Genomic DNA, 119,732 nt, shown 5'->3' on the forward strand with positions numbered 1-119,732 from the left:
CAAACGTTTCTAGAGCATTAAAGGAAGAACCTCCAGAATGATCAACAGCTTCATGCCACAAGCTGTCAGGAAAAAATGACTATAATCTTAATTTGATTTGATTTGATGTATCTGACAGCTGTTTGCAGATGGAGATGGAACCTTGGGACGTTGCACTTTAATTAGGTCCTTAATAATTAGCTTCTGTTGTCAAACATTTGCTAAGACAGTACAAACTAAAAGCTCACAGACAAACTGTGAGCTGGAAACAATGTGACATTATGATGAATGTATAAATAAACAGACACAAAGAAGACGGGAGGACAAAACCATGAACCCTAACGGACAAATTCACAAAAGTGTGAACATTAACTAGTGAACTTGGGTAAAATATGGACTCCTTGTTATTGTTTTCATTGTTTTGGTTTCCTTAAGTCTATTATGATTGTGGGGCCCCTTCACTGACCCCTGGGCCCTGTATGAAAGCCACAGAGGAATGTACACACTGTGTTTGGCTGTTGTTCTCTGATCTCTGACAGACAAAGACAGGCAGCATGCATCAAAACAATGAGTGCAGCTCTTCCAGTCTCCAAACTGTGAGCTGTGATCGCTGAAAAAAGCACTTTGTATCCACCAAGTTAAAGAAATAAACTTTGATTCAAGCAAAGTCAAACAGGTAAAAGAGAGAGTGCAGTCTATATTTGAGATGTTTGAGTCAGTTTTTACACTGTCAACCTCCTGGTGTCACATGAGGTCCTCTGTCTGATCAGTGATGTTACAGCAAGGGTTTATACGAGGGGGCGGTGCTTCTAGTGTGGGTCAGCAGGAGTTCAGAGTTAACAGTTAAAGAGACACTGCTCTCCTTCACAACCCGCACTGTGCTAACATGCTCACAGGAGGAAAAAAGACAAGGGGCCAATGAGATAGAAAGAACGATGGACAGAAAGGATGAGAGGCAGACATTGAACAAATATCGATGAACAAACAAAATTCAAACCAATGTAAATTCATTAAATACAGCAAAAACAAATCATTAGAAATTAACAACATGTGACATACATACTGTATGTTATATTCATTAATTCCTAACATACATGTAACTAAAATAAATACAAAACATAACATAGATGATAATAAAAAAAAGAGAAAATTATGAATTAAATTAAATTTTTGGATATACATATTGAATGAATCAATACACTTATTAGTTCGGTAAAAGAAAATAAAAAATCTGCATTCATTAAATATATGAAATTACAGTTGTGCTCATAAGTTTACATACCCTGGCAGAATTTGTGATTTTTTTTGGCCATTTTTCAGAGAAAATGAATGATAAGAGAAAAACTTTTTTTCCACTCATGGTTAGTGGTTAGATGAAGCCATTTATTGTCCAACAACTGTGTTTACTCTTTTTAAATCATAATGACAACAGAAACTACCTAAATGACCCTGATCAAAAGCTGACATACCCTGATGATTTTGACCTGATAACATTCACACAACTTGACACAAACAGATTTGACTGGCTACAAAAGGTAACTATCCTCACTTGTGATCTGTTTGCTTGTAATCAGAGTGTGTGTGTAAAAGGTCAGTGAGGTTCTGGGCTCCTGACAGACCCTTGCATTTTTCACCCAGTGCTGCACTGACGTTTCTGGATTCTGAGTCATGGGGAAACCAAAAGAATTGTCAAAGGATCTTCGGAAAAGGTAATTGAACTGTATAAAACAGGAAAGGGATATAAAAAAATATCCAAGGAATTGAGAATGCCAAACAGCAGCGTTCAAACTCCAATTAAGAATTGGAAAATGAGGGATTCTGTTGAAATGAGACCACAGTCAGCAACAAAAATTTCAGCCACAACTGCCAGGAAAATTGTTCGAGATGCAAAGAAAAGCCTGCAAATAACTTCAGCTGAAATACAGAACTCTCTGAAAAAAGTGGTGTGGCTGTTTCAAGATGCACAATAAGGAACTTTAATGTGAACAGTTTGCCCTGGTGCCTCTTGGTTTTTTTGTTTTTGTGTTTTGTGTGTTAGATCATAACTTCTTTTCTGTTCTGTTCTGGCTGCTGCAAACTTAGTGTGGGAGTTACCCGAGTCTTGGTGAAGACTATAACTCCAGCTAGCAGCTGTCCAACTTAGTTTAGGAGTTACTCGTGTCTTGTGTTTTTTGTGATGTGTCTTTTGAGGCACTTTTTGCTTAGATTATTTAGTTGGTTATGGATGTTCCTATTGTATTTAAGTTTGGCTAATGAGTTTTGTTGTTTTTGTTGAACTAGCTTTTGGTAGCCTTTGTTTGGTTTTATTTGGTTCTTTGATTTAGCAACACCCATTAGCCCGGTTTATTTGTATTATCACAGGTTTTTTGTGTGTTCATTACATAACTGAGCAAAAAACTTTGAGTTAAGTTGAGTATATGTGACTCAATAGAAATGACATGACAAAAATAGAGACAACTTTAAGTTTAAGTTTGATTGATATTGTCTCAGGTAGACAATAGAAAAGTGGGTTTTCTGAAGGTTTGTGAAGACGGAGTTATCTGTTTTTGCAAATGAACTCTTCAATTATACTCTGATTATTGTGTTCTAACTTTTTTTTATTGTATTAGTATATTTTACAGTTGTCACTGTATTGTTCTCTCTCTTATCTTTTCCGGTATAATCTGCTGTGCGGTATGCCATCTAATTAAACACTTTTAAGATGCACAGAGAACAATGGAAGGAGGAAATGTGGGTGTAAAAACTGGTACCTTGACTGGTAACTAGAGCAGATATAAATGTATTCATGTGGAATAGAGTTTTGGGGGTTTTCCGTTTTGTGCCATTGTGGAATCATTTGTTCATGTTTGTTTAGGATGTCTGATTGTATCACTGTATGTAGATTTGGCATGCAAATGCATCAAAACTAATATGATGACAGTTTTATTGCACTTTAAATAACACAAACAACTAAATGTATAAAGGTAACCTGGGTTTCTGTAAATTAGACACACCAAGTTTCTATTATGTACAAAAAGCATTCATAAACACTCTTGAAAAAGAGACTTTTAATCTCAATGAACATTTTCCTGGTTAAATTAAATAAAAATCAATCAATCAATCAATCAATCAATCAATCAATCAATTAATCAATCAATCAATCAATATACACTAATACAAACTTTGTGTTGGTTCCTGCACAGCTCAGGACTTTACTTTATCCTAATCCTTATTGCTGTTGCACATTTAACACTTTTTATTGTCATATATTGTGTTTCTAATGTGTTTGTGTTTTTTCATGTTTTCCTTCTTTCAAAAATCAATTTCCACCGGTGTGGCACTGAACTGTGAGAATAAAAGGTCGCATGATTTGAGCAACAAATATCTCGTGTGAAAATGTACCTTTTTCTTTCTCCCACACGATGGAACTGAATCTCTTAAGCTGAGCAAACCTATCACAATTCCATTCATTTACCTGCACACTATAGGCTTTAAAATAGGATTCTGAAGGAGGTAATTAACCAAAAATTGGGCTCAATGGCTTCTATTATATAAAGGGTTGTAATGATTCATCTGCAGAGTTTACGTATTTTTTTTAGGAACAACAGCCCTCTAAACCTTGCAAATTAGCCAACAACTGCTTGGTAATGGATTTTTATCCATTAATTGATCCAATAATTAATGGACAGAGTCATCTTGGTTAACAAAGAACAGAGATAACATCAGCCAAATAGCAGCAGTGATCACATGAGGTAATAAAGTGAAAAGTAACGCAGATTAAAAGACTTTGAAAGGGCTCTGGAAATTCGGTTTTTAAGGGAAGTGAAAACCTTCATAACCAGGATAACCTTAATCCCCTAATAAAAATGATCTATGCGTAAATTATGGGACAAGTCATGTACTTTCTACCTTATTTTAAATGAGGCGTTTAGGATGTGTTTACGGGGTACATTAAGGTTAAATGAAGTGCATTTTAAGATTTTCTTGGTCAAAAGTTCCTCAACAGGCTCATCAAGTTCTTCAAACCTAAGAGCTGGACTCCCAGTATCAGACCTAATAGTTCCCAGGCCCCTGGAACTGTGAGGCAAATATGGTAACACTTCTGTTTAGATTTAAGTGCAGAGTATGAACACTGAATAAGTCGTGAACACACACGTATCAGAAGTGTGGTCAGTGTCTGGCGGAGCTCACCTCGGAGTAGACGAAGAGCGGCAACACGAGCACCGCCAGCATCAGATCCGCCACCGCCAGACTGACGATGAAGTAGTTGGTGGTGGTCTTCAGCGCCTTCTCGGTGAACACGCTCAGACACACGAGCAGGTTCCCACAGATGATCACCACGATCAGCAGCACCCCAAACAGCAGGGCTGGCAGGTTGTATCCCGTCGCCGCCGCCTCCGCCGCTGCGCTCATGTTGGCCGCCATCTCCGCCGCGGCTCCTCCGTCGGTCCGTCCCGGTCCGAGCCACAGCAGCGCGGCCAGCGGGCTCTCATGAAGGCCGTGTAGGACTCTGGTTCCCGCACCGTGGGCTCATCGTGTTGCCTCAGAGAATGGACTCAGACTCTGACAGACTTGAATGAGGAGCTCCAGCGCGCTCCGGTGCGCACTTAACGCAAAAACCCCTCCGCGTAAAGCGCGATGGATACAGGTAAAACATATAATATTAGATAAATGCTGACGAAGTTCCGCCTCTCCTCTTCACAAACACCATTTTGCGTCAAAAAAACTCAGAGGAAAACGGACAGAGTTTGATCAAAGCCGCATTAAAATTCTCAGATGATTAGAAAGTTGGGGAGGAAATTGACGTCTCCTCCGGTAAAACCCGTCAGGACCATGCGGAGGGACGTTTTCAGCTCCGGTGCATTTACCTGCAGCCTGCTAAAGGCCACCAGGGCCAAATTAACCGATTAAAGCCGCTTATCAGCTGCGCTTTACGGTGTCCTTCAGCCCTTGAGCTCCAGCAGGAGACACAGTTTGTCCATCTGTCTGTCAGTTCATCTGCGTGCCTGTGAGAGTGTGCGCGTGAGGACATGAGCGGCCGCTGCAAAAAATGTTCTCCAACTTTATTTAACACTTCATTCATTTCAACGCAATGAAATAAACATATATTACATTATATTACATGTATTATATTACATACACAGACTATACATGCACACTACATTATATATATAGTTATATATTCTGCTAATTAATCCTATAAATATGTATATAAATATGTATATACACACACACACACACACACACATAGACACACCTTGGATTAACTAGCAGAATTGGAAGATGTACTCAGATATTTTACTAATAGCAGTAATGGGCTACCAGAGAAGTTAAGAATTTAACATGACTTAGCATCAACATATACTATTGCTGAGCAAATCCTGCAGATGCAGTTCAGGATCTGCAGTTAAGGTTCACATCAAAGATCAGAATGGGGAAAACGGTGTGATCTCAGTCACTTTGGCTGTGATTGTCGGTGTTGGATGGGCTGGACTGTGTGTTTCTGAAACTTGTTTTCATCACAGTAGTCGCTCAAGTTTTCTCAGAATGGTGTGAAAAACAAAAAAAAGCATCCAGTGATTGGCAGTTCTGTAGCCAGAAAAGTCTGTTAAAAATATTTTTCCCGTTTATAATAGGGACAGCTGAGGAGAGACAAGAACGTAGGGAAAGAGAGGGGATGACATGCAACAAGAAAAACCTAGCATGAAACTGAACACAAGCTGCTGCGTAAAGGACATAGCCTTAGTACATGTGCACAGGCGCTTCAAGGTGAGCTACTGGGGGCACCCTAGCAAAGCCTTTTTATGAGAGAGGTTAGAGAAAAAGGCCAGACTGGTTGGAGCCGGCAGAAAGACAACAGTGAGTCAGATAACCTCTTTAAAACTGAGCTGAGCAGAAAAGTATCTCAGAATGCACAACACGTCCATCCTTGAAGCAGATGGCCTTCAGCAGCCATGTCAGGTTTAACTCCTGTTGGCCAAGAACAGAAATATGAGGCTGCAGTGGGAACAGACTCACCAAAAACTGGACAGTTGAAGACTGGTAATACACAGCGGGGTCTGAGGCATCTCCAGTTGTGCTGAGGCTGCAGATGGTTGTTTCAGAATTTGGCACCACGAGCATGAATTCACCCAACGTGTCTTGTGTGAACAGTTCAGACTGCTGGTGGCATAATGGGTTAAGGGAATGTTTTCTTAGCACTCTGGTTGCCTTAATAATGTTTAATTTTGGTTTGATTGCCACAGCCTACCTGCATATTGCTGCTGAAAATGTGTATCCCTTTATAGCCACAGTTAACTGTCTTGACATTGCTTATTCCAGAGGGATGATGAGCCATGTCACAAAATAGTAGCTGTGTCAAACTGGTTTCATGAGCATGAAGATGAGTTTAGTGGACTTCACAGTCACTACATGTGAATCCAGGAGAACATCTTGGAAAAAGGGTCTAACATCTTGTGGAAACCATGACACCAAGAACTGAGGCTGTTTGAGATCCAGTATTAGCATGCTGCTCCTAATAAAGTGTTTGGTGAGTATACTTTAATTACCACCAGTGGAAGTACTTATTATACGGAATAAGTACAAGCACATCAAAATACCCCTCAAAATGGCAGTAAGTAAACCTTAGGTTGCCCCTTCAGAAAATACACCTAACTAAGGTGTTACTTTTGCAGGTCCTGTCTTATATGTTAATCTGTATGTTTATACAAAAAGAAGCAATCTTAAACCCTTAGAAACACCTTAGTACCCACAGGCCTTATTTGTCAAGTTGGCATGTTTCATTTTAATTTTCCCTTTCATGGTTACTTATTTTTCTTCTCACACCAACAAAAAAAACTTTAAAATGTAACTGAAATCATGTCTTTGAATTTTTACCAGAACTTAAAAACTGAAGTCCTGTACAAGTATAAACCAAGGGATTTGCATGCCAGAAGGCCATTTAAAACATCTCAGTATGCTACAATACATGAATTTATATAATATTAGTCCATTTAAAATCTCATGAAAATAATGTAAATTCACATCACAATGTGTTGTGGGTGCTGGGAAAACGAATGCAGCACTTAAAAGGTAAAGTGTGTGTGTTTTTACACAAAACACACTGCAAAGAGAAATAGTACACTTTTAAATTTTGTGGTGATTAAATAAGGAATCATTTAATGGTTGAGGGGATTTTAACGATATATTTGCACAGTTTAGGTGGTTTATAAAAAGGTAAAAACACTTTTATTTATTTTGCTAAATAACATGAAAGCCTTTGGCTATCATTTTTACATTTGAAAAGCTTTATTTTGTCAATTAATGTAAAAATTCCAAGATGGTTATAATGCTGTTATGGTAAATTTATGTTTAAAATGATAAAAGTTAAACAAAACAAAACAAAAAAATGAAACAGATAACTTCATGATTTATGTTATAGAATTAGAATTAGAATAATTAGAATAGAATTAGAAAAAAACTTTATTTATCCCTTCGATACAAGACCTCAGGGAAATTGCTACACCAGAAAAAAACAACACAACACCAACATGAAATCAGCAACAACAGCATTCAAAATTCAAAATCAAAATCAGCATTCAGTATTCAAAATCATTCAAAATTAGCAGCAACAACAACAACAACAACAACAACAACAATAATAATAATAACAAATAACAACATATTACATATACATATTACATTATATTAGTGGCACCAAATGAATAGATATGTTCCGGAGTTAATAAAGGATCATTTCATGGTCATTTAAGTGTGTTCATATCTAAGTGACAACGTAACATTTATTATACGCTGGTGTTCAAAATACATCACCCTGGAATTTCACATTTTAGGCTGTTTTTGATGGTTTGTTACATTAAACTGCCATGTGGAACGTTTGTCTCCTCCTTCTGGCGCTGAGTGTAACTTACAAACACTGCTGATACCTCCTGAGGTTTTGTTCCTGGTTGCAGTTGATACTGTTGCTGCAGTTGCTCATCCCTTCACCTCTGGCAAACCAGTCATTGACGTAAAACATATTGCTGCCAGTGTATGAGTTCCTGGCACTGACAAGCTTAATCACCATTGCATGAAGTCATTTACTAAAGACTTGAATGTAGGAGTCAGAGAGTAGTCCTACACTCTGTCTTTGATACAATACCAAATTACTTAAACCTGTTGTTGATTTTGTATATTCTCTTGCCACTTTTCCCCAAAATGAAGGGAAATGTAATGGATTTGGTATCTGTTGAAACTCTGAGATAGCCACTGAAATTTAGAATGTTGTTTGTGAGTTGAATTGTTGAACTGAAAACACTACTTTCACAATAAAAGCCTTGTTGAGCTTTAGAGGCTAAAAACAAATTGGTGGGACACTTTTTGCAGTATAGAGTGAAGAACTGAGGTTTGAACTGAGAGGAGAGCTGCAGAGAGGTGGAATCCCCCCCTAAAGGCAGAAAACTACAGGAATCCTTAATCTCAACATCTGGATTTATATCAGTCAAGACAACGGACCAACATCAGAGGAGAGACAACAGAACCAGGAAGCCATTACAAACTTTTGCCTCAGTTACAATTCAACATTTAATCAGTGCACACATTTTATAGTATATATTGTAAACATATGAAATTCTGATCAAGGTCCAATGACTTTTCAGGGTTCCCTTCTTAAGTGTTGCTGGAATCCCACAGAGGCATAACAAACAATATGAACGATGGGGAAAATGTCCTTATGTCGACTTTCTAGTACCCATTAGCCTGTTGAGAACGTGGTTGCTTCTTTAAATAAAAATAATCATGAATAAAATTAAGCATATTTCCTTTAGAATAATTTCTTGCAATGTGGGGACAGCAAGAAGGAGCATGAAATTTACAGAACATCTAACTGAAAAGCAAAAAGAGTAAAGGAAAAAATAAATAAAAAAATAAAAATTTTAAATATCAGTTTTCAAAAGATCATCAGAGTTGTGTTAGTGGCTGTTCAGTTTCTTCATACAGGGTTTCTAAAATCCTGCCTAATAGGACCAAACAGCGCTTTGGAAGACACATAATTTGTGTTTAGAGTGGTTAGTTTCCCTCACAGTGTCAGTCAGTAGCAGACTGTAGTATCAGACTGCTTTCACATGTTTTATCACTGACATTTTCTCACTGCTGCTGCCCTTCAGTTTGCTTCAGGATCCAACAGATGCTTCAACATCCTCCTCCTCCTCCATCACATCCCTCCATCCTGACCATCCTGCCTGTGGCTGAGAGCAGAAGGAGCAGAGAAGAGAAAAGAGGAGGGAGAATCTTTGCTGCTCGAGTCATGAGTTTCTTTCTTTTTCACATTCGCAACAGGAGCTTTCAGACTTGGAAAGTTATTAAGTCCACAAGAAATCCTTATTTATCAAACGTGCATACAGGGCTCGTACACACATCAGTGTTGGTAAATCCCACTTGTTCTTAACCTCCGTGCTCGTGCACATTACCTTCAGAAATGCCTCCAAATCACCATATACAGCAACAACACGCCTCTTTACAAACAAGTGAAGATGTATTTTTTCCCTCACCTGTCGTCATCATCGTGGCAAAAAGGGCAAAAAGAGGAACTTTTCTGAAACTGTAATCAAGGTACTTGTCTGCGAGGTTAAAGCAAACCAGAAAATATTGTTTGGTGCGTGAAATGTTGGGATAAGCAGCAAAAGAAAAAATATTGCAGACAAGATAACCACCACAGTTATTTCTGTTGGGTCAGAGGAGAGAACGCTGGCAACATTTTTAAAAAGTGGTTTGACGTTAAGCTCAGTGCCGAAAAACACATCACAGTCCATAAAAGAGAAATGACTGCAACTGGAGGAGGACGAATTAATAACGAACGTTCACCCAGTGGATAACCCTGATCACTACAGATGACATGTTTTAATAACCATACTAAGTCCAGCAAAACATTTCCACATTTTGTAGCACTCACCAATAAGCCAGCCATCTTCAACAGCTCCTGCTTGGAGACCCACAGAGCTGTTCTGCTCAATGAATGAGTCGTGCGTTCCTCCAGGCCACCGGGCAAAAACATTTGATAGCCACAAATGTGCATCGCAGATTATCTGTACGTTGATTGAATGAAACCCTTTTCTATTTACAAAATTAAGTTTAGTGATTGTGCTTTGAATGCGATGTGGATGCAGTCTATGGTTTCACTTATGTTTAGGAATCTAGCGATGATGTTAAGTCTCCGTTTGATTTGGGCTCGTTGGTGATGGCTGTAAGGGAACTGGATGTAGGCTGGGGCCAAGGGAGTTATGGCATCCAACACTGCCAGCTTGATCCTGCTCAGTGATGGCTGGGAAACGCCGCATATCTCCAACCTCACGCTGAAATGTGCCGGTGGTCAAAATCCCTGAATGTTTTCTATTTGTAGTCTCACTATTCTACTGCTAGATTATGTGCGTACGCATGGTCAGAGCTCTGCGTATATTTATGCACATTCCTAAGAATAAGTACAAGTTGATAAATTCCATACTTTGTGTAGGAATGTTCGTACGCACACTTTACGCACATATCTGTGCACACACACTGATGATAAATGAGGCCCCTGCTGTTTGCCTCATTGCAGTGCTATATCCTTAATTATTCTATGATCTGGTTGGATCTTTGTATTAATTCCTGCTCTGTTGTCTGTGTAGTGCATTTCTGAGAATTCTTCTGGTCGAGCCTCCTCTCCACAAACACTAATGACTGCATAGACTCATTCTGGTCTCAAGGTGATGAGGTAATTTGTAATTTGAGGTCTTATTGTCTGCAGTGATGATGGATCCACTTAGAAGTGACGCCATCCAAACCTCAGGGGATGAGCAGCAGTGAACACACCTCCTGTCCGTGTCTAAAATACTTCAGAAATGTCTATTTATAATTTAGTTCACATTACAATGCAGCAGCTGTGTGCACAGTGAACTAGTCTGACGTAAATGTAAAACATGAATGTCCCATATAACCCTGATGAACCCTTCATTACTTACAGGAAAATTTCAACATATTTCAACATGGCAGATGTTCCCATAAATGTGGCTCATGTGACTCTGTGATGCTACATTTGCATTCACCTCCTTTGTTGTAATTTGCTCTAGATAGAGATACACTCAGCTCACATGGCTACAGAAACAAATTATATAAAGTTATATTTAATTTTATATAAAATGCTGTATAATATATACATTTATATAAAACCATTTGAACCATAATATTAATCAAATCAGGAAGCTAATGAACATTTCTTTTAAATTGGATATACCACTGACACAGAGAAAACTGTCACTGTTGGTTGGTACATTGAAAACTTTAGATCACCTATTTAAATAGAGGTGATATAGATGCTAATGAACAGGCTCAGAGTATTATGTGAGATTTAGCTGTGTTCAACCTCTAATGATCCATCTGTTATGCAGCTCAGAGAATCACCTTTACATGACACTGTAGTCACCAAAAGACAATATATCCAGGATGCTGAGTTTGCCTGCTGTCAACCATGACGATCAACCAGCCACAACGTATCCTGGAATTTCACCTTTTGTAGCTGCAACATAACTGATTGCATTGCAATGTAGTGTGCATTGTGTAGCTCTCAAGTTACATTGTCATGACCATAATTTGATTACCTGGGATCAAAGACAAGATTTTGAAATGATACATATAAAAACCATCACGCTACTTGCCTTGATAGACATTGATCAGCCACAACATTAAAACCACCAGATGAAGTGAATAACATTGCCCATCTCATTACAGTGATTGCCATGGTGCAATTACAGTTACATTGTTCTGGGAAACCTTGAATGGCAAGCAACACTCCAGCTAAAAATAGAGGAGTATTTCCAGTCAAACTAAGGATTATGTTGGCTAAGCTACGGTAAACCTAAAACTACGGGAGAGTAAGGAGAAGGAATAACAAAAAATGAAATGGTCTCCTTATGATTACCAGAGATAGTTAAACTTACAGAAATGGTTCGGTGAGTTACCTGGGTAATGAAGCGGCCATCCAGAGCATTCACATCCTTGGGGTCTCTAGAGGTTCAAGGGGAATCTGGGCTCGTGAAACATACTTAGAATCAATAAAATTTTCATCAGCTCCTGAATCAACAAAGACTCGTATCGAGTGTGAATTGTCGCCAAAACTCATCTTGGCAGGAAGGTTAATGCGGGATTGAGAGCTAGCGGTAGAATTCGTTTTGCTCACCAGGACGCCCTCTCACTGGAGGAATCTTTTAGCTGCTCTGAGCACTGGGTGGCGAAGTTTCCTGATTGTCCACAATACAGACACAACCGCTGCTGCGTCGTTGGCGTTCAATAAGAGGCAAACAAGCCCGTCCCAGCTGCATCGGCTCTTCCTGTGACAGAGTAGTATTCTCCGGCGACATCATTAATTTTGGAGTGGGAGAATAAAGGGTCATGCGGGGTTTAGAATCTCTCCCCGATGAGACCCTCTGAACCCGCGCCACTCTCTCTCGTAAGCGATTATCAATTTTTGTAGTCAAAGAAATTAGTTCCTCGAACGAGGTAGGCTCGTCCTGAGGTTATTCTTGTGTTTTGTTTTTCTGCAGACCTTCTCAGCTCAGCTGGGCAAGATGTGGCAGAAGTTGGGCATATTGCCAGCTCATCCTTTAATTCTTCTGACAGATTACGGACAGAGCGTGTCCTAAAAGCGGGCTCATGAGGTGGTGGTCGGAGGGGCCGTAGGCGCAGAATGGCAGCCACGCCTCTGTCAGTCTGCCCCAGGGCAGCTGTGGCTACAATCGTAGCTACCACCACCAGAATGAATGTGTGTGAATGAATAATTGACAGTGTAAAGCGTCTTTGAGTGTCCAGAAAAGCGCTATATAAATCTGATCAATTATTATTATTATTATTATTCATCCCACTCACACTTGGCCGCCAGAATGCGGAAAGAGATGGAATAACCCTTGAAATGACCCTTGTTTGCAGTCAAATAGGCGATTTAACGCCTCACTCCATTTAATGGGGTGATCAAAAATCTTAATCAATTCAGTCATGAACAAAGAATATGAACTCAAAATGGAAGATTGTTTCTTCCATAGAGATGTGGCCCACTGAGCCGCTCTTCCCCATCACAAGTTCACACAGAATGCTCTTAGCTTTGCCAGAAGGTTATCGGGGTGGCTGGAGATCAAACACTAACGTGCAGTTTAACAAAAACTGGTTTCATAAACCTGGTTCCCCCGAATACGGTTTGGGCAAAGCAACTCTAGGTTCTGAAAGAGGAGAGGGCAGTTTGGGAATAGATGGATTACTCACTGGGGTTGCTGAACTGGTGCTCTGGTTCGTTGCTGCGAGTTGGCTCATCTGCGAGGTCAGTTGCAGCACGCTCTGGGACAGATCTTGCAGCGAATCCATAACCTTCGCCAACATGTGATCATGGCTGCCGAGCCTTGGCAACTGAACGCTTCTTTGAGGGTGTCAGGGGCTGCTGGGTCCATGTTGGCCAGATGATTCTGTTATAAGGGAACTCCTAAGTTTCAGGAAGCGGGCCCAGAATACGACAAAGGAGGCGGGTTACAATAATAAAGGGGACTTTATTGGGTACAGGAGTGAGGACACCAAGGAAGCTGGAGGGGGAGAGCAGGCACACGCTGGTCTTGTGAGGGAGGTGAAGAGGAAGAGGGTTATCCTGGGGTTTCGTCCGAGGCTCCAGTGAGGGGGAATCTGTGCTCCGGGGATACTGTGCTCGTGAAGGGTGAATCCTTAGGTGGGGAGAAATCACAGGTTGCTGCAGGTTGCTCACATGAGAAGGCTGGGCTGGAGAAGATGGCAGGCTGAGAAGCTTTGTGGGGGAAGGACGAGAGGCAAGGGTTAGCACGAGGAACACTAACTAAACTCGAGAACGCTACTGTGGTTGATGTACTGCTCAGGGGAGAATTAATCATCTGGCACTGAACCACGGGGAGAAGCCGGCTTAAAAGCTGCGCAAAATCCCAACATAGTGGACCCTAAGTCTCGCACCAAGAGCCACTGGTGCCTTCTTAGTGATATCTAAAACTTTCTCAAGGACACACAGAGTTTCTAAATATAACCTCCTCAAGGACCACTGAAAGCATCTTAAAGACTTTTAAAACAAATCACACTCCATCAAGACCACTGGAACCACATAACAAACCCCTAAAACCTGACAAGACCATCTTATGGAGAACTGGAACCCCCTGAATAACTTAAACAACCTCCTTGCACAGTAACATTCTCAATCAGTCTCCTCAGAGACCACCGGAACCACATAAAGTATAGAAGGACTTCCGTACAAATAACACTGAGACACTTAGAACTAAGGGCCACTTGAACCACCTTAAGGAGCTCTGGAATCCCTCAAGAATCCATCCATTATCTATACACTGCTTCATCCTCACTCGGGTCACAGGGCGGCTGACTTAGGGTGAAGGGCGGGGACACCCTGGACAGGTCGCCAGTCGCAGGGCTACACTTACATTCACACCTATGGACAATTTAGAATCACCAATTAACCTCAACATGTTTTTGGACTGCCTAGAGAACCCACGCTGCACGGGGATGCAAACTCCACGCAGAAAGATCCTGGTGCCCCCACTGGGACACGAACCGGGAACCTTCTTGCTGCGAGGCAACAGTGCTACCAACTGCGCCACCTTGCAACCCTCCCTCAAGAATCACAAGAATATTTGCAAGGATAAATGGAGCCAGATTACAAAGCCACAGAATCTCCTCAAAGAACCTCTGGGATCTGTTCACAGATCCACATAACCATCTGAGTGACCACTGGAACCTTCTCAAAGACCACAACGTTCTCCTTAAGGACTGCGCTTAAGTAGAATTCCTGAACATTCTCATGTGCAAAGAAGAGGTGAAAACCAACAACAAATTTATCCAGATGTCCTTGTTGAGAGAACTAAATTCAAGTTGATCTAGAGGTAATTAGATTGAATTCATGTTTTGAACAGCAGGGCCTGTAGGCAGCTGAGGAAAGCTGTGCCAGCAGCAGAAATACAGCTTCGTTTTTAAAATTAAAGATGTGCATGTGTTTGGAAGGCAACGATGATGCAGACAACATTCACCAGAAATCACACTCAGAATAATGAAGACAAACTGTTTCCTGAGACTGTCAGACAGAAACACACAACAGAAGCAAGCTGTATGATTTCACTGAACATGTTTGAATTTGCAGCAGCAGAGAGGACATCAGCTCAGCTGCTGTTTGTTTTACATCCTCCAATTACCTGAACTAATCAGAGGAGGTCGAGGCACACATTACCTACATATTATAATAAACTTTACTTGAAATTGAAATCTGTTTTCCAGAGACCTGAGAAAATGAAACATTCATAATCAGGCAAGTACACAATTAGCATATAGCCTCAAACGGAGTGTGGGGTAAGCTTATATTGCATTACTGTAATTATATTACATTTGTCTGTAATGCAGTGATGTAACACATTACAGTTACTAATCAGTGACTACTTTTATTTTAAAGCAGTATAGCCCTAAAACTAGTGCCACCTTGATTCTCTGAGAGAGGCAGTTGAGTCTTGATCTTATTTTGATATTTTTCAGTGAAGAGCTCTTTGGGCTGGTTTTCATCAGCTTCACTATTAGATTTATGATAATACATTATTAAATACATGCATTTTCCTTTTTAGGACAGGATGTGCGCTGATATGTGGGTCCAACATTACATTGTTAACTGGCAAAATATTGGCGATGTTGGGGAGGGATGTTAAAGTAATGCAAAGAGTAGAACCATAAATCACTTTCTACATGGAATAAATTTTGTTTTTTGAGTAACATCCCCAGAACTGAACATATCCAAGGCCAGATAAACCAACAAAACACCAGCAAGCAGAAAGGTGACAGAATCCAACTTGACTGTTGTTTACAGTTCATTGTATTTAGGAGCTAAAACAGTTGTAAATAAGAGATATCCAAGGCTATCATGTAGCTGCTAGATTTAAATGTGTAGATAAATATTTCTTCTATTGTGTAAAGAAGTCAACCTTGGTTGGTCAAAATATCATCACAATCGATATGTAATCATAAGTATGGAAATCAAGGTTGACTGTAAAATAGAGTTTATCTTTAAAAAAAGACAGACAGACTTTAATTAGACACAAGAAGCCAAGTGCAGTTTCAATTTTGGGGGTTGGATGTTGGATATAAATCTGCCGTAAATCCAAATTTGGAGGCATTTATAAGACATGAGTGATGTGGTGATGACAGTGATGACAGAGTGATGTGGGTACCATTTTAACATTTTAAAGGGAGGTCAGTCAGTGGCACTGGTGGAGGAGGACAAAACCATGTTCTTAGATTTGAACCAACTGCATCATCAGCTCCATCATTCATTCCAGGAATACTCACATCCTGCTTACTGTTCACACTGAATATAATCCATTGCATGCATTCATTTGGTACAAGCACACATTTCTACATTTATTTATGTTTGATTATTTGTCAATATTATAATTTCTCCCCTTATTTTTCTTCTATTGTGTTTATTATGTTCAGCTCAGTTTCCTCCTCAGCCAGGTTGATTTGCTGCAGGTTTTACTGTCTGAACCTCTATGCTGCCACCTGCTGATCACCTTTAAACATCACAACAACAAAAACACAAAGTCACACACAGGTAGTCTCACTTTGCCAGCCCGTTCTGTAGAACTGGATTTGGGCAAGATCAAAAGACAATTAATTATAAAGCTTCAAGCTATGTGCTCACAGAATAGCAGCAGTAAATTTATAATTTTTTTATGGTTAATTTGAATAGTACTTATTTAAAAACAAAATAACTAAAGCCGAGAAAACACATTTTAATGGCAGACTATTCTCTCTTTTGATCAGAAAACTGATATTTTTTATTTGATATTTTTAGGTTGCATATAAAGTCTGAAATAATTGGTAGAATAAATGGCTTAATGAAGATTTTTCAATTTATACATCAGTTTTCAGCTTCTGTCAACACGGTCTGAAAAAAAGATAAATCAACAAAATGTTTCGGGGTCCGTTTCACAAAGCAGGTTCAACAAACTCTGAGTCTAATCCTGAACTCTGAGTTGATCTAGATAGAAGATTAGATAGAACTGTATTGATCCCTTTGGTAGGGTACCTCAGGGAAATTGTTGTTGATCTACTCTGAGATAGGAAACTCTGAGTTTCCGGTTCCAGAACAATGCATAAGTTTAAATGTCGTCTTTTCTAATCACAATAATATTACAGGAGAAAAGTGCTTGAATGGCAGCCTATTAATTTATTTCATTTAAGTGCAATCTGGTGGGGGAGAAGCGCACTAGGCAGCAGCTAAGATGAAATATAAAACCATTGTTCAAGTCTGAGGCTGCAGCATAATGTCATTAACAGAATATAATTTAAAATTACTTTAACAGATCTCTACATCATTCACCTGCAATCCTGTGGAACTCCTTGATGGCTCTGACAGGTTTGTGTCCAGGGAAAACCACAAAGATGCATACAGTTGCCTTACTCACGCACATTTCATTTTAAAAAACGTTATTGCAATCTTACTTTTACTTATAAATGAAGTCCATGCGCCGCTTCTTCTGGACAAAAATATCCATTACTTTTTTGTAAGCTGCTGAGTTGCTGTCACTTACTCTGCAGCCTTGGAGTCACAAGAAGAATGTGTGGGATCAGAGCGCCCCCTGCCGTGAGGCCAGAGAACTGCCTGCCTCACCGAGAACTTCTTCTCAGCTGCTTTATGATCGCTCAGCACACGAAACATGTTACACACATACAGTTGGTAACAAAACAAACAAACAATAACAAAAAAAAAACACTGTACATTATTATATACATCAGCTGAAGTATGGAAAATCAGTTCATATATTAAATGTGTTTCAACCATGTTATTGGCGACATTCAGACAGCAGCACACTGTCACTGCATAGCAGCCAGCACAGTTAGTGAGGGATTGCGCAATCCAAGGTGAGGCTCAGCTCGCTGCTGCCTCACTGGCTTCTCTTCCAAGCATTTGGATGAGAAATTGCAAAAATTAAGAGATTGTGAATAAAAAATTTAAAAAAATAAAATCATCAAAATTGGTGAGGCTAAATGAAAAAAAACTTTATCGTACAAATCACTGGATAAATATAATCATTTAAATTATTTTATAATTTGATTTGTTTTTCTTTCCCTGACCGCACGTCACTGATGGACTGTGACGTGAAACGGTGCCGCTCAAACAGTAAATTGTCTGGAAATGCTGGAACATCTATGCCATATATTTAATTCTCTGCGCATTAATGCTGCACCTTCCTCCAGTGGATCGTTATCAGAGGGACATGTTAGTGGCAAAAGCCGCCTCCTACTGTGCCTCATGGAATTCTAATACAGGCTACTGCTTCTGATTTTTAAAAAATGTTTTTTGACAGACGGCAGACGACGCCAAAACACGCCTGCTGACTGACTGAATGAATGAGGAAATCAAATAGGCTGTGTCCGACATCACTCCCTATGCCCTGTATAGTGCGTAGGGAGTAGAGAGTGAGTGGATGATTTCGGACACAGCCACAGTGTGTGTGGCTGAAAGAGGGCGGAGACAGAGAGAAACTCGAGGTTCACAGAGAAAAACCTGGTCCCGACCAGGATAAGTTCATAGAGTCTGTTACTACAGTAACTGACCGAGGTCTGAAGTTAGCTCTCTCTGTGAAACAGGCTAGAGTTACCCCTCTGTCTCTGGTTTGAGTTACCTCCCTTTGTGAAACGGAAAACTCAGAGTTTCCCTCATTTCAGGGTTAACAGACTCAGAGTTTTCACTAAACCTGCTTTGTGAAACGGACCCTAGTTCTTGGTGGGTGTTGGGATTGTTCTTTACTGCATCATATTGAAAAGTGTCAACAAAACCTTAATCTCCATGCAAAAGTAGTAATCAGAAAGTGCTGTTATACTGGACAGCAATCGTTCATACAACTGTACATAATAAAGTGAAATAAGAAAAAATATAGAAATATATATTAAAACCAAGTTACACATATAATGGGAAACTTTCTGTTTGCAAAAATAGATGTCTTTAATTTTTACAACATCAGAAATATTATTTTTACATTTTTAATTAGAAACAAAGCAGAACAAGTCAGGAAAGCAACAATTACACTTATTCAAATTAAACTCTAATTCCAGTTTCCCCTTATATACACACATCTTTAAAAAAAAATAAATGACATCCATACTCTCACCCAACCATCACCAAAACAACAACAACAACAAAAACAACAGCATCAGTAAATCAAGTTAAAATGTTGTCCCTTTATTACAACACTTTTAGCGGTGGCTGGGGCTTCACTCTGGATTCCTCATTGGCTCTTTAAAGCTGGATGAGATTTGAAAGTTTGTTTAAACCGGTGATAAACTCAATTCAGTCTGAGGACTTGGCAGCTTGTTTCAGAGACACTGAAGTTTTTTGTGAGGCCGATTCATCAAGTCATCATGTCATCAGTCCTCCAGGACGCCAAAGCTGTTGCTAAGAAGAAAATGAGGTCTGAGCACGGACAGGATGGGGCCCCGTGGGGCCCCAGCCAGACAGTATGCCTCGTCTGCACTTACACCAAGAGACCGCAGTGTCTGCAGAGCACCACCACAGCTGTCCCTGCCACCACACGACGTCATTAGGGCGATGCTGAGAGGGCTGTCAGATATGCCAAACTTCTGCCGCATCTTGCCCAGCTGAGCTGAGAAGGTCTGCAGAAAAATAAAACACAAGAACAACCTCAGGTCTCATATTAAGACATTCAGAGAATGAATGTCTCTAACCGTTAGAGTTTTCATAGAGCTCTGACCTGTGAGCACAGAATTAAAAATAATGGTACTGCCAGCCACATTAGCCGCGCAATGTGCCAACACTAATGATTTTCCTATCATTGCAGGGACATTGATGTCAAAAATCAAAGCGGTCCCCTGGATTTTCAGTTCCTCAGGTGCTGTTCACTCTTGTAGCCAACAGCAAAACATCTGATGTGCTCCGAGACAGTTTGGACTTAGCAGAAGCAGCTCTACAAAGTAAATGTGTGAGAGGCACCTGCTCTTTCTGAATAGTTTACCTGGAAGCAGTGAGGCATTAGGGGGCAGGATTATACAAAGTTTGAGCTAGACAACTATTGGTTCCACAGTTGGAAAGCAGAAGTTCAGTAAAATTCGTATGGGCTTGTAAAGCTGCGAGGATACCTGGCTGTGGAGGCTTGACGAATGGCAGAAGTAAACGTCTTTATATATTAACAGCTTTTATTTTACACCTCCAAGTTGATGACATCCCCAGAAGACAATAAAAATAGATTTTACACTCAATGAGACTTTTAAAAATCTCAAATGTTTCAGCACACAAATTTGGAAACATCCTGAGGTACAAAATAAATAAATAAATAAATAAGTGGTTTTTTTGTACCTGAGCAGTCTGTCTGCTTGCAGGTGTTTGGTTGGTACCGGGCCTGATGACGGCGTCACCGCAGAACAAAACTCTGAGCTGTTCAGATGGACAGGAAGCTGTGTACTCATCCAGCAGCGCTGACAGAACACCTGAACCAATGACAAGGAGGATGACACACCTTCTAATATCACACTCACCTGGATTTCTGACAATATGCACTGAATTAAACTCTGAGCTTTTAGGGGGAAGATCATGACCAGCTCAACAGTGTCCTAAAAACACAAAGTTTAACATTCTGAGACTGTAAAAAAATGTTGAGATAAGGATCTCATAATTTAAGGATGAAGGATAACTGAAATATCATAGCTCGAACATGTTAGCTGGCTGTCTAGCAGTGCAAAGCTGACGCAGTGTGTGGGCAGCACAATTAATCTCAGTTACAATTTTAGAAGATCATAACAAGACTATATTTCAAACTTTTACTCCCATATCAAATCTTCTTAAACCAAATATGGATTTTCATTCTACAAGTGCCGGCAAAGACTGTAGCTGGCAGTAAAAACTCATCAAGTTCATGTCCATCACAGCTCAGTTTGAATAGGTGAAAAAAAGAAACATCCTGACCTTTCTGTGAAGTCTGTGACACCTCGTGTCTGTCTGTCGACAGAAAGAGATGCACGTTATTTTGCAACAGATTTTCAATGAAATCCTCCTCAGTGGAAAAACAGAACCTGCTGACTTCAAGACCTGCAACAGAGCAATAAAAAATATCACAACAGGAAGTCACTGCTTGGATCAGCAAAAAGACAAGTCCAACATCAATCAACGATATCCTGCATCCTGTAGGTTAACGTTAGATTACCATAATGTTTGGTGCTGCTGATAAGGTGAAAGCTTTGCTGCTGCTGCTGGCTGTCGGTGGTGATCAGGACAATGTCAAACAGCAGCGACTCGGCAGAATTTTCCTCCAGCAGACGTTTGTTCACTTTCTGCAGCGCCTAAAGAAAACAACGTGAATATAATTTGAGGTCTGAATTTTTACAGACTTTTTCTGTTCGTCTTTATGTCAAGAAATTCAGTTTCTCAGTCCTGTTTGATGTCCCTACTCTATCAGTCAATCACATCTGAAGAGATTGAAATGTTTCTCAAATATACACAGTTGCTTTAGAAGGTCTTCTTATAATATCACTATTTGCACACTTCATTGTGTTGTAGATTTAATTTTAAATAATATTAAATCAGCCATACTAAAGCCACAACAAGCACATGCAGACTGGAGTTTACGAAACACCATCTAAAGAACTCCTTGATAGGAGAAGACATGGAAAAAGAATCTCTGATCTGATGAAACAAAATTAGAACTTCTTAGAACTCCATCACCTATGAAGTATGGTGGTGGCAGCATAATGCTATGAGGGTGCTTCTCAGCAGCAGGGCAAGGGAAACCTATTAGAATGGATGAAAGGGTGACTGGAGACAAACACAGGGAGGTTCTGGAAGAAAATCTGCTCCAGAAGGCATTGACCCAAGACTGTAGCAACACTTCACCTTTCAACAGGGTAATTAACTGAAGCAAACAGCAAAGACAACACTAATGTATGAGTTAAAATGTGTGTTTAGTTTACTTGGATTGCAGACATTCTGTTGGTTTCTATCACTTCTGGTAATGGACACAGGGGCTGTGGTTTCACATTGTTTACTTGTTCATTTGTGTGTCAGTATTCAGACAGAAGGGTGAGTAGGGCTCAGATATTTTCTGCAGATTACCATGTCGTATATTAATTAATCCAGCTGAACTTTTGCTTACCGGTCTTTTTGTTTAAATTAACAGTTTGAAACACATTTGGCTTTAGCTTCAGTATAAGTCTCCGACTCCCCCTAAATGGTCCAGTCAAAGCCCAGAACTAAATTCCACACATGAAAATGGCAGTTCAGACACTTTTCCTTCATCTAATCTCACAATCCTTGAGAGAATCTGCCAGGAAAAGTTAGATAAACCTACAACATAAAGGGCGGGCAAAGCCTGTAGACTAACCCATTCTCTAGATTAAAAGCTGAAACTGTTGCCAAAGGACCTTCTACAAAGTATTGAATTCATGATGTGAATGCTTTTGCATATGAGAAATTTCTGTTTTTGATTTTATTACATTTTCCAAAAGATTAAAAACATGATTTCACTTTGCCATGGTGGGTTACTGAGGGTAGACTGTTGGGCAAAAATGCAGACTTTATCCATTTTAAATTAAATCTACAACATAATAAAGTGTGCAAAAAGGGAAGGGATCTGAATACTTTCTGAACTGACAGTAGCTTCTTTTTGTAAACAAAAAACTGGCTCATTAATTTCTTAAAACAATTGGCCATTGGGTGTTTTAGCAAAGATGATCAAACAGGAGGAAATTTGTTGGGTAGCATTTTCAGGTGCCAACTAATCCATATTTGATGCTCTAGTGAGTATTTGGGGCAGCACGATGGTGTATGTAGGACTGAGCCAAAATTAAGTACAGTGTGTGTGTGTGTGTTCATTGTAGTGATGGTACACTCAGTAAAGCTATGCCACTGATGTATTTTAATACATTTCAGACAACAATCGAGCTCTGTGGTTATCTGGCTGTGTTAAGATTAAAACTCATCCCAACAAATGGGAGGATTAAGTTGAACCATAAAACCCATCTGGCACAAATTAATACCATTATTCTCACAAACATGCATCCATGTTGGGCGATGATATTTTATTTACACACAGAAAAAAGACAACACTTGTTGACAATTGTTGCATTCTGACCTGCAGCAGTGGAAAAGCCATGCCTTCTGCGTACACACCATCATCACCTCCTGCTCCTTGTTCAAACACTGCGCGAGACGCTACCGCCACAACCACTGCATGCTCAGAATCCTTCTGCAGTGGAAATACATAGCAAGCAAAGAACATCTTTATCTGAACTATTTTTTTAATTCCATCTTTGAATCAGACACGATAGTCCTGAACAAAAATTAGTGGGCTGTTTGGGTTAGAAGTAGTGCTCATTAATCTGAATCTGCAAAGTAACTCCAAACTAAAGTTGTTGGAAAAATAAAATACACAACATTTTGTACTAAATGGAGGTGACCAGAAATATAAACTAGCAGATAATGGAAATACTTAAAGTATAAGTACATCACAATGAGTTAACATTTCCCCAATGGGTACTGTTAGAGAACCAATTTGAATTGAAACTTACACTGTGCTATTACACAGATATATTAACTTCAGTATTCATATGCAGAACTGGAAACAGCATGCCACTGTACATTTTCACACAGTCACGGTGGTATTATTTTGCTTGTTCAGTTTCAGGATCTCAATAATCTTTGCCAACACCGCTCTGATTTTAGCCTCATATGCTCAAGTGTGAATCTCTATAACTAAACTATGCAATTTAAGGATTACCTCGTCAATTGGTGAAGGTATGCCAGAGTTCAGAAATGGCTTAGGCTGTGATTAGAAATTGTGTTTGGTGGTCATCCATTCGGCATAGGCCACACCCATCTTTAAATACAGAGTTGTTGTTTTTTTTTTAACTGAAGTTGTTTCAACTGTGTCCCATCCTAACGGGATGTTTGTAAACCTTAAATGATTAAAATATTGTGTTACACCCACGTCTCGAGTTACCACGTTTATGTGATGTTATTTTGAAAAAGAATGAAGAATGACATTAAAATAGACGGTTGCCTGAAAGCAATCTGATGGAAACCCGCAAAGACAGGGAGACATGTCTAATGTTGGGAGGGTGTGTTTAGCTAAAGGACATGCTTCAGGTGAGTCCTACCTGCTTTACGTCGGTGTTCAGGACCGTGGAGACCATGTCCGCCGCTCAGCTGAAGCTCTGTAAGTTTCAACGTGTGATTATACGGACCAGTCCACCCGAGCTACCACACAATTACTTAACCTAAAGTTCCTCCAGAGAAAGGAGCGCCTATTTTGGTTCCGCCCTGAACCCTGACGTTCGCTTTAAGAGCGCAGCGTGATGGCGTCACTTCCTGGTCAGGCTGCCGCTGGTCCTCCGCCCACAGCACTGATTACTGTGTTGGGTGGAGAAACACGGTCAGTTTGTCCCCTAAAACCCCCACATTTGGATTAACTGTCGGGACAGAGGACAGAGACAGACCCAGGGAGTGTCGCAGAGGAGTCTGGTCCGGTCTGGAGCGGCTCAGGAGCGGATTTCATCCGGTTTCCAACGGGCTCGGACCGCTCAGAAAGAGAGAAGGAGGGGAAAGTTTGCTTCTTCGTCTTTGGTTTCACGGTGAGAAACTTCTCGTCTGTCCCCTCTGTCCTTCCTTCTTCACCTCTGATGTCATCTTTGTACCGGTCCACTGAAGTGTCCAAATGTGTCCAACCTGGACCCCGCGGACCGGCAGGGATCTTGTAGATCCTTGTTGAGGTCCGCAGGTGGGCTGAAGCTGATTGGCTGTCAGCGGTTCAGGTGGGAGGGAATCTCTGAAAGTCTTAAGAAGTATTAGAGCTGTGAGCCGTAGTCAATGAATCTACTAGAAGGTGGACACAATTGAATAATCCCTGTAGTCATTTGCTCAGCAAAACTGCCAAACATTTGCTGTTTCCTCCTCTTCAAGTGTGATGATTTGATGCATCCACTCATCCATTATCTATACACCGCTTAATCCTCACTTGGGTCGCGGGGGGGCTGTAGCCTATCCCAGCTGAATAAGGGCGAAGGCAGGGGACACCCTGGCACCCTGGACAGGTCGCCAGTCTATCACAGGGCTACGCTTACAGACAGACAACCAAGCACACTCACATTCACACTAATGGACAATTTAGAATCACCAATTAACCTCAACATGTTTTTGGAGCGTGTTGGAGGAAGCCGGAGAACCCGGAGAGAACCCACGCTGCATGGGGAGAACATGCAAACTCCACACAGAAAGATCCCGGGTGTCCTAACCAGGATGTGAACTGACAACCTTCTTGCTATGAGGCAACAGTGCTGACACCAAGCCACCTTGCAGCCCTAATTTGATGCACTTCTTTGTTAAACAATAGAATTATGACAGACATGCAAATGTTTACTGAAACTGAATAAAACAATTAGGTAACAGAAAAAATAACCATCAGATTACTCAACAATGAAATTGATTGTTAATTACAGCCCTGAAAACAACAACAACAACAAAAAAACATTTCATTGCATTTTCTCAATAAAAGGATTTCATATATATCATTTTTTGTTTTCTCTAATTATTTGTAGCATTTTCTTTTGTGTGCTGCACACCATAATACAATTTGGTGATCATTTATAAAGAGCTGTGAATAACTGATTTATTCACGGCTGTATGAAACCTTCTATTAATGCTTTATAGATCAGTTATGCACCACTGATGAGAGGAACATCTGAGCTGCCAAGTCGTGGAAAATCCTCCTCTTATCTCTAAATTCATTAGAGATGTCCTAAACCCAGTGTTTGACCACTTTTCTGATGAAAAAAGGCTGTAAAGATTAAATTAGAAATTGGGAAACCTCACACCCTTAATTAAAGTCAAACTAACATTTAGAGCTACAAACCCAAAAACCTAATAGAAAGTGTAAAACCCTAAATATATATTAATGGTTTAGCACACTGTGGTTTTTCACAGTATGGCTACCTGAAAATTCTTATGAAGAGATTATTACTACTCTATAAAGCCTTAGTAACAGATTTGTAGAGATATTGAAGGATTATTCAGTTTTATTTTAAACTAGTGTGTTTTTCCATAAATGTGTGTTGTAGCTCTAAGTGTCACGGTAACTTTGCACTCGCCACCTACAGATGAATACACATTATCTAAATGGTTGTTCTGTTTGGCTTATTTCAGTGCTTGCTTTTGATCAGATTCAAAAACAAATGTTAAACATTAGTCATGTTTTTTTGTTTTTTCTTTAGGAAAGCTTCTGGGAGATTGTGTTGGTCGGCCGACACGTTTTCTGTGTGAGAGGGAGAGTGAGAAATTAGCATGACCTGCTAAGTCACCACAGCCACATTAATGGGAAATTCGCTTGGTTAAAATAAACCATCGTTCTCCTCTAAATGGGTTAATCCATTGATTTTCTGCTGCTTATCCAGGTCAGGTCACAGAAATTAGAAGAACTGAAAAAATGTGAAAAATAATTTCAGGGCTTATACCTCCTAGTTTCCCATGAGTTTGAAAGGTGTGCTTTTTAATTCTACGTTGCGTTACAAAGATCAGTAAAAGACTTAAATTTCACTTGGCAAACTTTACAAAAACTTGGAGGTGAAAAACAGAGATCTAAGGAGACTGTTTACTGAGGTCAGACTGAAATGGTCATTTTGTAAGAGAAGCAGTTGGTTTAAAGTCAGTTTTTGTTCAGTTTTTTAGTCAGCAGGCAGGCAGTCAGCAGTCTATCAGTTTAAAATTGCTCAGTAAATACTCACATGCCCACTAAACAGCCATCAGTCTGGCTTTCTGCCAGTCACTAATCTGTCAGTCAATGTCAGACAATCAGTCTTACAGGACAGCAATCATTAGCAGCAGTCCGACCAGCCAGTGTCTTTATCTGCCTGTCAGTCAGTCAGTCCTACCTGTTCAGGCAGTAACCATCAGAAGCAGTCAGACCAGTCAGACAGCTCACTGATCCTCAGCGTGAACATACCTTCAGCCCTGTACAGGCAGTTCTATACACTGCCGGTATTTCAGGGCAGCACTGTAGCTGTTGCTGAGGATGTTCATGTCCTGAGATCAACCTGTATCGAAGTGAAGGGAAAAAAAAGCTTACTACAGAAACCCAGACATTCTGGCTTTACTTCACCTGTCTGTCAAGGTTTAAAACTATAATTTCCAGCTGTTTTTATCAAGTGTACCACCACAGTCCTATCAATTGAGGACACTTGATCCTACCTCTCTGACTTTACTAACAGTAGGACAGTGGCTGTGATGGCTGCATATATAAGTATTATAAGTGATTTTATGGACCTGTTGTTTTCTTTTTTTTTTACTGGGATTTGTCAACTTTGCATTGTAGTTACTACCACATAGAGTAACAGAAACTGGACATTAAACCATTTACTTGTTCTCAGTTTTCATTCCACCTGCAACACTCGGCCTGAAGAGTTTAGAACGGAGGGAGCTGACGTTTTGTGCCGTTGGCCTGTCAAAGCAAGAAAGTCACTGGTTATGCTGGCAATAAAATCAGAATCTCCTCAGTTTATGCACCAATTTGTGTGTTCATTTCCTGCTTCCGTTTCCACAGACTGTCGCTTATCATTTATCAGTGTATCGGTTTTCCTCATCCTCTCTTCTCACACTCTCTGCAGCTCAGGCGTCGGCCATGTTCAGGTAGAGACACGACTCAGTGGCACCCACCATGCTGAAGCGTCTGGACAGGATCCGATTCCGGGGCCAGAGACGGGATGAGTTCCTGGATTTGGCCGAGTCGCCCAACACGTCCGACACTGAGTGCAGCGAGGAGGTGTTGATGAAACCTCGCTTGTCCATGAGAGAGTCGGAGGAGCTGAGGGAGGTTGAGGAAGAGCAGCAGGGTGACGCTCAGGTGCAGAAACACACACAGGGAAGCTGTATTTTTAGTCATCCTAATTTAACTCAGTCTAGTTTGTTGTTGCTGATTTGATTTACTGTTGTTGTCTTCAAGGCTGGGCCAGGATCCTTTTCTGCAGCTCTCCAAGATGACTCAAGGACAGATTTAAATGAGGTCAAAGGTCACTTAGAAATCGCCTTGTTAGAGAAACACTTCTTACGTGAGTATTCTGTAAATTTTTATCTTCACGTTTCTTAAGTTCAGTGTTCTCTGTGACATTTTTTTGTGAAAAACAACCAATGAGATTCGCTTCAGCTTGGTCATATTGTTACCAACCAAACAGACCCAGAGCCAGATTTCTGATCAGGTATCTCTCCTTTCACCCCAGTGAACCTTGACTTATGATCGCTTTAGTCACCCCGCTTTCACATAAACATTTATAAAAGAAAATAAAAAGTTAAATGTCCCTTTGATCTGTGCAGAAAGTGTTGATTAGACACTGAGGCATCACAGCTCCTTTACACACAAATATATCATCAGAGTGGAACATTCCACAGCACAGTAGCATGCCTAGTAATTCATCAATATTTGTGCTTTTATGTAACACACACAGATCTAATAATAACACTGCTGACCTCGTCTGACATACATGCAGACATTGCAGTAAATAAGACAGTCATGTTTCCCTTTTCGATGAATGTATTGATAGTATTTGTAGGAACCAAATGAAGCCTCGGTATAACACATTTTAGTATTTAGCGCATTTCTGGTGTAGAGTTACCCACAGCATCTAGCTTTTGATTTTTCTTGGGTGAAAAATGCAGGTTATAGTTAATAATTTAAATGGTAAGCAAAATATGACGTATATTTGAAAATATATTTCAAAATGTTTAATTCATTTATGTACGGTACATACAGCTGCTTCAGAAAGTATTCTGTCCCTTTGATATGGTTCTCCAAACTGTGGTCTAATGCATACTGTTTGTTTACAAGATGTGTCAAGGGCTTGATTAAAAAACGGAATTGATTGGACATTGGTTAGAAAGGCACATACCTGTGTGTGTGTGTGTCCGTGTGTGTGTCCGTGTGTGTGTCCGTCTGTCCGTCCGTCCGTCCGTCCGTCCGTCCGTCCGTCCGTCCGTCCGTCCGTCCGTGCAGAGGCACATAACAGACTGCTTTTGGTAAAGAAGATTTCAGAGCATGAAGACATAGATGGTTTGTTCTCTATTCCGATGACATAAAAGCTGAACTCCTTGGACAGAATTCCAAGCATTGCTTATCACCTGCTGACACTATCCCTATCGTGAAGCATGGTGGTGGCAGCATCATGCTGTAGGAGACCTTTTTAGCAGCAGGGACATGAAAACTGGTTAGAACTGAGGGAAGGATGAATGGAGCAAAATACCGAGATCTCTGAAGAAAACCTGCTTCAGAGTGCAGGGACCTGAGGCTGGGGCTACAGTCCACCTTTCGGCCTGACAGTGAACTAAGGCAATCAGCCAAGACGACACTGGAGTGGCTTCATGATAAGTCTCTGACTGTCCATGAGTGACCTAGCCTAAGCCCAGACTTAATCCTCATCTGTGGAGAGACCTGCAGATGGCAGTTCACAGGACAAGGCACCTACAATCTGACAGACTGACACAGAGAGCATGTGTTTACTTTGTAATTGCGGGTTATTAAGTGCAGATTGAGAGGGGAAAAAAAGCCAAATCTACAGCACAATGAAGTGTGAAATGATTGTGCAGGCCTGAGCCCTTTCTGCAGCATCTATATATTGGTGCTGATATACTTTGGAAAAGTGATTCTGCAACACAAAGTGTAGCAGTTGAACTGAGTGAGTTTCTGCTGTCACTCTTCTGGATTAAGAAATTCTGTGCATTTCAACAACGTTCAGACTCCTGTCGCTGCATTGTGCTGAGAACTGATCTAATCAACACCACTGTGTAAACAGATTTTTGTCACACACTCTGGATAAAAAAAAAAAAAATCTCTAATTTTGTCCCTCTTCTGTCAGACCTGCACACTGTTTTTACGTTTTTATGCCACCAAATGATCAGATGTCTGCTAAATGACAGGAGTAATGTGATCACAGGCATAGATATCAGTCTTCTCCATTCTCCAGTAATTGATGAAACCAATGATAAAATCCATCAGTGGTTTGACTGTGAGTAGTGGGGCTAAGTGTGCCTCTTGCTCAAGATGCTCCTATGGTAAAGTCCTTGTTTGTTTTGAAATCTGCAAGGAAGGACGCTGCTGATTCTGAATTTGTGATCTCTGCAGCTATTGCAGGACAGGTTCACATTTTTTTTTGTCTGTTCTTAAACAGTCTTGGAAGAGCTTTTCATTGCTGTCATAGTGACTTCATAAAGAAATCCCTTCATAATGGACACAGTCCACAGCACACAGAGCTATTCTAATTTTGATATACATATTTATCAATTTTTCAACTGTACTAAGTATTAAGTATGGTGGGCTGCAAGGTGGCACAGTTGGTCAGCACTGTTGAATCGCAGGTCGCCGGTTCGCGTCCCGGTGGGGGCACCGGGATCTTTCTGCGTGGAGTTTGCATGTTCTCCCCGTGCAGCGTGGGTTCTCTCCGGGTTCTCTTGCTTCCTCCCACACAGTCCAAAAACATGTTGAGGTTAATTGGTGATTCTAAATTGTCCATTAGTGTGAATGTGAGTGTGCTTGGTTGTCTGTCTCTAAGTGTAGCCCTGCGATAGACTGGTGACCTGTCCAGGGTGTCTCCTGCCTTCACCCTGAGTCAGCTGGGATAGACTCCAGCCCCCCGCGACCCTAGTGAGGATTAAGTGGTGTATAGATAATGGATGGATTAAGTATGGTGCCTTTCAAACATTAAAGTACCAAACTATATATGAGGGAAGGAAACTGGATTCTTATTATGTGGCACATTCATTTGTTACAGAGGAGGAGCTGAGGAAACTTAAAGAGGAGTCCAATGTGGATTCATTGAGACAGGAGCTGGAGAAGGAGCGCTGCAGACGCACCGAGTTGGAGCAGAAGATGAATGATGCACTGAGATCCAGGTGGGTTATTTACTGTATGTAAAAAATACACAAACAGTCCGTTATGTCACCCGTAGTTTTACTGAGGAGCTGTGCGGTGGCTCTGACTGTCTCTGCAGTGTCTGACTCCTCCTATCACCTGTCCAATCCAAAATGTGCACAGAGGTGGAGTGTGAGTAAAACTGAGGTGGTTCATACAAACATCTCTGGGTCTTGGACTGTCCTGTAACAGCATGCACCTGTCACTCAAACCCATGGCCTTAATTATGAACAACTTTAAGTTATAATACAATTGAAATAGGTGAGTGATATTATATTCATCATGTCATGAACAGGGAAAGTAGCTATAGAGACCAAAATAGTTTTTTGTACCAGGCTGTAAACATGTTTACTTCTGCTTTAAGTTGAGCATTTTAACAGGTGGGGGTCTAAGAGGATTGGCTTTCTGAGACAGCCTGAAATGGACATTTGAGAAACTAGAGTTTTTGGCACTTCTTTGTTGGCTTCATTTCTTAGCCTCAGAGTTTGTTGCTTTGGTGGGTTAATTAAAGAACCTTATATTCAATTAGCTGGTCTGTCTGAGCCAGACTGAAGAATGAAGGATGATGGAGTGCAGACAGGTCAGCTTGTTCCAGTGAGTAACTGAAATCCTTTCTGTCTGTTAACAGACTTGAAGACTCACCTTCTCAGACACCTAAAGTGCAGCCCCCTCCTCCACCTGCAGGCGGCAGCACTGGTGAGCTATGCCCTCCAACTCTGATGTTGTTCACCTCTGCTGTTGTCCAGAAGAATTGTTTGAAGTGGGAAAAGCGAATTTATTGAACTGTCTGCATTTTCGTCTTTTTCTCTCCTCAGACAAACAGAAGGACACTCTGTCCAACAGCTTCCTGAAATGGCTTTACGATCGATTTGGTGTTTATATCGAAGATTTCCGCTTTCAACCGGAGGAGACGACGGTGGAGACGGAGGAGCCGCTAAGTGCCAAGAGGTGAGGAGGAATCCAGAAACTGTCAGTGCTGAGACTATTCAGCCCACAGCAGAACTGTAACGTTAAGGAGCTTCATTAAATGAGCGATTCATTAAAAGCTGAGCCAGCAGACATGTTTACTATCACGCTGACTGAAAGTAACTAAATAATTAACACTAAATCACCACTTTGTTCATCACTTTATGACATTGTTCTTCTGTGGAATTTTAGAGACCATCATAGATTTACGTACTTAGTCACATTTAGAGGTATACAGTAAATAAATGTTGTAAAAATGGACGGATTTTAGATATACTTGGAAATCTAAATTATTATCTGGTTTCTGATCCACAGACTGACTGAAAACATGAGACGACTCAGTGAGTATTTTTTTTTTTAAGCAAATCTCATGTGTAATATTATCTGGAGGCAGTGAGATGTACAGGATGGTATCACTGGCGCTACTCTGATTACAGATTACGTGTTTGTTTACACAACACAGCAGCATCCAAAAATATAGAAAGAAAGTACAAGAAAACAACATAATTAAGTAATATGCATCCCCAGTGTCTGCATGCAGCAGGTCCAAGGCCCCACCGTCTCCGGTTGGGCAGTCCACATACTGGCTGAATGTGGGGAGAGTGGTAGAGAGCAATGTATGATTAAAGTCTCCTGAGATGACGATCAGAGACTGAGGGTGTGATGTTTGCAGCTGGGACACTGAGCTATGGATGGGTTCACAGGCCACAGAAGCATCAGCCGTTGGGGGGGATGTAAACTGCAATTGCCAGGACGTGTGAAAATTCCCCCGGCAGGTAAAACGGCCACAAACCAACCGCCAGCAGTTCAACATCCTTCGTGTAGCGTCGCTCTTTAACGCTAACGTGCCCAGCATTACACCATCTCTCATTCACATACATGGCGAGTCCCCAGCCTTTCTTCTTACCACTCTCCCTCCAGCTCTGGTCCACTCTGACCAGGTGAAATCCGTCCAAAGTTACGAGCGAGTCCAGAGTGAGTTCACTCAGCCGTGACTCCGTGAACAAGGCTGCACTCCTGATACTCCCACTGCAGCCGGGTTAGCGCTCTTAGCGGTTAGCTGTTAGCTCTTCCAACCCATTTGGGAGAGACCTCACGTTTCCCATGATGATGGATGGACGGCTTGTAGCATCTCCTCTTCTCCTGACGCTTCACTCCTGCCCTACATCCCTTCTTCCTCCTGCGGAGCTCATCAGGGATGTCTGATCTCTCCCACAACGGTGGCTTGGCCTGACTCAACGCCAACAGCTGTTCATGAGTGTAAAACAATGGAGCCATGGCTCAATGGCTCGCCAGACGATGACCCCAAAAACTCGCAAAAAAAAAAAGAAGCAAAGAACAGACCAACAAAACCGCCATCTGCATCTCCGCTGTTCCCGTGCAAATACAGTACAGCTGCATGAAATAAAAATATTAAAAAGATAAATGAAAACCAAAGTAGCTAGCTAAAAATATAGAAAGTAGGTAGGAGCCGCTGTAACTGGCTGCCACTCTCACTGCACCATAGCAACTTAGCAAGAACATAGCAAGAATGAACTCCATGTACATGTTAAATCATATTACTAGAATTTCTGAGTATCTGGAGCTTCTGATACTCTTAGGTATTATTAGTTTGGGTTTAGGAAAGGAAGCATGTTTGCTTCCTTCCCATGCAACTTCTTTATAAGTATTCTTTAATGTGGTGGGAGTATCACATCAGAGATCCTAATTCTAGCTCCAATACAGCAGATAGACCAAACCGTGCAAAACAAACCTGGACCAACTGCACAGGGCTTTCTGAATACTTTTGGTCAATTTGTTTACCCACAAAAAACATGTTAGTTGACTTATTTAACATTTAACCTTAAAACATACAAAAGGGAGATTGGACAGAGCTGATGTTTTTTCTGTCATGATTCATTCTCAATCTGTGATTGATCAGTCAGTCTGCTATTGTTTTCCCAGAACGAGGGTTCAGACCTGTGACCAACTTCATGAGGAACCTCTCTGCCTTATCCAGCTGGTACTCCGTCTACACGTCGGCCATCGCCTTCATTGTGAGTGCACACAGGGACACACACATTCAGACATCAGGGTTCTTCTCAAGATCAATCTTAAAGCACTCACCAGTAATGATGTGTAAATGTTGTCTACAGGTGTACATGTATGCCGCGTGGCACGGCTGGGCCATACCCATGTTCCTGTTCCTCGCCATCCTCCGGCTCTCCTTGAATTACCTCATTGCCAGGTCAGTGCAAGTTCTGCCCACTTCCCTGTCAACCAGTCACACAGCCACAATAAGACCCAGACTAAAGACAGACGTGTCATGGTTCTGTCTGACTTTAAGTCAGGTCCACATTCAGTGTGGATTCTTTGTTTAGTTTAAAGAATTCAAAACCCACATCAGCTTTTTTGTCTCTGTTTGAACTCAGGTGGATGAAAATTGGGGGACAAAACATTCTTTGTACTACCACTCTACTTAACTTGAAATGGATGATGGCTTATATTATCAGCAGAGTCTCCAAATAAATCAATATAATAGGCACTTTAAAATATAATGTTATATTCATATGATTATAGAATATACAATTTAATAATTTCTGATATTTCACTACAAGGCCTCTCACTCTTAGGGTGCCATCAAGCATTTTTTCAAGTTTAGACACAGAAAGGATATTTGACAAGATTAATATTGCTCTTGGCTTATCCATTTTGGCTTTTTTGACTTTTCAATGAAATACAGTTAGAAAATGCAGAGAGACAGGGAATGTTGCATGTATATGGTATGAATTCTATGGGTTACAGCCACTGGATGATGAACCTGTGGGACCTTGTGCTTTGAAAGTTTGGGGTACTTGAAGCCCAATATACCTCAGTGCACTATCTAAAAGGAACTTTAAAGCGTTTTATATGCCATCAAAATCACTGGATGTCACTAGAGCACAGCATGTAAGACCAAAACGGGAAGCATATTGACCACACTTCACCGTTACCTTTGCATTTCATTTACAACCAGAGGGATTATGTACACAACAACTTAAAAAACAAACAAACAAAAAAAAAAAACACCCAGCCAAAACCACTGGCTCATTAGTAACATTTTATTCACTTCACCTGCTTCTCCTTTGCACTGCTCTGCTCCATGCGTGTCCTTTTCACACAGACAACAGAGGATACACACAGGACTGAGAGCAGACGAGAGTGGAGAAGAGCAGCAGAACAGCGTCTCAAAAACAAAAAAAGCTAGCTTCTTGAGTCCATGTGTTGGCAGGTCACAGCTGTTTTAGCGGCTTTCAAAGAATCAACAGCATATTTGGTGGGGTTGGTCATAATACACTGCTCAAAAAAATAAAGGGAACACTAAAATAACGCATCCAAGATCTCAATTAATGAAATATTCCAGTTAAAAAGCTTTATTCATTACATAGTGGAATGCGTTGAAAGCAAAATAACATAAAAAGGATCAATGTAAATCAAAATTATCCCACAGAGGTCTGAATTTGGAATCATACTCAAAATAAAAGTGGAAATTCACATTTTAGGCTGATCCAGCTTGAGTGGAAATTCCTCAAGACAAGTCAGAATGAGGCTCAGTAGTGTGTGTGGCCTCCACGTGCCTGTAGGACCTCCCTACAATGCCTGGGCATGCTCCTGATGGGGCAGGATGTTCTCCTGAGGGATCTCCTCCCAGACCTGGATTAAAGCATCAATCAACTCCTGTACAGTCTGTGGTGCAGCGTGCCGTTGGTGGATGGAACGAGACATGATGTCCCAGATGTGCTCAATTGGATTCAGGTCTGGGCAACGGGCAGGCCAGTCCATACCATTAATGCCTTCATTATGCAGGAACTACTGACACACTTAAGCCACATGAGGTCTAGCATTGTCATGCATCAGAAGGAACCCAGGGCCCACTGCACCAGCATCTGGTCTCACAATGGGTCTAAGGATCTCATCCTGGTACCTCTGGCTAGCACATGGAGGGCTATGCGGTCCTCCAAAGAAATGCCTCCCCACACCAATACTGACCCACCACCAAACCGGTCATACTGGAGGATGCTGCATTCAGCAGAACAATCTCCACGGTGTCTCCAGACTCTGTCACGTCTGTCACATGTGCTCAGTGTGAAACTGCTCTCATCCGTGAAGAGCACAGGGCGCCAATGGAGAATCTGCCAATCTTGGTGTTCTCTGGCAAATGCCAATCACGCTGCACGGTGCTGGGCTGTAAGCACAAGCCCCACTGGTGGACGTCGGGCCCTCATACCACCCTCATGGAGTCTGTTTCTGACAGTTTGAGCAGAAACATGCATATTAGTGGCCTGCTGGAGGTCATTCTGCAGGGCTCTGGCAGTGCTCCTCCTGGTCCTCCTGCACAAAGGAGGAAGTAGCGTCTTGCTGCTGGGTTGTTGCCCTCCTATGGCCCCCTCCACGTCTCCTGGTGTAATGGCCTGTCTCCTGGTATCTCCTTCATGCTCTGGACACTGTGCTGAGAGACACAGCAAACCTTCTTGCCACAGCTCGTGTTGATGTGCCATCCTGGATGAGCTGCACTACCTGAGCAACTTGTGTGGGTTGTAGACGCCGCCTCATGCTACCTCTAGGGCTAAGAGTACTGACAAAATGCAAAAGTGACCAAAATATCGGCCAGAAAGGATGAGAACAGAGACGTGGTCTGTGGTCACCACCTGCAGAACCACTCCTTTATAGGGCTTGTCTTGCTAACTGCCTCTCATCTCCACCTTGTCTGCTCCATTTGCACAACAGCAGGTGAAATTGATTCACAATCAGTGTTGCTTCCTAACTGGACAGGTTGATTTCACAGAGGTGTGATTGACTTGGTGTTACATTGTGTTGTTTAGGTGTTCCCTTTGTTTTTTTGAGCAGTGTATTTTGGTTCAGTGTAGATATGTAGTGAGTGTGAAATAATCTCATATGTATGCTCTCATGATACGCTAGGGGCTGGAGGATCCAGTGGAGCATCGTGCCCGAAGTCTCGGAGCCAGTGGTGAGAAATCTCTTTACTCCTGCGGTCTCTTTATCCTCAGTCCAGTGACTGCTTTGTCTTGTAAGTTTAGACTGTCCATTGTCTCGCAAATGGACAGTCAAACAGCTCCATCTGCTGGACAGGTAATTGCGTGTACAGTAAAATAGAGGAATTATGCTTGATCATTAATTGCAAGTGTTTCCTATAATATCAGGTGTGAAGGTAGCAAGTGTTACTGTCAGTCTTTCATATATTTACAACTCTGTTTTGTTTATCAGGAGCCTCCGAAAGAAGACCTGACGGTGTCTGAGAAGTTCCAGCTGGTTCTGGATGTCGCTCAGAAAGCTCAGGTGAGACATGACGGACAGTCAGAGGCTTTAAGTCACAGCTGATGTCTTCCATCACATTTTTCACACATTCATTGTTTTTGTTTATTACATTCCTCCAGAATCTGTTTGGGAGGATGGCCAACATTCTGGAGAAAATAAAGAAGTGAGTTTATCTCGACACACTTCTTTCCAATTTAAACTGATCAGAACTCATGGTCTTTGCACTGAGTTGCCTAATTCACTGTGTGTTTGTATGTGTGTGTGTGTGTGTGTGTTTATGTATGTAGTCTGTTCATGTGGGTTCAGCCAGAGTTGACACAGAAGCTGTACGTTGGTCTGTGGGTGGCCTTCATCTCCTCGTGCCTGCTGCCGTTCAAACTGCTGGGATTCATCATAGGTACATCAAATATACAATGAAAACTTTTATAATTTTTTTTAGTTTTTATTCAAGTGAAATCAGTGTCCACCTCCGGTCTAAAGTTTCATTCAAACTACAAGCAGGCATCTACAACTAAATAAAGTGCATTTGATGGTGGAAATGGAGCAGGGAGCTCCATAACAAGATCTAAACAGAAGCAGTCAGCCAAAGCTTCCAACAGCCTTTTTAGAGCTAAAACACACCACACAATCACACAGACAGAAGATTCTACATAAACATGAACTCCAAAGATTTGATCCCTACACACTTTGTATATCGGTATGGGATCAAAAAAGTTACGAAAAATCATATCTTACTTAAATGAAATAATAGCTGAAAACAGGGCTGCAGCTAATTGAAGTTATTGTCATTGTTGATTAATTTTGGTCTGTATCTTTTTTTTTTTTACATTTTGTCCAATCAGAACCATTAAATCTATGCTGAATGAACTTTTAGCAGCTCCTGACAACCATCACTGGATCACTTTGACATTGCAGAAAATTAAAAACCTGGAAATTCTGAGCAGGTTCTGAAGTTGTTTTTTTTTTTTTAAATTCCTAAGTGGATTTACAAAGACACTTAATGATGAACATAATGCTATTTCTTCTTTTGATCTTAGTTCATTCCATGACAGCCAAATTGCAGGGACTTGCAAGATTAATGCTACATGAAGTGACTTTTGACCATTTCTGTGGGAAGAAAACTCCAAAATAAGATGAAGCTTTGACTTATCATCTTGTTGCTCACGTTAGCAGATTTACACGTGCAAACTGAGCATCTCACTTGAGTCATGTTTGTGTCCAATAACTCAGACTGTGGATGAATGTTACTGAGTGCACATTAAGTGCTACTGGGTACATCTGATTTGAGTCTTCCTCCTCTTTAGGTGTGTATGCAGGTATCAAATTTTTCATCATCGACTTCATCTTTAAGAGTTGTCCCAAGCTGAGGCAGCGCTATGACACCCCCTACATCATCTGGACCAACTTACCCACCGACCTGCAGCTGAAGGAGCGCAGTAGCACCATGCTGAGCAGACGGGTCAGTCCAAACTCTGAGACACATCCACACACAGAGATCACAGAGCGTCAGTCTGAAGTCAGTCGGTGAATGCTTCGATTCTTCTGCGAGCTATGTGACAGGAGGAATCCCCTCAGTGCAGAAATTGTGCGCTCGTGTCTTTGCCAGCACATAAAACCAGCACAGACTGGATCAGTGTGTTGCTGGTTCTTACTGGTCCCAGTTGTTTGGTTTCAGTTGTCTGAGTTGATGTTGGTGTTTTTCTCTCTCAGCTGTCTGAGTGTGAACAGGTAGGATTCTGCTGTGTGTGTTTATTTTATTTTATTCTTTTACAGTCCCAGTGTGGAGGTCAGTAGTGTGTGATGTTGTTCCAGATGTCATCAGCTTTGACTGACATCCCTGAATGTGACCAATCAGCTGCTGTTTTTCTTCTGACAGAATCAGTAGTGATAGTCTCTCTGTCAGCTGAAACTCTGTTCTAGAGGAGACGTCCCCACACCTCCTAGTCACACTGTCAGTGAAAGTGTCCTGACCTCAACCCTGCTTCTATTTAGATTTACATGACCCTATGACCTTTCCTCGTGCTCCACCCTCAGCTCAAACGTAGGTCAGATTTCTCCTGAATTTGTAGGTTTTGCTCAGATTTTTGATTTGTACATGAATGTTGTGATGTACCTATGGCAAGACCTGAGGGCTGTACTACGAAGCAACATTAGTGGGTTAGCAGGTATGTTGAGCCTAAAGTCAGAGTTTTCAGTGTCACGAAGGTAGCTCTCTTTTTACCTGGCTGATCATCATGGTAACTGGTGCTGTGGAGCTAACCTGTTCGAGGGCAGGTTATGTTCAGAATTTCAGTACGTTACTAACATCACTGAATGAAGCTGTGTAGTTACAATATCACACACTGTAAATATTACGTCGCCATGGGAACCCGATGTGTATGTAGTTGGAAATCCCATAAAAATGTTTTTATGTTTGGTCTGTTTACCCTGAGGGTTACTGCAGCTCATGGAGCACAAATTAGAAGCAGATTATTCTATTAGTATTTAAGACAGAGAATATTCAATCAATACCTAAACTTAATTTTGTTTTGATTTGGCCAAAAATTAAAGTAATATCCTGCATTATGGGATAGTGTCAGACCTAAGTGCACTAAATTACAACATCATGTTTAAATATCTGAAATTTAAAGTCTAGCAGATTTAATACGCAGCTGTCAGTTAGAAGTAAGTGGCTGCATCGATCAGCAAAATAACTATATTACACACGTTTAACAGTTTTCTACCAGCATTCCTGTCTAGCATCATTTGCAGTAGCAGAGCTTTTTACCGTCATGCATTTTTGCATTCCTCATTGTTCTCCATTCTAAGAACCTGTTGACTGAAGCAGCTGCACACGATCGTTTCATTTTGCGCAGAAGAAGAGTCAAATTATGCGTTAAACACCTCCTTTTATGTGAACGTGCACAGAGTCTGAAGCAGAAAGCCTGAGTTGACAAAGAAAGTTGAACCACCTTCTTGATACCTGTTGTCTCTGATGGGAGCTTTAGCTTTTGTTGATGTCAAACTTGCTTCATAGTACAGCCCTCAGATGCCTAAGTTCAGGTAAGATTGGATTCGGTGAATAAAGTTTTGTCATCTTCTTGTTTCCACTGAACGTTTATGATAGCCCGATAGTGTTTAGGACTGATAACAGCTGTATATTGATATTTACAGTTTGTGTTAGTGTTAACCTTAATCAGATAACGTGTTTTTCTCACACGATCCCTAACACGTGTAAATAGTTTTGATAAGACATGCACTGAGCTGTACAGTTAATACTTGAAAAAGAAATCTTGTCACTACTATCTGGTGGATAAAATGTTGGTGTCATTAGAATAGTAACATATCCGGTGACATATCTGAAATCTGGCAATTTTGCTCTTCAAGTCCTTTTCATTTGTTGGCCCACACTGTACACTGTTCCTGATAACTTGGATTAACCGACAGGCCATAGTATTATCTGGATTTTCATTTCGTGGCGGTTGGGTCTTATTGTAAATTTGTGGATCCTCGCTTCATGCTGCACTACGTGAATTCTTCAAAAGAAAAGCCAAGCATATTTTCGTAGAAGTTTTTGTCCTAAAACGCGTATTCACAAATATATGAGTAAAATGTCAACAAAACAATTAAAGCTAGAGCCAGCCACAATTCATTTACCATGCTGTCTTAACAGTATTATTATAAGGATTATCCATCCTTTATTTATTTATTTATTTTGAGGTGGTGCACCCTCAAGCCTTTGCTCCAATTCGCATTTTAATTACCCCCATGAAATTTCCACCTCATGGCAAGAACTTTTTTAAACCTACATTTTTCAGCTCAGTATCCATCCATCCATTATCTATACACCGCTTAATCCTCACTAGGGTCGCGGGGGGGCTGGAGTCTATCCCAGCTGACTTAGGGCGAAGGCAGGGGACACCCTGGACAGGTCGCCAGTCTATCACAGGGCTACACTTAGAGACAGACAACCAAGCACACTCACATTCACACTAATGGACAATTTAGAATCACCAATTAACCTCAACATGTTTTTGGACTGCTACAAGGTGACGCAGTTGGTAGCACTGTTGCCTCGCAGCAAGAAGGTTGCCGGTTCGTGTCCCAGTGGGGACACTGGAATCTTTCTGCGTGGAGTTTGCATGTTCTCCCCGTGCAGCGTGGGTTCTCTCCGGGTTCTCCTGCTTCCTCCCACACAGTCCAAAAACATGCTGGGGTTAATTGGTGATTCTAAATTGTCCGTAGGTGTGAGTGTGCTTGGCTGTCTGTCTCTAAGTGTAGCCCTGTGATAGACTGGCGACCTGTCCAGGGTGTCCCCTGCCTTCGCCCTAAGTCAGCTGGGATAGACTCCAGCCCCCTGCAACCCTAGTGAGGATTAAGCAGTGTATAGATAGTGGATGGATGGATGGATGTTTTTGGACTGTGGTAGGAAGCCGGAGAACCTGGAGAGAACCCACGCTGCACGGGGAGAACATGCAAACTCCATGCAAAAAGATCCCAGGTGTCCTAACTGGGACGCGAACCAGGGATCTTCTAGCTGTGAGGTGACGGTGCTAACCACCGAGCCACCTTGCAACCCTCAAAAGTTATTTTGTTTTTGTTATTTTTTGGATCAGATTTTACTGCAATTTTGGGGCTTTTTTAAAAATTTATTTATTTATTTTTCAATACGTGCTGGTTCTTTCCTCCAGCACCCCTAGGTTCAGGACAAAGGTTGTTTATTCATTGTGTATCTGTAATGATCATTGCAGAGACAATATGAACACAGTAACAACATGAAAACATAAGTTATCATGAATACTGTGACCCGGTTTGTCAAACAGCTGTGAACACACCTGGACAGGTGAGTTGTCGAGCTGCCCAACTGTTCGTGTAGCTGACTGCAGCGATGTTCAGGATGCTACCACAGCAGCGCCTCTCCTCCTGCCAATGTGCTAATCTGTTCTCTACCTCGTCCCTCCTTTTTCCACGTTTTCAGGTTCCCACAGCAGGGGGTCGAGGCAGCGTTACTGCAGCAGCTCCTCTGGGCGTCAGCCGGGACGAGGATGGAGGACGATATTACAGCACCAAGAGAGGAGCTTTTCATGAGGTGTTCAACCTGCCGGAGAGTGAGCGTCCTCTGACAGGTGGGTGCTTGGACTTAAATGGTTCAGATTTTTATCCCATTATCTTTTTCTGTGTGATCTTAGAGTCCTTTAAATGCAGTTTGATACATACGCGTCTTTTACTCGGATTGGGCTCTTTTTAGCCGGTCTACCAGGGAGACCTGATTGATGGAGTCCTGTTGAGCCAGTTGTGCTTCAGGCTGGTTCTCCATCTCTGCTACCTCCTGAAGCTCTGTTAGAGAGACAGTTGGGTTGTTGCCCTTCATGAGGCCAGTGTTGTTCTGGAAACACTCAAAGCTTCAAAATTGGTTATGCCGTTGTCTCGATGAATGCCAATTTTTTCTGCAGGTCTTTAGAGACGTTGGAAGTAATGGCTTGAGTAAGACATGTGGGTCATTTTTTGGCTGTAGAGATAGGCATGAAAAGAGGGAAAAGAGAGCAGGGGAATGACATACAACATGGTAACGATACATACATTTGAATTAAATCTACAACAATATAAAGAGGGCAAAAATTGAAGGGGTCTGAATCCTTTCTGATGTGGTCTTTGTTTTATTTTTAAAAAATTAAGATAGTTTTTCCACAATGTCAGTAACCCTTCATGCTTCATAGTGGAGCTCCTGTCTGTTTAAACCTGTCTGGTAAAATCAGGTTCCTGTTAAACATGGAACCTCTGTGGCATCTTGATGTTTTAACCTGGTCCTGCCAGTTACAGTCAGTGTTGTAGCTAAGTGCCATATTTATTCAGTCAACATGCCATCAGAAGATTTATCTTCAGTATAAAGGTCTAAATGCTTTATTGAGGTATTCACATTGTCAGGAATTTAACTCTAAATGCGTGGAGTCTTTTAATAACTGCATCGTTTCAGTGTGTGAGAACGGCTGGCGCTGCTGCCTCATCAACAGAGACAGGAGGACACCGACAGACTACATCCGCAACGGAGTCCTCTACGTCACCGAGAAGTGAGTCCTTCACATGCCAGCCATGTTTCTATAATGTAGTTTTATCTGCATTTTAAAGTATCAATTTAGAAAAAAATAATGGCAACAACTACATTAAAAAAAAAACTCTGCAATTATAAGTTCTGATGTAACGAGCTTTCAACTCACATCACTGATCAGTTGTTTCAGCTTTTTTTGTTGTTTTCGCCTGCAGACACCAAAGCCTCTTTCAGACTTGCACTCCATTTTGTTAATCTGATGGCAATTTAACGTGTCGGCGTCATGTCTATGCCCACTGCAGTCACGTTTCTGTAAAAGTCGCACTTTAATCTTACTAGGCTGGACTTAGTGACATTTGTGTGGCCATATTAACACAGGACAAGTCTGAAATCATTGCATAAACTGAAACACACGCACAGTACTTGGAGTTGTGTGAAGTGATTTAGGGAAGAACTTTCCTACATTTCAGCACCACTATTCATCCAGAAACATCACAGAGATGTTTAATAGAAGGGCTGATTAGAATCTAACAACAGGTCACACTGTGAACTTTACCTCACCTCAGACAAGTGAGCTGTCACACAGAGTCGCAGTTTTACTGTTTAAGACATCAGAAATAAACTGGGCTGTTAGTCATCTGGACTCTTTGATCAGCTGCTATTACTTTAGATTTGTTCCGTTACTGCATTAGTATGCATTATACATCAGTTTGTCTAGTCTTGTGTGAATTGAAATATTGCGTGCATACCACGGCTTTCTGCGGCGCTGGAGGAGGTATGTCTGAACGCAGCCATGAGGAACATTAACAGAAAAGTGACCAGTGTCTGAGTGACTAGAATGCCAACATTTTAACACATTGATGAAGCCAGCAGTGTTCCATGATTGCATGTCTGAAAGGGGCTCAAGAAACACTTACTTTTTGTCTTCACTTTAAGTACGTACTGCAGCTATCCTTACAAAGCACACAGTGTTTCATGCGATTTCACCCGCTCAAGCTTATTTGTACTTCTGCGAGATACTGTGATGCAAGATGTATCTGTGCAGAGGATTGATGGTCAGAATGCCCTGAAAAGCATGATGGCTGGCATACTGCAGCAGTTTGAGTCTTCGAATCTGAGCATCCAGCAGCCGCAGCCGCAGCCGCAGCAAGTGTCCTGAGGTTACGATGACTGCCATCAGGTCTCTATTTTCCTCTGTGATTCTGTTTATGATTGGAGGTAATGGAGTCTCCTCTGTCTCCTCAGTTACCTGTGTTTTGAGAGCTCCAGCTCCAGGTCAGGATCCTCAAAGAGGAACAAAGTCATCAAACTGCTCGACATCACCGACATCCAGAAGGTATGTGTCTGCTGCAGGAAGATGTCATGGACCAAAAGCTATATGACATTGTTTTATAACATTATATCTTCCATTTGTTTGCTTCTGCTGTTGATAATCATTAGGTAACTTGTCATCTAGTCTGTGTCCTGCTAACTTCTGTATGTAATCTGTCACTGACCATATTTGCTTGGACTTGGAAAAGGTAAAGCATGCTCCTGGCATTTATGTTCCATATTCTGAGACAATGCAGCTCCACTACAGCAGTTACTGGTATTATAGCCAGTCCACAGCTCAGCAGCACAGGCCCTGATACCATCATCATTACTTTTTGTGTTCAGGGCCGCAGCTTCTTCTACGGCTGCATGTTAAGAGCCGTTTTTTCAAGACAGCGCCACCTACCACCACTCTCATGGCCGCAGTGTCTTCTACGGCCACACCTTGAGAGCCTTTTTTTTCAAGACAGCGCCACCCACCACAATGAATGATCGACAAAATGCGCGATTTAGTTCTAAAGGGTGAATTCTCTCAAAATATATTTATAATTTAAAACATTGATACAAAGACAATTCCACACAAAGTACTACTTCATGTCCAAGTACCTTGAATTTTAAAGTTTTTTTAAATTAGTAAATAGTTATAAAAAGGTTTTAGCGCATTGTGTGAATGTAGATAGGACATCCGTTACCCTGACCTTTGATGGTCAACCGACCACAGCAGTAGACCTGCTCAGCCTCCTGGAAGGACACATCTTCCTGGACAGACAGGCCATATATGATGGCCTACCAAAAGAAAATGGTTAATGTTTAAACAATATCATTTAAATAAACCATTTTACAGCAGAGCAGCCATGTTAGACAGGTATAGCACAAGTAGCACCGTGAAAGGCATGCTATTTGTTTTGCTTTAAAACATTGTTTTTCTCACAGTTCAGCAAGTTACCAACAGCTCTGCTGTGCAGATGAAGACAGCAGAAATGTTCATAACATTAAATGATATAAACAAATGTTCATTTGTTTTATGACGTTAAACTACGAAAACGATTCACAATCAGTACTCACGTCGAGACTGCCCTCCATCACAGCATCAAATGCTGCTGCTTTCTTTAGCATCCAAATCGGCAGGTGACACAAACACCAGTGACCTGTCAGTGGGTCCTGAGAGCTCTGAACACACTCAGACTACTGCATCTGGGCTACAGACCACAGAGGCCACAGCAGCAGAGTCCATTATTACTTAACCTGTTAATAAATGTGTTAGTTACAACATTTGCCCAAATGCAAGTCTCAGCAACCAAGTTATTATTGTAATAAGTAGTATTTTGGCTGGAATAAAGCTTTCAAACCTCAGCCTGTTTGTTAAAAAGAAATATTTGGATGAAAAAAAAACTTTAAAATTCAAGGTACTTGGACATGAAGTAGTACTTTGTGTGGAATCGTCCTTGGATCAATGTTTTAAATTATAAATATATTTTGAGAGAAATCACCCTTTAGAACTAAATCGCCCATTTTGTCGATCATTCATTGTGGTGGGTGGCGCTGTCTTGGAAAAAAAACATCTCAACATGCGGCCGTAGAAGATGCTGCGGCCCTGAGAGTGCTGCCTCGGGCTCTGCAGACACATATGCAGAGCAGTAGCAGCCACAATGGACAATCCTGTGAGCCTGAGCTCAGGACACAGAGACCCTGATTTTCAGTTACTCTTCAGTTTCAGATTCTCTCACGGCAGAAGTGTAGCAAAAGTCATGCGTAAAAAGACAGCCAATGGTGAAGCTGTTAAACTCAAATACGTAGACTTTTCAACTACGAATACCTCTGTATGTATTGACAACTCTTTGCACGCATTGACAACTCTTATTACATGTCTGAATTTCAATACAGATGAGCAGATTTTTTACACATTTGAATACCTGACTACAGACAGACAAATTCTGAGACAACTTTTGCAGATTCCGATTCGCATTGACAACTTCTTTTACACATTGACAAATCTCACTTCGGACGAATGGATTGAGATACAGACTGACAACTTTCCATATGCATGGACAAATAGTTTTGCAACAATAATGCCCCCATACAGGACCTAATGCTGAGAAAGTGTCTGTTCCAGCTGGTTGGAGTTTTAGTTGTTAGCATAGCTAAAAATGTTGCATTCTGAGTAAGGCTTCTTCTGGAGCAGACCCTGGATTGTGGTTACACTTCAGCTATAGTTTTTGTTTTGTTTTGTTTTGTTTTAGTCATTCATAAACTTCTGTAACAGTTAGTGATGCTGATTTCTTCAAATAAAGTCAGTCTGAGCTTTAACATTGTCCTCACTGTCCCTCACAGTACAAAGTTTTGTCAGTGCTGCCAGGATCTGGGATGGGTATCTCCATAGCAACACCGTCAACCCAAAAGGTAGGAGCCTTAGTGACCCAGTGGAAACTGTAGAGTCTTTCCTTTGCAATGCAACTAGTAACGACAGTGGGTTCCGTACCCAGTACCACATGAAAAATCTGTCATATTTCCATGTAAACCTGGAAATACCCACAAAATTTAAGGGTTTCAAAACATTTAAAAACACAAGTTCTGACATGTAAAATAAATAAGTATTTCAGAGAAAATCAAACTGAAGCAGAATGGTGGCAGTGACCTCGTTAACTTCTTTGTAGAATACACAGAAAAAGCTAATCACAGCATCAAAAGATCAACTCTTCAGTGGACTTGGACAGAGCAGCATTTCACCGTAGATGACAGAAAAAGTCATGTGTCAGTGCAGATTCATGGCAGTGTTATTAGAAGGCTGTAGTAAGGAGACGTCAGAGAATGATACAGCAGTGGAGGAAACTCCCAGTGAAACATGTTGGTGGGTACAAACTGAATACTAATACGTTCTGAAATCTGTTAATCTGTAAATTAGATCTAGGGGAGTAAAAGAAAGTACAGTAGTTGTTTTAAGCTGCACAAAAGAAACACCAAAGAGCATCTTCATAAAATTGTTCTGAAGTGCTACTTACTTGAGCTCTATTTGGGTAAAGTTTGCCTGCGTTGACAAAAGCTCCCTCTTTGTTGATGTTGGATCTGATGTTCTTCTCTTCCATCTGCTCTGGTACAGCCGATGGTATTTGGTGCGATGATGCACAGAGACGAGGCCTTTGACGCCATCTTCACTCAGTACATGAAGATTGTTACCATGGCTACAGCCACCAACCCAGAGACATAGTAACAGCTTCAGCAGGCGGCAGCCTTAACACAAACACCAGAACTGCTACACTTCATTCACCGATGACATCTTCAAAAGGCGACTGACTTCAGTATGAGCTGCTGGTATCCTGATAGTAAATCAGCTGATTCCGTCCAATCACTGATGTCATGTCAGAGTCAGCCAATCCAAAACCGATCACTGTTCCTGAACTTTTTTACAGAAAACTGGACATTATGCCCGAGTATTAGTTCACATCAGTTCACAAATATAAGCTGGTGGACAAACAACGGCCTGAACAAGCAAAATAAGTAGTTTACTATCCAGTCACATGCTGTTCGTTTGATGTTAATATAACGTTGCATTTTCTGTGCAAATATTGTCTGAAATTAAAAGCCTGTCAGCAGCTCATGTTGGCTTTGAATCTGAAAAATCTGCAAAAACATAAAATAAATACAGTTGTTTTTTTGGGTTTTTTTCCCCCCTTTTGTCAAGCAGAAAACAAATTCCCACTGAGGTATTTTACACCAGAAAGTTTACTGCATAGTGTGTTTACTGAAATGCTTACCTGGCTAGTCAGAAATTTGATAATAGATCAGTTTAATTTAGGTCACTTATCAAACAAAAACTGAAATCATTATCTGCCTGCAGCTTTACCAATATGAGGATTTGTTACTTTTCTCTGTTTTGTATATCACTGTAAACTGAATATCTTTAGGGTTTGGAACTATTAATCGCACAAAAATGACACTTGAAGATGTGATCTTGCACAGTGAGAAACTGGAATGGACATTTTTCACTATTCTCTGATGCTTTATAGATGAAATAATTGAACAATTCATTGCATTTGAACTGTTTACTCTGCATGCACACTTCAGAGGTGCAAACAGAAGCCCAGTACTTTGCACAATAAACTATGATGCATGTCTGCATTGTTCGAGGCAGCCACAGGTATTACTTCATAGCCCTCATGCAGACAGTCAGCCTAAAAGCTGAGCCTAAAATAATCATAATTTAGGGACATTTTACATGTTTTTTTGTTATTATTTACAACAACATAAGAGACCAGATGAAAGACCACACAACGCTTAAATAGAGATTTGTCTTGCTGTCAAATGTGTAAAAGGAATGACCACATGAGAGTATCAAAAAGAGTTTACAATACATTGTAAAGTAAGGGTGAAACCATAATTTTATTATTGATCTAACATTTCTGTTTTGCCAATATTTTCTCTTTTAGCTGTGTAGTATAAAACAAAAGTATATATAAAAAAAAGAAGTGAGAAATGTCCATCAGATGTCTTGTTTATAGTTTAAAACACCAAATTATTCAAACCAGAACGGCAGAAAAGCAACATTTTCTCATTATGAAGAATCTGGAAGTTTTTGAACTGTTCCTTTTTGATACCAGGAAATCCAAATAACATGGCAATCCAGGCAGATCTTTGATTAAATATTACACTACTAGTAGATGAACATATTTAAACCTCATTAATGTACGTTAGTGTCTTCAGGGAATTGTAAATCTTCATTATATGACTCTGTATTGTATTACTGCAGGTACGCCTTACAACCAGTTCATGTTACAGTGTATTTTGTATGTGATGGTCTCAAGTGTTTGTATTCTATATGAATGTTTAACAACTATTGTCTGTGAGACATTTAATTCAGTGGAAACCACATATTTCAGCTCATCTTTTATCTTTTTTTTTTTTCTCAGCTGAAAACTAAGCATTGTAGTTAATGACAGATATGAACTGTAAATCTTTTTTGACTTTTTGTCTTATCTGTTTATGCTTTCTCGTTAGTGTTCTACTACAATCAATAACCCACGAAACTAAAACTAAAAGTCAATAACAAGCTACATATACTGTAAAACTATGGAATGCAGCAAACAGTCGGAAATGCAAATTTTTTCTAATTAATTTTGCTTTTCTGTAACTGTAGTTTTCTTTCAGAATATGCCAAGAGACAGTTTTCATATTTCTTTCTTTCTTTCTTTCTTTCTTTCTTTTTTTTTTTTTTAAAAAAAGCTATTAACTAAAACTAAACAGAAGACAAACAAAATACAGTTTAGGTTTTATTTATTCACGGTGTATTCACTTCATCCTAGAGGTGTCATGGAATAAGAATAAAACACAAAAATACTCATTGTTGCTCTCTGTGAGGTGGGTACTTCTTTTAAATAAGTGCTGGGTGCTGAGCAACATTTTTTTTGCCCTCTTGATGTCCTTGTTGAGTAGCAATCTTCTCATCTTTTATTTGATGTCACAAATTAGCCAAATAATTTTTTTCCCCTCCATGCTGAACATCACCCTTTATAAGTCAAAAATAATAAATGAATACTGTTTGTTGGCCAGCTATACAGCTTTGTCAACTTTTAAATGGCACTTCCGCTCTTGTGTTTTCTGTTCCTCAGTGGAACATGTATCTGAAGTCAGCCACACCAGCATTTATCACTTTTATTTCCCATCAGATTCCTTTGATTTCATTGACTGATTACAAGTGTGACCTTTTGATACTGATATTTAACCATCCAAAGTGTAGCAAGTTGTCCTTTTAGTAAAATCAGCTTAATCACAGAGCTAAAGTAGGTAATTGTTTTTTCACATATATAATTGAACATGACGTACACTGTTTGAATCAGTCGTTCTCTATGATAAGCACCTGTTAGAGCTCTGTCATTGCCAAATCATTTCCTCTTTTGTAGTTTTTCCTTTTTGTTTCTTTTTAAAAGGTTTTTACTGTTTTCATTTTTGCAAAATTGATACCAGTTGCTAATGCCGTGTTGCCTCATTTAGCTGTTTTTTTGTGTGTTTTCTGTACTGTTGTCTTTGCTTTATGCCCCTCATTTTGTTTGTGGTTTCTCAGGTTTCATTTTTGTGTTATCACATTGCTATGAACATTTCTCCGCCGACTTGTCGTGTCTTTTGGGTGTGAGGGTTTTATTAAATGGTGTAATTGTACAAATAGGTGTAAACTTTTTAAATGATACTGTTTCTGTTGTTAAAATGTGATGTAGATTCTTTTTTTTTTTCTTTTTTAAAAAAATTTAAGTGAAATCAAATATCCTGTGCTAATAGTATGTTGTTGTGTCTGTGCCGTGCACACTTTAGCCTGTTGGTGTCAACATCTTGATGATTTTATGTGTGTGTAAAAGGTTAAAGACTGGACTATGAGCCACATATTTAATATAAACACAAAATGTATGTTTATTGTAATTGTTTCTTTAATCGTAGTCTTGCATAGCCAGACCTATTTCCACAGCAGCTGGAGAATGGTCTGGCTGCATCTCCTTGTCTTTCTGCTGTGTTGGAAAGAATGATCTGACTTGTATTTACAAATCAATCTTCTGCAGAGCAAAATCACGGATGCAGCTTCAGTAACCCCACAACACACTGACAGAGGAATTGTTTTGTTGCAACATTTACACGTGGTGAGATAGTGCTGTCGGTACAATGACTAATTCACTTAAAGAACCAAGCGGGCCTCCCTTATTGCACAATCCAAACCGTCCTCCAAACATGTCATTTTTAGCATGCAGGTTGTTTCTCAGAGATTGTTGTGGTTTCCTTTTGTGAAGAGAATTTTGAAGATGGTTACAGTGCCTATAAAAAGTATTCAGTTACTTGAAAATGTTCTTGCATCCATCCACTGACTTGTGCTTTTCAATTTCCTGTTCACTGAGTTACTTGGAGTATTCTTTTGTCTTCGTTGTGTAGTTTTATCCAGGAGTACTGACTCACCAGTGACTGGACCTGCCAGATACAGTTGTCTTTATTTCCATTTAACTAATTGTGGGATCTCAAGCTCCTATTGGCTGCATCCATGTTGAATTAGGTGAGTCACTTGAAGGGACAAATATGCCATTTTTGCCTAACAGCCTACACTGAATTGCATAGATGTACTTTCTGAAGTGCTCTGTCAAACCATTACTGCTTTCTTTAGAATACTGTAGAACAAATTTCAAACCACCTTTTTCCTAGGTTTAAGGATTTATTATACAATATAATCATGTATACAGTTATTTCTTTATCGCAACTGCAAATAAATGTTTGTGATAACAGCATTGAATTGTTTAATGGAAGCTCAGAGTCCTGTCATTATCTGTCATAATGTTTTACAGTCTTCACTATCAGCAGTGAGGCTTTCATTACATGCCAACATATTTCTAGCTTTACTCATTGTCATGGATTCACTGCCTGTTTTGAATGATCAGCATAACCAGTTAATAATTCACCAATATTCCAGTAACTCCCGTAATTTGGATTCTTTCCTCCTCGGACTTCTTCTCCTCAATCTCAAACTGTGTTTACTGGCTACAAGGGAAGAGGAAAAGGCGGTGAGAGCTGATTTTCTTTCTTTTTTTGTCTTTTTTTCAAAACTCTTCAACAGCAGGCCCACACCTGCAAGGCCATCAAAGACCACCAGGGGTACACAACAAACGTTATCTTCATTTGCTTCATTTCTATCACACTGATCTCAGCAACCTCGACCCCGTCACACATGAATATCATCTCTGTAATTAGTTTATGCTACATTATGATTCATGACATGCTGACGTGAAGAATAAAGCGTGCAAAGATTTAATTGACCTAAAGTTTAAGTAAATTAAACCTTTACTTACACACTTGTAGGCAATGCTTAGAAGTTAAATAAAAAATGTTCATAGGTGACTTTAAATCTTGACATAAGGTGTGTACAGTCCTGGTTCTGTCACTGGTCTTCTGTAATAGACTGACAAGCTGAGTGTTACAGGCCTGACTGCTGATTAAACTTCATTCAATTTTATTATGGGTGGTTCTTTTGACTCCTCTTACAGAGCAAGGTTCATAGAGTCGTCACTGTCTGAGTCCCCTTGTCGATCCTCATTCTTCACCCTGATTTCACTGTCCAGATCTGAATCGGCAAAGGCAATCTTTTTTGTCGGCTGGTTGTCGTCTTCGTCATCTTCTCTGTTGCTGCGTGATGGTTCCTCATCTTCCTCCTCGCTGTCATCCTCTCTGCTGTCTGGGATGATGACTACCTCCTCTTTGGCATTGGGGTCAATGTCCTCCTTAAACCAGACTGATTTATAGCCCTCCTCCACGCGCCTCTCCTTGGTCAGGATGGGTTTCACATCCTTCTCGCTGTCGGCCCCCTCGGATGCCGTGTCGCTGGAGTCATCAGGCAGCAGGTCGTGCAGTGGTGCAGTAGACCTGACAATGGCCTCTTCGCGCGGGATGCTCCATGTTGTTTGTGGTAGCTCTTTAGCATACTTTACACTTCCCCCATCTGGACTGCCTGAGCCCAGGCTGCTTCCATCCTCATCATTCTGGAAGGCCTCATTGGTGTACTGGATGCCCTCCTTATGACCACCTGAGCCTTGACCCAGCTGTGGAAGAACAATCAGGAATAGAAAAGACAATTACTCACGATTATTTTGAATAAAACACAGGCTTTTTTGACCAGCATATAACATGTTGTGTATTGTTTGTGTTTTGTAGTTGCTTTGTAGAACGCTCCAGCTGTACAATATCCTAGTTAGAGAAGAGCACCTCCCTCACTGACAGAGCACACCTTGTTTCCAGTGACAAGCTACCATCCTTGTAGCAGCTGTGAAATCAGCTTACAGACGCCTGTCATTTGTATTTAGAGAAGATGTCACTGATAGCAGACACTGCGAGTGACGGATAACTCTGTCAGTAATATGAGACAAAATATTTTAGACCTTTTTTCAAAAATCTATTGACCTGCCTGCACTGCCACACCATGGTGAAACGTGACATTAATATGCAAATCCACATTTCATAATATCTGTCCTCCATTGTCTGTTGGAGGGCAAAGGTTGTTTTTTCATTTTTTTTATGAGGCCTCAGTTATTAGTGTATAGAGGTTAAAGACAACACCTTTGTATTTAGTGCCAAGTATCAAGCGAAGGGGGTGATTTTCTAAATCAGTGCAACACATTGCTGCACACAGTTGTAGTTTAAAAAACAAAAGAAGTGTCCAGAAGGTTATAGGATTTCTGTAAGTCTTTGAATTGGCAGAAGCCTGGCTGCCTTACAATATCATAAGGAATTTGAACCCTTTGTCACCCCACTGTGAAAACAAAATTGACTTTCCCTCTTTATGCCACAATTGAAAAAAAAAAAAAAAAGAATGATATAAGCCCCGAAGGCCAGTTTCACAATCTTATGGAATATGTTGAAAAATAAAAATAAAAATTTGGCATGTTATGTGGATAAGATAAATTCTTCAGACAGACACCATGAGATTTTGCTTTCTGGAGTCAACCAGTTAGTATGTAAAGCTTCTACAGTTAATCGATTAATTGCTTAGTTGTCAGCTGTTAAATAAATTGCCAACTATTTTTGACATTTAATGAATTAATTTCTTTAATTTTTCAAAGAAATACCAGTCAAAAGTATTTGATTTCAGCTTTTTGCCTGTCAATATTTTCTGGTTTCTTGCCTTCTCTGTGACAGTAAACTGAATTTCTTTGGGTTGTGAACCAAACCAGACATTTGGGGACATTTTCTTGGGCTTTGGCAATTACTGATTGACATTTTTCACCATTTTCTGACATTCTATAGACCAAACAACTAATCAGTAATTTGAGAAAATAATTAACAGATTAACTGACAATAAAAATGATCGTTAGTGGCAGATCTAGAAGTAAGTGGACAAAGAGTGAAACAATGAATACTGGTCAGCATAAGGCAGATTAACCCTTCTCTAGAGAGGGAGAAGACAAAAGAGGAGGCAAGTGGAAGGACTGACGAGAGGCTCTAGAAACAACAAACCTGGGAGAGTAATGATTGCCTGTTACCATTACTGCAGAGGGGTTAGTCTATAATAACTTAATCATTGGGAAAAAAAGCCTTCACTGAAGCCCAAAGTTTAAGTCACAGACTAGTGAAGCTATCAGTCAAAGAAACTAATGGAAGTTGAAGCGAAAAGCCAGAAAATTGAAAAAAATCCATTTTAAACTTAAGGTCCACTTGTTAAGGGACCAAGCCCAATGTTCAGAAAGAATAGCCAAGAGCAACGTACTAAGAATAAGGCTGTTTTTTTAAACTAAATGTTTATTTGTCCTGTTGTGATCCAAGTCACTTAATGTTTTGTATCTCCCAATACCGGATACCATTTTCCTAAATAATAAACATTTTCAGTATTCCACATTAGCTGTAGGACCTGTTTGTGCCATGAGGGGGAGTGCCAGTGCATGTGTTAAGTCGAGTCAGGATGAAATAGGATGTTATCCTCGTTTTCTAGTATATTTGCAATGGCTGCTTTTGTAGCTTAGATCATGTGTCTGCAGTTTTGCCAGCAATATCAATCAATCATTGATTAATGTAACTGCATATTTTAACGAAATTGCTCAAATTTACAATACGTCTGTGGCAGTAGATATGAACAAAGGATCAAGTTTATGTTCTTGATGGTACCAAACTGTTGCTGACAGTTTATCCTGAAGTGGATGCCCTTACTCTGCACACTCTAACAACCTTTTAAACGTAGAACTTACAGAACTCCGAAACATGCTGGCCTCGTAGATCTTCTTCCAGTCTGCTTTTCCTTTCTGCAAGCGACAGACAAGCATCCCGATGACCACCAGACAAACAAACAGCAGAACACCCAAGACCGCACCAAGCACCGCCATGCCCACCACATCATTTCCACCAGATGGAACGGTCACTGCAAGAACAAAGATCAGCATGTTCAGACATCGACCAAAAGACACTAACACTCGACTTACTGGTGCAGCTTGACTGTAAAGCTAACACCTAAGAATCTAGTTAATTATAACAGTTAAAGTTTAAAAAAAAAAAAAAAAGTTAATAGTCTAGACATTTAAAACGTTTAACCTGCTGTGCATTCATAAGGGAATTTAACCAAAGATATAGGCCTGTTTTGTAAAATTAGCTTTGGTTAAACAGAGTCACCAGTAGTTGGACTTCAGTGTCAAAGAAAACTGACAGGCAAATCTGATAGATTATCTAAGAAATGCTAAGAGCCTATCTTGACATGGAGATTAATCTCAAACTCCCCAATGCGTTGAAGTTTAAAAAAGAAAAATTAAGCTTGGCCTGTTGAAATGTGATTAAAACTTTTTTAGAGCACTGCATGACAAAGAAGTGTTCTGTGGTTGGTTGTTTTTATGTCACCATCAAGACCCTTCATAGTCTCAGCAGCTCTTGGTTTACTTGCCACTTTGCATACATTGAAAACGAAGCTCCTTCCAATTGCCCTTTGCTTCACTTTGTTTTGTTAATCATGTGCAATGTTAAATACTGCTCTCACATTATTTGCTAGCTTGATTTTTCATAACAGGACAATATTTAATTTGACTGAGAGGAACATGAGCACCTGGTTGAGTTGTGCTGGCAGTGGACCTTCTTTCAGTGCTCAAAGTAACATCAGGGGTTGACAAACTGTCTTCAGTGGACATAGTGGGGACAGTGGTGGATGGGGTGGCCTCACTGGTTGTGCTGGTTGAGGTGCTGCCGTCAACTGACGTACCTGGGTCAGTGGTGGGCCCATTACTGTTGGTGGTCTTACTGTCAGTAGTGGAGTCCGTTAGAGGTGTTGTGTTGGACTCAATATTGTTGGTGGTCGATCTGCCAGTGGTTGATTCCCCATTGGGTGTCATGGTCATAAAGTCTGTAGTGCTCGTTGGCAAACTGGTTGTGAGACCTGAGAGGAGAACACAGTTTGAAGCCCCGTAGTTTTACTTCTTGTTCCTGTTTACTTCAAACCTTAAAAGTTGCCTCAGACAGGACGCAAAGTCCATTTTTACTTTGATTTATTTGCAAAAACCTGATGTCCACGATGTTCTTTTTCATGCTGCAAACAGGCAGTGAACCCAACAATACATGTGATTTAACCAGCAGATGAAAGCACTGCCAACCACACAATGATCAGATTGTGTGAAAAGGTCTTTGACCATATTCAAGTGAGCTCTGTCATTGTATATGACATCAAAGCAGACCAACCACAGGACACTGTTGCAATGAGTATGCGAAACACCTCAAAAGCATATCTAAGCCAAGCGTGCCAAATTAATGTTGATGTGCATGCCTTCCATTCAGTGTGTGCTGGTGTTGGAGAGGCCACATGTTCTCCAGTAAAACGACTTTCCTTGTTGTAACAGCTTTGAATGGGCATATAAAGAGAGAGCATCATGGTCTTTTCTTCCACTTGATGTTGGGGAGGTGAAAACACCATCTCCAGGATGTTTATCAAAGCTGCAGAGTCATTATTTGTAGTTCCAAAGCTGGTATTATGCTCAGTTACTCCAAGTCTACCATCATTTTTTTTTCTTCTAAAGCTTTAATTATAGCAGCCAGTAGTGATGTGAAGGCCAGGGTTTTTTAACACCCACGCCCACTTGACTCATCCAAAAAGCCAAATTCACAAAAATATGCGGGGTTACACCAAACATCTAAAACTGTATCTGTCATGGCTCCCTTAAAATATTTAGTTAGAGATGGCCATGTGTTGGCAGTATTTTTTAGCAAAACACATGCTACTGAATGATGATAGACATAGTAGTTTTTTTTTTTTAGAAGATTAACGTTATAGAAATGCTAATTGCAGAAACATCATGTTTTGAGCTCCTCCCTTACCGTACAGCCAAACTATGTGTCTATTATTCTTGTAGATGAATCATAGCAACTGGACTTGCTTGAGTTCTCAGTACTCCACCTGCCACAATCTCGGCCTCCACCTCTGTTGAGGGAGGTGGAGGTCTGAGGCATCACCTCTCACCTGTTTACAATTCAGTCTTAAGAACTCTCCCCAGGAAGATGAAACCACATTTGCACCTAGCCACAAAAGACCCTAAACAAACCCCACTGTGGCAGGGGGAGTACTAACAACTCGCATAATGAGGGGAAGGAGCAACAAACCCCCAGTTGAAACCGAAACTCAGGTGTTAATGGCTCCTTAAGGATATCAGTATCTGGAACTCCCAACTAGTCAGTCAGAACTGATGAAGCCTCTTGGATGAGAGGTGGAACATCTTCCAGGAACTCAAGCAAGTCCAGTTGCTGTGAGTAATCTACAAGGATAACCATGACCTGGATGACTGAGAATCTTCACAGATATGTTTCTGTTGCTTATTTAAAACTTAGTGAGGATGTTGCTTTGTCAGTTTTTGATCCGAACCTGTTTTCCAAAGCTATTATACTTATCAGTCCAACAGACAGGACCCCTGCAACACTAACCTCCACTTTCACAAGTTACTCTCTCGTTCATGACATTTTGTTGTCTTCCTGCCTCTGCCTCCATCTACCTTCTTGTTGCAAGGCAACAGTGCTGACCAACTGCGCCACCTTGCAGCCCATAATGTTATACAGCTCCATTCAATTAAATTTTATTTATATAGCGCAGTTCCCAACATATGTCATATCACAGTGCTTAACATAGTAGGTGAAGACCTTACAAATTTTAAACAGAGAACCCAACAATCCAAAGTTGCTTTTGGACTCCCTCTGAGCAAGCGGTCGGCAACGGTGGTCCAAAACTTAAAAAGAATGTGGGACAGAGGTATAAAGTGGGGGCCCTGAATCCTCCATCCTGTGAGTCAGACTAACAAGAAGCAACCTTTCATTCTGGCAAACATGATTGCAGGTAGTACAATGCTGAACATTGCTTCATTGAACACCAAAAGAAGAAGAGAGATGTTTTGTGAAGCTTGTCTTCCTACCTGATTTCACCTCCACTAAAAGCTGGCTTGTGTCTGATTCATCATTAGTTGTGTCTATTGCCGACACCTGGAAGTACCAAGATGGATATGAGTGCTTGAAGATGACCATTCAAATCAATCATTTAAACTCCTGTAAAATTTGAGATAGATTTGTAAACTCACTTGCAGGGTTAATGTGCTTTCTGGGAGATCCGTAGTCATGAATAAGTAGCCATTAAAAAATATGAAATCATGGCTGCCGATAATGACGTAAGTGATGTGAGGATTTACACCCTGTTTGAACACATATGAAAAAGTTAGTGCTGAGCATCAGTTTGACTGAAAACTTCAAAAAGAGTTCCTCAATCATCAAACACACGACTGATGCAATGCATTAAAGCCGCATTATGTCAGCCCTCATAATAGCCATAATTCTGAGAGCTTTTGGGAATTTCAGACAGTATCGCTATCATATGTAACATTACTATTACTACTACTACTAATAATAATAATGATAATAAACTTTATTTATAGAGAACTTTTCAAAACAAATGTTACAAAGTGCTTTCCAGTAAAAAATAAATTGAAAATTAAAATACAATAAGCACAAAGAATAATTAATAAAAGTAGAAAGCACACAAATAAAACAGGAAGCTATAAAACATAAAACTTAGATAAAATCAGGAAAAGCTCTCCGATAAAAATGTGTTTTAAGAAGTGACTTAAAAGAGAGCATGGAATTAGCTGACCTGATTTCCTCGGGCAGGTCATTCCAGAGCCTCAGCGCCCAGACTGAAAACGGTCTGTCCCCCTTTGTTTTCAGCCGGGCCTCTGGCACAGTTAAAAGACCTTGCCCGAGGATCGTAAAGAGCGTGGTGGAAATTACGGTGTTAAAAGGTCGGCAATGTAAATAGGACAGAGACCGTTGAGTGCTTTAAAAGTGACTAATAAAATTTTAAAATCAATCCTAAAACGTACTGGCAGCCAATGTAAAAGAGCTAAAACAGGCGGGATGTGCTCATGTTTCCTCTTCCTGGTTAAAAGCCTGGCAGCAGAGTTCTGCACTGTCTGTAATCTGTCCAGGGATTTTTGATTAAGACAGGGAAAAAGACTGTTGCAGTAATCCAGCCGTGAGGAAATAAAAGCATGTAAAATCGTCTCGGTATCTTTAAAAGTTAAATAAGATCGAATCTTTGAAATATTTCTAAGATGATGAAAACATGACTGTACAAGTTTTGTGGTGTGCTTTTCAAAGTTAAAGTTAAAATCAAACCAGATGCCAAGATTCCTTGCAGCAGGCTTCATGTTTTTCACTAGCGGTCCAGCAGATAGCAGAATTTGTTTTGCCATCTGCTGGGACCCGATTACTATGATTTCGGTTTTAGTGCCGTTCAGCTGAAGGAAGTTCTCTGACATCTAGTTTCTCACATCTGCAGTACAGTCAATTAAAGCACTCAACGTCCCAGGATCAGTGGTCTTAACGGGCAGGTACAGCTGCGTGTTGTCAGCATAAAAATGAAATAAAACATCATGTCTTTGTATTATGTGCCCCAGGGGGAGCGTGTACAAAGAGAATAAAATTGGACCCAAAACCGACCCCTGAGGCACACTGTACTTAACTGGACAAAATGACGACCTGTGGTTGTTTGCTGCAACATAAAAGCTTCTCTTAGTCAGGTAAGATAAAAAGCACTCTAAAACTGTACCCGAAATCCCCACCCAGTGCCTCAGTCTGTTTAAAAGAATGCTGTGATCAGTTGTGTCAAAATCATATATCTGTTGGCAGAATGGCTGGAAATGCGCTGCTGACAGCTGCATCAAAATAATATTCTATATTAACATCAATCAGAAATGACTTCGTGCATAAGGCAGAGTAAACCCTGGTCAGGTCACCAGTCCATCACCGGGCTAACACAAAGTGACACACTTACAATCACAACTACAGCAAATTCAAAATCACTAACATGTAGATGTGGGGGGGAACTGTGGAAAAAAGCCGGAGCACTGGTGAGAACCCATGTAGGCACAGGATGAACATGTAAACTACACACAAAAAGGCTCCAGCCGACCCGGAGATTTGAAACCAGTGCCCTCTCTGTGAGGTGACACTGCTAACTGCATCTCTACTGTGCTGTCTGCAAAAGCTAGATCCAGCTTGTAAATAAAAATATATTTCTGATGATTCCCAGCAAAATACACACACATTCCAACAGAAGTCCTAAGAAATATGCAAAAGATGTACAAATGTTTGGAGATGGTTTATCAAAATAAACAGTTGGTGGCGTCACTACTTTTCCAGTTGCATGCCATTAAATCAACAGCCCCACAGAAGGTTGTGTATGTTATGATGTGTATGTTATGATGTCCAACTCTGTTTTCTTTGCACTTATCACATGCATTAACTTTTCCTAAACATAACTTCTTTTTACTAAAAAAGGTTTCAAGTGTTTAAGTGGATTCAGTGTTCTACCCCAGTGGCAGCATAGTCCTCATCTGTGACGAGGATTTGTAGTGGCTGGTCCTTGTTCATCACGTCCATCACCATGGTGCCTATAGAAGTAGCGACACCTTCGTACCGAGGCTTCTGAAACTTTGGGGGGTGGAGGCTCTTCACCTGGACACTGATTGTGACGGTGGTGGTGGCAAACTGATGACTGTTAATTGCCTGAGCAGCCTAAAAGAGAAAGAGCTTAATGAAAGTATTAAACATAAAAGCATTCTAATTTCTAACCGCAGCGAGCTGAGCTTTGCTAATCGTAAGTTGAAACTAGAACTACAGGATCTTAGAAATACTGAAGTGAGTTCCCCCAGCAGCACCTAACTAAAAGAGTCTTGCCTTCCTACTGACCAGACTTAGTATTTTACCAAATGACACATACATCAGCAACAATTTTTCCTACATCTGCAGGTGAAAGAATCGGGGGGGGGGGACTTTTTGAAACACTCTTTTAAGTTATTTTCTAAATTTAGATTTTTTTTAATGCAATGTAGTTGCAGACTTGAAAAGCTTTAGCATAAAAAATACCTAAATAAATAAATAAAAAAAAGTCCATGTTTTCTCAGTGAATCTAAACTCCTCTTCTCTTGTCACTGTCCATCCAAATTCAGTCCAAGTATGACTGAGAAAATGACCTCAGATTCTGAGTAGCAGCAGTTTGGCCTTGAATAAAAGAAATTCAAGGCATCGAGGCTGAAGCCAGGCTTCATTTGATGTTTTGTTTGTTTGGGTAACATGCTAAAATGGTGTGTTCCTCGCATTTCCCACCTATCAAAAACCCATAGCTCAGTTTAATTTCAGCATTAGGCACAGACAAAATAACCATTTGAATGAAGTAGATAAAAGCATGTGAATGTTTTGTCTTTACCAGCACTGACAGACTGATTGTCCCCAACACATCAGTGGGCTTCAGCATGGTTATGCCCCCCGTGTTCTGGTTGATCTCAAACAGATTATCTTCATTTCCTAAAACACAGACAGACTGGGCTACCTCTAGCTGCCAACAACTAGTAATGTATTTCTGCAGATGTAGATGTCAGACTGAAAAATAGACCATTGTTTGTTATAATCCAAGCTGCTTACCACTTAGGAAAGAATATGTTATTTTCTCATTTATTCCAGTGTCTCCGTCAATGGCATGTAGAGGTCCTGGTTTCAATGGTAACACTCCAGTCTGTATAGGAAAAAACACTTTTATATTGTGGTCATGTAACTATGAAGCTTTTTATCCCACCTTCAAGTATAAAAATTAACAACAGATACAAATACTTTAGACCGAGTTTAGACATGATTGAACAGTGCAACAAACTGAGCATATTCCTATATTTTGGCAGCGAGCTGTCTGATTGACTGCTTATCATTAAATATTCTACTTGAGGCAAAATGACATTGCTTCACTCCATCTGGGTTTTACCCAAGAGCTCAGTATCAGTGCTGAGCTTTTCAGATGAAAGCGACACACCTCTTGTTCGTTTAAGGTAACACTGCCAGTGTAGCCAGCACTGTGGCAGATCACATTCCCATCAACTTCAACCTCGGTGCAAGGCTGAAACCACGGCGGTCTGTTGTCCACATCTACAATGGTGACAATGATAGTTGTTGTTGCAGTGTGCACTTCATCCCCTGCTACTAAGGCTGCGTCCTGAGAAAAAAAAAAAAAGTGTTTGAGAGAGCCTAGCTTACTTCCAGAGACTAAAAGGACAATTTGAAGCCACTGAGTTAGAAGAAAGAAATAATGTTGTAGAATCAGCAATGAGCACTATACTCACCTTAGCGGTCAATATCAGTTCAACATTTTTGACTTTGTCATAGTCGAGACGTGCATTAACAAGGATCTCTGGGTTTGTAGAGGACCTTAGTACAAAATCATTCTGTAGAAATAAGATAAGACAAAAAAAAAAAAAAAAAGTTCATAGCTAAACGCATTCTTGACCTAAATTGGTGCTGGAGACAGAACTAACATTCATCATCTCATGTGACTTTGGGAAAAACAAACAAGGATTTATGTAAATACTGGACCTACAAAGAGACAAAAGAAATATAAACAGAAATTCTTACAGATGCAGATGTTAGTGTATAGGAGAGTTGAGGATGTGCGTCTAAGTCTTTCGCAGGGTAGTTGCCCACAATTTCGCCGACAGGAGACAACTTTAAAGAAAAGGGTGCAGCAAAATGTAAATTGAGTAAAGTAAAATGTAACATAAAATTAATAATAATATTTGATGTTCAGTTTGAATTAATAAAATAAAATAAAAAAAACAAACAAACAAATCAAAACATTTACAATGATACATAATATAACCTGTTAGGTTTTTATCACACTCTTACCTCATCGACATTTGCTTGGTAGGAAGCTGAATCAAAGAATGGAGGGTTGTCATTTTCATTGGTCAAAAGCACAACAATGACGATCTCCAACTGGAAACAAAAACACAGTCCTAGTTTAAACTACTTATTCTGCGCTAAATACCATAGTGTTGTCTCTTGTTCCTTTTTTTTTTTTTTTTCATTTTTAAAGAAACTGAAAAGAAAATGTACGAGCAAAAAGCAGATATAGACTCTATGTGAAAAGAAAATGCAGGACATGAAGATGTTCTGTCTGCATAATCTTTAAAAGTGTGAAACAACAGACACCAGCATCTGAAAAACATTCTCACACAACAATCTTTGAGAATCTTTTGAAAGTGGGTAACCTTCTCAAGAAAACCTTAACTCTTCTTAACAGAACCTACAAAACTTCAAAACCACAAAAAGACTAATTCTACCTGGAGAACCTTTTTATTCATATGCAACCTCTTCAAGAACATTTAGAACACCCTCAGAAATGTGCACAAATTTGTACAAAAAACACTTGTAGGTACTTTTCAACTACTTACAGGAAATCTTAAAAAAATCAAATGGAGCTTATGCGTTAGTTCATACAGGCATGGAATCAGGGCATCACAAGGCCCCTTCTGTACAATCTTTCACTGCTTAAGTCCAGCCCACCCACTGCTTTATAACTGAGGCAGCGTTCATTCTTTCTGCCCACTCCACGCTCACCACATCATTGCTACGCATGCCTCTACAGATCGGCAAATCTCCTCCTCCTCCCCAACCTCCTTCCTTTTAAAAGTTTAATTCCAAAACTCTGACTGTTTCTCATATTGTGTGGGACTGTAGAACACAGATGTTCATAATTATACCTTGACCCCGGAAAACTGTAAAGTGAGGACCACTTAAGTTGGTCTCCTTGTTTTGTGTTCATACTGTATCATTTGAACATTGTGAATTTAAGGCTCTGCCGGGGGGTTTGTGATCTCAGGGACTGTCTGTGTCATGCTTGCTCAGCTTGTTCCAGAGTATCACTCGAGCAAAGTCACGCCAAACTTAAATGCATGTGATTCCAAATAAATTAGTAAATCTGACAAAGTGTCCTGTCGGAAAAATTATTCCCAAAATAACTTTTCAAACTGTGCCACCTAGAAACCTTCTCAAAGACTTCTTCAACATCCCTTGGCACCCTTTATCACCTCCCCATGCACTTGTGTAATGGAACCTGGACAAAAGGTGCACCTTTACAACTTTTTCTCAAACCTTTACAACTTTAAGAAGCTGTACAACACCCTTAAGCATCTGGAACACCTTTTAAGACACTTGTTAAACCTCATCAAACAACCAGAGAATCTCAACAAGAGCTTGTACAATCTCTTCAGTTACTTGTACAAGCTTGTTGACCACCTGAATAACTTCTTCAAGCATCTGGTCAAACCTTTTGAGAAGCTGTGCAACATTCAAGCCCCTCAAGGATTTCGTAGGTACTATTTACAACTTGTTCAAGTGCAGCCTATTTAGGAACCTATAAAACCTCTTTAACTACCTTTACAAGAGCAACTTTCCTAAGAACCTCTACAACTTCGTTAAAGACTCTTAAAAGCCTTGGCAAGTGACTGGAGAACACCTTCAAGAGCACATACAACCCTCTGAAACCTAGAACTTCTTGAGGCACCTGGAGACAAGAGCTAGTACAACCTCTTCTTGCACCCAGAGAACCTTTGTGCTTCATTTACAATCCCTTCAAGAGCAGAGAAATTCCTGAAGAACCTGCTCTACCTCCTTGTTTTTTCAGTGAGGTGCTCTATCACTTACGTGGGATCCTGTTACAATGTAGGACAACATTCCACTTATTCACACGATGAATGAGGCATGCTTGCCTTATGTAAATGTCACTTTGTCAGTTTTCAGTATGAACACACTATAGCATGAATATAAAAATGAATATTGGCTCAATCACAGTTTTACCTTCAGTGCTGTTGCTGTTTCGGTACACGTGATTGCAACCTCATAAAGTTGTGTAGTCTGCAAACAAAACACACTTCAATTTCAGTAGGTTCTACTAGAGAATCTAAACTGAGTTGTGGGTTTGGATGTGATTGGCACTTTAGTCATGATTGATAATACCTCAAAGTCCAACATCCTTTCAGCTACCAGCTGGTTTCCTTCAAGCCTGAATGGGTTTTCTGGGTTTTCAGGGGGAGGACTAAACTCAAGAGTCACCCCTGACTGGACAGTGATCGTCGCCACGACATCACCCACATTGTTGTTTTCTGGAAAGTTCACAAGTGAAGAAGGAGCAGAACAGACTGTTGGAAGAGAAGAAGAAAACATGTCACAATTAAAAAAGTAGTCCAAAGTCAAATTAGAACATGGATTCATTTTTGTTTATTGAGCACCAAAACAGTACTGCGAAGGTAATGTGTAAAAATGCTGAAAAAGGATGGCTTCTTACTCAAATGTAAATTCACTTTCCTGTTGAAACTGCAACAGGGCAAGAAACAAAACCTACAGACTGTTGCATCATGTACAAATTCAATCTGAGCATTGGTTTACACCATACAAGAACATGTCACTTTGGCTCATGTGGTTTTGTGCTATGTTTGTTTAAGTTGCTTCAGACTGCTATACTTTCTAGACTGCTTAGTCCCCTTTAAGGACACGTTTCATACATGCGCAGTGCATCACTGTCTATGTATTTCAGCGCATCTGCAGTTGGGGTCCTCGTAGTATTATTGCTGTACAAAAACATTGGAGCATGCTTGGACACACAATCCTCACATACATCCTCTGATTATGAACTTAGGCGGACTCAGTACACTTGCATACCCAGGGATGTGTAAAGCACAACCTCAGTCTCTATTGGATGCTAACAAAACTCCAAGGTTCAGTCGCACACTCTTAATCAGAATAGGACCCAGAACAAGGAGAGACTCCAGCAGAAGTCACTCCATTACAAAATGCAAAATGTTTTTATTTAGGGGCATTCCTGGAGCATTACAGCTTTGACATAGCATTGGCCTGCGTGTAAATGATCAGAGTTAATGTTAGCATTAGCCACATTTGCCACGCAATGTGCTAAGAGTGAGGGTTTTCCTGTTGTTGTGGGGACATTGTCATCAAAATGAATGATAACCCACTGGGTCTTCAGTTCCTTAGATGCTGGGAATGCATGAAGACTCTTGTGTTCACTCTCAGCCAACAGCAGAACATTTGGTGATCTTTTTCTGTGGATGAGATTCTTTAGAGTTAGCAGCCCTTCTAGTTACAAAATATTATTCATGGTGGACTGTGAGGCAGCTGCTCATTCCTTGTTTGAGTCTGTGCCAAAACAGCTGCAAGGCAGGTTACCCGGTGACTTTGACAAATGACTGAAGAAATGCCTTGACCTCAAACTAGGTGTTTCAGGCAAGTAAAGAATGGTTTTATATGAGGGAAAATAACTCCTTTTGGTGTGAACTTTAGGCTTTGTAAGTTTGTAAACTTTTAACATGGACAAGAAAGCCAAAAACACACCGTAGAGAAGGGAAAACCCCAAAATGCATAATGGGCTCTATGATGACTTTTCTTCTTCCATGGTGCATGTAGAATAGGAGTGGACCTTTTGCCTTCCTTCACTTGTCAAATGTGTATTTCAGTCCCACTGTATCCGAATTGTATCACTTTCTCTGACTTGACTTCCGTCAGGTACAGACAGTGAAACTAAACACAGTGGTGAGTTTAATTGTTTAATGAGCTTAATTTTTTGAAAGTTATCATCAAATCTGACAATCTGTTGCTACAACAGGCAGCTATATCTCTCTGCTGGTGAGGCTAGTAAAATGACTTTTTGATGTATTTTGTAACTGGCAATACACATGTTGACTGACAGGATAAATAATCAGAATTTGTACTCCTAAATTCAACGTCAGCACTGAAGATAAATGTCTCCACCCCTCATTACACATACTTTCCACTGTTCCATGTCAAACTACTTCCTGGTTCAGTCATTGCCTCTACTCTTCTGGCAGTAATACATATGGCTGTTGACAAGATAGATAATCACTTCCTTTAAAAATTCAACATCAGCACTGAAGATAAATGTCTCCGTCGCTCAATATCAATACTTTTTACTGTTCCACTGTTTCCATGTCAAACTATTCCTGGTTCAGTCATTACCACTCTTTCTCTCTTTTTCCACTGTCATAATATCTATCCCAAAGCACACAAATTGAGCTTTTAGAACTGGCCCTGTATGTACTACAAATACCACTTAGGTTTACGAAGCCCATGTTACTGAGCCCATTCCTTTCTGTAGGACAGACACCAGCAGTCAGATAAAACAAACATTTCTCAGATACAGCAGCAGACATCAGTACTCACTAGCAGCCTCAGTGGATGTTTGAAGCAGAATCAGAAGAAGCAAGCTGAAGGATTTGCTCACAGTGAAGAGAGGATGAATCCTGTCCATGGCTCTGTTTGTCCTGTCTAAACTGATCCCCCTCTGTGTCTGTTCCCTGCTTATCTGCTTGCCTTTATGGCTGCATTGGACTTTTGCCCATCATAAAACCTAACACGCACATCCGTTTGCTGGGAAGTCATAAGATCTTTTTCTGCGACTAATCATCTTTTATTTGATTGGTTTGACATTAGACATATCATGAGTATATGTTTGGACATATAGAAAAAGGACAAAGTATTGATAGCAATCTTATTTGATGTTTTCATATTAGCAGGCCTTCTGTAGGATTTTTGTACCCAGAGATCACGTGTCCTGATTTGCATTTATGGCTGACAACAACAGAACAAACATAGCCCAAATACATCAACAAATACCTAAACATCGTAAGTACAGTCGCTTCAGGCAATGTTGAGATGCCTTCACTTTTTGTACACTTTAGAGGGTTATAAATATAATATTATCATAAATGGAAATCTCTCACTTACAAAAATATTCAGATTGTTTTTTCAGTTCTTTGCAGAATTGGACTCAATCAATCAGACTTCATTTGAATATATTTTTTCATACAAATGAAATGTAACACAAAATGCTTGACAGTCAAAAGGAATAAACAAGCAACAAAAGCAAACCCTAACATCAGAAAGGTGTGTGCCTGACAGTGTTTAAGTCTCAGACTTCTCAGCAAAGCATTTAATATTTTACTGCTCGTCACGTGGGTGCACTAAACGCAGATAACGGCTGCTTAAGAACCAATGTTTTTGAACCAAATGGTTGGAGTGAAATGAACGGATCTAAAATGACCAGAAAACACTGTTAACAGAAAACAACAAAACACTCTTTTTCTCTGTTTAGTCTTTTTGCTTAGTTTCCAATGGCCAGCTTCTATGCCACCTAAATGAAATAAATAAGTTACATAAGGTATTACAGCTCTTCCTCTTCCAGCGGTTTCAACAGCTGAACCTGGCTCAGTTTTTCTTCCTCATGGTCATTTTGCTTTTATATCAGATGGTGTAGTGTTATTGATGCAGACAATAGACAATTGGGTAATGATTTAAAAGGGTGACAAGGCTAATAGCAGTGTAGCACTAGTACAGGTGTTTCCAAACACATGACGTCAAAATTTGGCTGAAGCTAATTGTATTGTTGTATTGTTTGTTCTAACTTCCCCCTTTGTTGCTTTGTAATCTTATAGATTTTTCTTCAGCAATTTCTTAAGAAAGAAGAAACCATAAATTTTACCACAGTTCAAAGACATCCATCCATTATCTATACACTGCTTAATCTAAGTCAGCTGGAGTCTATCCCAGCTGACTTAGGGCGAAGGCAGGGAAACACCCTGGACAGGTCGCCAGTCTATCGCAGGGCCACACTTAGAGACAGACAACCAAGCACACTCATATTCACACCTACAGACAACTTAGGATCACCAATTAACCTCAACATGTTTTTGGACTGTATGGGAGGAAGCCGGAGAAGCCGGAGAGAACCCACACTGCACGGGGAGAACATGCAAACTCCACGCAGAAAGATTCCGGTGCCCCCGGCAATCTTTTTGCTGCGAGGCAGCAGTGCTACCAACTGCGCCACCTTGCAGCCCAGTTCAAAGACATGTTAGGTTAATTGGTGATTCTAAGTTGACAGGTGTCTGTCTCTTTGTGTTGGCCCTGTGATGGACTGGTGACCTGTCAAGGATGTACATCACCTTTCGCTCTTTGTCAGGTGGAATAGAATCCATCCCCCCTACAATCCCCTACAGGACAAAACCATCTAGAATTGTTTTGTTTTAAGACAACCTGAGAAGTTTCTGCAAAGTTCTCATAATGGGAGTTTTTTCTTCTTCTTTTTCTTCTTGTTTCTAGAAGACGTTTTGAAAATGGCTGATAGTTTGCACTTACATAGCTCTTTTCTACCTTGGTGGTACTCAAAGCACTTTACAATGTGCTTCTCATTCACACACTCACACACCACTGGTGACAGAGCTGCCATGCAAGGTGCTCGCCTGCCATCAAGATCAACTTCGGGTGCAGTGTCTTGTCAAAGACACTTCCACACGTGGAACCTTAGTCGACAACCTGCTCCACCACCTGAGCCAAAGGTGCCCATAAAAGGTTTGGTGATCATTAGGAGACCATCATACTAAAAACACTGTTAAAATATATCGCAGCTGTTGCATTGAGACTGTCCTTCCTTTGCTATCATGTCATTGTGGGTTTCATAGAGGAACATCCAATAATGTATGACCTTAACAACATCCCCAAAACATCCTCATAATGTAGCATGCAACATGTTCAACTTTATTAGTTTTTAATATTACAGGAATGTTTCATGAAAAACATGCTGCCAAATGAGGCTTTGATAACATCCTGATGATATTTGTGAATGCTGGCTTGAAATGTTTTTTTCAGTTTTTATGTAACATAATGTGTGACCCAGACACATCCTCGAAATGTTTTCTAAATGTTGCAGTTACGTATTGTTTAACTTTTAGTTGTAGGAACTCATTACTTGGAATAATAAATATCTTTCAAACAATCTTTGAACAAAATGCATTTTATTAGAACTTTAAGCAACATTGTGAGAACATTACCAGCTAGCAAGGAATGTGGGGACCGTAAATCAGTAAAGTGAAACAAAATGGCATTTCATCCAGATTATCAGGTGAGGGTCAATTAGTCCGACAAATAACAATGTGTCTTTGAAGTTATTCAACCATATATGTGAAAGAAGTGTGATAACTGTTCTTATTAATACAGTACTTGTTAAAATCCACTCATCAAACTGAATACAGCTTGCTGGTGCTGTGTGTACATGTGAATTGCTTCATATAATTCTAAACACACTAAAAGTACTTCACAAAATGTATTTTTAATAACAAAAGTATCTGTGTTTCCACATTAAATAAGATAACAGTTGCACATACAGAGATTTATTCTGAACATCAGGAACATGTAACATCAGATTTAATCTCTGTCTCTGCCGAGGGTCCTCTACAGGTCGGTGGGCCAGTGGTTGTAGACTGACGGACACATGTACTGTTTCAGCAGGAGGTTCACTTTTTCCATGTCTCCTCCCGCACCACTGTGGACAAAAAAAAAAAAAAACATTATTGAAGAGAGTGATATCAGGAAAATATCATGACCTAAATTCTTAATTAGTGTCTGTTGCCTTTATGTAACCTCACTTTCCTTTGGAACTAAAATTTATTTCATCATATTTTACTCAGATCCCTTTTTGTAATCACGTCCTTCTTTTTAAATGGCGTTTGCTGCCAACTCAACACGTCAAACATGTTCACCTGTTTTCCTTCCTTACTAATAGAGTGAAACTGGATACAATCACTGTATGAGAACAATCAGAAAAATGTTATTCACTAACTATTTTAAAAATATTTTTTACTTTACCGTTATTTAAAAAAAAAATATCACTTTTAAACTACTGTCAGTGACAAGTGAAGGTGACTGCAGTTAACAATAAATGAAAACCGTGCCAGAGAAAGAGAGGAAGTATTTTTTTTAGTAGAGTATAGAGTGACATGGCTCTGCTGTTGTACTGATGGAATAAACACTGAAAATTATGCAATGTATTTTACCATCTTAGAAATACTGCAACCATTCCCATCTAAGTAAGACTCCAAAAAACTTATTCATGCTTTTATTCCCACCAGATGTGTCTTTTGCAATGCTCTGTTTTTCAACATCCCAAAGAAATATATAAACCAACTTGAGGTGTTAAAAAATGCAGCAGAACATCTCAGTTAAAGACAGACAGCACATTACTACCAGTTTTACTCCAGTTTCTTCTTGGGTTCCATGTGTTTCATTTTAAAGCTCATTTTAAGATTTCAAATCTCCTAGTTGACCAGCTCTTGATTAATTATCTAATTTGTTGGTCAGGGATGCACCTTGTAGACCTCTGAGCTCCTCTAACTCTTGTCTCTTAAATGTTCCCCAGAGTAGATGTTGATGTGAAGTTCTTTGAGTTGTACTTGCTGTATAAACTGTGTACTACAAATGGTTATTATGTATTGTTATACTTCAAAATACATTATATTATTATTGATTCTAATAAGGAAATTGGTTAATTAACTTTCAAATTTTTACAATAATCTTATACAAAAGAATTAGTTATTAAACTAGGACATGTATTGCTCTTGCACTAATGTGCCTGTAGTTTCTCCCACCTCCTCCTGACACCCTGCATGCGGCGCAGGAAGGCGCAGACCGAGCTGTGTTTGGCTTTAGATCGCAGGAACTCTGCGTATCTGTTGGAGAACTCAATGTCTCCCAGCTGTCTCCTGCGGTCCAGACCTGTAGACAGAAGCTGCCTGAAACGTAGTCACATCAAAAGTCATATAAGTATTGATGAAAATCAAAATCAGATTTTTGATGCACACATACTGTTTTACATGTATTTATGATTTTGAAATAATGCGAGTGTGTTTCATAGTTTTTAGAATCTGGTTCAGCTGTGTATTTTTATGTTGCAAATCACAAGAAAAGCAATGCAATGTACACCAGTGTCAATGATGGGATGAAGCTAAATGTTAAACACAACTGAACAAAAAGACTAAGTTACAACATTCTGACTTTAAAACTTTATCAGAAGATGTTTTGGCCATCTTGTATATGCACCTGATGAACTCACCTGAGTCTGGCCTCGAGCAGAGCGTCTGCAGAGTTTCCTGAGACAGACCATGGTGCGTTCAGATGTCTGATTTGAGTCAGGAAACTCTCCACCTCCACATCTTCATCACTGATGTCACATGAGAGGAATACACATTTTATGAAACACAAACAACAACATCACAAAAAGAATTGTTTTTGAATTGTTTTCAGAACTGTAACAGTTTATATTTTGTAATTTGAGGTCATGTGATGGTACCTGACAGGGAGTGATGTGGTGAGGTGGAGGAGGGCCAACAGCAGGAACAGCTGAGAGACACTGATGGAAGGCATCATGTGGATTATGAAGTGACAGTTTCCTAAGGAGACAAATAGATTTTTCAAACCTCCTTTTGAATGCTTTTTCATTGTTTGCTTTCAATGGATGCAATAATATACAAACAGGTGACAAATTAAAAGAAAAAACAATACAAAGTGTTGTAGCCATGTGTCTGTATAGCTGCTTTGTATTGATTCTCCAAATCTCTGAAACTTGAGAGATGGGACACCACTGTTTTGATGGTGGTGGTAAAAAAAAGTGCTGTCTAACTTGTAGATCCAAAATCTCACATAAATATTCATTTGGGTTGAGATCTGGTGATTGTGAAGGCCACAGCATCTGTGCATCAACGATTCAGTGTTTACTTTTCAAAACTTCATAACAAAAAGGGAAGATTTACAAAAGCTAAAAAAAAAAAGAGGAAAACATTACTAAGTTTTAATTTTGTCCATCATCAGAACATACATGACAATAATTGTATGTAATTGTGTAAATATATTGTTTAAAGTTATTAGTTTAATTCATTGGAATTCATTTTAAATCTAAATTCACTTTTAAATTGAGCTCACTAAATTCAGTCCTTTGAAAAATCGTTGCTTTAATATAAAACATATTTTTTAACATGCATTGCATTTAGATTGCTTTCTTTTGTGAACTTGGAATTTAAAGTGAATACAGCATACAGAGCTTAGTGACTTTATCTATCAGCAAGTTAACAAAAGTCAAAATTCAGACTTGTGATAATATAAAATTATATGTTAACATGACTTGGAATAAATTATACTCTTAAAACTGGATAAACTGAAATTCTGAACTAAAGATATTACGTCAAAAAGGCCTAACAAAATTTTACAGATTTTTTTTCAAAATGTTCTTTTATTTTTATTTTTATTTTTATTTTTTTTTACAGTGTGCAAAGGCATGATAGTGGTGTTTGATCTTTAATACACATTAGACAAAGATTCATCAGACCATTTTTATGAAATGTGTCTTTGATATACTGTACTATACCTCGTGGATACCCAGTTTCTGCAACAAAAAAAGAAAAATACTGCATGTGTAATGTAACTTTTTCTTTAACTAAACCCCCTAACATGCTGTTACTTGCATGTTCCCTGATCTTGTTGCTTTTTTTCTGTATCTACAGTTAAGTGACTATGAAAAATTCAGCATTAAGTCTAAATAAGGATGTTAATGGCCATACTGCTTGTAAATTGCAGTGTTACCTCATGAACAAAGTCAGATGAGCCATTGAGATTAATTCTACCTGCAGTTTAATACTAAAACAAAGAATGGTTGCACACTGAATAGATGCTCCCAAAACAGGTGAATTATTACGTTCAGTTGCGAAGAAAGGACTTAACCCTAAGCATGTGGCCAAGAAGACCCACACAATTCAGCTCAGACATCAATCTAATCTAATCCTCACTGTCAGTCTTACTCCAAAGGTGAATATTCTCAATGTGCACCCTGTTGTTTAACCTGGGATTCATACTTGGCCTGAGATAGTTACAGGTGCCTATGCCAAAACTTGGTGGTCACATGCAGAAAACTGACTGATGACACAAATCTTTTCATTGTACTCAGTATATCACACTTTCAAGAGCATCTATAGTGTGTGGGCATTCTTTGGGGTGTGCATGCACTGCAATACAGCATTGAAATAAAGAAAACAATTAAAATAAACCTTGTAAATCTTTAATAGGCCAGCATTTACATTGTTGTTTCTGCAGGCCTTCAGGAAAAAAGACTAAAGATTACCATGATGAAGCAGAAGAATGTCAAAATGAAAAAGTCCTGTCAACAGTCAATGTAAAAGGAGACTCACCTGGACCGATCCTGCTCAGAAACCAGATCAGATCTGCAGACTGGGTGTCCAGTCCACACTGCCTCCTTTTGTAGCACCTCAGGTATCGACACCCTGTCAGACTGCCCTCTGAATTTATTGGTCTGGTTATTTATCGTGTCAACACGTTGAGTTAGGAGATTTTCCAGCTGCAGTGTTGGTTTGTTGACTTCCTGAAGTCTTAATGAAATTATTGGATCTGACTTCCCTAATGAGCTCTAATCACCTGTGCGAGCTGCACATTGTTTGTTCACATGAAATCATTCACATGTTAGTACAGAGTATTGATCCATAACACACATTCAAATCTTTTTATTGCTGTGGTTTGTGCTTTTGTTTGCTTAGTGTCCGTTGTTCTCAATGGAAAATTGGACCTCAGGGCACTGTAAGAAGGTTTTTGCTCTTTGTGAGTTTAGACCCAACTAAGTAACAGACAAATATTCCTTTTGTTATGTTCCATCTAAAAGAGAGCTGTAATTAAATGCTCCTAGGGTTTACTTATCATATTATAGGCAAAGCAGCATCTGCTACATCTGTTATTGTAAGAAGATGCAACCTTGTATGATTAGATGAGTTCAACAAAAATGACTTTGTGAGAAAACCAAAACTTCCATTAAACAAACAAAAGGGGAAGCTCAAATACTTATGTAATTTCATCTTAGTTGTATCCATATGTATAAAACTTACAATCTCTCTTCTAAAGTAATTTTCTTCAGCTATCTAGTTGTACTCTCCGCTGTCTAACAACCTCTGCAGTATTCAGTCTTCTCTGCTGTGCTGCTGTTACAGACATGACTGAGCTAATCCGGACTTCTCAACTCACTCATGGGCTTGTCTTTTCTGTTAAGCAACAGAGGAGACAAGCCCCCGACCTTGGGCTAGAAAAGGTATTTGTTTTCCAGCTTGTAAAGCTGAGGGCTGCATTACAAAGGGAGATTAGTGGGTTATCGAGGTATGTTGAGCCTAAAGTCAGAGTTTAACCAGCTAGCTTACCATGATAACTAACGCTGTGAGGCTAACCTGGTCTAAGGTTATGGAATTATATTTGTGCCTCAATCCTGAGCACGTAAAGGGAAATTTTGAGCGCAGAAAACAACCTTCAGCAAATAGATACTTAATCTGAGCAAACGAAAATCTATTCTGCGCTCAAAACTATTACTGCTGCGTTTGCATCTATCAACATACACAGTTTTGTCATTTACGTTCTCACAGATCTCCATTCTGAGGACTCACTGCCCGCCCACATTCACTGGCTTCTGCTAACAACGTTAGCCTCCAAATGTGGAGCTTAACTCTACAGGTGAGTGTTAAAGTGGCCTCAGTAACTGGCTGTTTTCTGTCCACATCTGGACGATGTTACACATAAAAGCAATGACCTGCATTATTGTAGCTGAAGTGACTGTAAGTTAACATCAGACTGGAGCCTCTGATGGTAAAACAGGATCTAACATTGTGATTGAAAGTTGTTCTGTAAATCTCAGGTTACGCTTCCTGACTAGTGAACGCTGATGCTACATCAGGTTTGTCAGTGTCACAAATGAGTTACCTGTTGTCTGTGACTAGTTTCCTGTAGGTCACATCTGATCAATCATAACAGATCGATAACGTTATTACAGTATTGTAATAAACCTTTTTCTTTGTTGAAAGAGTGTAGAGAGCCTGTACATAGAATATTCTAAAAATAGAGGGAAACCAAACAATCAGATAAAAGTACAATGCTTTATTATAAATATTGGCATACAACAAACACTGGTATTTGGGACCCTGGCTGAGACCTATCATCCCCTATAATGGCGCCCACATGAGCCAAGTGAGCGTATGGGCTGTCACATTCACCCTACGTGAAGCTACACCCCCTTAGGGCACTGCACACTGGTCTGCACTGCAACCCACACTGAACTTACCCCCCTCAGGGCACACAGAGACACTGCACATCTCGTATTCTGGCGTTTTATGGCGTTGTGGCCAAATTCCAGGGATTCCTCAGACTTTTGCAGACCGTTTTACTAACGTTTAATCACCACCTCCTGTAGTTTGTGCTGGCCAACTTTCAGGTGTGTATGACCTTCCCAGCAGGAGGAGATGGATATTGAAAATGGCCAAAAATGGCCAAAAGTCAGGCAAAATCGCCAAAATTGTCACTGGGGTTTTTTTTTTCTAAAATGGTGGACTTCCTGTTGGGTTTAGGGCTTGGCACATATGACTTTTTTGTGCGTCTTGACCTGCTACACATGCCAACCGTATCTTGTAGCTGTAGGTGAAACGGCCTTCCGACAGGACTGTGATAAATGCCACAGCGAAAATGGACAAAATGGCCATTGATCGAAATTGCATGGGCCGCCATGCCCAAACCGGGCCTCATCTGCGGAGCGTTTGAGTAAATTTTAATCACCACGTCCTGCAGTTTGTGCTGGCCAAATTTCAGGTGTGTATGACGTACCCCCTAGGAGGAGATAGATTTTGAAAATGGCCAAAAATGGCCCAACCTGCTCACCGTTTTTCCAATGTGGCAGATTTTCTGTTTGGTTTACAGAAACATGCTAATAAACTTTTTGTGTGTCACGAGTTGTTACATATGTGTGCCGAATTTCGTAGTTGTAGGTGAAATGTGGCCGCGATGGGACTCTGTTGAAATATTGTAGGGGGCACAGTTGAGCCATGTTGCATTTTAGAGCTTGGCGCTGGATGACTTTTTTGTTCGTCCTGACCTGCTCTATATGCCTACCAAATTTCGGAGCTCTAGACCAAACGTGCTTCCGATGGGACTCCGTTGAAATTTTCAAGGTGGCGCTGTGGAGCCATTTTGGCAGTGACATATCCAAGTCCCTTAAAATATCACATTTTTCGCCAGTCCTGGTGTGTGTGGTGATTTTGGTGAGTTGTCGCAAGTGTTTAGACCCTCTACTTAGAGTTTCTAAATTGCATCAAATTATAATAATAAACCTAACGGTTTCAATAGGGTCCTTGCACTGTTAGTGCTTGGACCCTAATAAACACAGGGCAAACAGTAAGGTCAGCGCTTTTGCAGTCATTATTGCCATTACTAACTTAGCCCATAGTAATACATGACACACAAGCTCTAAAACAATTAGCATTACACTGGCTATGGCAAAACCTCAAAGTAAGCAAGTACAAAGTGTATAAAAACAGCTAACATTCTCACTTACATCACACATCCTGATTATGTCGGAGGAATCCTCTGAAAGCAATTTTGGAAGATCGAGTAGGGCAGCCATTCTTCTGTTTTGATTTGTGTCCTTCAGGAAACAAAAAGACAACACTATGTAAATATGACACCCAAGCTCAAATCCTAATTTTAGTTCACATCATTGAGAATAGTTTCTCTATACAATACTTGCCTCCTTTTGAAGACAGTGCAGAGGTCACCACTCAGGGTCAACATTCTTCCAGATGCAGCTTTGTACGCTTCGAACAGACTTGGAACCATGAGATCTAGTCCTTCTAGGAATGACTCCAGCAGGTCTTTGGTGACAATTCTGCTGAACTCTGCACATAGCTGAAACAGACATAAGAAAATAGACAAAAGACAGGAGTGAGAGAAAATAAGAGCAGCATATAGCAGCTGTAGCAATTGAAACAAAGAAATCAGATATACACCAGCAAGACAGAGTACATACTTTGTGTGCTGTGGAACAAGTATTCAAATCCTATAGTTCAGTAAAAGAGCTAATACCATATTGAAGATACTCCACAGCAAGTTCAAGTACAGCATTTTCAGCAAACATAAGGACCTTAAAGAGGAAGTGTTCACATTGTGGTTAAATCTTTCCTCTTTGTATTTTTTTTGGCCGAAGTTTCAATTTCAATGTACAAGTTATACTGACTGATTGCAAGTTTGCTTGTAAAGTAAGTCAGATATATGTAGTGGATGGAAAAGTGCAATATTTTACTGCTGACTACTCAATTTGTACTCAATAGGCAAAGGATTACCCATCTCTCACAAAACAATGCAGCCCATCTGTCCATGACAGCAGAAATCACCAATGATCTCCTTTCTCCGCTGTGAGAATGTTGCAAGCATCAGTTTGTCCAGAAGCTGTAAATCCGGGTCCCTCTTCTGCACTTCCAGAACCATGGTCTCACGATCCTTCTCTGATTTAACAGTAGTCTGTCCCTCAGGCGGCTCTGGCACATAGTGGATCTCTCCTTTTTTTGACTTCTTGACTGGCTTGCACTTTTCCTCTACTCTTTTTCCTTTATTTACAAGAACTTTTGGGCATCCAGCTGCCATCATTTTCTGACGATAATTGCCCATCTTAAATCTTAAACTAAATACCCAGCAATACCATCCTTTACCTGACCCTGGCTCTCTGAGACACAGGTGCATTGAAACAAGAGCTTTGGCCACACTTTCATAGTGGTCTTTGTTGGGATAGGCTGTGATTTTGGATATGATATCAACAAGTCTGTCCAGTATTTCACTCTTCACACCGTTTGAGATGATCATCATCACAGTTCCATCCTGGGCATAGGCATCATTTGCGGCCCTCAGCTGAAACACAACATCATGGGAGAAAGCTGGAATAACAAAGGGGTCAGGCCATTCTGTTGAATCACAACTGCTTGGAGATCCAAAGCTTACAGTATCTAGTGTTGAGTCAGAAATCCCTTCATAAGATGTGAACAAAACTTTGAGTGTGGCTCGTTCATTTGGTAGCTCCTTAATGTCTGTCAAATTGCAGAGCTGATTCCCAAAGTCTGGATCTTCAAACTGTAAAATAAAGTTTCCTCTGAGACCCAAAGTGTTGCACAGTTTTACACACAGTTCATCAACTGATGGTGGAATATCCTCTAGGGTGACAAGCCTTATTTCTTCAGGTGAGAGGATAACTCCGAGAAGCATCACTGAAGTGTTAGCAACAACTGAAACAGTGAACAAAATCATCAGGAAACAACCGTTGAAAGTGAATCAAAAATAAGTTGTGCAAAAATAAAAATGTCCATAAAAAAAAAACCCCAGATATAAACAGCATACAATTAAACAACGAAATAGAGGTAGTTGCATTTATCCTGTTACGTCACCCAGACAGTATAGTGTGTATATAAATGTACAAAATAACACTTCTCGATCAAACTTTACCTTAATGTAACATGAATGTCCTTGGAGTGACCATCAACCGTCAGACCCCCTCCCCGCCCGCCACCACAGCATGCTCCTGTTGCACTGAACTGTGAAGCTAGCTAACCAGCTAACGTCAACTGAAGCCAGCAAATTTCATGTCGAAGTCCACTGAACAACTTCAGGAGCTCAAATCTTGCACCAGATTAAAACAACCTCATGTTCTTATACTTTCACATGTTTAGCTTTCTATGAAAACTTATTGCTGCAGTCTGCCCTTTCTCCCCGCCATGTGTCTCAGCGCAGACCATCAGACCCCCTCCCTGCCCGCCACCACAACATGCTCCTGTTGGACTGTGTAGCTAGCTAACCAGCTAATGCGGCTAATGTCAACTGAAGCAAGCAAACTTCATGTCGAAGTCCACTGAAGAACTTCAGCAGCTCATTAATGAAACGTATGTGTAGAATATTGACTGTGAGTACAGTGCATATTCAGGATTGACCCCTCAGAGACACCGTAGGTTTTTGCACATGCGCAGTGTGTGTTGTTACACTGATGTATGTACCTGCCCGTGGCATGCCTCCTGCCCTTTGTTATATTAAAAACATAAATTCAGATGTGACCCAGTCGTCGTTATTACCACAACACGCAACATGGTGTCAGAAGTAGGGTTGTCACAATACTAAAATTTTAAACTCGATTTTGATACTGGGAAAAAAACTTGATACCGATTTTGATACCACAGAGGAAAAAAACAAACAAAACACCTTTTTATTGAACATACTTGAGATAGAATATAACAAATAATACTCCTTTTGTCAAAAAGCTTCTGTAACAGTGCAAACAAAGAATTATAAACAGTCTTAAAGTGTGCACTAAATACTGTAAACAGAATCGTTTCACACAGTTTCACACTAACTTTTAAAATGTAAAAGTATCAGCAGAGTACATTTATTTATTTTTGTATTTTTTTACAGTGCACGCCAGACATGGTCATCGTTGCTGATGGAATAAATTTATTTATTTATTGTTTATTTGATGTGGACATAACAATTTTTGGACAAACCAGATGCATTGTTTGAGTGTTTTAGCAGGTCATGTAGGCTGAATGATTCTGCTTGTGGGTGGTTGGTCTTCTTCAGCATCAGTTTGGCACTTGAAGAAAAAAATGTGTCAAAAATTACAGATCATGATGTCACATTGAACAAAACCCCTGATTGCACCAACAACTTCAGCTTATTCACCTTTCTATCCTGGGGTTAACATGAACTCATGAAAATGTTCAGTGTGTTTGTGTTGGAAGTCAACTTTTACATTTAATGTGGGATGAAATTATTTATCAGTCCATGTAGTGCAATTTTACATTTCTCCGTGTGCTTGCTAAAAGCCTTACGGTGGTAATAACACGTTTTACGTGTATGATGGAGGAAAATATGCTAAAAGAGTCGCTATGGACGTCAATATATTTACACAGCTACAGCAGCGAGCCGTTAGCTTTAGCTTAATGCTCGCAGAGATTTTTTTGAACTACATAAGCACAAATTTGTTGGTGCAATCGGACGTATGTTTAGTAGTACACTATTTAAATTATTTACAAACCTGTTTCATGTCGTCGTAGAGGTTGGGCTGTCTGTCTTCCAGATGTCGTGTTACTTGACTTGGTGGCTTCGCCTTGAAGCTCTGCTTGATACAGGCCGGTCAGTGTGTCCCCTCTCCCGACTCGGTGGTCGTGGTATCCAGATAGCAATTCTGATATCTGAATATTTCTGTTTCCTTCCAAGCTGCGGCTTCTTCTTCTACTGATTCCCATCAGGCTGCCGTACACAGCGCCACCCTGGGCTCTGGAGGGAACGCGCGTTGGCGTCAACTGAAGGAGGCTGCGAGAGACGAAAAAGTATCGATACCACGGGAACTGAATATCGTTGCTCGATACCAGCTTTAGTATCAATTTAGTATCGAGGTATCGATATTTTTGACAACCCTAGTCAGAAGTCTAGGACTTATATTTTACATGACTGCTACGAGTGAGCATTTTATGAGTGGGACCACGCTGATTTCTTCTCAACATGACAGATGGCTTCAGATGATCCGATCCACTTGTGTTCGATGGCAACATAGCAGAGAACCGGTGCATATTTGAGCAGGAGTATAACATTTTTATTTCTGCAGCACACCCGGACAAGCCAGCGCGGACTCAAGCCTACATTCTGCTGAACCTGGCCGGACCCGAAGCCATCGAGTGCGAAAGATCTTTTGTTTACACTGTAGAGGTGCGTGAACCAGGAGAAGGTGGACGTGTTCTTGTTCCCATCGAGTCGAAGGAGGGCCCGGAATGCCTCAAAAGAAAGTTTAGAGAAATGTGTAACCCTCAAACAAACATAACGATGGAAAGACTCAAATTCAACACACATAACCAAAAGGCAGGTGAGACTATTGAATCCTATGTAAGTGATTTGAGAATCAAAGCTAAGAGCTGCAACTTTGGTGAGCTGTCTGAAGAGCTTATCAGAGACAGGCTAGTCTGTGGCATAAATAATGACCATCTCAGAAAAGTCCTGTTGCATGACAGTGATCTGACTTTAGCCAAGGCCATTTCAGTGTGTCAGATTCATGAAATGACTGAAGAGCATAACAAAACACTAATGTCCCCACACAGCCCTGTAACAAATGTGGATGCTGTTCAAACCAGACATGTCAAGTGAAAGGAGTCAAGATACTATGACAAGGCTAAGTTCAACACAAATATAAACTCACCTCAGTTCATTAGTGGCTGTAATAACTGTGGCGGTAATCACATAGCAAAGAGAGACAAATGCCCAGCTTATGGCAAACAGTGCAATGCATGCAAGAAAATGAACCACTTCAGAAAGTGCTGCAAGTCCAGACCGCAGTTTGACAGGCATAGGGGAAAAAAGTCAGTCCACCAAGTGGACATGGAAAAAGAGGACAGTGACAGTGAAACCTACAATGTGAATGGAATTACACTGGACATAACAGTGGATTCCGCTTGTGTACAAACACAGGGAAAAGAAGAGGCTTTCACTATCCTACAGATTAATGGCAGCACAGTTGAAATGAAAGTAGACACTGGTGCAAAGTGCAATGTCGTCTCAGCACAGACATTTGACCGAGTGAAGATAAATGAACAAATAAAACCATACAGTAAACCAATCAATCTTGTTGCTTATGGTGGTAGCAAGATACAGACTCTAGGATTTGTTGAGTTATGCTGCCATCAAGGGGCTGAACGTCATTCTCTCCCATTCTTCATCATTAACGAGAATGTGTCGCCATTGGTTGGACTCAGTGCTTTATTACAGATGGGACTTATATCTCTCAGCAAAGAAGTCCACCAAGTGAGTAGCTCCACTGTTCAAGATTTCTCTCAGCAAATCAAAAGTGAATATAGTGACCTTTTTGCAGATGAACTTGGAAAGCTACCAGTCACACATTCAATGACACTTGACCCAGAGGTGAGACCTGTAGTTCACCCTGCACACCGCATTCCTGTTGCAATGAAAGAACAAGTCAAAGCTGAACTGGACAGAATGCAAGAATTAAGTGTCATTGCACCAGTCTTTGAACCCACTGACTGGGTATCCACTATGGTTGCTACCAACAAAAAGGAAAAAAGGAAATAGGAATCTGCATCAATCCAAAAGACTTAAACACCGCACTGAAGCGACTGCATCACCCTATGCGTACAGTTGAAGAAGTCATTTCGCAGATGTCTAATGCTACAGTTTTCTCAGTCCTAGACGCAAAGAACTCCTTCTGGCAAATCTCCCTCGACCACAAATCCTCAATGCTAACCACTTTTAGCACTTGTTTTGGTCGCTACAGATTCCTACGGATGCCATTTGGAACCAGCTCTGCTAGCGAAGTGTTCCAGCGCTCCATGGAGCAGATCTTCGCTGGTTACCCCTGTGCAATCATTGTGGATGATATACTTATTGGAGGCAAAGACATTGAGGAACATGATGCTAACCTGAGAAAAGTACTCAACAGAGCCAGAGAGGTAAAGTTTAGACTCAACTCCCTCAAATGCAAATTCAGGCTGGACCAGGTCTGTTATGTTGGTCATGTTTTCACTGCCCAAGGTTTAAAAGCAGACCTGTCTAAAACCAAAGCAATCAGCGATATGCCTGTGCCTACTGACATTCCAGCCTTACAAAGATTTCTCATTTTGGTAAACTACCTTGGGAAATTTATTCCCAACTACAGTGAAATCACAGCACCGCTATGACAACTCACACACAAGGACACCGAGTGGTCCTGGCATGAACAGCAGCAACGTACTTTTGACACTTTAAAGCATCACATTTCAAACCCACCAGCACTGTGTTATTACTATATTCACAAACCAGTCACCCTTACTCGCGACGTTTTGCAATACGGACTTGGGGCAGCATGCCTGCAGGAGGGCAAGCCTGTGGCTTACGCCTTGCGCACCCTCAATGACTCAGAGACTCGGTATGCTCAGATAGAAAAAGAACTGTTAGCAGTTGTTTTTGCTTACTCAAAGTTTCATGATTACATCTATGGCAAACCGATCACTATCGAGACCGGCCACCAACCTCTTGTGACAATAATAAAAAAGTCCATTCATGCAGCGCCCACAAGACTACAGCACATGATGCTAAGGCTTCAGAAGTACAGCATTACTCTGGTCCCCAGAGGGGATTTTGTTTAGTTTCATAGTTGAGTATGTTTTTTGAGAGTCTTTTATTTTTCCTCTTTTGTCAGAAGATTAAATCTCCTCAGCTTCATGGTCCCTTTATTTTTGTTGTTGCACCCTTTAGGATGCACAGGGTTGGGGGGAGGGGGAGCAAGGATGCAGGCTTCCTGTTTTGTGCACAGCAACCCCGGTTGGGGAGTGCTGACATGTTTGACTCAATGTTATATGTATTTACTTTAAAAGTCTGTGTCCTTTACACCCCATTTCTAAGTTTTTCCATTCCTAATTGTCTGCCAGTATGTATCATGCTGGCCTGGATACCTGCTCCAGAGGTCTTGCAGCTAATATCTTCTCCTACAATGCAACTTTTTCTGGTATACCATGAGTAACATAAAAATTGTTAGCGTTAACATTAGAGGGATAAACCATGTGGTCAAAAGACATAAACTACTTTCCTACCTAAAGAAGGAAAATTGTTTGAGATCTGAAAGATTGGCTTTCCCGAGGAAACCCATCTTTCAGATCTCAAACACCTTAAATTATGTAGAAGCTGAGTTGGTCAGGTCTTTTACTCCTCTTTTAATAGCAGTAACCACAGAGTGGCAATTCTTTTGCACTGCAGTCTTGCATTTAGAGTGGACTAGGAGATCAAAGACAAGGAAGGGCGGTATGTTTTAATATCTGGCTATATTTTTAGGGAACACGTTGTAATTGGCTGTGTTTATGCACCCACAGTATATGAACCATCATTTCTACCTGGTTTACTTGCAGATATTTCTTCATGATCCTGCTCCCATATGGTGCTTGGAGGAGACTTAACTGTGTGCTTGATCCTAGCATCGATCGGTCTCCTTCTAAAGATAGGAGATCTCAGAAAAGTACCAACTTGTTAGATTTTTGTAAAGATATGGAACTGTTCGATGCATGGAGGATATTGAACCCTAAAGGACGAGACTTTACATTTTTCTCTTGACCCCATCAGTCATTTTCTAGAATTGACTACTTCCTAATTTCAAGAGGGATTCTGGAAAGGATTACTGAATGCTCAGTTGCAACTCAAGTCCTCTCAGATCACTGCCCCATTAGTGTCACTTTCTGTCTCCATACAATGATCCATCTCATAGACATTGGCGCCTAAATCCTCATCTCATGAGTAACTCCAAGTTTAGAAATTTACTAAAGAACTGGAATTCTTTCTGGCAGTGAATAGAACACCAGACGTTAACCCTTCGACTCTATGAGAAATGGCTAAATGTTATTTAAGGGGTTCTATTACATCATACGGCTCTGCAGAGAAAAAACTTTTACTAAAAACTCAATTAGAGCTTGAGGAAAAAGTAACATTTTTGGAAGAAGAATTTAAGTCCAATCTCACAAAACCACATGGGAAACTATTGGATGCAGCAAGAGCAGCATTGGACCAGGTGCTTACTAAAAAAGGTGAAACTTCAATTTTCTTTGCCAGACATAGACTATATGAGTCCGGCAGTAAACCAGGTCGCCTCCTTGCTCGACTAGCTAGAGGTAGAGTAGAAACTAACAGTATCTCATCACTCAAGAATGGAAGGGGAGAAAACATATACACCTCACTCGATATCAACAAAACTGAGACTTTTTTTTTACCAGAACTTATATTCTTCGGAATATCATTCCTCTGCAATGGCTCTAGGGGCCTTTCTAGATAAACTGGAGCTCCCTAGTCTTACTGATGAGCAGAAGGGAGAGATAAATAGACCTAAAACAGAGGATGAGGTTTTGGAGGCCATCAAGACACTAAAGGGGGGGGGGGGGGGAAGCCCCCGGCCCGGATGGATTTGGTCCAGAATTTCATAAAACATTCAGCAAGATTCTAGTCAAACCTCTGACAGATATGTATCAACATTCTTTTAAAAGCCATAAATTACCACAGTCTCTTAATCTGGCCAATATATCCTTGATTTTAAAAAAGGTAAACCTCCAGAGGAGTGTGGCTCATTGCGTGCTATTAGCTTGGTTGGGGTTGAGAGTAAAATACTCTCAAAAGTTATGGCAACTAGACGAGAGGGACCTCTACCAAGTCTTATTAATTCTGATCAGACTGGATTCATACAAAACCGTCCGTTATCCTCTAACATCCGAAGACTTCTAAATGTGATTCAATATACAAATCAGCATGGTAGCAAGGCTCTTACTGTATCCCTAGATGCTGAAAAAGCTTTCGATAGGGTGGAGTGGTGCTATTTGTTTGATGTTTTGAGGAGATTTGGTTTGGGGGGTAACTTCCTTAGGTGGATACAAACTATTTATGACTCACCAGCGGCTAGTGTTGTCACGAATGGTCTCCGCTCTGAACCCTTTCCACTGGCGAGGAGTACCAGACAAAGCTGCCCCCTTAGTCCACTTCTGTTCGCAACAGCCCTGGAACCCCTTGCTATAGCTATTAGGCTTAATGCAGACTTAAGGGTGTCTCAGTGGGGAACACTATTCACAAAATAGCTCTCCATGCCAACGATGTTTTACTCTTTCTTTTATCTTCCCCTTAAAGTTCAATCCCTGTTGTTATGTCATTGTTGAAAGGACTTAGTAGTGTATCTGGTTACAAGGTTAACTTTGATAAGTCTGAGGCAATGCCTATTGGCAGACTAGATGTTGATGACTTGACAGATTTCCCATTTAGATGGTCTAGCTCAGGTTTAACTTATTTAGGAATTAAACTATCCCCCAATTTGTCTGATCTTTGGAAACTAAATATTTCCTCGACTATATGTGCGGTTAAAAGAGACTTACAACGTTGGTCGAATCTCTCTTTGTCCTTTATGGGCAGAATCAGTTTGATCAAAATGAATGTGCTCCCCAGGATTCTCTACCCCCTACAGATGTTGCCCCTATGGATGCCCAGGCAAGTAGCCTCCAGTATTGAAAAATTGTTCTCTGAATTTATCTGGCTTGGTAAGAAGCTGAGGGAAAAAAATTAGGATTCTACAAACACCAACCAATGCTGGTGGTCTTGGCCTACCCAACATAATTTTTTTATAACTGGGCCTGCCATGCTCAGGTAATTTAGGGTTGGCTTCGCTCATATCTTGACATCTTGACTCAACCTTCTTCGTTGACTCCTGGACATGCTCATCTACATCTATGTGGGGCCGGATTAATTGCAAAGGGCAAAACCTTGTGAAAGAGGTCAAAGCTAATCTGAGAGTCTACAACTCTGTGAGGGTCAGGAGGGATATAGTTAGTTTTTCTGGGAGAAAGGATTTGGTCTCTATGCTGACATCTATTTGTGGGAATGTTGACTTCATCCCGGCTCACAGTCGTTCAATTTTCGAGATTTGGAAGTCCAGAGGCATTAAGTTTATTGGAGATTTATTCAAAGATGGTATTGTAATGTCTTTTCAGCAACTTCGACTTCAGTATGGTCTTCCAAAGGAGCATTTTTTCAGGTACTTGCAGATTCGCCACTTTATTAGGGAACTGAGTCTCCCTTCCCTCAATACTCCTAAGTTAAGTGCCCCAGAATCCTTTCTTATTAATTGCAAGAATTCCTCCCATTTTATTTCCTCCTTTTATGACTTGTTACATGACATCTGTCCTGTAAGCTTGTTTAATGTCCAGCGTAAATGGGAAAGGGACATAGAGTACGACTGGCAAGAAGCTTCGAACTGTATCAAAAATGTGTTCTCTTGAAATAGACTGAGTGAAACTCAATCCAAAATTCTTCATAGATTACACATAACACCCTCCATCCAGAATAAGATGGACCCAGGCCTGTCACCACAATGCCTGAAATGTCTCAGAGAGAGAGGGGACTATATGCATCTTTTTTGGCAGTGTAAATACATATCGCATTTCTGGTCCTGTATAACAAAAGAGCTCTGTGACATTCTCAAAACTAAAGTAACCAAGGATCCTGGCCTCTTCCTACTGGGTCTGCCTTCTAAATTTGTGTCACTCCCCTCTCTTAAATTTAAACTGCTAGATAAGCTTTTACTTCTGGCAAGAAAATGTATATTGTTGAAGTGGATAAAGGACAAACCTTCCACTGTTGCTATGTGGTACAAAGAGATTTTTTCTGTACTTCCACTCTAGAGGATTAGCGCTGTGATGAAAGGCAATGAACAGTTATTCTTGACCACTTGGCAACCACTCATGGACTACCTTCCTGTGGACAGTCTTGACTTACTGTCAAAAGGATTCTCTCATCTCAATTGGAAGCCCTCTGGACTGAAAACGGACACTGGACATTCTTATTCAGGCTGAGGCTAGACTTAAATGTGATGGACTCTGGCAGGTTAATGAAAGTATGAAGCAAGCATGATGAGGAAATGGGGTATTTTGTATATTTTGTTTACTTTTTTGTTTTTGTTGTTTTAACTTTATTGTTTGATTTGTTTTTGTTTTGTCTGTTTGTTCCTTTAGTCTTATTGGTTGTGTCTACGTCCATGTCCTTTGTTATGTTGTTTGAAAAACTCAATAAAATTGTTATTGGAAAAAAAGAAAAGAAAAAAAGCCTCATGGAGAAGTCTCACCGAGACAAAACTGACATTTTTCTCAACCTACTTAACTTGAGGAATATACCCCATGACTCCCATCTTGGATCTCCAGCACAAAGACTAATGTCAAGACAGACACACACAACTATACCTGTCTCCAAGAGACTGTTGGAACCAAAATGTACAATCCTGGGGAAGTGCGTACTCATCTTCTCAACAAACGACTCACTCAGAAGACCTACTATGACAAAAAGAGCCCACCACTCCAGCCTCTGTCAGAAGGACAGGTAGTCAGACTTCAAACAGCGAAAGGATATGACTGCACAGGAATTGTAAAGGAAACATGCAAAGAAGTCGGATCTTACCTGATCCAGGTGGAAGGACAAACATACAGGCGGAACAGAAAACACATCTTACCTGTTGCTGAACCTGCTCCGATTCAGTTCGATCCACAAGTCTCTTATCAGGACACCAGGTTGGACCCAGCAAGGCTTACAGTTACCGAACAAGGACACTTACCGAAACAGAACCTGGACTCTGAGCACCCTATGGCCCGAGTTTCAGTTTCTGACCAGTCTTTAAATGTGAATGACAACCTTTACAGAACCCGTTCAGGTCATGTCAGTAAACCTAACCCTATGTATAGAGATTAAGTCTGTTAGGAACTTGTTCTCACTAGAAAACTAACGTTCTGGTTAATGCACTGTTTACTATGTAGCTGTGTTTCAGAATTACTGATTCAAGTCTGGTAATTAAATAAGTAAGCGGTGGTATATGTTTACTACTGTTTCAACTATTTTGGATAGTTACATATTGTTTATCTGTTATGGGCATAAACTAAGGAAAGGGGATGAAGAATATTGACTGTGAGTATAGTGCATATTCAGGATTGACCCCTCAGAGACACCGTAGGTTTTTGCACATGCGCAGTGTATGTTGTTACGCTGATGTACGTACCATAGACTGTATAAAAGATGGACGTAGCAACCAGTCCTGAAAAATGAAGCCAACCCGGAAGTGTCAAAAACCTGCAATATCACTACGTCCGCTAGCTGCTGGCTCCAAAAAGCCCTGGCTCCCATAGACTTGAATTGGAAAAGAAGTGATCACAGATCACGAAATACCGCATGCCTACAGCTCAGGATTTTTTTCTTATTAGTTTTCATAGTCAAATCCAGAGATCAGGTGGCCAATCTGAAAATGAATCAATACGGAATTTTTAAAAAATCGTCAACATTTTGCGGGGCAAGGGGCGTGGCTGGCTTGATTGACAGTCGGCAGCGGTGATGCACACGAAGCGAGCAGAAGGCGGTAAATGTGGGCAGGCAGAGAGGGCCCACCTCTCAATCCGTCTGACCAATCGCTGCTCCTATGGCTCTGCCTCCCTCCAACAATTTTTGCGTCACTGGCTCCAAAAATCCAAGATGTCAACCAGGAAGTAGCAAAACCCTGGCTTCATTTTCTCAGTGCAGAAACCAACGGGTGACGTCACGGTAGCTACGTCCATCTTTTATACAGTCTATGGTACGTACCTGCCAGTGGCATGCCTCGTGCCCTTTGTTATATTAAAAATATAAATTCAGACGTTACCCAGTTGTCGTTATTACCACAACACGCAAAGGTGCATTGCACCAGATTAAAACAGTCTCATGTTTAGCTTTCTATGAAAACTTATTGCACAGAAGTTAGAAAACCATTTACACTCACCTCCAGGAGATGTCTTTCTGCAGTCATGAAATTGCGCACTATAACATTCCTCTGTAATTCAAACCGTAGGTTAACGTATTACTCCGCCTCAATTGGCTGGTCGTTGCAGGACATACAATCCCTCCGCCAGCAGCAGTAGTCCTCTCATTAAGAGCAAAATGTGGCTATGTATTAGTCCAAATTAAAACATGGCATATCTACAGGATATAACTAGTTGTTTATGTCTTCACTTCAGCTTTGCATTAGTTTAAACAGACGTTTGTTTTTCAAACTCAAATACAGAAGTTTTCCTCCATAGCTGTCACACCCTCACTCCCGCCCCCCTTTTTCTCTGTCATTTTTCATCTCATAACTAAATAAAGCAAGTTCAGTGAATTTGACCATTTTTTTTAGGTAGTCAAGACAATAAATTCATGTACGTTTAACCTACAAAAACTAGAAAAGTTGAATTCAAAATCGAAAACTTATCGGAACACTTTGAGTTAAAGAGGAGAAGGTAAATTGACATAACTAGAAGAGGCTGTGATGTTTTGCAGTGAAGCTTCTTAGCCTGTAACTCAAGGTAATGGATGCATTCTAACTGTATTCAATCACTTACAGCCTGTTTGTCCGTCTTAGGTAGCAAACTGTGGCATTGTTTGGGCGCCACAGTCCTGCCGACAAGAATCAAAATGTTACTGCCGATGCAACAGTGGAGGTCCAAACGTACCTGGGAGAACATTGGAAGACTGGAGAACCTGCTGGAGTATTGGGAAGGATGCAAAAATGTTTATCCCAACTTATATAAACTTGCTTTTGCTTTTCTTTGTACTCCAGCTTCATCTGTGCCCTGTGAAAGGGTATTTTCAAAAGCAGGTGAAATTATCTAAAAAAAATAAATTAAAATAAAAAAATCATTTAAAAAAACACCTGAAGCCCAGCACTGTGGAAAAGTTGCTATTTTTAAACAAAAATGAATAAAATGTCCTGAGTAATATAAGCACAATCACACCACCACTCCCTCCCCAATTTGTTTCCACTTTCTCTTTTGACCTTGGCATTGTATCAAAGACAGACACCAAAATAAGTTAATAATTTATGTAGTGACAGCACAAACATCATTGATTTATTCACTTCAAAGCTTCACACACCAAAGTCATGGTGTCATAATCACTTTGCCCATTTTACATTTATTGTCCACTTGATGGCACAGTAGAGCAAATGAGGCACCGTGAAGCTTCAGCACATGAGTGAACCAATTGAATGGAAAGCTTCAATTCTTCATCTGGCCATCACAACTACACACTAATACAAATCTTCATGACATTGCCATCACAGCTTCTCACAAATCAGAACTCTGCAGCTCAAAGCATTGTGGCTCCATCCCTCTAACTACTTGACCAGAACTAACTGAACTTCCCCCTAGTCTTCAGGTGGTACTTATGGTGGGTATTCGTGCACTTAGAACCTGCAGGCCTGGGATCGGCGACCACACCTCGGACGTGCTCCTGAGACAACTAATCCAACCACTTTCTCACCACTCTAGTGAACCCCCTAACGGACTCCAAGGGAATCCGCTCTGAAGCCTGACCAGGGACAGAAACACAGCAACTTACCACAGCTGGAGCTACAGAAACACAGAACTCAGACAGACTCATCAGCATCAAATAGGCTGGCCACACAAACTTTTGTCCAAGCAAATACAGACTTACTTTACCTACGAAAGCAGTTTACTCTGACTCCAGATAACGCTCACCACACTCGTCTCCAAACACGCTGATTAAACAGGCCACAGACAGCGTCACTCACCAACACCTGTCTTCATTCAGAAAAGACCAGTCTCCATCCACAACAGTAATCACCCAACTTGCTACAAACTGGATCTACTAAGGTTTGAAAGAGCCCCCATTTGTTACAGCTTGGCTCAAAAACTGCAACAAAAACTGTGAGACAACTGTGTGGTGAATAAAACGATTTATTTTAACAAAAGAACAATCAAAAGGTGAACAAAAAACGACCAAATAAAAACCCCAAAACCATGCTGCTGGTGTTCATGGAGACAGGCAGCTCCTGTCTGAGAACCTGTCTGAAAGCAAGTGAGAGACTGAATGAGGGAATGATTGAGGCCTTATAAGGCTGATCCACTGGGCCCAGGTGTGGCTCAATCAGCTGATGACCCTCTGCTCAGCCTCTACAACAGGAAAAAACACAGGGACCCCTGATGGACTGGTGGACTTCTTGAAGCGATACTTTTTGTCGTGTGTGTTAGTAACTACAAAACACCCAAAGTACATAGTATATGAAAGCTTAGATTTCTTAGCATTACAATTTAATGGCGCTTATCTGAAAGAGAACTTTTGTTGTTATCGATCAGCGTGTTTACGTAGGTTACCATCGGAAACATCTGTAGAACTGCTTTCTACCCTTCTACTCCTCCATTCTTCCCATAGTTATTATTTGATGGATCCCACCTGAATGTAAGGGGTGAGGTGACTGCTCCTTATAGGTGGCAAGTGATGCATCGCCTACAGCTTCAGCTAAGGTCATACATAAATCTCATTTTATTCTGTCAAGACAACATATGTTAAAGCATTTGATTCAGGCATATCCAGAAATAAAGTGAGAGAAGCATGTTAAAAATTCACAACGTAGTGCTTAAATGTTGAAAAATATGCCCCAAGCTTATTCATTTATAGTAAAGAGGGGGATGCATTGTTCGGCAGGCCAGATTTTGAAGCTGCTGAGATTTGCATCCCTGTTTTTTGTATCCAGTGGGAGAACTGGAAGCGAAGATTAAAAGATGCCTGGAAACAACAGGGTTACAAGAACTTAAACACAGTAGTTACAAAAATTGAAAACTGGTGTAGACAGTTAAAGATATTTCATTTTCATTTCTTCTCTGAGGGCATTCATGCAGAAGAGAGGCTGCAAAGTATCAGGGTGGGCATGTAGCACCCTTCCCCATGGACTTCAGAGTGATGGCACATCATGCGGTGTCTTTGCCTTGAAAGTGATTAACTGTTTCTTATAGCCAAACCTTTAATGTTGAATAAATCAATTCAGCTTACGCAAGCATCACATATTGTATACATTATTTATAACAGCTTATACGTTTGTATTAGTCTTCTGCTTTTCTTGAGATTCTTGAGTGATTCTACATAAACACATATAAAATTAGCTTGATATTAACCTGACAAAATGGTGACAGTTAAAAAAACAAAACAAATCCACACACAGCAATCTTGTTGGTACTGAACTTTAAGACACTTTAACATAAAGAAAATGATGAAAAGCCAACAAGAAAACACACCAGATTCACGAAGAAGAGCTGTGGCAATATCTTCTCTCATCTTGTTGATAGTCCCTTTACTTGTGTCAAAAGTCATGGGCTGTTCTTCTAGTATACACTGAGCAAACTAAAGACAACAGGTTATTAAATATGCATCTAATGAATGGTGATACTTAGTAGTACTTTGCTAAAAAAGTGGAACCAATTAAAACAATAATGAAGAAAGCGGAAGACTACACGCTGTAGTACTTCTTACTGTAGTGTAGATTGGAAGAATAATACTAAAGTAGTGACTGACACTACAGTTAAATACAACATTTAAAATGCAGCACAGAGAAGCTGAAGAAAAATAAAATCTTCTTCCCTAAGTGTGAAGCAACTACAGGCCTTTCTTTCTTTAGGTGCTTGGGAAAACTATATATGAACTAGGAAATGTTTCCAGGGTTAATTAAAATTAACCTCTGCTGTTGATGTTGATGCTGTGATGTCTCTCTTCACCTCAGGTGTCTCAGATTCACTGTGAAGATCTTGAGTGAAGCCAGCAGAAGGAACACCTCATCTGGAGCCGTTCATCTGGTTGTGAAGGAGACTGAATGGACATCATCCTCAGTGAACCACTTCCAGTTCAGCTTTCACTGACAGAAGGAAAGAGCAGCTGTTTCAGCAGTTTGTTATTCTCTGTTCTCAGTATTCACAGGTTCATTTATCGCCTTTAACTTCATCTCTGCTGTTGTTGCATCAGTACAATATGGAGAACATGTGACTGTCATTTATAGCAGAGATGCAGCATTGAAACATGAACACATTCAGGACAAGAGCTTCATTAATACCTTTATTGCACATTTAAAAACTGTCTGTATTCAATTCAATTCAATTCAATTTTATTTGTATAGCGCATATTTACAACAACAAGTCATCTCATAGCGCTTCACAAAGGCAGAAACAGAAACACCCAACAATCCAAAACATTTGGATTCCCTATAAGCTTCAGCAGTCAGCAAGCAGTCCGCAACAGTGGGAAGGAACCGAAAACCCCAGCAGGGGAAAAAAACCTCCGACAGAACCAGTACGGCCATCTGCCTCGACCAAATACATTGATTAAATAGATGTGTTGCCCAGCTTACAGTGGAGTGTAAATACGTAACAGTCATAAGATAAGTGTGCTCTATGACAAGAGGGAGCTGAAAGTGCAGCTCAACATTATTGTTATTACTGGAATAGACAAGGAGGACATCAGTGCTGCTCTTCCTCACAGGGATGAAGAAGCAGAGACGACTCTTCACCTCAGACAACCTCAGCTGAATGTTCAAGCTCTCTGTAGATCTTAGATCACATCAGACTAGATGTTCCCAGTGATCCACATCATGGCTGGAAGGAAAAGACAAAGTGAGAAAAAGATCTAAAAGGTTCTTTCATTCCAACTGCTGGAACATTAAACATGAGAGTAAATATAGCAGGATATGACTGTAGACAAAAGACTGTGTGATGTTTTTGACATATTTTTTAATTTTAAGAAAATGTTTGTTTCCCTGGATGAGGCCAAAGAACATTTTACTGCCTTAGAAGGACAATAAAGTTGATTTTTTGTATGATAATGTGATTTAAAAAAAAAAAAAAAAAAAGGAAACCAGCAGGGGCTGCAGGGTGGTGCAGCTGGTAGCACTGTTGCCTCGCAGCAAGAAGGTTGCTGGTTTACGTCCCGGTGGGGGCACTGGGATCTTTCTGCGTTGAGTTTTTATGTTCTCCCCGTGCAGCGTGGGTTCTCTCCGGGTTCTCCGGCTTCCTCCCACACAGTCCAAAAACATGCTGAGGTTAATTGGTGATTCTAAATTGTCCGTAGGTGTGAATGTGAGTGTGCTTGGTTGTCTGTCTCTAAGTGTAGCCCTGTGATAGACTGGCGACCTGTCCAGGGTGTCCCCTGCCTTCGCCCTAAGTCGGCTGGGATAGACTCCAGCCCGCCCGCGACCCGACTTTGTTCACATTTCCAATTAAATGTGATTTGTATGCGATCTGCTGTGTGAACTTCATATGACCCAAAACTGTCCCGCATGCACAAAAGAGGCTACAACAATGTCCCACGCAGTGAGCATGCTCAGTGTTTACGGAGGTAAACACGGATAGTGCTGGCGGCGGGGAGTGGCACTGCCGATGCCACCGTGGGTGGAAACAGAACTGTGACCGCTGTCCTAAACTAGCATCAGCAGCCAAATACTGCCTGTGTGTTCCGGCCACTTTCACCCCATGGGAGCACACCCCCGAGGTGGAAGTGGTCCCCCCTACCCCCCGACCGCACCGAAAATTCTGATATTCACTCTGTGAATTGATTTGGAGCAGTTAGGACTCCACTGAAGGATTTTCCTAACAAAAAATCCTTTGTGTTGAGAAACATTGCTCTGCTTCCACTAAATATAATACGAATTATTCGATTTTGGGGTCAATTCATGCAATGGTGATTGCTACAGAGATCAAAGGTCGCATTTCCCAAAAACAGCTCTGTATGACTTAAAATGCACAAAAATACATAAGTTTAGTATACTAACTTAGGAAGAAATTTGAGGCCTATAAACTGGTGATGTAACATATGACCTTGAGACAAAGGTCAAGGTCACATTGAAGGTCTTAAATCATCACACATTTTAAATCCATTATAAATCACATAGGAACCCATATTGATGATGTGACGTTTGACCTTGGACGAAAGGTCAAGGTCTTACATCTGTTGGTCATCTTCCATGGCTCGTCTCAGTGTACTCTCTGGGTGAACTGGATGATGATCTTTCTCTTCCTGTTATCTTTGTGTTGCCCAGTCGGTGGACAGAGTCTACAATGGGGTTAATGTTGGGGGACCATGGCGGAGAGATTCTCATCAGTAGGTTAATAACCACCTCACGATTGTCTTTGCCATTTTTTTCTTTCACCCCCTGATCCTGATGTTCCATCGGCGCTTGCAACGTTCAAGTTCCAAAACTCAAATTTTCAGCTCAGTGTTGTCTTTCTTTAATGCCAACACTTCTCCGGTCACCTTCTGCAGCTGCTTTTTACAGTCTGGCTTCATTTTCTCAGTGCAGAAACCAACAGGTGACATCACGTTAGCTACATCCATCTTTCTTCTACAGTCTATGAGTGTGATGATGAAAAAAACAGTTCAGGAAACACCACTGATATGATGATGTGTTCAGGTGCATCAACATGATGCACTGTATGTTAAAGAAAGTGTTGTAAAGTAGCGTATGATAGGAAGGGGGAATAAATTAGGCAAAATATATAATGGTGCAGTTTGTGCATGTCTCTATAACTCTGTTATCTGTAATACATCCTGAGTGTCCTGTAATGTGCAACTAAATATTCTCCCTCCTATGCTCCACTTTAAGTTTCACATTGTTATATAAGTTAAGCAAATTTGTAATTTTATTTTTTAACCAGTTGATAGGTTCTGCTTCACTCCTGTTACTCTCTGCTCTACCTGCTTCATCTTGGATTCTAAATAATCCCAGTGATTATGCACTTTAATGTGTGGCTCTTTCCCTCTGCAAATTGCACAAACTGCACAAAGTGCAAGCTGAATGACAGCTGCTCTCATTTTCTCATCAAGATGAAGCACAAGCAAGTCAATCTTTACAAAATAAAGTCACAAAATATTAAAAATTGGGCCCTTATCCACACCCACTTCAACTCCACCACCCCCACTGGGCCTTGGGATCATATGTGCCCTTTGATGCCCCAAATGCCGGGTCTTAGCATGAGAACCATGAAAATCAATACACATGCTGCCTCACAGTCTGAAACACTCAGCGCAGTATAACCTTTTTATATGCCTGCAGTGTTGTAGACCAATCAATTAAGTCAATCTCCAGGCCTGTCTGAATGACATAAAGGCCTGGATGACCTGGAATTTCTTCATTTAAATTCAGACAAAACTGAGGTTATCGTATTTGGGCCTAAACACCTCAGAATCACACTATCTAACCAGATAGTTCTCGAGATGGCATTGCCTTGGCCTCCAGTTCTACTGTAAAGAATCCTTGGAGATATTTTTGACCAGAGCCTTCAGTTATCAGCTCCCAGTTTGGGTTCTGGAGGCAGACACCCTCTCTGCTTTCAGGTTAGGCTTAAAACTTTCCTCTTTGATAAAACTTTTTCGTTAGAGCTGCTCAGGAACACTACAGTCCCTTAGTTATGCTGCTATAGCTTTAGACTGTCGGGGGATTCCCATGACACACTGGACTCCTCTCCTCTCTTCCATACATTTCTATATCACCATTACATAGTTGGGCTCACATTAGATTTTGAAACCTTTTTTGACCAGTGACATGCCGATATCATTGTATAAATCTACCTGTGACCAGACAGCTTTTCTCAAGCCTAAAAAACAGAGCTGAGAGGAGGAGCACAGGTCTAACTTCTTCTTAGACTGCTTCATTTACAATATGATGACAGGTTACTATGGAAAAACTTTGCTGACACCAAAAAATGACTGCTTTAAAGGTTTAGGGTCAGAAAAAAACTCACAGAGAATTCAAATATCCAAACAGCCATATTATACTGGGTAGTATGTCAGAAAAAAGATTTATTATCAGTAGCAGTGTTAAAATCATGCTGACTGAAGCCTGAATTAGAACAAGAGAACACAAGGAAGAACTGTGAAAATGACCTCTGACAATTTAAAGCTTGGTTTTTCAAGCACAACTTCAACAGACAAACCCAACAAACGGTTTGTGTCACTACAAAAAAAACAATAAATTGATAACTTTTCAGGCAACAGCTTCTCTGGCTTTAGCAAGACACTCCATCAGGTGGACTACAGACTGCTGTGGACCGACACAGGCGGACCACAGCAGAAATACATGAAGCAGCAGGAAGCAGCAAACAAGCGCAAAGCAAAGATTTTAACAGCTCCCAGCTAGAAACTGATGTACTGGGCCAGAACAGGGTTTTGGGACTGAAAGTGATGCAAATGAAGATGATCTGGCAGCAACTGACAATTAATTTAAGTGTGAATTTAAATGAAAGAAATTCCAGGTCCTCCAGGCCTTTATGTCCTTCAGACATGCCTGGAGTCTGACCAACTGATTGGTTTCATTTGGCTTCATAGATAAATATAGCTAGGTGTCGTCTGCATAACAGTGGAAATTTATAGAGCGCTTCCTAACAATATTGCCTAAAGGGAGCATGTACAAGATAAATAATATAGGTCCTAACACAGAGCCCTGTGGAACTCCACAACTAACTCTACTGCGGATGGAAGAATCATCATTAACATGAACAAGCTGAAATCTGTCTGATAAATATGATTTAAACCAATTTAGTGCAGTTCTTGTTAGCCCAATTAAACATTCCAGTCTCTGTAATAAGATGCTGTGATCCACTGTATCAAATGCAGCACTGAGATCCAGCAGAACAAGTATAGTAACTAGTCCACTGTCTGAAGCTATAAGTGGATCATTAGTGACCTTCACCAGTGCTGTCTCTGTACTATGATGCAATCTAAAACCTGATTGAAACTCTTCAGACAAAGCATTTCTATGCAGATAATCACACAATTGGCTTGCAACAACTTTTTCAAGTATTTCAGAAATAAAAGGGAGGTTGGATATGGACCTGTAGTTGGCTAAAATGCCTGGACCTAGAGTAGACTTTTTGAGCAGTGGTTTTATTATAGCTACTTTAAAAGCCTGCGATACGTAGCCTGTTAATATAGAGAAGTTGATAATATTTGATACTGCCATATTTATTTGAGGAAAAATTTCCTTGAACAGTGTAGCTGGGATTGGGTCTAACAGACATGTCACTGGTTTAGAAGGATTTACTATCGACGTAAGCTCTGACAGATTTACAGCAGAGAAGCAGTCTCACTGTAAATCTGGTCCTATGGATGCATCTAGAGCTGCTGCTGCACCTACAGACATGTTAATGATTTTTTTTCTGATATTCAAAACTGTATCAGTGAAGAAGGTCATAAATTCTTCATTGCTGAGAGCTAAAGGAAACAAGGTTCCACAGAGCTGTGACTCTTTGTCAGCCTGGCAACAGTGCTGAAAAGAAACCTGGGGTTGTTCTTGTTTTCCTCAATTAGGGATGAATAGTGGGCAGTTCTCATCTTGCGGATCGCTTTCTTATAGGCGAGGAAACTGTCTTTCCAAGGTAGATGAAATTCCTCTGAATTGGTAGAGCGCCACTGTCTTTCTAGCCTTCTTAATTTCTGTTTTAAGATGCGCAGCTGTTGAGTATACCACGGAGCTATTTCATTAGAATTTATTGCCTTCTTTTTCAATGGGGCAACAGCATCAATTGATGAACGCAGTAAAGCTGCAGTTCTGTTAACAAGATTATCCACCTGTGTGGGACTAAGATTAGAGGAACTGCTCTCTGTTGTGTTGGCATATGGGGTTGAAATAAATAATAGTGGAACCGTTTCCTTAAATTTAATTACTGCATTATCGGATAGATCTGCTGTAATGGAACTCTTTGGTAGGCGTTCCATTGTCCATTATTGTAAATTTAAATGTTATTAAAAAACGATCGGAGTGGACAGACTTTTGTTTAAAGACAGTAAGATGTTCAATTTCTATGCCATATGTCAAAACAAGATCAAGGGTATGGTTAGAACTATGAGTTGGTTTATTTACATTTTGAGAGAAGCCAACTGAGTCTAACAGTGAACTAAATGCAGAGTTGAGGCTGTCGTTCTCATCCTCTTCGTGGATATGAAAGTCACCCGCTATAATAACTTTATCAGTACTAAGCACTAAGTCAGCTAAGAACTCAGAAAATTCAGATAGAAACTCAGAGTAAGGGCCCGGTGGCCAATATACTACAGCTAACCCAACTGGTTTTGTGCTTTCCAATTCAAGTGAGTGAGACTAAGACTAAGGCTTTCAAACGAATTATAACTAAGTGGTGTTTGGAAATGAAAGACTGAATGTTCATCAGTATTATAATGCACTGCTGTTATCGAGTGTTGTAGGCAGTTCTGCCACCAGAGGACGCTGTGTTATGAGTGAGGCTGAAAAAGCAGGACTGCACTGAGTGTGTTAGAATGGCGATGATGGAGCTGACACCGATTGTGCCATGTTAATAAAGCGACGTCAAAAGTGGAAATGTGTCCGCTGTTGTTTCAGCTGAAGAAGACGAACAACTTTTGTCTGTAAGACATAACAGCTTTGGTCTCTGGTTAATTAATAGGTTTGAGTGGAAGACTGCTGCCACTCCTCCCCCTCTACCTGTACTTCTAGGTACATGAAAGCTAATATGACTGGGGGGAGTCAATTCATTTAGACTAACGTATTCTTCATGCTGCAGCCAGATTTCAGTCACACATTAAGTCAATAATGTGTAATGTGTAAGTCAATAATGATCTGTTATCAGATCATTAACTAAAAGAGACTTAGATGACAGATTGCGGTCGCTGTACCAAACCGTCGTGGTGAAGAGAGAGCTGAGCAAGGCAGCGAAGCTCTCGATTTACGGGTCAATCTACGTCCCAACCCTCACCTATGGTCATGAGATCTGGGTAATGACCGAAAGAACGAGATCGCGGATACAAGCGGCCAAAATGAGTTTCCTCCGCAGGGTGGCCGGGCGCTCCCTTAGAGATAGGGTGAGGAGCTCAGAGTAGAGCCGCTGCTCCTCCACGTCGAAAAGAGCCAGCTGAGGTGGCTCGGGCATCTGTTTCGGATGCCTCCTGGACGCCTCCCTGGGGAGGAGTTCCGGGCGCGTCCACCGGGAGGAGGCCTCGGGGAAGACCCAGGAGACGTTGGAGAGACTATGTATCTCGACTGGCCTGGGAACGCCTGGGGGTCCCCCCGGAAGAGCTGGAGGAGGTGTGCGCGGATCGGGAAGTCTGGGCGGCTCTGCTCAGGCTTCTGCCTCTGCGACCCGACCCCAGATAAGCGGGAGAAGATGGATGGATATGTAATATTTAACAGTTCACATTTAATTGTCCTGTTTTTGATTCTGATGGAGTTGTATTAATTTGGAGAAGGTTGTTGTGAACCACCCTTCTATTCTTAAAGTTAGACTTATAGAACCTGGGTGGTCGGGGAGCAGACACAGTCTCTATCCATTATCAAAATAAATTTGATTTATTGTTGCAGCTTTAGAGAATTCAGGTCTGTAAGGAAAGGTCTAAACAAAACCCCAGAAAGAAAAAAATAAAATGAGTCATAGCTGATCAAACAAGTGTCAGCATTAATTGTTAGCTATCACTTCAGTAGAGAAAAGAAGCTGTGTTAAGAAATTAAAACTCACTTTCATTCTCATGAAGGTATAACAGCAAGGAAATAGTCATATTTGGCAAAGATTTGATTGATAAAATATCCTAATCAGAGTCAATAATCTGTCTAATAATTATAAGACTGGCCAAGCCTTTATTTTTTGTTTTGTTTACTAGAGGAAACTAAACTATATGTGGACACTGACTTCTCTCTGTCTCTTTGTGGAGTCACTGGACTCTTAGACAACTTAGATCAACATTCATGATAATAATAATATCAATACATTTTATTTATAAACTGCTTTTCCAAACGCTGAAAGACGCTGCACAGTGAATAAAAACAGCAAGAAATAAAAACATGCAAAAAACAACAGCAGAAAGCAAAAAGCAGAGTTCATTTAAAACCAATCATACATTAAAAGCATTTTTGTAGAGGTGAGTTTTGGTGAGTGATTTGAAGGTGGACAGGTTTGGGCAGTTACAGATGTTTGGTGGTAAGGAGTTCCAGAGGGTGGGGGCGGCGACAGAAAGCTCTGTCCCCCCAGGTTTGGTGCTTGGTGTCAGGTGGTATGGAGAGGAGGTGGGCATCAGAAGATCTGAGGTTACGAGAGGGGGTGTGGTGGCGGAACAGACTGGTGAGGTAGGAGGGGGCCTGATTATGGAGGGCTTTATGGGTGAGGAGGATTTTACAGTGGGATGCGCTCTTTGATGGGAAGCCAGGGTAGGTTTTGGAAGACGGGGGTGATGTGGTCACGGGAGCGGATGTGGGTGATCAGGCGGGCGGCAGAATTCTAGATATAAGTTGTAGTTTGTTGAGCTGTTTGGTGGGAAGGCTGTAGAAGATGCTATTGCAGTAATTGAGTCTGGGAGTGATAAAAGCATGAATCAGGGTTTCAGCAGTGGAGAAGGTGAGAGATGGGTGCAGATTGGCAATGTTTTACAGGTGGAAGAAAACTGTTTTGGTGATGTGATTGATGTGATGTTCCAGATTGAGATGAGTGTCAAAAAGGATTCCAAGGTTGTGGACATGGAGTGAGGGAAGTGCTGTCAACGGTGAGGTTGAAATTGTTGGTAGTTGAGGTGAGGGTTGATGATGATATTTATCATGTGCTTTTATTATGTCTTTGTCTTTCTTTGCTTTTTTAAAATTTATTTTTTTCATTTAGTATGTTATTGTGGTTGTCTTGCATTGTTTATTGACTCTTGTCATTTTTCACTTTGAATCTCTCCTTATTTTGTATCACTTTTTAAAAAAATATATTTTGGGTTTTTGTGATGATTTCAGATGATCAGCAGTTCAGCATTCTGACAGCTTGAGGAATGAAGCTGTTGATCATTTGCCTGATGGTAGCAGTTCTAACAGTTTATGGAGAGGGTGTGAGGAGACCCTGACAATGTTCAGTGCCCTGCTCCTGCAGCGGCTTTGGAAAAGTTCTTGGGAAGAGGTGAGGGAAACTCCAATGACCCTCTCAGCTCCTCTAACTATCCTCTGCAGGGCTTTTCTGTCTGACATACTGCAGCTGGAGTACCATGTTGAGATGCAGTATGTCAGAACGCTCTCCACCACACCTCTGTAAAAAGTCCTGAGGATGCTGGCAGGGAGAGAGCCTTGTTTCAGCTTCCTCAGGAAATGCTGTCTCTGCTGGGACCATTTGATGATCGCTGCGGTGTTCTTATTCCAGCTCAGGTCCTGTGAGATTTGCACTCCGAGGAACTGATGTTCTCCACTCTCTCCACTGTGCAGCCGCTGATGCTGAGGGGAGCATGCCTAGGATGTGACCTCTGGAAGTGGATGATCATCTCCTTCGTTTTGTCCACGTTGAGCAGCAGGTTTTTCTTACTGCACCAGCCCTCTAGGTGTTTCACTTCATCTCTGTACATTGATTCTTTGCTCCCGCAAAGAAGTCCCACTACTGTGGTATCATCAGCAAAGCTGATGATCTGGATCCCCTCATGTGTGGCTGAATAGTCATGTGTCAGCAGTGTAAACAACAGTGGACTGAGTACACAGCCTTGAGGAGATCCAGCATGCTCAGTATGATAGAGTTGGAAATATTCTTTCCGACTCGGACAGACTGAGGTCTTTCAGTCAGAAAGTCCAGGACCGAGAGACATGTGGCGGTATCCAGGCTGATTAGGGGGAGTTTCTCTATTAGTCTCTGGGGGATGATAGTATTAAACGCTGAGCTGAAATCAATGTACAGGATTCTAGCGTAGGTGATTTTATTGTCCAAGTGGGTGATGACTTAGTGTAAGGCGGTGGATATTGCATCCTCTTTGGAGCGGTTGGGACGGTAAGTGAACTGAAGGGGGTCAAGCGATGCAGGAAGGCAGCTGTGATGTGTGTTTTGATGAGCCGTTCAAAACACTCCATCCCAACTGGTGTCAGTGCGATGGGGCGATAGTCATTGAGACAGACTAAAACTGATCTCTTTGCCACTGGAAGTATGGTGGATGTTTTGAAGCATCTGGCCTGACTGAAGGAGATGTTGAAAATGTCAGTCAGCACATCTGCCAGCTTGTCAGTGCAGATGTTACGGGTCTCAGGTATGAGTCCACAATAGCAAATATATGAGCAACCTGTATCAGGTGGATAAAGCAGGAACAATGAGATCTCCGTGCACCGCGCTTCTTCCCAGATTGCTTCTGGGTGTTCTATTAACACTTCAAAATCATGAACAAAACTCATACACATTTCTGTTCTACACATTTCAGTTCTTCATATTTGAGTTAATTACTCATCTCAGTTTACTAGAGTTCATATTCTCACAGTTTCAATTAAACAACAATTCACTTTAATGTGTTACTATTTCTGTCACAAACACATTCTTGGTGACATATATCAAATAAACACTTGTAATCCTTAAAGTGCATTTCTTTCCACAGTGTAAAACTGGTCATAATACTACTGCTTATTTACAGCATCCTCACGAACATTACATACTGTCCCTTTAGTTATGCCAAATCTGACGCTCAACTTTTGTAATAGTTACAGACTACTGAAATGGATTTACCAGAAAATGTTCAGTTTAACATGTTTAACAAAATATTTTGAGCAGAACACTCATTTTCAAACAATATTCATGGTAAATGGCATTAAATTAATCAATTTCAATAATTTATTTTCACAAAGTACATGTAAATCATCTTACCATTACCAATTAATTTATATCTAACACATTCATAGTACACAGGAGTTTTCCAGACATTTTTACACAGTTATTTGACTAAACAGGCCAAATTCGCGGCACACGTGGTGACGTCACCGAGAGAAAACTCCGCTGAAACAACTTTACTTTCTCTCCGTCTTTACACATATAAAAGGTTTGACACACATTCTAAACATTTTACAGACAGTCACTCTTATAAAGCGTGGCCTTATTATGCAGCAAGTTATGACTTCTTCTCCGTCACCAACCTGTATCAGGTGGATAAAGCAGGAACAATGAGATATCCGTGCATCGCGCTTCTTCCCAGATTGCTTCTGAAGAGAGCACGAGGCGTCCATTGTCTCACCGGCCCCAGGTGCAACCGCAACAAAACGAAGTTTTCGCTCCATCAGTGCAACAACAATTAATTTGGACCTGAATATTACAAATAAATGCATACAATACGAAAAATTTGAACTTAGTTATTATTATTAACTTTTATCACATGAATGTGGTCACTCTATTTTAGAGGTGCCACACAGACTCTGAGCACACGTCCCAGGATGTTGTCCAGTGTTGTTGCTTTTCGTGGGTTGACCCTGGCTAAGGTCCTCCATGTGTCTGTTGTGCTGATGGTCAAAGCTGGTCTGACAGATGAAGGAGAAGGACCAGCCCTCTCTCTGATTGTTGGGTTCGATGCTTCAAAGCGTGCAAAGAAGTTTTTGAGCCTGTCTGAAAGAGAAGTGTCATCGTCGTCAACCCCCTGCCTCGTCTTTGATTTGTAACCATTAACCTTAAAAATGATTTTTAAATGTAGGCCTTTGTGCATAGTTGAAATCTAATCTGGAAACAGAATTACATGTCACCATACTACATTGACCTCCTATGCTAGTAAATTCTGATGTTAAAATGCATTTTGTACAAGATCAAATTTGTACTGATGACAGGAGTCTAACATTGCAGCCTACCTGGAGAATCTGTGTATTGTTTAGTCTCTGTGTGTGCATACTGGACATCCATAGCTTCAGACTCCTCTCATGTTCACTTTGCAGATCCTTCCAGAAACTGAAGAAGCTCACTCTGGTAATAGCTAGGATGGAAGATGCTTTAAGAAGACTTCTGCAACATGAGCTGCCTGAACTCTCCTCTATACCTGAATTCATCCTTTACTGTCAGTTTAATTTGTAGTATGTCGTACCATCTTCAGTTCTGGTTTCCAGTCTTCTCTGATGGTAAAATCTCAAATGTATTCCTCACACATCACTGACCCCAGTGTTCTATGTATGTGTGTACTGTCACGTGGGATGATATATTTTAACTCTGATGTATCATCACACTGGTGGTTTTTAGATGGTTGCCTACATCATGGCTGCTGATTTCAACTACAGTAATATCAATATGTTCTAAAAATTAGCTTACAACAACCTGATCATTTCTTCAGTCAAATCACAGTCAGCAATTTATTCAATTTTATTTGGGTCTCTCTTTAGTAATGCAGGTATGGGTTGGTCAGCATCTTTGCATCAAACAAAAAATGGTTTATTCATTGGCTGCAAAGTTATTATTTGACCTACACTGGATTTTTTTTCTCTGCTTTTGGCCTGAAGTCAGTGTGGCAGCAACTGGCAGCTCCTTATCACACAGTTTATTTTCATTAGGCCTGCTGTCATTATGTGTAACCAGCTGTGTACAGGACTGCATTATAGTTCTGTGTTAAAGCCTCAGTGAGCATAGTTTTATGACTCTATGAGTGAAACAAAGCAATAAAGTGGTACATAGACTCTGACAATTTCCTGAAATGAACACAAGCTCAGAAGAAAAATTGCATGTAGTGGAAATAAAAAAAATTAAAAAAAGGATTAGAGTTTTCCACCATGGATATGATTGTGAGTAATTATATGACATCAATGAATGTGACATTTTCACTGGTTCGTTTTATTTAATTTTGCTGAAACTTCAGTTGATCACAATACTGCTTGGTTTAGGTTAGCTAACAGATTTATCAAATAAAACTGTTAAAATACATTTAGCAGCTAAGCCAGTGTATTTCTTAATGACACACTTTTGACAATTGAATCTGTTCTTAGTTTGTTTCTTATTAGCACTTAAGGATTTGTTTGGATTTTTTGAAGTGATGTTATAAGAGATTGTTATCCATAGTTAGTTCATTATTAATATGGTGGTAGGCACATCCCCAGTTTGAACAAGCAGAAGTAATGCATAAAAAATTAAGCAATGGCATACTGTGAAGAGAGACAGCAGCCAAGCATATTTTAGCCACCTAAAATGACCCAACTAAAAAAATCAATATCACTTTAAGTGTGCACCCTTTATTCTGTATTCTTTATTAGGATCCCCATTAGTTCCCACAAGGTGGTTGCTAGTCTTCCTAGACGTTCACACAGAGGTTTTTTGTCTGCTGTTGAATCCCACACACCCTCCCATACCTCATCTCTGCCATCCCCATACTTTAAACTGAAGCTAATTAATAAGAAATAATAAAATGCAACAGAATGGCTCAGTGTCAAATCCCCACTGACACTCCTGTCTGCTTCTGCAAATTGTAGGTGTGCCAGCTTCCACAATACATCCGATTATGATGCCTACTGGCCGGAGGTTGTCCGGGCATGTCCAACTGGGAGGAGATCCAGAAGTAGACCCAGAACTTAATAGATTGCATATTGCATGTTACGGGCAACAAAAACCAAAACAACAAAAAGTGTCCAGAATAGTCTGGAGGTACCCAAACACCAAGTCCAACAAAAAAATAAATAAAGAAATCCAGTGGGCAGTTAGGAGACTGGTCCAATCAAACTGTAAATCCAAGGACAGCCCGGAGGCCAGTCGGGCAGGCGGGACCGGTCAGGATTACGGCCCGGAGGCTGGTCGGGCGGATGGGGCCACTCCGAAGGTTGGCGACGGACGAGACGGAGACCCTCGGGCGGTCGAGCTGGAGGCCAACAGCGGTGAAAGCCATCAGGAGGCCGGTGACGGACAAGATGGAGGCCCTCGGGCGGTCGAGCGGGAGGCCGGCGGCGGTGAAACCCATCAGGAGGCCGGCGACGGATGAGACAGAGACCCTTGGGAGGTCGGGTTGAAAACAGAAGGCGGAATCCCTCTGGAGGCCGGACTAGAGCCCGGAGACGAAGGCGGCAGGATCCCTCTGGAGGCCGGACGGGAAGCCGGCGACTGAGGAGGCGAGATCCCTCAGGAGGCCGGCGCAGGAGGAGCACCTCAGAAGCCCAGACTGGAAACTGGCGGCGAAGGCGGAGTCCCTCAGAAGGCCGGAGTGAATCCTGGCGGCGAAGGGGGAGCCCCTCAGAAGGCCTGAGTGGGAGCCGGCTCCTCTGGAGCAGGAGAGGTCAATGCAGGCCAAGGCTCAGGAGCATGAGCGGCTGGGGCAGTCTCTTTGCTCAGTTAGCTGCATTGGTGAAAAGTAATACTTTTAACCTAAGTGGCTCTGTCAGTCTGTCTTGCCTGGTGCTTAAAACAAACTGTTTAACTGCTGTATGTTTCTAAAGCGGCAACTCTGTGAGGGTTATGGAATCTGTTTTTTGTTTTGTGGGTTTTTCTCTGCTCCCTGTGCTAGTGTTTTGGTGGGCGTGTGTTTTCTCGGCAGGCTGGGCGGAGCCGAAGGGGAGAGGACTTTCTCGCGCTGGCAGGTGCAACTCTTCAGCTCATCAGCGGAGCACCTGAAATACAAGCTTCTCACAGATCTCCAGTGCCAGATGATTGTGAATCATCCTTGTGGTACTGCCAGGCCGCTTAGTTGCTCTCCTTCGCGAAGCATTACAACTAAGTTTAAGTATTTTCGAGTCTCTAGTAGTTCGTGTGTTTTTGTTTGCCTCCAGCGTTCCCTCTTTGACTCCAGCCTCCAGCGTTTCACGAGCCACACCAGCTGTAACCCTCTCCAGCTTCACCACGGAACCCACCGCAACGAGCACCCTCACGAGAAGTTCTCCTTCCACGAGCACCTGCACTGGGAAAACCTCCACCGGGAAGAAGCACCTCGAGCACCGTCCCCTGAGCACCGTCCCTGCGCGCACTGTCCTCTGATTCCTCCACGCCTCCCTCTCCAGCACTACCTCGGCGGCACTTCCCCCTCCTCGGATCCCAGCACGGACAAACCTCCACCAGCACCCCCCTCGACTGGCACTCCTGCATCTGGTTCCTGCTCCTGGTGACCTCCACTCCCTCACCCTTATTAATAAAACCTTTTCATTATAACCTGTTTATCCTGCCTCCCCTTTTCGTTCGGGTCCGCCCGCACAGCCACCGTACACGGACCGTCACAAACTCGATCCTTGGTCATTAGAAAATACTGTTGAATTACTTCCAAATTAATTCAGTCTCACCTGTCTGAGCACTGCAGGCACCAATCAGCAGCTAGCCTTCGGATCCTGTGCCAACGATGTGGACTCTCTCCCAAGCAGTACACGACTCATTCTCTCTGCATTGGTGCAGCCACTACTGCAGCTTCCGTCGCTCCATCATAGACAATCAAGGCTATGGGTCGCTGGGCTCCGGAGCATATCAACGTTACATTCGCCCTGATACTAACGAAATATTATCAGCCCAAAAAGCTATGAGTAGCGCATGTAATTCGTAGTTATGAATAAATCCTATTGGCAGTAATCCTGTTTCATCGAAGGCAACATTTCCTATCATGAAATATTTCTTTACAATCATTCTAATCGGTGCGCTGCCAGGTGCGTAATGTTTCCCAGCTGGGGGCAATTCTATCTAGTAGGTCCGCCCACCGTGGACCTAGGGCACAAGTCATGCTTGATTTCCCACACACATTTCCACATAGAATATTTCCTCTGGATCAGCGCACTGTAACGCCCAGTGCCCTGCTGCATGTTCTCTGCCTGCTCCGCACGCAGTTGAGAAGGTCTTGGATACTCCCAGAATTCAGAGTGAAATCTGACTAGGGTAAAGGAAGTAAAGAAAAGAAAGAAAAAGTCGCTACACAGTCATTTCACATAGAATATTTCCTCTGGATCAGGCCACTGTAACGCCCAGTGCCCTGCCGCATGTTCTCTGCCTGCTCTCGGCACACGCTGATCCTCGCATGCAGTTGAGAAGGTTTTGGATGCTCACCGGAATTCAGAGGAAATGCGACTTGTTGTCGCTACACATCGTCCATGCCCACATAGAATATTTCTTCTGGATGGCCGCATGTTCTCTGCCTGCTCCGCACGCAGTTGAGAAGGTCTCAGATACTCCCAGAATTCAGAGTGAAATGTGACATGATGTCACCACACATAGCCGCTCCATTCATACTAATTATTTCACAGGCCATGACTCCGCTCATTCGCTCCCTAGGAGCGCAGTTTTGGGGATCTCGAAGAAGAAAAATAGAGAAGAGAAGAAAATGACTAAATAAATTAAAAATTAAAAGAAAGAAAGAAGAGAAAGAAAGGGACTGTCTGTGTCATGCTTGCTCAGTTAGTCCAGAGTAACTTGAGCGGAGTCACCGTCAAGCTCAATGGTTTCATTACCACCTCTTGTGGCCAAGGCAGAATCTATTTTAGATCGCGCTGAAGTGCTACAGGTGTCTAGACGGAGGTCTTAGCTTTCAATTGACACCTAGTTTGGCCGATAGGAGGGTTGTGGTGGGTTAGTGACAGCCTGAAGAGCCAATGGAGTGTCTCAGAAAGTAAACCCTGTACGCACAAGTTCCACCCTTGTCAATTCAACAAGTTGAGTTGCAGACACTCTGATGCTGCAAACTTGAAGCCAATGAGCAGACGAACACGTGGATGTGTCGGAAGGCAGGGTTCGTCGTGTCTGACGGTGGTGGCAGCCGCAAGCAGCGGATGATTCTGATTGCTGTGGCAAAAACTAGAGTGTTATCTTTACAACTAAGGTCAAACTTTATATACACTCCATAAGGGTCAATAACAGCATTCATTTTAATTTGGAGATGTCATTCTTCAGGGCTGCAGGGTGGCGCAGTTGGTTAGCACTGTTGCCTTGCAGCAATAAGGTTGCTGGTTCACGTCCCGGTGGGGGCATCCGGAATCTTTCTGCGTGGAGTTTACATGTTCTCCCCGTGCAGCGTGGGTTCTCTCCGGGTTCTCCGGCTTCCTCCCACACAGTCCAAAAACATGTTGAGGTTAATTGGTGATTCTAAATTGTCCATAGGTGTGAATGTGAGTGTGCTTGGTTGTCTGTCTCTAAGTGTAGCCCTGCGATAGACTGGCGACCTGTCCAGGGTGTTCCCTGCCTTCGCCCTAAGTCGGCTGAGATAGGCTCCAGCCCCCCCGCGACCCTTGTGAGGATTAAGCGGTGTATAGATAATGGATGGATGGATGTCATTCTTCAGGCAGTTGCATCGAAATGACCCGGAATGGTAAAGGGTTAATATGCTTTTGTCCTTTCTCTTATATGATTCATGACCGGATGGTTAACCAACGCGAGCTGAAATGAGCCTCAGCAACATGGACTCCGGAAGGCCCTGCCCAGGTCCTGGTTCGCTTGCCTCCACCTCCCATGCCAACGCCATGGTCTTCCTAATCTACGCAATTTATTCTTGTCATCTTCGCAGCACACGAACATTTTCCTGCACTCAGATGTGATGGTTGTGGGTGGCCAAATTCAAGGAAATGCGACTCATAGGTTAATTTTCCCAAAGTCCACTTCATTCAAGGTGACTCTTCTCCCTCGGAGCGCTGTTTTGGGGTTTGTGATCTCAGGGATTATCTGTGCCATGCTTGCGCAGATCGTTCCAGAGCATCACGAGCAGAGTCACTGCCAAACTAAATGTATGTGATCTCAAATAAATGGTTAAAATCTGACAAAGTGTCCTGTCTGAACTGTTATATTCAGGTTAGCTCTAGAAAAGTAAAACAGTTTGGTTCAGTTTAGCTGGTAGTAGAATTTGCAAGAGCAAACAGTTATATTCAGAGAAGCTGATACAGTTTAGGTCAAGTTAGCAAGTACTATAGCCCAGTTAGTTTGAGGTTTCAGTGTGGACTGCAGGTGTGGATTAGCTGTTGACCTATTCACATTGGCCTTTATAAAATGCCAGTACTGATTAACTTGCACTGTTCCTTTTGATAAATAAATACATCTCAAAAAGAAAACTTGCCAACAGGTGGAGACTGCAATGAGACCATTAGATGAGAGTTGAAGATAAAAGAACCAGCTGCTCTGTGTTTCCTGAAGGATGATAAAGCCTTGCCCTGGGTTTGCACTGCAAATGCTTGTTGCATGTGTGAGATACACTATTTGTTTCCTACTTTTACTTTATGTTTTTAAAATGGCAGTGAAAAAACGAACACCTTTCACAAATATACACACTCGGCCACAGAGACCCTCTTTCCCTAATGCCAACATCAGCGCAGATGAACATACGCTGTAAAAAGGAAAATTTGTGATTATTCATCTCACTAAACTTTCAATTAATCAACTAGCTCTATGACTAGTAGCTATTCAGTTAGTGTATTGCCTGGATAGTTTTGTCTCCACAAGTAACATAATGCCATAACATTTTAAGGAATATATTTGTGAACTTCTGCAACAACTAGTAGCCATAATTCTCGTTGTAGTCATACGGAATTGCATTTTTAAATATACCTGAAATGCTGTTTAACTTGAATATACAGAATTTCATTGCAGCGATCAGAAAGAGTTTTTCACTATGGATATCTCAAATTACAACTACACTGTAAAAACGAACACTTGTTATTGTTCATCTCACTAAACTTTTTCACTTAATCTGACTCAGAAATAAAGCTTTGCTATTTGCAACTAGCAATAACTTGTTGATCCAACAAACTTTTATCAATGTTGCCCTAACAAGAATTTTCAAGTCATCATAACTTGAATATGGGCTTTGAAACCCCGTTGATGCACCTTTCAATCATAAACAACCTAACGTGGTTTAAAGAAAATGAAGCACTCAGTCAAGTTAGCATAATTCACTACATGTATTTCCGCTGTATTCAGAAGGTGTGTAACAACCACGAAAATCGTAGGCATATACTGTATTGGCCCAAATATAAGACAAGGTTTTTTTTGTTGAAAACAATGTGAAAATGTGGGGTCGTCTTATAATCGAGGTCTAGCCATTTACTCAAGCTGTCAGTTGTCTGGAGTCGCTAGACGAACGCAGCAGCAGAGGGTGCCAGTTTTTTTTAAAGTCAGTGACCTCACTGTGGCTGGGGTCATCTTTCTATCACAGCAGAGAAGAAGTGATAAGAGATGAAAAAATGGAGAGTTGCGGGCCAGAACGGAGTGGACAAGTTTGCAGACATTTAAGGCGGAGTTATGACGCAAATTTTAAGATAATGGTGGTCAACGAAGCAGAGGCATCAAACAACTGTCAGGCAGCCAAGAAATACGGAGTTACAGAGTGTAATGTCCGAAGATGGCGCGTCCAAAAAGATACATTGGCCATTGCGGCACTTCAGATCACAAAAGTTCAGATTTTTCAACTGCATTGATGTGCCATCAACGGATGGCACATCAATGTAAGCTGTAGCAAGAAGGTTTGCTGTGTCTCTCAGCACAGTGTCCAGAGCCTGGAGGAGATACCAGGAGACAGGCCAGTACACCAGGAGACGTGAAGGGGGCTGTAGGAGGTCAACAACCCAGCAGCAGGACGCTACCTCCTCCTTTGTGCAGGGAGGACCAGGAGGAACTCTGCCAGAGCCCTGCAGAATGACCTCCAGCAAGCCACTAATATGCATGTTTCTGCTCTGACTGTCAGAAACAGACTCCATGAGGTGGTATGAGGACCCACCGTTCACAAGTGGGGCTTGTGCTTACAGCCCAGCAGCATGCAGGGAGATTGGCATTTGCCAGAGAACACCAAGGTTGGCAGATTCTCCGTTGGCACCCTGAGCTCTTCATGGATGACAGCAGGTTCACACTGAGCACATGTGACAGACGTGACAGAGTCTGGAGAACGTTCTTCTGCAACATCCTCCAGCATGACCGGGTCAGTAATGTTGTGGGGAGGCATTTCTTTGGAGGGCTGCACAGCCCTCCATGGGCTAGCCAGAGGTACCCTGACTGCTATTAGGTCCTGGGATGAGATCCTCAGACCCACTGTTACCCTTTTTCCACCAAACTAGCTAGTTCCGTACTCGAGCTTGACTTCGCACCATTTTTCTGTGTTTCCACCGCCTAAGCACTGGCTCCAGGCTCTCAGAACTGGTGCTTAGCAAGCACCAACTCTTTCCGGGGCCAGAGCTAACCACCAGCTAAGCACCAGTGCATCAGGGGCTGGGTTATCGTGACCACTGAGGCAGATGAATGAATGGGACTCACAAGCAGTGAGTTGTGTCGTTTTCTGCCAGGACGTCTCTGGTCCGATCATAGATGTACTGGAATGACTCCCGGGACACACAGAGGTTTTACACAAACTGTTGCACCCTGAAATCCGGTACAATTGTGTCCCAGCAGCAGTACCACAGTGGTGGAAAACAGACTTTTATAACTTCGGTGTACTGCAGTAGTTAGGCTACGTTCCTCTCTTGAAAAAAACAACGCACCTATGTGCGCTGTTTATCCCGCTCATAGAAAAGACCACATGAGAAAAAAATCACTCTGTTTCATCTTGGACAATTCTGACACTCGAACATCCTGGTTTACTCTGTTAAAGTCATCGTTGGTCGCACACCGGTCTGAGCACTGCGGCTTTATGGGCCTGGTTGGCTCGGGGGTCTTCTGAAGCAGCAGATGGGCACCAGCTGGCCAAATGGGCTGCAGCTGCGGCAGTTGTGGAAGCTAAAACTCGGATGTGGGAGGAGTTCAGAGAGGCTATGGAGAAGGACTTTTGGTTTGCCTTGAAGAAGTTCTAGCAAACTGTTTGACGCCTCAGAAACAGGAGGCAGGGATTTGCCCTGGCTGTATACAGCCGGGGAGGGGAACTGCTGACCCAGACTAAGGACCTTGTCGGGCGGTGGAAGGAGCACTTCGAGGATCTCCTGAACCCAGGAAGCACGTCTTCTGTCGAGGGGGCAGAGCCTTAAGACTCAGGGGTTTCTGCGTCCATATCCGTGGTAGAGGTCGCCGAGATAGTTAAGAAGCTCCTCGGTGCCAAAACACCAGGGGCCTCATGTACAAAGGGTGTGTACGCACAAAAAGGTGGCGTACGCACTTTTCCACACTCACGTTCAGATGTATCAACAGTGAAATATTGTGGAAATTAACTGGCGTGGGCACGTTCTATTGCTTTCGAGCCGTTGGCAACACTGACAGGTGATGCTGGGGAAACTGTCAAAAATGTGAAAAAGGTCATTCCTTAAAGAGATACAGAGATGAACAATTAACACACCCAGGCATTTGCAATTAGAGTGGATATAAGTATGCGTAAAATGGTGCAGAAGATACCGTTAACAACAATGGCAGCTTTGGCACTGGTTGGAGGATATTGCCAATGGAGCACTGCATGGATGGATGGCTTCTTGGTGAGTAAATAATTTAATTGTCTTAATATTAATCTCCCTGACATGCGTTGAGCATGAATACATTTGTGAGTTACACAAATACACAATATATATTTACCTTGGGGGTGAGCCGAGTCACCCACGTGTGCTCCCACCGCCCCTGGGAGAGCAGTGTCACCCACAATAGAGGCAACTCTGCTCAAACGGGGTGAGTTCATCCTCTCATCTTCCCCTGCCTGCTTTGGCAGTGAGCAACAGTCCTCCTCTTGACGTCCACCTTGATGTCCAACCACTTCTTTTTGACCTCTGTAAGTGTGTGCTGCTCGGACCCCACAGCATTTACCGCCTCACACACACTCTCCCACTCACTCCTCTTGTGTTTGCTGTTGATGCCAGAGGACAGCGTGCTGAAAAGACTATTTTTACGGGCCTCAACTTTGTTGACGAGCGTCTCCAACTCACATTCTGTGAAGTTCCTCTTCTTACCTTTCTTACTCATGGCTTGTTACTGTTATCTGATCATGCAAGCAGGGGGATCCTGAGTTGCTTCCCCAAGCAAGGAAATTTAAGTATCTCGGGGTTTTGTGAAGGGCAAATGGAGCACGAGGTGGACAGGTGGCTTGGTGCGGCGTCAGCAGTAATGTGGCCACTGTACTGGACCGTAGTGGTGAAGAGGGAGCTGAGCTGTAAGGCAAAGCTCTCGATCTACCAGTCCATCTACGTCCCAGCCCTCACCTATGGTCACAAGCTCTGGGTCATGACTGAAAGAATGAGACTGCGGGAGCAACAAGCGGACGAAATCAGCTTCCTCCGTAGGGTGGCTGGGCTCAGCCTTAGAGATAGTGTGAGGAAGGAGCTTGGACATCCGGAGGGAGCTCAGAAGTACAGCTGCTGCTCCTTCGCATCAAAGTGAGCCAGTTGAAGTGGTCTGGACATCTGATTCGGATGCCTCCAGGAAAGCTTCCTCTGGAGGTTTTCTGAACACGTCCACCTGGGAGGAGACCCCGGGGAAGACCCAGAACCTGCTGGAAAGAATAAAATCTCTTGGCTGGGCTTGGAACACCTCGAGATCCCCCAGGAAGAGCTGGAAAGCGTTGCTGGGTGGAGGGATGTCTGGAATGACCTGCCCTGCCTGCTGCTTCCATGACCCAACCCTGTATAAGTGGAAGAAAGTGGATGGCTGGCTGGCTGGCTGGCTGGATGGATGGATGGATGGATGGATGGATGGATGGAAAAATAACAGTGAGTCACAGACAGACAGGATCAACATAAACACAACATCAGACATTAATGGTCAGGTATCCGATGAGTATCATCACCCTGAAAGAGATTTAGATGACAGAGGTATAATATTCAATAATCCATCCTTATTTGTTTTCTGGTTGTGGTGTTGGTATTATTACAGTTAAAGCTTCTCTTCTGTTAATTTTACACTTCTAGAATTGCACAGCGTGCTTCTCCATGGGTGTGTGGAATGGCTGATTGACGGTATTGAAACGTTTGTGAATTTAATGCTCTGCTGTGACTTCATGGATGAGATGTTTGCAGCTGTTTACATCCCCGATCCAGGAGTCGCGTAACTGGACGGGATGGAAACACGCTTTAGTTTACTTGTTGTTCTGACGGTTTTCTCCAAATGTGGTTAAAGTTTGGACACAGTTTCCTCTGCAGAGCCTGAAGCTGCGTGTTTTCCTCCCAGCGAGAGGAAACCTGGTGTCTCAGGTGATCGTACATCTTGTTCTTCACTCTGTGACATTTTATTCTCTCTGCAGCTCCGGACTCACATAACGTCTGTTATGCTTTCTGCAGCGATTCCTTCCACCATCTCCTCAGAGATGGGAATCATTTCCAGAGAAAACTCTCCTGCAGATCCTGTGGTGTGGGACACTGGGAGAGTGACAGTTGTATGGAAGCAGCAGAGAAGCATGTAAGTCGGTGACTCTGCTTTCTGGTCTCACCTCTGGACCGTCAGAGTTTTAGGTTGCTAGGTTGCTAATAACCTTGGTCATATTCCTTGATATATGAGCCACACCATCCAATGTGGGATAAATATTGTCTTTCCTAATCAGACCAGGTTTTTGCCAAACACATCATAACCAACAACAATGTTGAATGTAATAGAAAGTATCAAGAATACAGAAACAAATAACACTCAAAAGTTTCGGAGGTATCCGATAACTTCAGTAAGAATTTCAGCCAGACAGCTTTCCTTTCCATTCAGGCTGCATCTGACACTGTATTTTATTGTCCACGTTTTAATTAAATTAGCACAGGCTAATCATGTATGAACAGTTACAATCATTAAGTGAGTCACATGCTGTTGACTGAAGGAAGCCTTTTAATGTTTCATTGGAGTTGGGACAACCTTTGACTCCAGGTTTGTTTGCAGTGCATGTTGGGTAAGTGTCTGTGAGCAGTGGGGGAGTGCTATGATAGTACAGCTGGTTGGATAGGTTTTAGGAGCTGAATGAACTTGCTGCAACAGAGGGGAGCATTCACACACAGGTAAGGTTTCTCTTACAGCAAAATACACAAAGGCTTGAGGTTTTTCTGTTTCACACTAATGCACTTAAATGTAATATCTGTATTTACCGGTAGATGAGTAGTTTGTAATTAATTCCATAAAATCTATGTACATACATATATGTACATATGAAGAGTTCATTTGTGAAAACAGATAACTCCATTTTCACAAACCTTCAAAAAACCCACTTTTCCATCGTCTGAAACAACATCAATCAAACTTAAGTTATCTTGTAACTTATATTTTCGTCACGTCATTTCTACAGAGTCAAATCCACTCAACTTCAGTTTGATTGATATTGTCTCAAGCAAAAAACAAAAAATAAGTTTTGATCGACAAAGATCTACAAAAATGGAGGTATCTGTTGTTGCAAATGAACTCTTCACATATGTGTGTATATATGTGTGTATATATGTGTGTATAGGTGTGTGGGTACGTCAAAAATTCCTCAGCCTCACAGGAAATGAGCGGCATAACTCTCACTTTGGGGCCATAACTATATATTTTTAAACCTTACGTACGATAAAACCTTGTATAACTGTTAACAAAATGTTTAAAGAATAAATAGGTGAGAAAAACTTTAAGCTAACTGCTGCTGCTCTACCACTGAATTGGTTCCTGTGACACAAGCCAAATGTTTGGGACAAAATGATCTTGCGTATCATTATCTTGATTTACTATTTCTGTTGTTTTTACTCATGTGGTGAATGTTTTGGATGTTTTTTTTTTGTCCTTTTAATTACAGTTCTTAGCTTATGGTGTTGATATTGGTTTTAGTGTAAAGTTGCTGCAGGAACTACTGTATAGCTTTTTTGGAGGGGGGGTTACTTTCTCTGATGTGGATGTTGACATTTCGGTCTGAATCCGTAACAAAACAGATTTGGTTCTGGTCTGGCTTGTGTGTACTTTTAATCTTCCTTTGTCTTGATGAAGAAAATAGCACATCTTTTGCTACAGACACCTACCATTAGTGTCACTCATTATTCCATTATCATTGTTATTGATAATTCCCTTACCTTTTGTAACCCTCGTTCTCTTACCATTTGTTGTTTATCAGACCGCTTGATTCAATCACCCTTTGTTCTTTTACCTCCTGTCATTGATTAGCAACTATATACTAACTAGCCACTATTCACTTCGGTATTTACATACAGTCCCTCCCTACCCTCTGACATACCCTATAAAATGTGCAACTCTGCAAATGTTCTGGGTCAGCCTACCTTCACAGACTCACGCCCTGTGTTGGAAAGCCCACTGTATATCTGAATACTAATGAACACCCCACTACAGCAGACCTTGCATAAGAGCTATGGGTACATTTCTTCAACAGTCTCAGACACAATCATTTCAGTTTTCTCTTTGTTTAATCACATGAATGTTTGGTGCAATACATATAATAATTTGTGATATTTGTATATACATTGTGTGTCATCAGCAAAACTATGGTAAAATGTTTTGTTGTGATACAGACATGTAGATGATGAACAGAAGGGTCCAGACATGGAGCCTAGGGGAACTCTGCATGCCATTGTTGTGCACCTGCAAGTGCTTTTTACTAATTGATACAAAATAGCCCTGTGCCTTTCTATTTATCTATCTTTATCTACAGTTTATCTATTAGTATCTAGCAATATATTGTGGTCAGTTGTGTCAAATGTAGCACTGAGGTGAAATTAGAATAATAATACCTACAGTCCCTGACAAAAGTCTTGTCGCTTGGGTACAAGTTGACCTTAAGTGCCCCTCAAATATATGTCTAATCAATTTTTTTTTCAACAAATGGCTAATTTCAATCCTAACAGCTTTTGAAATAATATTTTGGTGCAAAAAAAA

The 119,732-nt window shown here is 41.1% G+C and overlaps 5 protein-coding genes across 5 annotated transcripts in view; 2 read left to right on the forward strand and 3 right to left on the reverse strand.

Moving 5' to 3' along the window:
* The window catches only part of drd4a (dopamine receptor D4a), a 19,162-nt gene extending 14,779 nt beyond the window's left edge, over positions 1 to 4,383 (reverse strand). Inside the window, exon 1 of the mRNA XM_008278001.1 lies at positions 4,150 to 4,383. Within this exon, the coding sequence (XP_008276223.1) occupies positions 4,150 to 4,383 (234 nt within the window). The remainder of the gene's footprint in view (positions 1 to 4,149) is intronic.
* A 14,563-nt stretch (positions 4,384 to 18,946) lies between these two features.
* Positions 18,947 to 24,286, reverse strand: LOC103354573 (cytosolic 5'-nucleotidase 1A). Its single transcript, XM_008278002.1, has 6 exons — positions 24,127 to 24,286; positions 23,103 to 23,216; positions 21,180 to 21,315; positions 20,942 to 21,064; positions 20,336 to 20,466; positions 18,947 to 19,635 (listed from the first exon to the last, which is right to left on the reverse strand). Exons 1-6 carry the CDS (start codon positions 24,160 to 24,162, stop codon positions 19,390 to 19,392), a joined length of 786 nt encoding a protein of 261 aa, XP_008276224.1. The 5' UTR covers positions 24,163 to 24,286; the 3' UTR covers positions 18,947 to 19,389.
* A 47-nt stretch (positions 24,287 to 24,333) lies between these two features.
* Positions 24,334 to 51,764, forward strand: LOC103354574 (GRAM domain-containing protein 4-like). Its single transcript, XM_008278003.1, has 19 exons — positions 24,334 to 24,600; positions 27,625 to 27,860; positions 27,960 to 28,065; positions 30,775 to 30,895; positions 31,543 to 31,610; positions 31,730 to 31,862; positions 32,196 to 32,221; positions 33,825 to 33,916; positions 34,016 to 34,107; positions 36,819 to 36,867; positions 37,125 to 37,196; positions 37,295 to 37,338; positions 37,463 to 37,572; positions 38,480 to 38,634; positions 42,133 to 42,280; positions 43,129 to 43,222; positions 44,446 to 44,536; positions 46,843 to 46,911; positions 47,609 to 51,764. Exons 2-19 carry the CDS (start codon positions 27,675 to 27,677, stop codon positions 47,714 to 47,716), a joined length of 1,764 nt encoding a protein of 587 aa, XP_008276225.1. The 5' UTR covers positions 24,334 to 24,600; positions 27,625 to 27,674; the 3' UTR covers positions 47,717 to 51,764.
* Positions 51,765 to 52,511: 747 nt separating this feature from the next.
* Positions 52,512 to 83,570, reverse strand: cdhr5b (cadherin-related family member 5b). The gene is made up of 20 exons (XM_008278008.1): positions 83,475 to 83,570; positions 78,723 to 78,918; positions 78,490 to 78,620; positions 77,831 to 77,922; positions 72,263 to 72,370; positions 71,812 to 71,942; positions 65,305 to 65,486; positions 65,146 to 65,202; positions 63,193 to 63,282; positions 62,923 to 63,012; positions 62,630 to 62,735; positions 62,327 to 62,493; positions 61,948 to 62,038; positions 61,733 to 61,830; positions 60,838 to 61,041; positions 58,551 to 58,661; positions 58,389 to 58,455; positions 56,201 to 56,374; positions 55,206 to 55,375; positions 52,512 to 53,069 (listed from the first exon to the last, which is right to left on the reverse strand). Exons 1-20 carry the CDS (start codon positions 83,568 to 83,570, stop codon positions 52,512 to 52,514), a joined length of 2,919 nt encoding a protein of 972 aa, XP_008276230.1.
* Positions 83,571 to 117,868: 34,298 nt separating this feature from the next.
* The window catches only part of LOC103354575 (5-hydroxyisourate hydrolase-like), a 5,599-nt gene continuing 3,735 nt past the window's right edge, over positions 117,869 to 119,732 (forward strand). Inside the window, exon 1 of the mRNA XM_008278004.1 lies at positions 117,869 to 117,880. The gene's annotated coding sequence lies outside the window, so the exon portion shown is untranslated. The remainder of the gene's footprint in view (positions 117,881 to 119,732) is intronic.

The sequence above is a fragment of the Stegastes partitus genome, unplaced genomic scaffold (assembly GCF_000690725.1).
Source record: "Stegastes partitus isolate 25-593 unplaced genomic scaffold, Stegastes_partitus-1.0.2 Scaffold112, whole genome shotgun sequence".
In the NCBI taxonomy this organism is placed as follows: Eukaryota; Metazoa; Chordata; class Actinopteri; family Pomacentridae; genus Stegastes; species Stegastes partitus.

Excerpts from the sequence above, each read along its gene's own strand:
- LOC103354573 (XM_008278002.1), bottom strand. The coding sequence starts at position 24,162 with ATGGTCTCCACGGTCCTGAACACCGACGTAAAGCAG. Across the intron at positions 23,217-24,126 it reads TGAACACCGACGTAAAGCAG|AAGGATTCTGAGCATGCAGT; the intron begins GTAGGACTCACC and ends TTTCCACTGCAG. Across the intron at positions 20,467-20,941 it reads GTCACAGACTTCACAGAAAG|GTGTTCTGTCAGCGCTGCTG; the intron begins GTCAGGATGTTT and ends TCATTGGTTCAG.
- LOC103354574 (XM_008278003.1), top strand. The coding sequence starts at position 27,675 with ATGCTGAAGCGTCTGGACAGGATCCGATTCCGGGGCCAGAGACGGGAT. Across the intron at positions 32,222-33,824 it reads TGAAAACATGAGACGACTCA|AACGAGGGTTCAGACCTGTG; the intron begins GTGAGTATTTTT and ends TTGTTTTCCCAG. Across the intron at positions 44,537-46,842 it reads ACATCACCGACATCCAGAAG|TACAAAGTTTTGTCAGTGCT; the intron begins GTATGTGTCTGC and ends TGTCCCTCACAG.
- cdhr5b (XM_008278008.1), bottom strand. The coding sequence starts at position 83,570 with ATGACCAACATAACAGACCTGGTCCAGCCTGAATTTGCATTTGAGGGA. Across the intron at positions 72,371-77,830 it reads GTTCCAAGTCTGTTCGAAGC|TGATGAAGATGTGGAGGTGG; the intron begins GTACAAAGCTGC and ends ATGTGACATCAG. Across the intron at positions 56,375-58,388 it reads TTTAGTGGAGGTGAAATCAG|GTCTCACAACCAGTTTGCCA; the intron begins GTAGGAAGACAA and ends TTCTCCTCTCAG.